Source organism: Eptesicus fuscus, chromosome 1, assembly GCF_027574615.1.
Source record: "Eptesicus fuscus isolate TK198812 chromosome 1, DD_ASM_mEF_20220401, whole genome shotgun sequence".
Taxonomy (NCBI): Eukaryota; Metazoa; Chordata; class Mammalia; order Chiroptera; family Vespertilionidae; genus Eptesicus; species Eptesicus fuscus.
In genome coordinates this window covers 56084693-56228871 of record NC_072473.1, presented here as the reverse complement: position 1 = coordinate 56228871, position 144179 = coordinate 56084693, and the positions used below count along the sequence as shown (strand labels likewise).

The 144179-nt window shown below is 43.1% G+C and overlaps 1 protein-coding gene and 2 pseudogenes across 1 annotated transcript; 1 reads left to right on the top strand and 2 right to left on the bottom strand.

Annotated features, from left to right (window-relative positions):
- Window positions 1-63970: 63970 nt before the first annotated feature.
- Window positions 63971-118899, bottom strand: CDX4 (caudal type homeobox 4; the record flags this gene model as incomplete). The annotated part of the gene is given in 4 exon segments (XM_054718954.1): window positions 63971-64073; window positions 64075-64163; window positions 92579-92724; window positions 118410-118899. Coding segments are annotated over 4 exon segments (828 nt in total), but the record flags the coding sequence as incomplete, so codon positions are not given.
- LOC103304082 (actin, cytoplasmic 1-like) lies at window positions 96185-97317 on the top strand (annotated as a pseudogene).
- Window positions 112129-112431, bottom strand: LOC103305056 (small ubiquitin-related modifier 2-like; annotated as a pseudogene).
- Window positions 118900-144179: the final 25280 nt, after the last annotated feature.

Here is a 144179-nt window from a genome sequence, read left to right as displayed (position 1 = left end):
ATCAGATGGATTTAACTGATATCTTCAGAGCATTTCACTCCAAAGCAGCAGAATATATATCCTTTTCCAGTGCACATTGAACCTTTTTCAGGATATACCACATAATCTCAATAAACTTAGGAAGATTGAAATCATACAAAGCATTTTCTCTGACCATGAAACTAGAACTCAATCATAAGAAGAAAACTGAAAAACACACAAAGACATGGAGGCTACATAACATGATACTAAACAATGAATCAGCTAATAATGAGATCAAGGAAATATATGAAAAGAAACCTTGAAAGAAATGAAAATGACACAACAACCCAAAATCTATAGTCACAGTGAAAGGAGTCCTAAAAGGGAAGTTCATCAATGAAACCAAGTGTTGGGTTCTTTGAAATGATAAAAACGACTGATGAACCTTTAGCCAGACTCACCAGGAAACAAGGAGAGAGGACCAATATAAATAAAAATCAGAAATGAAAGAGGTGAAGTAACAACGGACAAGACAGAAATACAAAGAATTGTAAGAAAATATTACAAACAACAATATGCCAACAAATAGGACAACCTGGGCAAAATGGACAAATTCCTAGAAACATACTCTCTTCTAAAACTCAACCAGGATTAATCAGAATACTTGAATAGACTGATAACAACTAATATTGAAGCAGTAATTTAAAAACTTCCAACAAACAAAAGTCCTGGACCAGACAGCTTCACAGGGGAGTTTTACCAACACTCAAATAAGATCTAACACCTATCCTCCTCAAATTATCCTAAAGAATCCCAGGCGAAGGAAGACTTCTAAACTCTTTTTACAAGGCCAGCAGTATCCTTATTCCTAAACCAGATAAAAGCACTACACAGAAAGAAAATTATAGGCCATCACCACAATTACCTGATGAGCACAGATGCTAAAATCTTCAATAAAATATTAGGAAATACGATCCAACAATACATTAAAAGATCATACACCATGACCAAATAGAATTTATTCCAGGGATGCAAGGTGGGTACAATATTCACAAATCAATAAATGTGATACATCACATAAACAAAATGTAAAAATCACATAATAATGTCAATCTATACAGAAAAAGCATCTGACAACTGACAAAACCCAGCACCAATTTTGATAAAAACTCTCAGTAAGATGGGAATAGAGGGATCAGACTTCAACGCAATAAAAGCCATATATGAAAAACCTACAGCCAACATCATACTTAATGGGCAAAAACTAAATGCTTTCCCCTTAAGATCAGGAACAAGACAGGGATGTTTGCTTTCACCACTCTTATTCAACACTGTGCCAGAAGTCCTAGCCACAGTGATCAGACAAGAAGAAATAACAGGCATCCAGGTTGGAAAGGAGGAAGTAAAACTGTCATTATTCACAGATGAAATAATAATGTACACAGAAATCCCTAAAGAATCCATAAAAAAACTACTACATTAAAAAATGAATTTGGCAACATAGTGGGATACAAAATTATTATCCATAAATTGTTGGCATTTTTTATACACTAATAATGAACTCTCAGAAAGAGAAACCAAGAAAACAATCCCATTTACCATTGCAACTCAAAAATAAGGTACCTAGGAATAAACTTAACCAAGGAGGTAAAGAGCTATACTTAGAAAACTATAGGCCACTGAGAAAAGAAATAGAAGATGATATGAACAAGTGGAAGAATATTCCGTGTTCATGGATTAGAAGAATTAACTTACTAAAATAAGTCCATACTACCCAAAGCAATCTATAAATTCAATGCAATCTCTATTAAAATACAAATGGCATATTTTACAGATTTAGAATAAATATTCCAAAAACTTATACGGAACCAAAAAAGACCCCAAATAGCCTCAGCAATCTTGAGAAAAAAGAACAAAGTTGGTGGGATCACAATACCGGATATCAAACTATACTACAAAGCCATTGTAATTAAAAGAGCCTGGTATTGGCACAAGAACAGGCATATCAATCAATGGAATAGAACAGAAAACGCAGAAATCAGCCCATGCCTTTATAGTCAATTAATATTTGACAAAGGGGCAAGAGCATATAATAAAGATAGTCTCTTCAATAAATAGTGTTGGAAAAATTGGACAGAAACATGCAAAAGAAATGGAAGTACACCACCAACTTACACCACACTCAAGAATAAACTCAAAATGGATAAAAGACTTAAATGTAAGTTGGAAACTATAAAAATCATAGAGGAAAACATAGGCAGTAAAATCTCAGACATCTCTTGTACCAATATTTTTGCCGACATGTCTCTGAGGGAAAAAGTAAATGGGGCCATGTCAAACAAAAAAAGCTTCTGCACAGCAAAATAAACGATCAACAAAATGAAAATGGAACCCACCATATGGGAGAATATATTTGCAAATGATTAATCAGATAAAGGGTTAATTTCCAAAAAATATAAAGAACTTACACAATTCAACACCAGGAAGACAAAGAATCCTATAAAAAGAATGGACAAAAATAGAGTGGTGAAGGCCTGGGGCGGGGGTTGGGGACAGACTAGAAAAGCTCAATGGGGGAGGGGGGGAACGAGACATGTAATACTTTCAACAATAAAGATTTTTTTTAAAAAATGGGCAAAGGACCTGAATAGACTCTTCTCCAAAGAGTATATAAAGATGGCCAATAGACATGAAAAAATGCTCAATGTCACTAATAATCAGAGAGATGCAGATAAAAACTACAATGAGGTATCTCCACACATCTGTCAGAATGGCAATTATCAGTAAATCAATAAACAACAAGTTCTGGTGAGGATGTGGAGAAATGGGAACCCTAGTGCACTATTGGTGGTAATGCAGACTGGTACAGCTACTGTGGAAAACAGTATGGAGTTACCTCAAAAATTAAAAATGGAACTGCCTTTTCACTCAGCGATCCCACTTCTATTTCCTAAGAATCCCAAAACACCAATCAGAAAGAGTATATGCACCTCAATGTTCATAGCAGTATTGTTTATAATAGCCACAATCTGGAAACAGCCCAAGTGCCCATCAATAGATGACTGGATAAAAATGCAGTAGTATATTTATACAACGGAAAACTATGTGACTGTAAAAAAGAAGGAATTTTTACCCTTTGCGACAGCATGGATAGATCTGGAGATTATTATGCTAAGTGAAATAAACCCGTCAGAGAAAGACAAATATCATGTGATCTCACTTATATGTGGAATCTAAAGAACAAAATAGATCCAGAGGCATGGATACATGGAACAGACGGACAGATCTCAGAGGGCACAGTGTGGAGAGGATGGGAAGGGATCAACAAAAGAATATATATATGCACATATGCATTACCCATAGACACAGACAATAAAGTGGTGAAGGCCTAGTGGGGGCGGGGGTAAGGTGAAGGGAGGCAAAGTTGGGGGGATATGGGGGACATCTGTAATAGATTTAACAATTAAAACCACTGTACATAGGGTATACAATACCCACTTGATGCAGTTCTTGGATAGTTTCTCCTATTTCCTTATGTCTCCAGGCTATTTATATTGTTTTTCAGTTACCACTTTTCAGGGGTGGTGGAATAGACTTCCTGGTTCCCAGTTGGAATTTTCCAGATAGTGGTTTGCAGAGTTTGATCTTGTAGGATATCAATATGCTCTCTAGTTTTGAAGACATAAAAAACCTCATATTGTTATGGGGAAAACTACTAATTTGCAGTGTCAAAGGGACCTTCCTGACCTCCATAAGCATTGATGGTGCTGAGATGGTCAAAAAACTTCTGAGAGTTATGATGTATTAGAGTACACTTGGCTCAATGTCAACCTTTTGTTCGTTTCTGGGGGCCAATGAATGGTGAGCTTAACATGAGGCCTCTGATTACCTCCAATGGCCTCACCTGGAGGCAATATTGGTCTGCATCCTGTACCTTGGGTGTGGGAAACTTCCACCCCAAATAGGACTCTAGCATTGAGGCTTCTGCTGGAGCAGTTGGGGGCATCAAGGTTGGTAGGGACAGGTGTGGTTGGTCTGAACTATTGTTAAGGTTTTAAGGCCTTTCACACACTGACCCACGTAGCATTGGATTGCTGGTCTATATTGTCAGTTGGGGTTCTCACAGCAAGGAGGTGAAATTACATTTGTGCCAAGAACCAATTCCAGCATGTAATAATTACAAGAGTTTTACCAAAAGGTTGGTATAGGTTGGGGAGCTCAACAGGGTTGAGTCACATGTAGTTTACCTGTTGGAAATGGCTACAAAGCATTTTCCCCAAACCTGAATGTTATTGTTAACTGCCAGACAGCTCAGGGCATTATATTGCCTCCTGTTACCCAAACACCTGAACAAGAAACTGACAATCTCTGTAAACCCTTTGATACCATACCCTTTGAAGTGTATATTTCCAACTTGCCTTGGGACAAATTGTGTTAATAAAAGCATGGGTCCTTGGTCAAGGAGTAGAGTCTTCTAGCTCCTTCAGATGGAAGCTCTTCGGACCCCCAATGCCTTTCAAAAATATCTTTCATCCACGGACTCCTTCTTAATCATCTACGTGCAGCCCTTTTTCCAGAATGCTGAACCCTTTGTAAGGCTGGGGAAAAAGAACCCCGGCAATTGCTGCCCAAACGAGGAGCTCCAACAATTGGTGCCTGAATGTGGGACCTAACCCTAGAAGTACCAACATCAATGGCAAGCTTCTGGAGAAAGAAGTAAAATATCACCGGAACTGGTGGTCAAAGTTCACTGTGCATAGAGCTCATGTCAGCTTCGGAACCCCGTGGATCTGCAAGTGCGTGAGTGATACTTTGTGCTTCAGTCAGATTATTATGGGGAAGAATTTGGTCAATAGGCAAAATTATAAAGAAATTGGAAAATCAAAAGGTACTTTTTAAAATCAGGCTGAGAAGATGGTGGCAAATGTAAACAACTGAAGTGCCGCCTCCCACAACAATTTCAAAGCTACAACTAAAAGACAAAACGTCTACCACCCAGAACCAAGGGAAAGCTGGCTGAGTGGTAGATTTACAACTAAGAAGGAAAAATAAAGGAGCACAAACGTGGAAAAGCTGAGGTATGGAGGTGTGCGAATCGGGCTGATGTCGGGCGACTGGGTGTGTGGCTTTGTTTCAAGCCGAAGGGAGATAAGCTCCTGATCACTCTGAAATCCAGTTTCTGGGGACACGCGGGGGACCCAGACGCCTACAGGGAGAAGCCTGACTCTCGGCCAATGGGTTGGAAGTTGAGAGTGACATTTTTGCAGAGGTGCACCCAGCAATCATTGTTTACTGTGCTGGAGCTCGGGACGCAGGGACTTGGAAACTCGGAAAGGCAGAGACGGCTGATGGCAGCCATCACCGTTTGCCACGCCCTAGCCTAGTGACGCCCTGAGACCCTGCCCCGCCCTGAGACCCCACCCTGCACATTCTACAAACCTGCCCAGGCTCCACACAGCGGCTTTTGCATATAAATGGTCTGTTCTGTGGAAGCTTAATCAAATAAACTGCAACCCCAGTCAGACTGCTCCAAAATTGCCAAAGCCCAAGCAAAGAGGAGAAAACTGTAGTTCTTGCTGTAACTCCTACTGGGTGGCCTCAGACAGTAGCTGACCTGCACCCCATTGGAAATCTAGAATCTAGTGTATCTAGTGGTCGGTGTGAGACAACACCAGATTTCAACCACTCTCATAAGGGACACATTCAAGAGGCAGACTCAGTGAGCACCAAAACTCTACTGGAACAAGTCCTGCCCCATAAACGGCAACAGTGTGTGAAACAAGTCCTGTCTCCAGCACAGCAACTCTTCCGTTATAGACACAGCAGGTCCTCACAGCCAATTGGCCTGGAGGTCAATTCCTCCCAGTGACACCAACAACAATCAAGACTTAACTACAACAAGGCTGTACACACAGTCCACAAAGGGGGGCACCAAGAGTGTCCACCTCAGGTAACTGGAAGGCTGACCCATTGAACCAATAGGACAACTAGTACACAAAGCTACCCTACCAACTCAGGGAAGCAGCGAAAATGAGGAGGCAAGGAAACAGATCCGAAAACAAAATAAATGGAGGAGAACAAATGAATGGACATAGAGTTCAAAACCACGGTTATAAGGTTTTTCAAGAATTTCATGGAAAATGCCAATAAATTTAATGAGACCCTCGAGGATATGAAAAAGGACCAACTAGAAATTAAACATACACTGAATGAAATAAAAAATATTATACAGAGACCCAACAGCAGACTAGAGGAACGCAAAAATCAAGTCAAATATTTGAAATACAAAGAGGCAAAGGACACTCCTCCAGAATAGCAAGAAGAGAAGAGAATGCAGAAAGTAGAAGATAGTGTAAGAAGCCTCTGGGACAACTTCAAGTGTACCAACATTAGAATGATGGGGGTGCCAGAAGAAGAGAGAGAGCAAGAAGCTGAAAACCTATTTGAAGAAATAATGACCGAAAACTTCCCCCACCTGGTGAAAGAAATAGACTTACAAGTCCAGGAAACACACAGAACCCCAAGCAAAAGGAATTCAAAGAGGAGCACACCAAGACACATCATAATTAAAATACCAAGGGCAAAAGACAAAGAGAGAATCTTACAAGCAGCAAGAGAAAAACAGTTACCTACAAGGGAGCACCCATACGATTATCAGCTGATTTCTCCACAGAAACTGTGAAGGCCAGATGGGAGTGGCAAGAAATATTCAAAGTGATGACTAGCAAGAACCTACAACCAAGACTACTCTACCCAGCAAAGTTATCATTCAGAATTGAAGGGCAGATAAAGAGCTTCACAGATAAAAGAAAGCTAAAGGAGCTCCTCACCACCAAACCAGTATTATATGAAATGCTGAAAGGTATTCTTTATAGAGGAAAAAAGAAGAAAAAAGTAAATATAAAAATTATGAACAACAAATACATATCTATCAACAAGTGAATCTAAAAGTCAAGTGAATTAAATATCTGAGGAACAGAATAAACTGGTAAATCAGGGGCATAGAATCAGAGTGGATTGATAATTCTCAGGGGGAAATGGGTATCTGTGTGGGGGGTACGGGAAGAGACTGGACAAAATCATACACCTATGGATAAGGATATTGGGGGGGGGAGGTAAGGGCAGAAGGGAGGGTTGGAACTGGGTAGAGGGGAGTTATGGGGGAAAAAAGGAGAAACAATTGTAATAATCTGAACAATAAAGATTTATTGAATTAAAAAAAATAATAATGGAAAAATAAAATCAGGCTGAAAAAAGAGTACAGTGGTCATCTTTAATATGGTTTCTTGTTCAAATCATGAAAAACCTGGTTTGTTTTGAGAATCAAAAATCTGTAATTTCTAAAAAACCACGAGATCCTCTGCCCCTGGATAGGAGAGACTGGGCCACTAGAGAGATTAAGGCTGTCAGCTCTCTCCCCAGGAGATTACTCAAAGTTTTGTTTAAAAATTATAGAAGAACTCACTGGGAAATGCAAATTTTAGCCAAGATAACCTTGGATGCTAGTAATTACTTCAGAAAGCGAAAAAGGAAAAAAATTAAGATTTGTCTATCTTTTGAGCATGAAAAGAAATTCGGCCAGATCTGTTACTGACTCTTTCCCCCAGAGCAAGCAGAATGTGGGGTAAGGGAGACACGTGGCAATGCAATATGGAAGCCCACTCTCCCAGTATGCTAGTTGAAGGTCTCTTTTCTTGCCTTGAAAAAGTTTTAAAGCTACACCCTTTGTTAATGGAAGAAGGGGTAGATGCCCTTACCCCAGAAGAACAGGTAATCCAGTTTCCTGCCAGCAGCTTTCTTTGAGAAATGTAATAATTTGCATTTGAAAGGCTACAAACTTCCTCCAAACTCATTTGGCAGCAAAAAAAAAATTGTTTTTGGAAGTTTGCTTAATTATATAAATAATAAAATTTAATAAATATCTAGATATCTTGAAATGACAAAATGCTAAAATATCAATCTAAAATTGTCTCATGAAAAATCTAGAGGACAGAATTGAATCTATTTGATTATGTCTTGTGTTTTAGAATTTTATTCTTAAAAATATAAAAGTGTTAGTAATCAAGAAATGCTAAATATTTGACTTGCCAACTCTAAAAATTCAAGGTTCAAATTGAATTGGGAGAAATTATATAGTTGTGGTAATTAAATGCCTAAAATATAAAAGTTGTTGAAAAAATGTTGTGTTTTCTTCTGAAAATAATTAAGAACTCAAAATAAGTTGTTTATTGGTCTAATTAAATAAGAAGGATTATGTGATTTCCAACTGAAAATTTTTTATATAAAGACCAGTTTAAATTTGATATCTTAAGATAATTATAAAAAGTATTATAATCTTTAAATCATATATAGATATATATTTTATGTTTTTTTCCAAGTTAAATTTCAAGGGTATAACCCAGGGAAATATTTTAAATTTAACCAATCTAATATACTTGAAATCGCATGGAAAGCTTTATCAAATAAAAATTAATAACTATAGTTTACTTATAAATGTTACAAAGGTTTTGGCCTCTAAGGAGGGCAAAATATTTCTTAAAATCCAATGGCAGAATTTTAAAATAACAAAAGTCCCAAGCCGCCTGTATTTTCACCATGATGGCCACATGGCTTGCTGTTCCCCCTGGGGGCTGCCATCTTGAAACAGCATCTTTGTAAGCAATTTGATTAAGTCTTCTAAGAAAGTTACTGAAGGCCTCCCATGATCCCTCTATATATGCAAATTAGCCTAAGGGGATACTCTTAAAATATAAAATTCTAGCTTAATAAAAAGGAGAAATTTGAAAATTTTGAAAACTCTTTCACTAATATTTACAGGGTAAACTAAGATTGTTATTAAAATATTAAATCTGATCTGCACTAGTAGTCACCATGACCTTAAGGGAAATTGTTTCATGTGACATGGCCTGGCAATACTTGCTGGGATTAAGCAGCAGCCCTGTAGGTTGCTTGGTAAGGAAAGACAAAGATTCTTAAGTAAAACTCTCTGTAGCCTGAAAATTAATTTGGAAGGAGATATAAAGAGGTTTCCTTCAAATATCTTAAGACTGTAATTAAAAGTATGTATATTTGGCCTCTTGAACTAAAGTAAATAATTTGTGTTTTTGCCTCCCTGACAAAGTTAGTGTAAAGTTATTAAAGACTAATTACAGGGACCTAGTTAATGTCATTTATTGTCCTAGGTAAAGTTAAAAAATAAACCTTATATCAGGTTAATTTAAATTGGCTAATTGAAATAAGTGAATATTCATGAAAACTTAATTGTACTGGACAAAAACCTGTTCCTGACGTATTAACTAAAATTCTTATAGATAGTTCATCTCATAGTAAAATTGCTTAACATATTATGAATCCAAAGTAGTAATATTTCTGTGCAAAAATTAAAATTAACAGTTATCAAGACTGCATTGTAAAATTTTAAAAAGCCTCCTAATATTTAAATAAAAAAGGGGGGATAGTGGAGAAATATGTTGGAAGTAAATTAAATCAAGAAATTTTTTACTTTGAAAATTAATTTTCACTTGTTATGCTAACAGAGAGACACCCATGAAAAATCACATGGTGTCAAAATAAGTCAGAGGAAAATTGTTTGGGCAAAAATAAAAAGGATCCCAAGTCAAATTTATAGAAAAGATTCCTTTATTAACCTTTGGTCAAGAATATGTTTGTATATTTCCAGAAAAGCCCATGTGGATTCTTGTAACAACAGATCCCAGAGAGGAATTGACAGGACTGCTCCAGCCACAGAATAAGCAGTGGCCCCAAGAACAGAGGAGAAACAGTCCAGAAATGAAGATGGTGAAGACGCCTTACCATGGACCAAACCAGAGAAAGTTGGACCTGCATTGACACCATTTGTCTACCATCCAGAACTGAAATATCATTACTGATATGTACACATAGGAAACTGTTGGACATTGAAATTGGGACTCAAAGAAATGTTGGCCCAGAAAGAAACTGATTGCAGGCTAATTCCTTTAATGCCTGACAGCAATTTAAAGGGACTTGATAGAACTCTGTCCTTTGCATTGAATTTAAAAACCTTTTTTTCCCACTTTTTTAAATTTAGGTATTATATGTGTACATATCTTACCATTTTACCCCCCACCCCATACCCATACATGCCCTCAACCCCCAGAGTTTTGTGTCCATTGGTTATGTTATATGCATGCATACAAGTCCTTCAGTTGATCTCTTATCTCCCCCTCCTCTCCCTAACCTTCCCCCTGTAATTTGACAGTCTGTTTGATGCTTTACTATCTCTGTATCCATCTTTTTGTCCATCAGTTTATAATGTTCTTTATTATCCATAAATGAGTGAGATCATGTGGTATTTTTCTTTCATTGAGTGGCTTATTTCACTTAGCATAATGTTCTCCAATTCCATCCGGGTTGCTGCAAATGATGAGAATTCCTTCTTTTTTATGGCAGCATAGTATTCCATTGTGTAGATGTACCACAGTTTTCTGATCCAGTCATCTGCTGATGGGCACCTAGGTTGTTTCCAAATCTTAGCTATTGTAAATTGTGCTGCTATGAACATAGGGTTGCATATATCCTTTCTGATTGGTATTTCTAGTTTCTTCGGATATATTCCCAGGAGTGGGATTACTGGGTCAAATGGGAGTTCCATTTTCAGTTTTTTAAGGAAACTCCATACTGTTCTCCACAGTGGCTGCACCAGTTTACATTCCCACCAACAGTACACAAGGGTTCCTTTTACTCCGCATCCTCGCCAACATTTGTCGTTTGTTGATAATAGCCATTCTGACAGGTGTGAGATGGTACCGCATTGTTGTTTTGATTTGCATCTCTCGGATAGTTAGTGACGTTGAGCATGTTTTCATGTGTCTCTTGGCCTTGCTTCTGTCTTCTTTTGAAAAGATTCTATTTAGGTCTGTTGCCCATTTTTTTTAATTGGATCATTTGTCTTCCTTTTATTAAGTTGTATAAGCTGCCTGCAGATGTTGGAGATTAAACCTTTATCAGTGATACCATTTGCAAATATGTTCTCCCATGCAGTGGGCTTTCTTGTTGTTTTGTTGATAGTTTCTTCTGTTGTAAAAAAGCTTTTTATTTTGATGTAGTCCCATTTGTTTATTTTCTCTTTAGTTTCCATTGCCCTAGGGGCAGTATCGGTGAAGAAGTTCTTTTGGCATATGTCTGAGATTTTGCTGCCTGTGGATTCCTCTAGTATTTTTATGGTTTCCCGTCTTATGTTTAAGTCCTGTATCCATTTTGAGTTTATTTTTGTGTATGGTGTAAGTTGGTGATCTAGTTTCATTTTTTTGCATGTATCTGTCCAATTTTCCCAACACCATTTATTGAAGAGACTGTCTTGGCTCCATTGTATGCTCATGCCTCCTTTATCAAATATTAATTGAGCATAGTGGTTTGGGTCAATATCTGGATTCTCTATTCTCTTCCATTGATCAATATGTCTGTTCTTGTGCCAGTACCAGGCTGTTCTGAGAACAGTGGCTTTGTAATACAGCTTGAAATCTGGTATTGAGATTCCCACCTACTTTATTCTTCTTTCTCAGGATTGCTGTGGCTATTCGTGGTCTTTTTTTATTCCAGATGAATTTTTGGAGAGTTCTTTCAAGGTCTGTGAAATATGCTGTTGGTATTTTAATAGGGAGTGCATTGAATCTATAGATTGCTTTGGGTAGTATGGACATTTTAATGATGTTGATTCTACCAATCCATGAACATGGTATGTTCTTCCATCTGTTTACGTCTTCCTCTATCTCTTTTTTCAGTGTCCTGCAGTTTTCCGCGTATAGGTCTTTTACCTCCTTAGTTAGGTTTATTCCTAGGTATCTTAATTTTTTTGGCGTGATGGTAAATGGGATTGCCTTTTTAGTCTCTCTTTCTGTAAGTTCACTATTGGTGTATAGAAAGGCCATAGATTTTTTGGCGTTAATTTTGTATCCTGTTACATTGCCGAATTCATTTATTAAGTCTATGAGTTTTTTGACGGAGTCTTTTGGATTTTTTATGTACAATATTATGTCGTCTGCAAATAAAGACAGCTTTACTTGTTCTTTTCCAATTTGGATGCCTTTTATTTCTTCTTCTTGTCTAATTGCAATGGCTAATACTTCCAGTACTATGTTGAACAGGAGTGGTGAGAGTGGGAATCCCTGTCTTGTTCTTGTTCTTAGGGGAAATGTTTTTAGTTTTTGCCCATTGAGTATGATGTTTGCTGTGGGTTTATCATATATAGATTTTATTATGTTGAGGTATGAGCCTTTTATTCCCACCTTGTTGAGAGTTTTTATCAAAAATGGGTGTTGGATTTTGTCAAATGCTTTTTCTGCATCAATTGATATGACTGTGATTTTTATCTCTCAATTTGTTTATGTGATGTATCACGTTTATTGATTTGCAGATATTGTACCATCCTTGCATTCCTGGGATAAATCCATTTGGTCATGGTATATGATCTTTCTGATGTACTGCTGTTGCCGATTTGCTAGAATTTTGTTGAGGATTTTGGCTTCTATGTTCATGAGGGATATTGGTCTGTAATTCTCTTTCATTGTGTTGTCTATCTGGATTTGGTATTAGGGTGATGATGGTTTCATAGAAGGAGCTTGGAAGTGTTCCTTCCTCTTGAATTTTTTGGAATAGTCTGAGGAGGATAGGTTTTAGTTCTTCCTTGAATGTTTTGTAAAACTCTCCTGTGAAGTCGTCAGGCCCCGGGCTTTTGTTTGCTGGAAGCTTTTTTGATGAGTGCTTCAATTTCGTCCATAGTTACTGGCCTATTGAGGTGTTTAGATTCTTCCTGATTGATTTTTGGAAGGTTATATTTTTCTAGGAATATGTCCATTTCCTCCAGGTTGTCCAATTTGTTGGAATAGAGTTGTTTGTAGTATTTTGTAACAATCTTTTGTATCTCAGCGGGGTCTGTTGTTATTTCACCTCTTTCATTTCTGATTTTGTTTATTTGGGTCCTCTGTCTTTGCTTCTTGTTGAGCCTGGCTAGAGGTCCATCAATCTTGTTTATCCTTTCAAAGAACCAGCTCTTGGTTTTGTTGATCTTTTGTATTGTTTCTTTGGTCTCTATGTCATTTATCTCTGCTCTGATCTTTGTTATTTCCTTCCTTCTGGTTACACTGGGCTTTTCTTGCTGCTCTTTTTCTAACTCTTTGAGTTGTAGGGTTAGGTAATTTATTACCACTGTTTCTTGTTTTTTGCAATAGGCTTGTAGAGGTATGAACTTCCCTCTCAAGACTGCTTTCGCTGTGTCCCATAGATTTTGGATTGTTGTGTTTTCATTGTCATTTGTTACCATGATGTTTTTTATTTTTTCCTTGATCTCTCTGGTGACCCAGTCCTTGTTTAATAGCATGCTGTTTAGTCTCCATGTGTTTGATTTCTTTGGATTGTATTTATTGTAGTTGATTTTCAGTTTTCTGCCACTGTGATCTGAGAAGATGCTTGATATGATTTCTATCTTCTTGAATTTGAAGAGACTTTGCCTGTGACCCAGCATATGGTCAATGTTTGAAAATGACCCATGTGCACTTGAGAAGAATGCATATTCTGTGGCTTTGGGGTGAAATGTTCTGAAGATGTCAATTAATTCCATCTGGTCTAGTGAGTCATTTAGTATTGATGTTTCTTGGCTGATTTTTTTGTTTAGAGGATTTGTCCAATGGTGACAGTGAGGTATTAAAGTCTCCTACTATGATTGTATTGCTATTAATCTCTCCCTTGATATCCTCCAGGAGTTTTTTTATGTATTTGGATGCTCCTATATTGGGTCTGTATATGTTTACCAGAATTATTTCTTCTTGCTGGATTTCTCCCTTAGTATTATGAAGTGGCCTTCCTTATCTCTTGTTATGGCATTTACTTTGAGGTCTATTTTGTCAGATATAATTATTGCTACCCCAGCTTTTTTTTCATTTCCATTTGCCTGAAAGATATTTTTCCATCCCTTCACTTTCAATCTGTGTGAGTCTCTTGTTCTGAGGTGGGTCTCTTGTAGACAGCATATATATGGGTCATGTTTTTTTACCCATTCAGCCCCTTGATCTCTTTTGATTGGAGCATTTAGTCCGTTTACATTTAAAGTTATTACTGAAAGGTATTTGTTTGTAGTCATATCTATTTTTGTCTGTATTCCTTCTTACCTGTTTATTTCTTCTTTTTACAGTATTCCCTTTAGCATTTCTTGCATTGCTGGTTTGGTGATGATAAACTCCCTGAACCTTTTTTTTTGTCTTCGAAGGACCTGATTTCCCCTTCAATTTTGATTGATAGTCTTGCTGGATATAGTATTGTTGGATTCAGAACTTTGCTTTGCAACACTTTGTATACCTCCTTCCATTCTCTTATAGCTTGTTGTGTTTCTGTAGAGTAATCATTTGACAATCTGATGGGTGTTCCTTTGTAGGTAACTCTGTCTCTCTCTTGCTGCCTTTAAAATTCTCTCTTTATCATTTATATTTGCCATTGAAATTATGACATGTCTTGGTGTGGGTCTTTTGGGGCGTTGATCCTGCTTGGAACTCTCTGTATTTATGTAACTTTTATCTTTCCCATATCCGGGAAGTTTTCTGTCATTATTTCTTCAAATAGATTTTCTAATCCCTGCTGCTCTTCTTGTCCTTCTGGCAGCCCTATTATATGCATGTTACTTCGTTTCTTGTTGTCCCAAAGCTCCCTTAGGCTTTCCTCCTGCTTTTTAATTTTTTTCTCCAATTGCTGTTCAGATTGAGCTTGTTTCTGTACCTGATCTTCTAACTCACTAATTTGGTCCTCTGCTTCTTCTAGTCTACTGTTGAAACTTTCCATGGTGTTTTTTATTGTAGCTATATCACTTTTCATTTCTTCCTGATTCTTGCATAAGTTGTTGATTTTCTCATCCATCCGATGTATAAATTCTATGACCATTACTCTGAACTCTTTTTCGGTCATGTTGTAAGCTTCAGTTTCACTAATTTCCTTTCTTGGCGACTCCACATTTTCTTTCCTCTGTGAGTTATTTCGTCTCCCCATTCTGACTATCACCAGAAAGCTCAAGCTTCAGTTTGCATGGACCTGGGCCGTGTGCTGTGGGCACTTCGCTCCACCCGAGTTTCACTGAAGTGCTCTGACACTAGGATTTGTGGCTGCCTTTGGTTGGTGGGAACCAGGCTTGCCCAGGGTCACTGTCCCCAGTTTTTCATGTGGTCTCATGTGCACACTTAGAATCAGGAACCCTGTCTGCACCACACTTTTGGTATGTGCGGAAAATGAGATCCTTAGCATGTGCCAGGAGTCAGAATTTCCCTGTGTCTGCACGAAGAATCGAGTGTCAAAGTCTCTGTTGCCTCGTACGGTTTCTCGTTGAGAATCAGGGTCCCTTTGTGTGCATGCACTAACAATTGGGGTCACTGGCTCTTAGTGTGAATGCGCTGTGAGTCAGGGATCCCAGGTAGCTGTGTCTAGTGTGCCAAATTCCCTGGAATGGAGCTGCGACCTGTGTGTGCTCTCTCTACTTAGCCAAACCAGCTAGGGCTTGGCACACTCTCAAATTCCTGAAGGGGAGCTGCCTCTGTGCACTCTCCCAGATTCCCCGAAGGGGGAGAGAATCCATCCTGCGCGCCAAATTCCCCAAAGGGGAGCCCCTCTGTGTGCGCTCTAAGATTCCCGAAAGGGAGCTGTGACTTGTAATCCAAATTCCCCAAAGGGGAGCCCTCTGTGAGAGCTGTCAGATTTCCCCAAAGGGGAGCAGCTTCTGTCCGGCGCGCCAAATTCCCTAAAGGGGAGCAAGTCCCTGCATGGGTGCCCTGCAGTTTGGGCGATGGGCCGGATCTATCAGTTACTATGGCGCTATCCAAGAGCCTGCGGGGAGGGGGATAGGCTCTGTGACTCACGGAACTCTGCTTCCAGGAAGTCTGGATTCTTGTTGTCTGTTGGTCTGAAACTGTGATAGCAGTTCTCTGTCCCCAGTGGCTGCAGGGTCCTGGTCTGTGTCTGAAGACAGGATCCTAGTCTCAGGCAGCTCTGTTTCTCAAGATGGTGTGGTCTCCACGTCCGCACCAGCCGCCAAGAAGTGTCATCTTTGTGCGCGGGGCTCTGCCTTCTAGGACTGCCCAGTTAGGCAGCCCCTTGGAAGAGCTGCAGAATCTAACTGACCCTAGCTCATACACACACACACACACCACACACGTCTACCCTCTCCTCTATGGGTTCTTCACTCACACTCTCTCTCTCCCTACCTTCCTGCCGGTTGCCATCTTTTTTCAGAATATCTGAATTTAAAAATCTTAAAACATACATTCTTGTTAAATTTAAAAAATAAAAAAGGGTGAGATGCCACGAACCAATTCCAGCATGTTATAATTACAAGAGTTTTACCAAAGGTTGGTGAAGCTTGGGGAGCTCAACAGGGTTGAATCACATGTAGTTTACCTGTTGGAAACGGCTACCAAGCATTTCTCCGAAACCTGAATGGTATTTTTTTTTTTTTTTGTATGGATACCACATTTTGTTTATTCATCAACTGACAGACAGTTGAATTGGTTACACTGTTTGGTAGTGATGCCCTCTAGTTTAATTTCTGATTTTAGTAAACTAAGTTTTTCCCCAATTTTCCCCATGCCCATTTGGTCAGTTTAGCTAAAGGTTGATCAATTTTGTTGATTTAAAAAAAAATAACTTTTGGTTTTCTTATTTCTTATTTTCTCTATTGTTTTTCTGTTTCATTTATTTTCTCCTCAGTTGTTTTTGGTATTGTTAACTGCCAGACAGCTCAGGGCATTTTATTGCCTCCTGTTGCCCAAACACCTGAACAGCTGTAGGCTGTTCCCGAAACTAACAATCTCTGTAAACCCTTTGATACCATACCCTTTGAAGTGTATATTTCCACCTTGCCTTGGGACAAATTGTGTTTAATAAAAGCACGGGTCCTTGGTCAAGGAGGAGAGTCTTCTAGCTCCTTCAGCTGGAAGCTCCTCTGACCCCCAATGCCTTTCAAAAAGATCTTTCATCCATGGACACCTTCTAAGACATCTACGTGCAGCCCTATCTCCAGAATGCTGAACGCTTTGTAAGGCTGGGGAAATAGAACCCCAGCAATTGACGCCCAAATGAGGGGCTCTGACACATTTGCTTCTAGGTTACTTTTACCAGACCCTTTATATCTGAATGGGATAGCCTTTTGCCTTTCCAAGCTCTCTATCTCCAATTTTCCCCACATCTCATGCCCATTCCTGAGATTTGTCAGTTGCCCCAGATCAGCAATGGATTGCCCAGCATCATTAATCTCTTGTCCCATGACTGAGACCAGCATGGTTATCAGCATCCCATACTAGATATTGGGGGTGGAGTGCAATATCTTTGGTTTTTTCCTGCAGTGAATGTGGTCAAATGAGGCCTTCAAAGACTGGGACATACTAGTACATTGAATGTCTCATTCTCAATTCCTTAGCATTTGTTGTTACCTCCTCTATAGATTTCCAGCATCTCATAGGCCTAGGGGAATCCCTCTTATTGGGCCACGCCTCCTGGTAAGTTAAAACAATCCATAAGGGAGTGAGTACCTTGAACCACCTGAGTGCCATGTAGATACTGTCAGAGGACAGGTAGTGCTGTGATGTTGCTCATTTTCTCTGCCTCCTGACCAGAGAAATACCATTGCTTCCCTTCCATCCCATAGCCTCCCTAACCATGCCTGGATAATTTCCTTGTCCTTTTGGTGGAACTTGGCAGCTATTCCAATAAGCACAGCAGGAGTATATTCTCTCATTGTGGATGTTTCCTGAATTGGGGGCTGTCCTCTGGCTGGAGTTGTTGTGCTTTTGCTTTCAGACACCATGAGGCATTTAGTCCAATTCATTGTCAATCACCAAAGCATCTTCCTCTTCACTCTTCTCAATTTGCCAAAGATTCTACCACTTAGTGCCCCAATTATGCTTTGTCACATTGTTCAGACCTTTATCTGTGACAGTTTTTGCTCTCATAGGGTTGAAAATGGCACACTAAATTCTTCAACTTATTATTCTACTCTCCCACTTTATTTGCCAGCCCTGAAACTAGCAGAGTAGTGGACAATTACACATCCTACTCTAACCTCAGCTGTTCTAATTTTCTAACTCAAGCTTCAACCTCTTCTTGGGCATTGGTGGCAACCAAACTGTCCACAGTAGAGGCCACTCCTCTATGGCAGCCATTCAGTTTTCTTTTTAGTTATAGTGTACTATGTGCAGTTCCTCAAACAAGTGCATTAAACCAGCCAGTATTTTGAGGGTGTCCTTGTGCAACAACAAGCTAACACATGGGCAAACCCTCCCCACATTGAGGTCAATGACCAACTGGGGATGACCCCCACAGATGCTTCTTTCCAAAGACCCAATTTCTCAGGTGTCTGATGCATCACCAATTGTTGGTTTGCAGAGTGGCACCCATATATGGAGAGAAAGGTAAGACTGAAGAAAGGCAGACCACTCCAGATTGATAGATGACAGTTTTAGTAAGCAGGGAAAATTACATATTAAGCTAGCCTTGGGTGGCTGCAAGTTGAGTAGATCTCCACACATTGCCTACTAGAATCATAAAAGTTTTCATAGAGATCTTAACTGGGTTAGATCATGTACACCATCCAGATGATCTCAACAACACATTGCTCTCCCAAGGCTGCATCCTTCCAAACAGCTCCTAGCATGGTTGCTGTTTGGGAATGGAAGGCAGAATGTACATTCCAAGGAGAGGGGAGGGAGTGAGGAGCATGTGATTGCCTGGGCCCAGCTTGCTGGTCAATTGGCAGTCATATCCTCTCAATTACCTCCTCCAACACCAACTGTAATTATGGATTTATCTGTTTCATTTTTTATTTTTTTTAAATCTTTACCCGAGGACATGCTTAGAGAGAAGAAGGTTGGGAGAGAGAGAGAGAGACATCAATGTAGAGAGAAACATCAATTGGTTGCATTCCATATGTGCCTCAACTGGAAATCGGACCCACAACTTAGGTATGTGCTCTGATTGGGAATTGAACCAGCAACCTTTCTGTACACAGGATGATGCTCAACTGACTGAGCCATTCTAGGCAGGCAGATTTATCTATTTCTCCTTTTAATTCTATCAGTTTTTGCTTTATATTTTTTGTAGTTCTGCTTTGGTGCACATGCATTTAGTATTGCTATATCTTTTTGGTGAATTAACCTGTCTATTATAAAATGTCCCTCTATTTAATAATCTTATTGATGTACTTTATCTGATATTAATATAGACACTCCTGCTTTCTTTATATTAATGGTTATGTGATATGTCTTTTTCCACTTTTTTACTTTCAATTTACCTGTATTTAAAGTCAGTTTTTTGTAAACATACAGTTGGATAATGTATTTTATTTTACTCTAATAATCTCAGTTTTTTAATTGATGTATTTTGATCATTTGGATTTCTTAAAATTTTTGATATTTTAGCACTTAAATTAGCCATTTTATTTTTTCTTTTCTGACTATTCTCTATGATTTTGGTTCTCTGTTGCTAGTTTGGGTTACTTGAACATAGTTGAAGTATATCTCTTTGTACAGCTTTTTACTGATTGCTCTTGATAGTACACTGTGTATGAAAATGGCAAGCCTGACAAGCTCAATAAATGAAAGTAACCACATGAGATATTTGATTTTAAAAGTCTACCTGAGAAGGTTATAATGGAAAGTTGCATCCTGAGGCCTATATGATAAATTAATCTTTACCTTGAGCAATCCCTTTCCATTGTGTTTGTGCATCTAGGATAACATACTTAAAATGTCCAAATGATCTCTTGTCCAGACCTCCAGAGACAAACCTCCAGGATACTGGGGTAAAATGACCCAAACATTTTTCATTAATATCATTTACATGCATATATCTGTAAACTATGTATTTTAAATTTTAACTACCCTGTACCTATCAATGTAAAAGAAATATGTATCTATTCATTTTACTTTTTATTTAATCTCAGAGATTCCCACACTTTACTTTCCCCTGCCTTCTTAATTTACCATGCAATAGATTTCATGTAACCTTCCTTACATATTTTCCTTTGATTCTAATATTCTATCTAATAAAATAGTAATATGCAAATTGACTATACCTCCTCTACACCCACAAGCCATGCCCACCAGCCAATCAGGAGCAAGTATGCAAATTAACCCAACCAAGATGGCTGTGGCCACGGAGTTGCAGCAAGCAGGAGGCTTGGGTTTTCCCAGCAATGGAAGAAGCCAAGCTTCCTTGCCACCCTTGCCGGACCAGGCCTACACTCAAGGCTATAAAGTTTCAATTATAGAAGATAAATAAATCCCAACAAAAATTGCAGCAGCCACGGAGCTGGAGAGAGCAGGAGGCTTGGGTTGTCCCCAGCGATGGAGGAAGCCAAGCTCCCGCAGCCCTGGCCTGCCTTGGCCTCCACTACAAAGTTTCAATTATGGAAGATAAATAAATCCCAACAAAAATGGCTGAAGCCACAGAGTGAGCAAGAGGCTTGGCTCCTCTCAAGGTTACAAAGTTTTAATTATAGAAGATAAATAAACCCCAGATACCAGGGCCTCCACTTGGGTCGCCAGGGGGCGGTGGCCGGCCTGCAAACAATCACAGGTCCCTCGCCCAGGCTGCCCCATACCCCAAGGGAACCCCCACCCTGATCCGGGACACTCTTCAGGGTAAACCAGCTGGCCCCCACCCATGCACCAGGCCTCTATCCTATCTAATGAAAGAGTTATATGCAAATTGACCATCACTCCAACACACAAGATGGCTGCCCCCATGTAGTCAAAGATGGCTGCCCCCATGTGGACACAAGATGGCCGTGACAAGATGGCCAGCAGGGGAGGACAGTTGGAAGGGACCAGGCCTGCAAGGAAGGGTAGTTGTGGGTGATCAAGCCTGCAGGGGAGGGCAGTTAGGGGTGACCAGGCCTGCAGAGGAGGAAAGTTGGGGGCAACTGGGCCTGCAGGGAAGGGCAGGTGGGGACCCAGGCCTGCAGGGGAGAGCAGTTGAGGGGAACCAGGCCTGCAGGGAAGGGCAGTTAGGGGTGACCAGGCCTTCAGGGGAGGGCAGTTAGGGGTGACCAGCCCTTCAGGGGAGGGCAGTTAGATGTGACCAGGCCTGCAGGGGAGGACAGTTAGGGGCAATCAGGCTTTCAGGGGAGCAGTTAGGCATCAATCAGGCTATCAGGGGAGTGATTAGGGAGTGATCAGGCTGGCAGGCAGAAGCAGTTAGGGGCAATCAGGAAGGCACGCAGGCGAGCAGTTGGGAGCCAGCAGTCCTGGATTGTGAGAGGGATGTCCAACTGCCCGTTTAGGCCCGATCCTCCAGGATCGGGCCTAAACGGGCAGTCTAACACCCCTCGAGGGGTCCCAGATTGGAGAAGGTGCAGGCTGGGCTGAGGGACACACCCCCCATGCACGAATTTCGTGCACCGGGCCTCTAGTTTTTACATATTATTAATGTAAATGGAGAGGGTGCAGGCTGGGCTGAGGGACACACCCCCCATGCACAAATTTTGTGCACTGGGCCTCTAGTATAAAATAAACTGCAAAACTGCTATTCCCTAGAGCATTTTCTCAGCCCTTTGACATTTTGCTTCTAAGTCTGTCCCTCCATCCTTTGATTCAAATAAATACTTTAAATCTTTCTTTAGGTTTGGAATTTATTTCAACATTTATGATAGCGACTATGAATGGATTCCAAAGAAGGCCACCCAGGACTACCCTGCAGACCTAGATCTAGTACTAGGTACAAGCAGGGACCCATTGTGCACATTGACTCTCCATTTCGCATTGGGTGAATTCTCTTTTGCAATCTGGATTTGCTGACTTTTTGTTTGCAAGTCCTGACTTTGAACTGTTCTTAGAAAATCCTCAAGGTGGAACTAAAAGATAAGGGAAAGGAGGACAGGGTGGCTTTTTTGTTTGTTTGTTTCAGTATTTCAATTGGTATTGCTTTCTGAGAGTCTAAACAACAAAGCAATATTTTTTAATTAAAAATATTTTTATGATTTCAGAGAGGAATGGAGGAGAGAGAGAGAGAGAGAGAGAGAGAGAGAGAGAGAGAGAGAGAAATATTGATGATGAGAGAGAATCATCAATTGGCTGCTGTCTGCACGCCTCCTACTGGGGACCAAGCCTGCAACCAAAGCATGTGCCCTTGACTGGAATTGAACCCAGGACCCTTAAGTCCTGAAGGCTGACACTCTATCCACTGAGCCAAACCAGCTAGGGCCACAAAAATCTTTGAGAAACCGAACTTGTTCAGCTTACAATGCGACCCACAACGTAACATACTTAGAAATTTGTTTAGACTTTAGAGATTTCAAAAGGAAACTAAATTCACAATGGGAAATTATGTCTCCGAGGACAGTAACTTACATATACTTTTTACTTTTTGTTTTATCCCTCATGTCTTTTATATCTTTCTTATCCAGAAAATGAATTTATTTTTTTCCTCAACAAAAATGCATCTCGATGTTTTATTCATTTTAATAAAACTGAGCATCCTATATTCCCTATGTAATAAATTCATTTAATCCTTATTTTCTAGTAGTTTGATAAAAACCATAGCTTATTTACAAATCAATTTTCACAAGAAAACTTATATAGCAGTCTGTATTTTAAAAAGGCCTCTTTTCCCCCCTTCATTCTCCGTGGGTTATGTTTTGGTTTGTTCTTGGGTGTTTACGTTTCAAGACATAAGAAGATTTACAACTTTCAGAGACAGAGAAACATTAAGATTTTAAACATTTTATCAAGATGTCAAAATTTTTGGAATTTTTAATATTTTTAGAACATTTACATTAATAATATGTAAAAACTAGAGGCCCGGTGCATGAAATTCGTGCATGGGGGGGTGTCCATCAGCCCAGCCTGCACATTCTTCAATATGGGACCCCTCAAGGGGTGTCCGACTGCCCGTTTAGGCCAAATCCCTGTAGGATCGGGCCTAAACGGGCAGTTGGACATCCCTCTCACAATTCAGGACTGCTGGCTCACAACTGCTCGCCTGCCTGCCTTCTTGATTGCCCCTAACCGCTTCTGCCTGCCAGCATGATCACCCCTTAACCACTCCCTGACAGCCTGATTGATGCCTAACTGCTCCCCTGAAAGCCTGATTGCTCCTAACTGTCCTCCCCTGCAGGCCTGGTTACCCCTAACTGCTCTCCCCTGCAGGCCTGGGTATCCCCCAACTGCTCTTCCCTCCAGGGCTGGGTCCCCCCCAACTGCCCTTCCCTGAAGGCGCGGTCACCCCCAACTTCCCTCGTCTGCAGGCCTGGTCCCTTCCAACTGTCCTCCCCTGCTGGCCATCTTGTCACAGACATCTTGTGTCCACATAGGGGCAGCCATCTTTGACCACTTGGGGGCAGCCATTTTGTGTGTTAAAGTGGTGGTCAATTTGCATATTACTCTTTTATTAGATAGGATAGAGGCCTGGTGCATGGGTGGGGGCCAGCTGGTTTGCCCTGAAGGGTGTCCCCGATCAGGATGGGGGTTCCCTTGGGCCATGGGGCGGCCTGGGCAAAGGGCCTGTGGTGGTCTTTAGGCTGGCCACGGCCCCCAGAGACCAAAGCAGAGGCCCTGGGATCTGGAAATTTTTATCTTCTACAATTGAAACTTTGTAGCCTTGAGCGGAGCCAAGCCTCCTGATTGCTCCATGGCTGCAGCCATTTTTGTTGGGATTTATTTATCTTCCATAATTGAAACTTTGTAGCAGAGGCCAAGGCAGGCCAGGGCTGTGGGAGCTTGGTTTCCTCCATTGCCAGTGGCAACCCAAGCCTCCTGCTCTCTACAGCTCCGTGGCTGCTGCCATTTTTGTTGGGATTTGTTTATCTTCTATAATTGAAACTTTGTAGCCTTGATTGGAGGCCTGGGCCCGCCAGGGTGTGCAAAAAGCTTGGCTTCCTCCATTTCCGGGGAAACCCAAGCCTCCTGATTGCTCTGTGGCCACAGCCATTTTGGTTGGGTTAATTTGCATACTCATTCCTGATTGGCTGGTGGGCGTGGTTTGTGGGTGTAGTGGAGTTATGGTTAATTTGCATTTTACTCTTTTATTAGATAGGATAATCAAAGTTTTAGCATTATTTATTTATTTTTTTTTTAAATTACAGATAAACTTTAATGTTACCATACAGCAAATTTGGGGTCTTTTCAGGAGTACGTGTCATTAGGTAATGGTATTAAAAAATGATGGGCCCGAATTAAAACTGATGCAAACATATGATATACGCTAAATTAACAATGATGTATTCAACTAAAAGTCATTTATAATTATGCATAAACATACTTAACAATACAATTATGATCATTAAAAGCTATATAACAGCAACCAAAAATAAGAATCATCACAGGATAATACTGATGCTTAATTGATAGTAAAGTGGTTTACTTGATATGGACAAATTCCGAATCTTTGTCTGTGGAAGTGCAAGTAGATGTTTTTTTTTGTTTGTTTGTTTTTTTATCATTTTTTAAATATTTCTTTATTGATTAAGGTGTCACATATTGGTCCTCATCACCCCATTCCCATCCCACACCCCTCCCCACGAATGCCCCAACCCCCTGTTGAACTCAACCATTGGATAGGCTCATATGCATGCACACAAGTCCTTTGGTTGATCTCTCCCCTCTCCCCCCACCCTCCCCTATCCTCCCTCTGAGGCCCGATAGTCCGATCGATGCCTCCTTGTTTCTGGTTCTGTTCTTGTTCATCCGTCTGTGTTGTTCATCATTTCCCCTAGATGAGCGAGATCGTGTGTCACTAGAGATATACTTACAAGAACTGAATGTAAGACGAGCAATAATAGTTATGCTGACAGGCAAATGAATCAGTCTGTAGTGAGTTTCTTTCTGGACCAACAGTTCTTTTGAGACCCAATTTCAATGTCCACCAGTTCCTTATGTGTACATGTCAGCACTGACCCCTCAGCTCTGGATGGTGGACAAATGGTGGCAATGGAGGGCCGACTCCCTCTGGTTTGGTCTCAGCCGGACCCAGGGGCAGGGCTTCACCCGGACTCAGGGGCACGTGGCCTCACCCAGACCCAGGGGCGCGTGGCCTTACCCAGACCTAGGTGCGTGAGGCCTCACCCAGACTCGGGCTCCAGCTTCACCCAGACCCAGGGGCGCGTGGGCTCACCCGGACCCAGGGCCACATGGCCTCACCCGGGCCCCGAACCCAGCCTCACCCGGATCCAGGGGCACATGGCCTCACCCGGACCCGGGATCTAGCTTCACCTAGACACAGGGGCACGTGGCCTCACCCGGACCAAGGGGTGCGTGACCTCTCCCGGACCCCTGGTCGCATGGCCTCACCCGGATCCAGGGGCGCGTGGCCTCACCCGGACCCGGGACCCAGCCTTACCCGGATCCAGGGGCACACGGCCTCAACTGGACCTAGGATTCAGCTTCACCCAGACCCAGGGGCACATGGCCTCACCCGAACCCGGAATCCGGCTTCACTTGGACCCAGGGGCGCGTGGCCTCACCCAGACCCAGGGGCGTGAGGCCTCACCTAGACCCCAGGGCGTGTGACCACACCCGAGCCCAGAGGCTCGCAGCCTCGCCCGGACCCGGGTCTCAGCGGGGTTTCATCTTCTTGATCCCAATTCCTGTTGGTCAATTCCCTCTCAGCAATTCCTTCGGCCGTTTTCTCAGAGCTCCAGGGCAGCTGCCGCAGAACTCATTGGGCGGCGGGCTCGGCGAAGCTCCGGTTTGCCCGGTGCGCGGCGGTGGGCTGGTCCGGTGTCGCTGCGTCAGCCCTTGGGTCTGCAGTGGTGGCCGGTCGCCGAGCATGCGCACCTGGCCGCTTCCGGGGCATTGAGATTCTTGAAGGACTCGGAGGTCAGCAAGCGCAGAGTCTCCCACCCCATGTCTCCCAGGGGCTCGTCTGTCCGTGCTTGGCAGCGAGTGGAGCCGTCCCCTCAGCCGGAGACCGCCGGGGGAACTGCGCCGAGCACGTTCCAGGCTGCCATTGTGTCGCCTGAGCCGTAGTTCTTAAAGTGTGGACTTTGGGTCACCGGCATCAGCATCATCCCACGTACCCCTCTCTTTTATTCTAGTTGTAGAGCATCTGCTCAGCCAGCCCTCCGGTGGTTCTGGATGGTGTCTGCTCTGCTCTCCCATCGTAGTCTCAAAATTGTTGTGGTAGGCAACGATCAGGCTTCCGCCCTATGCCTCCATCTTGGTCCTCCTTTGTATAGTTAAGTCTTGCTTGTTGTTGGTGTCACTGGGAGGAATTGTCCTCCAGGCCAATTGGCCGTGAGGACTCTCTTTGTCTATATAGGAAGAGTTTCTGTGCAGGAGACATGTTTATGGGCCTGGTCTTGGTGCAGCAATGCTTTGGCACTCACTGAGTCTGTCTCTTGAATGTATCCCTTATGCGAGTGGTTGAAATCTGGTGTCATCTCACACCAACCACTAGATGCCCTCGTTTCTGGGTCTCCAATGTAGTGTAGGTCAGCTACTGCCTGAGGGACTCAGCAGGGAAAATCCTCGGTGCTCAGCTTGGATGCGGCGGAGTTCGCATTATTTATTTAACAATGCTTCCTGTGTAATTCATTATACAAAATAAGCTTAGTTTAATTTTTTATAAAGGGAAAGAGAACAAAGTGTTTTTTACTGTAAATAAATTTTTATTTTTCAATTACAGATGACATACAATATTATATTAGTTTCAGGGATAGAACAACCTAGTGATTAGACATTATATAACTTACTAAGTGATCACCCTGTTAAATCTTGTACCCATCTGACACCATACATAGGTTTTATGGTATTATTGAGTACATCCCCTCTGCTATACTTTACATCCTCATGGCTATTATGTAACTACCAATTTGTACTTCTTAATCCTTTTACCTTTTTCACCCATCCTTCAACTCCGCCCATCAGGTAACCATCAAAATGTTCTCTGTATTCATCAGTTTCTTTCTTTTTATTTTGTTTGTATTTTTATATTTAATTGTTGATAGATATATATTTACTGCCATGCTAGTATTCATAATTTTTCTTTTTTTCTTTTATTCTTCTTAAAGAAGACCTTTTAAAATTTCATGTAATATTGGTTTGGTGATGATGAACCCCTGTAGTTTTTTTTTGTTTGTTTGTTTTTTTTTAAATTTCTTTATTGATTAAGGTGTCACATATTTGTCCTCATCCCCCCATTCCCATCCCACACCCCTCCCCACGCATGCCCCAACACCCTGTTGAACTCAACCGTTGGATAGGCTCATATGCATGCACACAAGTCCTTTGGTTGAACTCTCCCCTCTCCCCCCACCCTCCCCTATCCTCCCTCTGAGGCCCGATAGTCCGATCGATGCCTCCTTGTTTCTGGTTCTGTTCTTGTTCCTCAGTCTATGTTGTTCATCATTTCCCCTAGATGAGCGAGATCATATGTCACTAGATATATACTTATAAGAACTGAATGTGAGACGAGTAATAATAGTTATGCTGACAGGCAAATGAATCAGTCTGTAGTGAGTTTCCTTCTGGACCAACAGTTCTTTTGAGACCCAATTTCAATGTCCACCAGTTCCTTATGTGTACATGTCAGCACTGACCCCTCAGCTCTGGATGGTGGACAAATGGTGGTAACGGAGGTCCGACTCCCTCTGGTTTGGTCTCGGCCGGACCCAGGGGCACGGCTTCACCCTGACTAAGGGGCACGTGGCCTCACCCAGACCCAAGGGGCGGGTGGCCTCACCCGGGCCCGGGACCCAGCCTCACCCGGATGGATCCAGGGGCACAAGGCCTCACCCGGACTCAGGATCCAGCTTCACCCGTACCCAGGGGCGCAAGGCCTCACCCGGACCCAGGGGCACATGGCCTCACCAGGGCCCAGGGACCCAGCCTCATCCGGGTCCAGTGGCGCGTGGTCTCACCCGGACCCAGGGGCGCGTGGCCTCTCCCAGACCCAGGGGCACGTGGCCTCACCCGGGCCTAGGCGCGCGAGGCCTCACCCGGATCCAGGGACACATGGCCTCACCCGGACCCGGGGGTGCGTGGCCTCTCCCAGACCCAGGGGCACGTGGCCTCACCCGGGCCTAGGCCCGCGAGGCCTCACCCAGATCCAGGGACACATGGCCTCATCCGGACCCAGGGGCGCGTGGCCTCTCCCAGACCCAGGGGCACGTGGCCTCACCCGGGCCTAGGTGCACGAGGCCTCACCCGGATCCAGGGACACATGGCCTCACCCGGACCCAGGGGCGCGTGGCCTCTCCCAGACCCAGGGGCACGTGGCCTCACCCGGGCCTAGGCGCGCGAGGCCTCACCCGGATCCAGGGACACATGGCCTCACCCGGACCCAGGGGCGCGTGGCCTCTCCCAGACCCAGGGGCACGTGGCCTCACCTGGGCCTAGGGGCGCGAGGCCTCAACTGGATCTAGGGACACATGGCCTCACACGGACCCAGGGTTGCGTGGCCTCTCCCAGACCCAGGGGCGCGTGGCCTCACCCGGGCACCGGACCCAGCGTCATACGGGTCCAGGGGCACATGGCCTCACCTGGACCTGGCATCCAGCTTCACCCGGACCCAGTGGCACATGGACTCACCCGGACCCAGAATCCAGCTTCACTTGGACCCAGGGGCACGTGGCCTCACTCAGACCCAGGGACGTGAGGCTTCACCTAGACCCAGAGGCGTGTGACCACACCCGAGCCCAGAGGCGCGCAACCTCGCCTGCACCCGGGTCCCAGCGGGGTTTCGTCTTCTTGATCCCAATTCCTGTTGGCCAATTCCCTCTCAGCAATTCCTTCAGCCATTTTCCCAGAGCTCCAGGACGGCCGCCGCAGAACTCGTTGGGCGGCGGCTCGACGAAGCTCCGGTGTGCCTGGTGCACGGCGGCGGGCTGGTCCGGTGTCGCTGCGTCGGCCCTTGGGTCTGCAGCGGTGGCCCGTCGCCGAGCATGCGCACCTGGCCGCTTCCGGGGCATTGAGATTCTTGAAGGACTCGGAGGTCAGCAAGTGCGGAGTCTCCCACCCCATGTCTCCCAGGGGCTCGTCTGTCCGTGCTCGGCAGCCAGTGGAGCCGTCCCCTCAGCCGGAGACCACCGGGGGAACTGCGCCGAGCACATTCCAGGCCGCCATTGTGTCGCCTGAGCCGTAGTTCTTAAAGTGTGGTCTTTGGGTCACCGGCATCAGCATCATCCCGCATACCCCTCTTTTATTCTAGTTGTAGAGCATCCACTCAGCCAGCCCTCTGGTGGTTCTGGATGGTGTCTGCTGTGCTCTCCTGTCGTAGTCTCAAAGTTGTTGTGGTAGGCAACAATCAGGCTTCCGCCCTATGCCTCCATCTTGGTCCTCCTTTGTATCCCTTGTAGCTTTTTGTTGTCTGATAAACTCTTTGTATATTCTTTGATTCTACATGATAGCTTTGCTGGGTACAGTGATGTTGGTGGTGGATCCTTGCTTTTCATCACTTTGAATATTTCTTGCCACTCCCGTCTGGCCTGCAAAGTTTCTGTTGAGAAATCAGCTGACAGTCTTATGGGAGGTCCCTTGAAGGCAACTAAGTGCTCTTCTCTTGCTGCTTTTAAGATTTTTTATCTTTAAACTTTGAATTTTAATTATGGTGTGTCCTGGTGTGGGCCCCTTTAGGTTCATCTTGTCTGGGACTCTGCACTTCCTGGACTTTTATGTCTATTTCCTTTGCCAGGGAAGTTTTCCATCATTATCTTTTCACATAGGTTTTCTCTTTTTTAAAAATATTGAATGTATTGTAGTGACATTGGTTAATAAAATTATATAGGTTTCAGGTGTGAAATTCTATAATACATCATCTGTATATTGTATTGTGTGTTCACCACCCAAGGCCGGTCTCTGTTCATCACCATTTGAAACCCCTATACCCTATTCTAACTCTCTCCAAACCCTTTTAAATCTGTTACCATGCTGTTGTCTGTGTCTGTTTTTTGTTTATTTTGTTTTGTTTAATCCCGTACCTTTTTCTTTAAAAAATATTTTTATTGATTTCATAGAGGAAGTGAGAGGGAGAGAGAGATAGAAACATCAATGATGAGAGAGAATCATAGATTGGCTGCCTTCTGCACACCGCACACTGGGGATCAAGCCTGTAACCCAGGCATATGCCCTGACCAGAAATCGAATCCATGACCTTGTGGCCATAGGTTGATGCTCAACCACTGTGCACCATCAACCAGGCAATCCCTAACCTTTTTCAACCAGCCCCATATTCCCTGCCACTGACAGCTTCCAGTCTGTTCTTTGTATCTGTAAGTGTGTTTCTATTTTGTTTGTTAGTGTCTTTTGTTCATTAGATTCCTCATATGAGTAAAATCATATGGTATTTTTCTTTGCTGAACAGCTTATTTCACTTAGCATAATTGTCTCCAGGATCATCCATGCTGTTGCAAAGCATAATATTTCCTTCTTTTTTAGGGCCAGTGCCATTCCATTGTGTAAATGTACCACAGCTTTTTTATCCACTCATCATCTGGTGGGGACTTAGGCTGTTTCCAGATTTTTGGCTATTGTAAAGAATGCTGCAGTGAACATAGGGTGGCATATATTCTTTTGAATTAGAGTTTCGGTTTTCTTAGGATACATTCACAGAAGTGGATTGCTGGGTCAAAAGGTAGTACAATTTTTAACTTTTTGAGGAAACTCCACACACTTTTCCACAGTGCTGGCCGCACCAGTCTGCATTCCCACCAGCAGTGTACTAGGGTTCTCTTTTCTTCACATCCTTGCCAACACTTGTTGTTTTTTGATTTATTTATTTTTTATTTCTGTTTTTTTTTAATAAATCTTTATTGTTCAGATTATTACAATTGTTTCTCCTTTTTTCCCCCCATATCTCCCCAACACCAGGTTCCCTCCCCCCCCGTTGTCCTTATCCATAGGTGTATGATTTTTGTCCAGTCTCTTCCCATACCCCCCACACAGACACCCCTTTCCCCCTGAGAATTATCAATCCACTCCCATTCTATGCCTCTGATTCTATTATGTTCACCAGTTTATTCTGTTCCTCAGATTTTTAATTCACTTGATTTTTAGAATCACTTGTTGATAGATATTTGTTGTTCATAATTTTTATCTTTACTTTTTTCTTCTTTTTCCTCTTTTTAAAGAATACCTTTCAGCATTTCATATAATACTGGTTTGGTGGTGATGAACTCCTTTAGCTTTTTCTTATCTGTGAAGCTCTTTATCTGCCCTTCAATTCTGAATGATAACTTTGCTGTGTAGAGTAGTCTTGGTTGTAGGTTCTTGCTATTCATCACTTTGAATATTTCTTGCCATTCCCGTATGGCCTGCATAGTTTCTGTTGAGAAATCAGCTGACAGTCGTATGGGTGCTCCCTTGCAGGTAATTAACTGTTTTTCTCTTGCTGCTTGTAAGATTCTCTCTTTGTCTTTTGCCCTTGGCATTTTAATTATGATGTGTCTCTGTGGGGTCCTCTTTGGATTCCTCTTGTTTGGAGTTCTGTGCGCTTCCTGAACTTGTAAGTCCATTTCTTTCACCAGGTGGGGGAAGTTTTCTGTCATTATTTCTTCAAATAGGTTTTCAGTATCTTGCTCTCTCTCTTCTGGCACCCCAAAAATTCGGATATTGGTACGCTTAAAGCCATCCTGGAGGCTCCTTATGCTATCCTCACACTTTTAGATTCTTCTTTCTTTCCGCCTCTCTGGTTGGGTGTTTTTTTCTTCCTCATATTCCAGATCTTTGGTTTGACTCTTCGGGTGCGGTGGTCTACTCTGTATATTCTTTATTTCAGACAGTGTATGCATAATTTCTGACTGGTCCTTTTCCATTTTTTTGGTATTCTCATTAAGGTCCTTGAAGGTCTCTTCAAGTTTCTCAGCGGTTTTTAGAAGATTCTTGAGTAACCTTATAAATATGGTTCTGAACACTGTGTCGTCCATTAGTTTGCTTTCATCTATTTCTCCTACTTGTGACATACTTCGGTGTCTCCGCATTTTGGCTGCCTCCCTGTGTTAATGGAGTGGCTTTGTGTGGTCGGTGACCTATAGGGGCTGGTAGCTCAGCTTCCCCAATCACCCTAGATGGTCGCTCTTGGTACTCCCCTTTGTGGGCTGAGTGGAAAGTCTTGGTGTAGTTAAAAGCCCTGATTGCTGTTGGTACACTGGGAGGAATTGACCTCTGGTCCAATTGGCTGTGAGGGCCTGCTGTGTATATAACAGAAGAATTGCTGTGCTGGAGACACAGTAGGGCTTTGGTGCTCACTGAGTCTGCATCTTGAATGTGTCCCTTATGAGAGTGGTTGAAATCTGGTGTCGTCCACACCGACAGAATAGTCACTCTCACTCTCCGACCGGCCGAGAGTCCCGTAGGCGTCTGGGTCCCCCGCGTGTCCCCAGAAACTGGAGTTCAGAGTGGTTGGGATTGTTGGTATCACTGGCAGGAATTGATCTCCAAGCCAGTTGGCTATGAGGATCAGCAGTGTCTCCGCTGTGAGAGCTTCTGTGCTCAGCTTGGATGGGGCGGAGTCTCAGGGTGGCACAGACAAGCTTTGGTTTCCCGTCTGCTCCGCCCTTAGAGGGGCGGTTTCTCCGTGCCCGAATTAATGGCTGCGCGCCTCTGAGAGAAGGCAGCTTTCTAGCTTCTCCCGCTGCCTAACAGACCAGTTTCTCCCCAGCTGGGGCTTTGTTTTTCTCCCGAATGAGAAATCCAGTCACTGGGAGGGCTGTGCTCAGCTTGGATGGGGCGGAGTCTCAGAATGGCGTAGACAAACTTTGTTTCCGTCTGCGCCGCCCTAAGAGGGCCGGTTCCTCTGTGCCCGAATTAATGGCTGCGCGCCTCTGAGAGAAGGCTGCTCTCAAGCCTCGTACGCTGCCAAACAGCCCAGTTTCTCTCCGACTGCAGCTGGACCTCAGTGCAGTCGGGCGGCCCTGCTTTTCTCCCAAACGAGAAAGCTAGCCATGCAGCGTCTGCTGCCCTCCCTCTCCACGCACGCCGCGAGCAAGCCTGCCGCGTATTCAGCTGCCCGCTCTTTCCGCGCTCACGGATCTCCGCACCTCCGCAGCTCCTGAGGCTCAGAGTCCCCCTCTCTGTTTTACTTCTAGTTGTAGGCTTTCCACTCTGCCAGCTTTCCGGTGGTTCTGGACGGTGTGCGCTCTGTTTTCCAGTTGTAGTTTCAAAATTGTTGTGGTAGGCAACAGTTAGGTGTTTACCTTATGCCGCCATCTTGGTTTCTCCATCTGTTTTTTGATTTATTGATGATAGCCATTCTGGCAGGTGTCAGGTGACACCTCATTATAGTTTTAATTTGCAACTCTGATGATTAGTGACATCGAGCATTATTTCATATAAAGCTCTCCCCTTGTGGCTGTCTGTATGTCCTCTTTGGAGAAGTATATATTTGGGTCCTTTGCCCATTTATTTTTTTCTACTTTGTTTTTATTTTTAATTTTTTTAATTTAATAAATCTTTATTGTTCAGATTATTACAATTGTTCCTCTTTTTTCCCCCATAGCTCCCCTTCACCCAGTTCCCACCCACCCTCTACCCTTAACCCCCTCCCCCACTGTCCTCATCCATAGGTGTACGATTTTTGTCCAGTCTCTTCCCGCACCCCCCACACCCTCTTCCCCCTGAGAATTGTGAGTCCACTCCCTTTCTATGCCCCTGATTCTATTATATTCACCAGTTTATTCTGTTCATCAGAATTTTTATTCACTTGATTTTTAGATTTACTTGTTGATAGATATGTATTTGTTGTTCATAATTTTTATCTTTACCTTTTTCTTCTTCTTCCTCTTCTTAAAGAATAACTTTCAGCATTTCATATAATACTGGTTTGATGGTGATGAACTCCTTTAGCTTTGTCTTATCTGTGAAGCTCTTTATCTGACCTTCAATTCTGAATGATAGCTTTGCTGGGTAAAGTAATCTTGGTTGTAGGTTCTTGCTATTCATCACTTTGAAAATTTCTTGCCACTCCTGTCTGGCCTGCATAGTTTCTGTTGAGAAATCAGCGGACAGTCGTATGGGTGCTCCCTTGTAGATAACTAACTGTTTTTCTCTTGCTGCTTTTAATATTCTCTCTTTGACTTTTGCTCTTGGCATTTTAATTATGATGTGTCTTGGTGTGGTCCTCTTTGAATTCCTTTTGTTTGGGGTTTTGTGCACTTCCTGGACTTGTAAGTCTATTTCTTTCACCAGGTGGGGAAAGTTCTTGGTCATTATTTCATCAAATAGGTTTTCAGTATCTTGCTCTCTCTCTTCTTCTGGCACCCCCATAATTCTGATGATGGTATGCTTGAAGTTGTGCCAGAGGCTCCTTACACTATCTTCATATTTTTGGATTCTTTTTTCTTTTTGCTTTTCTGGTTGAGTGATTTTTGTTTCTTTGTATTTCAAATCTTTGACTTGATTCTTGTGATCCTCTAGTCTGCTGTTATATCTCTGTATAATTTATTTTATTTCAGTCAGTGTATGTTTAATTTCTAGTTGGTCCTTTTTCATATCCTCGAGGGTCTCGCTAAATTTATCAGCCTTTTCTAGAAAATTCTTGAAAAACCTTATAACCGTGGTTTTGAACTCTATATCCAGTCGTTTGCTTTCCTCCATTTCTTTCATTTGTCACCTGTTTCTTTGTCTCCACATTTTGGCTGCTTCCCTGAGTTGATAGAGTGACTTTGTATGCTTGGTGTCCTATAGGGCCCAGTGGCTCAGGCTCCCCAGTTACCTGAGGTGGACACTCTTGGTGCACCCCCTTGTTGGCTCTGTGCACAGTCTTGTTGTAGTTAACCCTTGATTGTTGTTGGTATCACTGGGAGGAATTGAACTCCAGGCCAATTGGCTGTGAGGATCAGCTGTGTCTGCACTGGGAGAACTTCTGTGCTGGAGACACCCTTATGAGACAAGACTTTCAAAAGCCTCTATGCTCAGCTTGGATAGAGCAGAGTCTCAGGACAGAGCAGATAGCATTGGTTTCCCATAGGCCCTGCCCTAATAGGCCCCTGTGTCTCAGTGTCCCATGGAAATCACTGCAAGCACTTCTCAGAGAAAGCTGCCCTCGAGGCCACCCACTGCCAGACAGTCCAGTTTCTCCCTGAATGAGTCTGGGTCCCCAGAGTCTCGCCCAGAACTGGATTTCAGTGCAGTCAGGAGCTTTTGTCTCCCTCCCACTTGAGAAAGCCAGCTGTGTACTCAGTTGCCAGTCCTCTCCACACGCATCTCACTCAGTACCTCTGCTTCCTGCAGCTCCTCTGAGTCTCAGTGTGCTTTTCTCTTTCCTTCTAGTTGTAGAATTTCCACTCAGCCAGCCTTCCTGTGGTTCTTGATGATGTCCATTTTTTCTTTTAGTTGTAGTTTTGAAATTGTTGTGCGAGGCAGCAGTTAGGTGTTTACCTATGCCACCATCTTGGTTTCTTATTCCTTTGCCCATTTAAAAAAATTGTATTATTTGTCTTCGTGGTGTAGAGTTGTATGAGTTCTTTTTTGTTAAAATATTTATTGTTAAAGTGTTACATATATACCCTTTTCCCCCCATCAACCCCCTCCAGCCCACTCCTGCCCCTTGCCCCAGGCCATCACCAACCCACTGTCTGTGACCATAGGGTACTGATATATATATATATATATATATATATATATATACACACACACTAGAGGCCCGGTGCACGAAATTCGTGCACTGGCGAGGGTGTCCCTCAGCCCAGCTTGATCTATGTGCCTGTTCTTGTGCCAGTACCAGGCTGTTTTGATTATGGTGGCTTTGTAGTATAACTTGAAATCTGGTATTGTGATTCCTCCAACTTTGTTTTTCTTTCTCATGATTGCTGCAGCTATTCGGGATATTTTTTGATTCCATATAAATTTTTGGAGTAGTTGTTCTAGCTCTGTGAAATATGTTCTTGGTATTTTAATAAGGATTGCATTAAATCTATATATTGCCTTGGGTAATATGGACATTGTAATGATGTTGATTCTACCAATCCATGAACAGGGTATATTCTTCCACTTGTTTATATCTTCTTCTATTGCTTTTTTTAATGTCCTGTAGTTTTACCTCCTTGGCCCTTTAACCCTTTGCACTCGCTTGCTTTTTTCTCAATTTCTTTATTCTAATGCTAACCATGTCAAGTCACACTCAACATCCGAGTGCAAAAGGTTAATATAGTTCCTCATGTTGTGGTGACCCCCAACCATAAAATTATTTTCGTTGCTACTTCATAACTGTAATTTTGCTACTGCTATGAATCGTAATGTAAATATCTGTGTTTTACGATGGTCTTAGATGACCCTGCTAGCTGTTCTCAACCTGTGGGTCGCAACCCATATGTTGAGAACCGCTGCTGTAGAGCCTAAGACCATCAGAAAACATGGATATTTACATTACGATTCATAACAGTAGCAAAATTACAGTTATGAAGTAGCAACAAAAATAATTTTATGGTTAGGGGTCACCACAACATGAGGAACTGTATTAAAGGGTCGTGGCATTAGGAAGGTTGAGAACCACTGCTCTAGAAGGGTTTTCAAATATATTTAGGTGCTCCTCTATTGGGTGCATATATGTGTACCAGGATTATATTCTCTTATTGGATTGATCCCTTTAGTATTATGTAGTTGCCTTTGTTGTCTCTTGTGTTGGTCTTCATTTTTAAGTCTATTTTGTTGAATATGATATTGCTACTCCAGCTTCTTTTTCTTTTCCATTTGCATGGAAAAGTTTTTTTTATCCTTTCACTCTCATCCTGTGTGTGTCTTTTGTTCTGAAGTTGGTCTCTTGAAGATACTATATAGTTTGGTCATGTTTTTGAATTCATTCAACTACCCTATGTCTTTTGATTGGAACATTTAGTCCATTTACACTTCTTTATTTTTCAATTTTTTTATTAAGGAATTATATGTGTACATATCTTACCATTGCCACCCCCCACCCCACTCCCATATATGCCCTCACCCCCCAGAGTTTTGCATCCATTGGTTATGCTTATATGCATGCATACAAGTCCTTTGATTGATCTCTTATCTCCCCCACCTCTCCCTAACCTTCCCCCTGTAATTTGACAGTCTGTTTGATGCTTTACTGTCTCTGTATCTATCTTTTTGTTCAAGTTTAGAATGTTCTTTATTATCCATAAATGAGTGAGATCATGTGGTATTTTTCTTTCATTGACTGGCTTATTTCACTTAACATAATGTTCTCCAATTCCATCCAGGTTGCTGCAAATGATGAGAATTCCTTCTTTTTTATGGCAGCATAGTATTCCATTGTGTAGATGTACCACAGTTTTCTGATCCAGTCATCTGCTGACGGGCACCTAGGCTGTTTCCAAATCTTAGCTATGGTGAATTGTGCTGCTATGAACATAGGGGTGCATATATCCTTTCTGATTGGTGTTTCTAGTTTCTTCGGATATATTCCCAGGAGTGGGATTACTGGGTCAAATGGGAGTTCCATTTTCAGTTTTTTGAGGAAACTCCATACTGTTCTCCACAGTGGCTGCACCAGTCTGCATTCCCACCAGCAGTGCACGAGGGTTCCTTTTTCTCCGCATCCTCGCCAACACTTGTCGTTTGTTGATTTGTTGATGATAGCCATTCTGACAGGTGTGAGATGGTACCGCATTGTTGTTTTGATTTGCATCTCTCGGATAATTAGTGACGTTGAGCATGTTTTCATGTGTCTCTTGGCCTTCCTTCTGTCTTCTTTTGAAAAGATTCTATTTAGGTCTGTTGCCCATTTTTTTATTGGATCATTTATCTTCCTTTTATTAAGTTGTATAAGCTGCCTGTAGATGTTGGAGATTAAATCTTTATCAGTGATGCCATTTGCAAATATGTTCTCCCATGCAGTAGGCCTTCTTGTTGTTTTGTTGATGGTTTCTTTTGCTGTAAAAAAGATTTTTATTTTGATGTAGTCCCATTTGTTAATTTTCTCTTTAGCTTCCGTTGCCCTAGGGGCAGTGTCAGTGAAGAATTTCTTTTGGCATATGTCTGAGATTTTGCTGCCTGTGGATTGCTCTAGTATTTTTATGGTTTCCTGTCTTATGTTTAAGTCCTGTATCCATTTTGAGTTTATTTTTGTGTATGGCTCCATTTACACTTAAGGTTATTATTGACAGGTACATATTTATTGCCATTTTAATTCTGTATGCCTACGTTTCTCTCTCTTTCTTCTTCTCATTACAGCAGTACCTTTAGCCTTTCTTGTATTGCTGGCTTGGTGGTAATGTACTCCTTTAGCCTTTTTTTTTTTTTTTTTTGGTCTGGGTTGCTCTTTATCTGACCATATATTTTGAATGATAGCCTTGCTGGATATAGTAATCTTGGTTTCAGAGCCTTGCTTTCCATTACCTTGAATACTTCATCCTCATTCCCTTCTGGCCTGTAGAGTTTCTCATGAGAAATCAGGTGTCAGCCTTATTGGAGCTCCTTTGTAGGTAACAGTTTGCTTTTTTCTTGCTGACTTTAAGATTCTCTCTTTGTCTTTAATATTTGGCATTTTAATTATGGTGGGTCTGGGTGTGGGCCTGTTTGGGGTCTTCTGTCTTGGGGTGCTCTGTACCTCCTGGACTTGTGTGACTTTTTCCTTTACCAGGTTAGGGATGTTTTCTGCCATTATTTTTTCAAGCATGTTCTCTATCCCTTTCTCCTTTTCTGCCTCTTTTCTCACACTTTCTATTTGAATATTGTTACATTTCACATTGTCCCACAGCTCCCTTAAGTTGTCTTCCTGTTTTTAAATTATTTTTTTCTTTTTGATTTTCTGATAGAGTGTTTTTTTTTAACCCTGTCTTCTAATTCACTGATTCGACCCTCAGCGTCCCATATTCTGCTGTGTATTCCTTTCTATGGGTTCTTTATTTGTACTTTGTCATGCTTTATTTCTGTTTTCATAGTTATATCTTTTATCATGCTGTTGAGCATCTTTACCATCATTATTCTGAACTCTGTATCAGATAGCTTTATTATCTCCATTTCATTTATCTCTTCTGGAGAATTCTTTTGTTCTTTCATTTGAGGGTTGTTTCTTTGCCTCCTCATTTTGGCTGCCTATTTGGATTTGTGACTATGTGTTAGATAGATCTCCTACACCTCCCAATTTCTAATACAGGATAGTGTCAAATGCTGTTTCTCACCAATTAGATTAGGCAAAGATATAAAGCCTGCAGAGACTGCCTCTTTCTACAGACTGATAGGACTTTGTCTTGAATTGCCCTCAGGCAATTGTCCACAGATGTGGCAAGAGATCTTTCCAACAGGGTGGGGCAATTGCTTCTGCCTGGAGGCTAATTGTTATTCTTAGTCTCTTATTGGACCTGAGTAACTCCACCCTGTGGGGCAAGGTGTTTCCCAATAGAGTGGATCAACTGTCATCCTCCAGGCAAGATCATATGTATAGCAAATGTCTGTGTGAGAGAGATGACCTCCACAGTGTAAGGAAATGAATCAGAAAAGGAAATCAGGTTCTCTGCCTTCTGAGCTCCAACTCCAAAGTCCCCGATCCTGGCTTATGCTCACACAGCTCCAGTCCACTCTGCCATCCCTCTGCCAGAACACAAGGTGGGTGACTTGACAGGAACTTTTGTACATTGGCTCTTTAAGAGGGTGACTGAATTTTCAGCCATCTCTCCATGACAGACAGTAACCCTGCTGCTTTTCACAGCCAAATGTTATGTAGTTACCTTTCTCAGTTTTGGTGCTCTCTGATGCGGCGGGGGGGGGGGGGGCGCGCTGGGGGTTTAGTCCCCACAGTTCTCAGCAGCAGACCCCCCCCCCCACAACTGAGATATCTCTCTAGAACTTCAGTTGCTGTGGGAGTACATCCAGCTCTTTCATACCTCCGCCCTTCCTACTAGTCTCTATACAGTCCCCCCTTTTGGTCCTTGCTTACCAGGGTTCTCTCCAGTGAGTTTTCTATTGATTTTTCAGGAAGTTTTCTGTATTTTAGTTGTAATTCAAGTTTGGTCCTGGGAGCATGGCCATGCAGCATCCACTTATCATGCCACCAGTTTTAACCTCTCACTTTGTTTTATTTTCAAATATAGCATGCAAAACATAAAATGTATATGTATATAAGAAAAAAGACAAAATTAATTTCTATAACACCCTTACCTACCAAACACACAAGAAAAAAGGAAATTCTGGAAGAAGGAACCAAGATGGAGGCAATGTTAAACAACTAAACTGCCGCCGGGCACAACAATTTCAAAGAATACAACTAAAAGACAAAGTGTCTACCACCCAGAACCACAGGGAATCTGGCTGAATGGTAGATTTACAACTAAGAAGGAAAAAGAAAGAACAAACGGGGAAGGGCTTAGGTACGGTGGCGCATGAATCGGGCTGGTGGTGGGCGACGGGACGCGTGGCTTTTTTCCAACCCAAAGGGAGATAAGCTCCCGATGACTCTGAAATCCAGTTTCTGGGGATGCGTGGGGGACTCAGACACCTACAGGGAGAAGCTGAACTCTCGGCCATCGTGTCGGAAAGTGAGAGTGACTTTCTTGCAGAGGTGCGCCCAGCAATCAGTGTTTACTGAGCTGGAGCACGGGACGCAGGGACTTGGAAATGGGAAAGGCAGAAAAGACAGACTAGCAGCCATTGCTGTTTGCCACGCCCTAGCCTAGTGATGCCCTGAGACCCTGCCCTGCCCTGAGACCTGCCCCGCACATTCTACAAACCCACCCAGGCTCCAAACAGCAGCTTTTTCATATAAATGGCCTGCCCTATGGCAGCTTAACCAAATAAACTGCAGCTCCAGTCAGATTGCTCCAAAACCACTCAAACAAAGAGGAGAAAACTGACGTTTTTGCTGTAACTCCTGCTGAGTGGCCTCAGACAATAGCTGACCTGCACCCCATTGGAGATCCAGAAACGAGGGCATCTAGTGGTCGGTGTGAGACAACACCAGATTTCAACCACTCACATAAGGGACACATTCAAGAGGCAGACTCAGTGAGCGCCAAAGCCCTACTGCAACAAGTCCCAGCCCATAAACGTGTCTCCAGCACAGCAATTCTTCCTTTATAGACACAGCGGGTCCTCACAGCCAATTGGCCTGGAGGTCAATTCCTCCCAGTGACACCAACAACATCAAGACTTAACTACAACAAGGCTGTACACACAGTCTAAAAAGGGGTGCACCAAGAGCATCCACCTCAGGTAACTGGGAGGCTGACCCGTTGAACCAATAGGACACAATAGGATGCAAAGCTACCCTACAACTCAGGAATGCAGCAAAAATGAAAATGAGGAGGCAAGGAAACAGATCCCAAACAAAAGAAATGGAGGAGAACAAACGACTGGACATAGAGTTCAAAACCACGGTTATAAGGTTTTTCAAGAATTTCATGGAAAAAGCCGATAAATTTAATGAGACCCTCGAGGATATGAAAAAGGTCTAATTAGAAATTAAACATACACTGACTGAAATAAAAAATATTATACAGAGACCCAGCAGCAGACTAGAGGAACACAAGAATCAAGTCAAAGATTTGGAATACAAAGAGGCAAAGGACACGCTTCCAGAAAAGCAAGAAGAGAAGAGAATTCAGAACGTAGGAGATAGTGTAAGAAGCCTCTGGGACAACTTCAAGCGTACCAGCACCCGAATTTTCGGGGTGCCAGAAGAAGAGAGAGAGCAAGATGCTGAAAACATATTTGAAGAAATAATGACCGAAAACTTCCCCCACCTGGTAAAAGAAATAGACTTACAAGTCCAGGAAGTGCACAGAACCCCAAACAAAAGGAATCCAAAGAGGACCACACCAAGACACATCATAATTAAAATGCCATGGGCAAAAGACAAAGAGAGAATCTTACAAGCAACAAGAGAAAAACAGTTAGTTACTTAAAAGGGAACACCCATACGATTATCAGCTGATTTCTCAACAGAAACTATGCAGGCCAGACAGGAATGGCAAGAAATATTCAAAGTGATGAATAGCAAGAACCTACAACCAAGACTACTCTACACAGCAAAGTTATCATTCAGAATTGAAGGGCAGATAAAGAGCTTCACAGATAAGAAAAAGCTAAAGGAATTCATCACCAACAAACCAGTATTACATGAAATGCTGAAAGGTATTATTTAAAAGGAGGAAAAAGAAAAAAAAAGTAAAGATAAAAATTATGAACAACAAATACATACCTATCAACAAGTAAATCTAAAAGTCAAGTGAATTAAAAATCTGAAGAACAGAATAGACTGATGAACATAATAGAATCAGGGGCATAGAATGGGAGTGGATTGATAATTCTCAGGGGAAGGGGGTGTCTGTGTGGGGTGTATGGGAAGAGACTGGACAATATCATACACCTATGGATAAGGATAGCGAGGGGGGGAGGTAAGGGCAGACGGAAGGGTGGGAACTTGGAGGAGGGGAGGTATGGGGGGGGAAGGAGAAACAATTGTAATAATCTGAACAATAAAGATTTATTAACAATGAAAAAAAAAAGAAAAAAGGAAATTCTATTGGAATGGCTTCCCTTTCTTTTCTTTAAAAAAAGCCTTATTGTTGAGAGTATAATAGCTGTCCCCCATTTCTCCACCATTGACACCTTCCAACCCCTTCCTGCCCTTCCCCAGGCCTTCACCACCCTATTTTCTGTGTCCACAGGTAATGCCTATATTCATATAAGGTCTTTGGTCATTCTCTTCCTGTACCCCAGCTCCCCCCTGCCCTCTAGGATTCATCAGTCTGTTCCATGTTTCCATGCCTCTGTTTCTATTTTATTCACCATTTTATTTTGTTCATTAAATTCCTTGTTTGTTTATTTTGACTTTTAGATTCCATTGTTGATGGATATGTATTTATTTCCATTTTATTGTTCATATTCTTCTCCTCCTCCTCCTCCACCACCTTTTTCTTTTCTTCTTCCTTTTCTTAAAGAGTACCCTCAACATTTCATGTCACACTGGTTTGGTGGTGATAAACTCCTTTAGCTTTTTCTTGTCTGTGAAACTTTTTATATGACCTTCAATTCTAGATGATAGCTTGATGCTGGGATAGTAATCTTGATTGTAGGTCCTTGTTATTCATCACTTTGAATATTTCTTGCCATTCCTTTCTGGCCTGCAAAGTTTCTGCTGAGAAATCAGCTGTCAGTCATGTGGGCACTCCCTTGTAGGTAACTGTTTTTCTTTTGCTGCTTTTAAGAATCTCTCTTTGTATTTAACCTTTGCCATTTTAATTATGATTTGTTTTGGAGGGTGCCTCTTTAGATTCTTCTTGTTTGGCACTCTCTGCACTTCCTAGAGTTGTAAGTCTATTTCTTTGACCAGAGAGAATTTTTCTGTCAATATTTCTTCAAATTGGTTTTCAATATATTGCCCTCTCTCTTCTCATTCTTGCACTCCCATAATGCAAATGTTGGTATACTTGAAGTTATCGCAGAGGCTTCTTGCACTATGTTCATATTTTTGTCTTTTTTAAAATTTTTATTTATTTATTTATTTGTAATTCATTTTTTACAATGTACAAAATAAATCTTTTACCAGATTGTAGATACAAAATAATTAGCCATTTACGTGCAATAAACATTACTATTTTAAGAAAAATGATTTTAAATATAATAATGTTACATGCAATAAACGTTGATATTTCAAGAAAAACAATCTATATATATAAAAGGCTAATACGCCAAATGTTCACCCCACTGGTCACTATGATGTGCACTGACCACCAGGGGGCAGACACTCAATGCAAGAGCTGCCGTGATGGGCACTGGTCATTTATAGAGAAACAGCACAGTGGACTGGCACCCACAAAGCAACACTTGGCTTCCCCCAAGTGTGACACAAGCCCCGTCACCACCCTGGAGTGACAGCCCACCAAATCACAGGTGACGCTGCTGAGACCCCACAGTGCAAAATGTGGCCCACAGCCCTGCCCAGCCCAGAAATGGTGGCTGTGAGCCCCAGGTAATGATGTCACGTAGCAATGGCCAGCTTCCTCTCCCTAGCGACTAGCCTTCTTGCAGTTTCTTCAGCCCAGGAACATGACTTGCTTTATAGACAAGTGCAAACATTTTATACTTTAACCCTATGGTCAGCAAACTGCGGCTCACGAGCCACATGTGGCTCTTTGGCCCCTTGAGTGTGTCTCTTCCACAAAATACCACAGCCTGGGCTAGTCTATTTTGAAGAAGTGGCATTAGAAGAAGTTTAAGTTTAAAAAAATTGGCTCTCAAAAGAAATTTCAATCGTTGTACTGTTGATATTTGGCTCTGTTGACTAATGAGTTTGTCGACCACTGTTTTAACCAAATGTCTCTGAAGCATTTTCCCATGCCTCATCTCATTTGATCCTCTCAGAAGTCCTGGAGTAGGTAGATAGGAGACTTGGGGGAATCCTTTTTTTTTTTTTTTTCCATTAGCTGGGAAACAGAGATTTAGAAAGCTTAGAAACTTGACCCAACTGAAAAGAAGTAAGAAATGGTGGACCTTGAAAATGACTTCAGGCTTTCTCACTGTACAGAATATACTCAAACACTGCTGCAGTTAAATATTTTACCCTTTGTTCTCCCCACGTGATCTACTATAATAATCTGCTTCATGTTGATATTTACTGCTGTGTTGCTGCCAATTACCTGAAAGAGAAGTTGGGGTGCTTCACTGGGCTGGAAAAAATTTAGCTAAATCAGAAAGCAGGTATAATTAATCAAGTTTATCTAGATATATAAAGCTCTTGCTGGCGCCAATCGCATGCATGTGTTTTGACCTGTTATTGTTGATCATGAATTTGGTTGACACTTCTATTCTAGAGAATGGGCAAATAGCCATATTAAAATATTTCTTCTAATTAATTCCATTTCAATGTGCATGAATTCTTGCACTGGGCCATTAGTTTTAAATATAATAATGTTACATGCAATAAACATTAATATTTCAAGAAAGATGATTTTAAATATAATATTACCAAAACTGTACTAACATGGTATAATATCACAAAAGTTGTAGGAAATATTAAAAATCTACAAAAAACAGGATTACTTATATTATATTCTAAAATATTTTTTTCCTCTGGATCTACTTTTGTTCATCAGTTTATGTTGTTCATTATATTCCATGAATGAATGAGATCATGTGATATTTATCTTTCTCTACTGGCTTATTTTGCTTAGCATAATGTTCTCCAGGTTCATCCATGCTGTTGCAAACAGTAAGAGTTCCTTCTTTTTGACAGCAGTGTAGTATTCCATTGTATAGATGTACCACAGTTTTTTAATCCACTCATCTGCTGATGGGCACTTAGGCTATTTCCAAATCTTAGCTATTGTTATCTTCATATTTTAAAATTCTTTTTTCTTTTTGCTCTTTTGATTTGGTGTTTTTTTGCTTTGTCATATTCTAAATTGCTGATTTGATTCTTGGCATCCTCTACTCTAATGTTGAATCTCTGTAAATTATTCTTTATTTCAGTTAGTGTATGCTATTTCTGACTGGTCCTTTTTTATGTCTTTGAAATTCTCACTAAGATTCTTGAAATTCTCATTAAACCCCTTGAAGCTCCCATTAAGGTCCCAGAGCATCTTTATAAGCATTGTTTTGAACTTTGTTGTTTGTTTGCTTCCATTTCATTTAGTTCTTTTTCTGGAGATTTCTTTTATTCTTTCATTTGTGACATGTTTCTTTGTCTCTGCATTTGTATGCATCACTGTGTTTGTTTCTATATATTAGGTAGAGCTGCTATGTCTTCTGGAATTGGTAGAGGGGCCTTGTGTAGTAGGTGTCCTGTAGGGCCCAGTGGCTCAGCCTCCACAGTCACCTGAGCTGGCCACTCTAGGTGCATCACTATGTGGACTATGTGCACAGCCTTATTTTAATTGAACTTTGATTGCTGTTGGCATCACTGGGAGGAATTGACCACCAGACTCTTGAATGTGTCACTCTTGGATGTTTAGAGTTGTAAATTGATGTGGTCTGAACCTATGAACCAGGTGCCCTTGCTCTGGGGCCTCCCAGGAGGTGAAAAGTCAGCCACTGCCTGTGCCCTGCCTGGGACTACCTAGCACAAGCTACAGAGAGATCTTAATATAGCTAATACTAGTGTTGGGCTTAGAAGTGCCCTGGAGAGGCCAAGCTGTGAAGCAAGGCAGGTTGCTACTTGTGCAGGGTCTTGGGTCTCTTATTGAGAATCATGGGGCATACTGATGCTAGCTGCTACTGGTTTGAGAGATTTTTAGGATAGTCTAAAGCCTGACATACAATAGTCCATTCAAATGGAAAAGCCCTTGCAAACGCTGCAAATTGGTTGGGGCAGAGTCGCAGGGAATCACCAGGGTGGAGTGAACAGTGTTAGCCAGGTTGATGGAGACACGTATGGCTCCTGCCAATCAGCTGTGCGATGGGGTAGGTCTCAGCATAGGTCTTTAAGCACCCCTGTATGGGAGAATGTTGTCCCCATGTTCTTGCCTCAATGTCAGACAAGCTGTTTCCTCTCTGTATGTCCCTGGATCTCCTCAAGCCACTGTCCCAGCACTGGAGCTCAGAAGCAGCGAGTCTGAGTAAGTCCATACTCTGGCATTTTAAGAGGAATTTTTGGGATTTCAGCAGCCTCTATGTCACTCAGACATAATCCCCACTGGTTTTTACAGCCCAAAATTATTGGGGATTCTCTTCCCAGCAATGGAAGCCTGGTCTGAGGGGACTGGTATGGGAATGGGACCACCTTGCTCCTCACAGGAGATCTCCAGAGCCAAGATATCCCTCCCAATTAAAAAAATGCCATGCATGGGTGTCAGACCAGCCATTCTGCACCTCTCCCTCCTACCAGTTCAGTGTGCTTTCTTTTTTGCTTCTCTAGTTGTAGGACTTCAATTCAGCCATCTTTCTGGCAGTTCTGAATGATGGTTATTCTGTATTTTACTTGTAATTTTGATGTGGTTGTGGGAGGTGGTGTGTACTGCATTTACCTATGCTGCTATCTTGGTTCTTCCTTCTGGCTTTCCTTTCTGTTGTGACTTTTTCTCCATATTGGTGCACACAAGCTGACTCCCTGGGAAATGGGTTTAGGTTGGGCTGAGTGGAAATATTCTTCCTTTTTGCAGTCTCCCAGTTGTGGGTCCTGCTGAGCCTGAACCTCAGTTAATGAGTTCTTCCCATTGCCTCCCTCTACCTTTTTGGTACACCAGGAATTAATAGGAAGGTTCTGTGCTGAGAGTGAATGGAGGCATGTGACTTTGCTTCAATCTGTCTCTTCCTTCTTCCACTCCACACCTGGCAGCCTCTCTTTTCTCCACCCACAGAATCCATACTGTCTGGTCATCCAATTCAGCCCATGGCACCTTCTTGGACTCTGCCTACCAGCCCAGTTCCTTGAGTCAAAATATCCTTTGAGCACTCTGCTGAGTCCTGCATGCCATCCTCCATCCTGGAATTTTCTCTGCCTCTAGTTCCCGATTCTGCAGCCTGGGAATACACTCCTCCATTTTCTTTCTCCTTCTAAAGTTTGTAGAGCCAAACTCCATAACATCCTACTTTTTAAGAATTTACTGATTAGCGTGGCTGGTGTGGCTCAGTGGTTGGGTGTTGACTTATGAACCAGGAGGTCATGGTTTGATTCCCAGTCAGGGCACATGCCTTAGGTTGCATGCTCGATCTCCAGTAGGGGGTGTGCAAGAAGAAGCCAATCAATTATTCTCTCTCATCATTGATATCTCTTTCTGTCCCTCTCACTTCCTCTCTGAAATCAATAAAAATATATCTTAAAAAATAAAACCTTTTCCTTAAAAAAAATTTACTGATTAAACAAATTATTGGTCTTTAGATTAATCCATGATAAAATTGATTCCTTTGTTAGGATATGGAACTTTCAATAGGTGTGAGGGCATTAGCCAACATTTATTTTACTTTTGCTCTGTTCCAGAAAACAGCTAAGAACCTTATAAAGGAGTCTTCTTTTAATCCTTACGGCAACCCACTGAGTGATCTTCACCGTGTTGTTTTTTTAGGTGAAGAAGGCGAAAATAAATAACAGTAATAATTTTGGAAGGACTGAGAAATAGTACAAAGAGGAATGTAAGAAGAAGCAAAGAATTATAACTAATAATATATGGAAGGAGAGACAATGGAATCATATAAAATACTCATTAGAATTTTAAAAGGCAGTAAAAAAGTAAAATAAAATAATAGGAACAGAGAACAAGTGCAACAAATAGAAAACAGTAACAAATCCTATCTAATAAAAGAGTAATGTGTAAATTAACCATCACTCTGCAACAAAATGGCAGTGCCCATAGCAGACACTGGCAGTGTCTCCCTGACAATGGGAGCCCAGCATCTGCTCCTTGGCTGCAGAGGGAGGAGAGGGGCCTCTGGCCAGAGGACTGGGCACGGGACGCTGAGCTCAGCATCCACACCACAGCTGCATGGAGGGAGGGAAGGGGCCTGTGGGGCGCGAGCCCAGCGTCTGCACCCCAGCTGCGCGGAGGGAGGGGAGGACCCAGAAAAATAGAACTTTCCAGTTCCTGATGCTGATGGATCCCTATGGGTGCCAGGGTCCTCTGCCTGCAGCCCCCAGTCGCAGCCCAGCAACCCTAGTCGCAGACTGGATGCCCCTGCCTGCAGTCCAGATGTGACCAGTGGGGAAGGGGTGTCCAGCAGACACGCTACAGACATCAAATCACTGCCACTGAGGCCTCCCTCACACACACACACTCGCAAGTAGTATGGTCCAAGGGGCTGACTCCTGAGGCGTGGCTCCCTTGGCAGCTGATGTGCACCACCCTGGGCAGGGAAGCTGGACCTGAAAGCCCAAACCCCCGAGTACCCGAGCTGTAGGGTGTCATGGGCTGGAGCCCTGAGGAGACCCCAGGACAAGCATCTTCCAGAGACTGTGAAGAAGGAAGGGAGGAACCTCTGGCTAGAGGCCGGGGTGAGGGATGCTGGCGTCTTTGCAGGCTGGGCTGAGGGACACCCCCCTCTCTGAACCCCCATGCACGAATTTCGTGCACCGGGGCTCTAGTATGTTAAATATTAATCCAACTATGTCAGTGATTACTTTGAATGACAGTGATCTAAATGCATTAATTAAAGCAGATTCCAAGATGGTGGCAGATTAAGTGGAAGCTACACTGACATTCTCACAGGACAACTCTGGATTTTATAACTATAATATAGAAAAATCATCCTGAATAACCAACTGAAGACTAGCTGGAGAGAACCCTTATAACCAAGGATGTAAGGAAGAGACCACATCAAGACTGGTAGGAAGTACGGAGGCATGAGAGGCCTGGCCAGGCTCCCATAGATAGCAGCTGAAGTTCTGGAGGGATATCTCAGCTGTGGGGGATTCCCACTGAGAACTCTTGGGTCTAAACCCCAAGCTGGGCTCCCCAACCCAGAGCACCAGAACTGGGAAAGGTACCCACATAACATCTGGTTGTGAAAAACAGCAGGGATTATGTCTGCCAGGGAGAAACATCTGGATATGCAGACACCCTGTTATAGTGCCAACACACAAAGTTTCATGCAGCTACTCACCTTGAGCACCAGCAGAGGAAGGGCAGAGTGGACTAGAGCTGTGTGAGAAGAATATGGGGTTGGTGGTTCTGAGGAAAGAACTGAGAGGATGCTGCCTGGTTTCCTATGCTGAGTCATTCCCCCATACTGCAGAGGCTATCTTTCTCAGGCAGACCTTTACCATCCAGGCAGGTTTAGCCTGGAGAGAAGCAATTGTGCAACCCTGCTGGAAAACCTCTTACCCCTCCTTGTGGATTTCACTCCCTGCTGTGGTCTACAACCTGAGGCTCATTAAGTGACTGAGACTAGCAATAAGCCTGCAGGCAGAGGCAGGGCTCTAGCTGCTTTGAGGCTTTGCCTGATCTGCTCCTGGAAAAGCAGACATTGGTTCACAGTTTGGTCCTTTCCAAATGCATCCAGCCCCAGCAGAGGGAGTCACAAGCCTCAAATAAAAGAACAACACAATTCTCCAAAAGAAAAACTTAATGAAATAGAGATAAGCAATTTATCATATATGGAGTACAGTGTAATGATTATAAGGGCGTTCAAGAGCATGAATAGATATAGAAACTATAAAATACAGTCAGAAATGAAGAAGAACATAGAAGAAATATATAATACACTGGAAGGAATAAACAGCCCATAAGAGGTAGCTGAGGATTGGATCACTGAATTAGAAGACAGAGTCGAGAACCGAAGAGAAAAAACAATTAAAAAAACACACACAGGAGATCAGTTTAAGGGACTGTTATAATAATAAAAAGAAAAAGAGGAAGAGAAAGAGGCATAGGTGTAAAGGACAAAAATGGCAATAAATAAGTATCCTATATAATAATGGAGGGATATGCTAATTAGCCCAGACGCCTTAGCAGTCACGACCAGGCAGGTGCTTAATAGTCACGACCAGTCAGGCGCGGCCTGGGACCAGCCCCTGGCAGAAGTGGCCACCAGCAGGGCTGCATGTGGGCCTGCAGCACTGCCCAGACTGGAGGCCGCCTGGCCAGAGGTCGAGAGCAGGCCTTCAGCGTCCCCGCCCTGTGCGGAGGTGGAGTGGCTCCCGGCGGAAGCAGACACTGGTGGAGGTGCGAGCAGGCCTGCTGCACTGCCCGGCCTGGAGGCTGCCCGACCCGGGAGTGGCAGCCGCTGCAGAAGCGGCCTTTTGTGCTGCCCAGCCCGGAGGCCGCCCAGCTGAAAGAGTCACTGGAGACTTTGGTTAAATTCAATAGTTAAAATCACTATGCTCTGTGAGAGCTGACATTCTCAAACACTCAGGACCCTCAATCATACAAATTAATAGGAAACAATTGCATAATGCTTTGACCTAATTGTACACACTTTAGTATCGTTTAAAAGTTATTCTACATCCTTCAAGTAAATTCAGCTGCTGACTGAGGAGATCCAGCGCTGAGAAGCACGCTGCCCCAGCTTTGCTATCTTGAATTTTTGGTTTTCCAAGGAAACAGCCAGAAGGGATGATAAACCCTCCGCAAATGGCTCAGCCAGGGCCTAAGTGGCAGCAAGTGGTGGTTTGGTTTAAATTGAGCCTTTCTGTCAGTGAATGACCCCAACCCTCCCTGGATCAGGCAGGTTCCTGTGGAGTGCAATCTCTACGCAATACAACAGGGGCCCCAGTTTCGTCCCTGGCGATCTCATGTGCATTAGCTGGGGCAGCAGGGAAGGTAGGGAGAAGGCATCACGAGGGGCAGCTCTGATGAGCAAGCAGAAGGAAACCATGTCTGGCAGACACTCCCCTGCCACCCCCTTCAATGTGTAAGAAGAATCAAATAAACCAATACAAACACCCCTCCCCCACCCTGGAGAGATCCAGGACTGAGGGACATCCTGCCCAGACATTGCATGCCTGCTTCCCACACCCTGTATCCAAATGGACAGATTAGGGGGTTAAGGGGGAGGAGGAGGAGCCTTGCAGGAAGGAGATTCCCTGGATCCGCACTCCTGCCCTCCCTCCAGACCTGACCTCTCAGAGTGCAGGACCTGACCCCACCCCCAGCAGATTTGCATATCCCAGACCCTCTGGTACTTCCAGGCACAGGGCATTCCCACGTCTTCCCTGGCTCCCAGCCACTGACCCTCACTGTCTCCTACCCCAGAAGCACTCTGTCCTCCCCAACTTTTGGTCTTTATAGCCTAAATGCATGGTGGGCTTAGTTGCTTCTCCACAGATTTTATTTGTTAAGAACCCAGCGAAGTCACTTAGTAACTGAGCTGCTCAGACTTCATCAAGGACAATGAATGACACACCTTACTTGGCTTTGATAACAAGCAATATTATTCTTTTATTTTTTTAAAATAGATTTTTATTGATTTCAGAGAGGAAGGGAGAGGGAGAGAGATAGAAACATCAATGATGAGAGGGAATCATTGATCGGCTGCCTCCTGCATGCGCCCTGCTGGGGATTGAGCCCACATTGTGCCCTTGACCAGAATCAAACCTGGGACCCTTCAGTACTCAGGCTGAAGCTCTAGCCACTGAGTCAAACCAGCTAGGGCAAGCAATCCTATTCTTAAAGACTCAATTTTTGTCATAAACAAGTGGATTTGAATCATATCAAACCAATATACATTTTTAATGAAATGTCTCTTCATTTCTACTAATGCAATTATACCTTAAAGCTTATGTTGTATAATCTCTACTAATAAAAGGGTAATATGCTAATTAGACCAGATGTCTTCCGGACATCCATCCAGATATCCTTCCACACAAAGCCACGGTGGCAGGGGCCAAGGCAGAAGCAGTTAGGGGCAACCAAGTCGGCAGGGGAGGGCAGTTAGAGGCAATCAGGCTAGCAGGCAGGTGAGCAGTTATGAGCCAGAGGTCCCGGATTGTGAGAGGGATGTCCGACTGCCAGTTTAGGCCAGATCCCTGTGGAATCGGGCCAAAACCAGCAGTCAAACATCTCCCGAGGGGTCCCGGATTGGAGAGGATGCAGGCCAGGCTAGGGGACCCCCCCATGCACGAATTTCGTGCACCAGGACTCTAGTCCTATATAATAAAAGCCTAATATGCTAAGTGTCCAGTTGTCTGGTAGGCTGTTCAACCAACCAAAGCGTAATATGCTAATGTTATGCTAAGACCGCTCAATTGCTTGCTATGATATGCACCGACCACCAGGGGGCAGACAGTCAACCAGTCGCTATGACATACACTGACCACCAGGGAGCAGATGCTCTGACTGGTAAGTGAGCTTGCTGCTGGGGTCTGGCCAATCAGGACTGAGCAAGACAGGCCAGACATGCACTGGAGCCCTCCTGCGGTCCCTCCCCAGCTGGCCAACCTCCTGTTTCCCTCCCTGGCCTGGATCGTGCACCGGTGGGGCCCCTCAGCCTGGTCTGCACCTTATTACAATCCGGGACCCCTCAAGGGATGTTGGAGAGCCCATTTCAGCCTGACGGCAGAACAACCAATTGCTATGATGTGCACTGACCACCAGGGAGCAGATGCTCAACACAGGAGCTGCCCCCTGATGGTCAGTGCGCTCCCATATGGGAAGTGCCACTCAGCCAGAAGCTGGGCTCATGGCTGGTGAGTGCAGTGGTGGTGTCAGGAGCCTCTCACGCCTCCCCAGCAGTGCTAAGGAAGTCTAACTGATGGCTTAGGCCCACTTCCTGCAGGGAGCAGGCCTAAGCCATCAGTTGGATATCCCCTGAGGGATCCTGGACTGCGAGAGGGCACAGGCCGGGCTGAGGGACCACCCCCCTGAGTGCATGAATTCTGTTCACTGGGCCTCTAGTCTATTAATAATAATTTTAGAGAGGAGAACCAAGATACTGGTGTAGGTAAACACAGTACTCGCAGCCTCCCACAACACCATCAAAATTACAACTTAGATATAGAACAACCATCATTCAGAACCACCTGAAATTTGGCTGAATGGAAGTCCTACAACTAGAGAAGTAAAAAAGAAAGCACATTGAGACTGGTAGGAGGGGCAGAGGCATGGAATGGGCTGGTCCAGCATCCACATGTGGCTTTATTTTAATCAGGAGGGATATCTCAGCTGTGAAGGCCTCCCATGAGGAGCAAGGGTTCCTCGACCCACACCAGACCCCTCAGCCCAGGCTTCCAGTGCTGTGAAGAGAAGCATTCATACCTTTAGGCCATAAACACCAGTGAGGATTGTGGCTGAGTGACATGAAGGCTACCGGAGTCCCAGCAGTTCATCCTAAAGGGCCAGCACATGGACTTACTGGAGCTCCCTCTGAGCTCCAGCACTGTGGTAGCAGCTTGGGGTAATCCAGGGACATACAGAGAGGAAAGGGATTGTCTGGCATTGAGCCAAGAACTCGTGGTAGCTTTCTCCCAGACAGGGATGCTGAAAGTGTTCATTGTTCCTATGCTGAGATCTCCCCTGTCACTGAGATGACTGTCAGATTCCATATCGGAGTCTCCATCAACCTGGCTCACACTGCTTGCTCCACCTTGGTGATTCCCTGAGACCATGCCCCACCCAATTGACAGCCTCACCTAAGCTGTTTGCAGCTGTTTTTCCATATGAATGGCCTGTCATGGGTCAGGCTTCAGACTTTCCTAAAATCTCTCAAACCAGTAGCAGCTGGCATCAGCATGACCCTTATTTATCAGTAAGAGGCCCAAGACCCTGCATTAGTAGCAACCTGCCTTGCTTCACAGTTGGGCCTCTCCTGGGCACTTCCCAGCCCAACACTTGCTTCACAGGTTCAGGTCATGCCAGATTACAACTCTACACATCCATGAATAATATACTCAAGGGACAGAGTCAGTGAGCACCAAAGCCCCTCAGAAACAAGTTGTGCTCCATAGGGCTGTCTCCTGCACAGCAGATACTCTGCTGTAGTCATAGCTGGTCCTCACAGCCAATATCCCTGGAGGTCAATACCTCCCAGTGATGCTAACAGCAATCAAGGCTTGACTGCAACAAGACTGTGTACACAGTCTACAGAGGGGTGTACCTGGAGTGCCCAGCTCAGGTGACTGGGGAGGCTGAACCACTGGGCCCTACAGGACACCTACTACACAAGGCCTTTCTACCAATTCCAGGAGACATGGCAGCTCTACCTAATATATAGAAACAAACACAGTGACGCATACAAAATTTGGAGACAAAGAAACATGTCACAAATGAAAGAACAGAAGAAAACTCCAGAAAAAGAACTAAATGAAATGGAAGCAAACAAACCACTAGTTACAGAGTTCAAAACAATGGTTATAAAGATACTCAAGGACATTAATGAGAGCTTCAAGGGTCTTAGTGAGAATTTCAAGAATCTTAGTGAGAATTTCAAAGAATAAAAAGGATCAATCAGAAATTAAGCATACATTAACTGAAATAAAGAATAATTTATAGACAGACAGTGCAGCCACTGTGGAAAACAGTATGGAGTTTCCTAAAAAAAATAAAAATGGAACCCACATTTGACACAGTAATCCCACTTTTAGGAATATACCCCCAAGAAATCAGAAACACCAATCAGAAAGAATATATGCACCCCTATGTTCAGAGCAGCACAATTTACAATAGCTAAGATCTGGAAACAGCCCTAGTGCCCATCAGTAGACGAGTGAATAAAAAATCTGTGGTACATTTAGCCAAATGAAATACTCAGCAGTTATAAAAAATAAGGATCTCTTACCTTTCAAGTTAACATGGAAGGGCATGGATACCATTATGCTAAGTGAAATAAGCCAGTCAGAGAAAGACAAATATGATATGATCTCACTCATATGTGGAATCTAATGAACAAAATAAACTGATGAACAAAATAGGTACAGAGGCATGGATACATAGAACAGACTGACAGATCTCTGAGGGCATGGGGTTTGGAGGTTTGGTAAGAGATTGACCAATGAACTTATATTCATATATGCATAGCCCCAAATCACAGACAATAGTGTGGTGAGCAATGGCTGGGTGGATATAAGTTGTGGGGGGAAAGAGGGGGACCTTTGTAATAATATTAACAATAAAAAATAAACTTAATAATATCAATAAAACATATTTAAAATAGTATTTCTATAAAGTTACAGTAATCAAGACAGTGTGATGTTGGCAAAAAACAAAGAGATCAATGTAATACAAAAGAGACTCCAGAAATAGACCCACACAAATATAGCCAACTGATTTTAGAGAAAGGCACAAAGGCAATCCAATGGAGCAAAGAAAAGTCTTTTCAACAAATTGTGCTAGAACAACTGGCCAGCCAAATGCAAAAGACGAATCTGAACACAGACCTTACACTCTTCACAAAAATTGACTCGAAATGGATCATTGTCCTAAATGTAAAATGCAAAAATATAACACCACTAGAAATCAACATGGGAGAATACTTAAATGATCAGGGGCATGACAATGACTTTTTAGATATAACATAAAAGGCATGATCCATGAAAGAAAAAAATTGATAAACTGGACTTTATTATGATTAAAAACTTGTCCTCTGTGAATGACAATGTCCAGAGATGAGATGACGAGTCACAGATGGAGAGAATATATTTGCAAAAGACCCATTTGATAAAGGACTGTTATCCAAAATAGAAAAAGAGCCCAGCCGGTGTTGCTCAGTGGTTGAACGTTGACCTATGAACCAGGAAGTCACAGTTCGATTTCTGGTCAAGGCAAATACCTGGGTTGAGGGCTCGATCCCTAGTAGGGGGCATAAAGGAGGCAGCCAATCAATGATTCTTTAGTCATTGATCTTTTTTATCTCTCTGTCCCTCTCCCATCCTCTCTGAAATCAATAAAAATATATTCAAACAACAAACAAGTAAACAAAATACAAAACAAAGTAGAAAAAGAATTCTTGAAACTCAACAATAAGAAAATAAACAACTTGATTTAAAAAATGGGCCTAAGAATTAAACAGACACCTCATCAAAGAAGATATACAGGTGGCAAATAAACTTATGAAAAGATGCTCTACATTATATGTCATCAGGGAAGCACAAATTACAACAGTAATGAGATACCATTGCACACCTATTAGAATTGCCAAAATCTAAAACATTGACCACATCAATTGCTGAAGAGTATGTGCAGCAATAGGAACTCTTATTCATTGCTATGAGAGTGCAAAATGGTATAGCCACATTGGAAGACAGTTTAGCATTTTCTTACAAAACTTGTTATACTCTTGCTATATGATCCAACAATTGGAATCTTTGGTATTTACCCAGAAAAGGTAAAGACTTCTGTACAAATTCACATGCATGTTTATAAGAACTTTATTCATAATTTCCAAAACTTGGAAGCAACCAAGATGTCCTTCAGTAGGTGAATGGTATATAAACTGTGTTATATTTAAACAGTGGAATATTAATTAGTACTAAAACAAAATGAGCTATCAAATCATGAAAAGACATAGAGGAACATTAAAAGTGTACTTACTGTGTAAAAGAAGGATATCTAACAAGGCTACCTATTGTGTGATTCCGACAATATGACATTCTGAAAAAGGCAAAACTAAGGAGCCAATAATAGCTACCATTTGGAAACAGCCTAAGTGCCCATCAGCATAGATGAGTGGATTAAAAAACTGGTACATCTATACAATGGAATACTATTCTGCTATAAAAAAGAAGGAACTTTTATCATTTGCAACAGCATGGATGGATCTAGAGAGCATTATGCTAAGTGAAATAAGCCAGTAGGAGCAAGATAAATATCACATGATGTCACTCATTTGTGGAATATAATGAACAACATAAACTGATGAACAAAAATAGATCCAGTGACAAGGCTGGGGAGGAGTGGGGGTAAGAGATCAACCAAAGGACATGTATGCATGCATATTAGCATAACCAATGGACACGGACAATGGGTAGTGAGGGCTTGTCCTGGAGGGTGGGAGTGGCTGGGGAGGAGCTGGTAGGGGAAATAGAAGACATATGTAATACTTTAATCAAATCTTATCTAATAAAATAGTAATATGCAAATTAACCATCACTCTGCTACACCCACAAACCATGCCCACAAGCCATGCCCACAAGCCAATCAGGAGCGAATATGCAAATAAACCCAACCAAGATGGCTACAGCCACAGAGAGCAGGAGGGAGGCTTGGGTTTCCCAGGCAATGGAAGAAGCCAAGCTTTCCACCTGCCCTTGCTGGCCTAGGCCTCCACTCAAGGTTACAAAGTTTCAATTATAGAAGGTAAACAAATCCAAACAGAAACGGCGGCAGCCACGGATCTGGAAAGAGCGGGAGGCTAGGGTTGCCCCCGGCAATGGAGGAAGCCAAGCTTTCCGCACACTCTGGCCAGCCCAGGCCTCTGCTTAAGGCTACAAAGTTTCAATTATAGAAGATACATAAACCCCAACAGAAATGGCTGCTGCCACGAAGCAAGCAGAAGGCTTGGCTCTGCTCCAGGCTACAAAGTTTCAATTGTAGAAGATAAATAAACCCCAGATACCAGGGCCTCAGCTTGGGTCACCAGGGGTCGTGACCGGCCTGCAAACCACCACAGGCCCCTCGCCCAGGCCACCCCATGCCCCAAGGGAACCCCCACCCTGATCTGGGACACCCTTCAGGGCAAACCAGCTGGCCCCCACCCATGCACCATGCCTCTATCCTATCTAATAAAAGAGTAATATGCAGATTGACCATCATTCCAACACACAAGATTGCTGCCCCCATGTGGTCAAGGATCCTGCCCCCATGTAGACACAAGATGGCCAGCAGGGGAGGGCAGTTGGGAAGGACCAGGATGGCAGAGGAGAGAAGTTGGGGGTGACTGGGCATGCAGGGGAGGGCAGTTGGGGGGGACCCAAGCCTGCAGTGGAGAGCAGTTGGGGGTTCCAGGCCTGTAGGGGAGGGCAGTTAGGGGTGACCAGGCCTGCAGGGGATGGCAGTTAGGGGAAAACAGACTGGCAGGGGAGCAGTTAGGGATCAATCAGGCTGGCAGGGGAGTGGTTATGGGGTTATCAGGCTGGCAGGCAGAAGCGGTTAGGGGCAATCAGGAAGGCAGGCAGGCGAGCAGTTGGGAGCCAGCAATCCTGGATTGTGAGAGGGATCCCAGCTTGGAGAGGCTGCAGGCTGGGCTGAGGAACAATCCCCCCTCTCCCCATTCACGAATTTCGTTTACCGGGCCTCTAGTATATATATATATCAGTGATTGCCTGGCTGGTATGACTCAGTGGTTGAGCATCGACCTATGAACCAGCAGGTCATGGTTTGATTCTCAGTCAGGTCACATGCCTGGGTTGCAGGCTCAATCCCCAGTGTGGGGCATGCAGGAGACAGCTGATCAATGATTCTCTCTCATCATTGATATTTCTATCTCTTTTTTCCTCTCCCTTCCTCTCTGAAATCAATAAAAATATATTTAAAAAAAATATCTGATTGTCAGGAGTTGGGGAGAGGGAGGGTTTAAAACATGAATCAAAGAAGATTTTAGGTCACTAAAACATTCTCTATTCTATTGTAATGATGGATACATTCTATTGTATAGATGGATACATGCTATACATTTGCCTAACCCATCCTACCTTATAATAGAGAAACATGCAAATTGACCGCACCTCCGCTATGCCCATGATTGGGCTGGGGAGAGGCTGGGGGGGCGGGACTCCGGGTGGCCTATCCAGCTGTTGAGAAGATCAAGATGGCAGCGCCCAATCCTCTTAGTTCCGGGGGTCCCTGGGGTGATCGCCAACCTGGGGGGGCATGGCCGGACCCAGCCAGCCACTCCCGGGGGTCTCTGGGGAGATCGGCACCCCGGGGAGGTGAGGCAGGACTTGCCCAGCCACTCCCAGGGGTCCCTGGGGAGATCGGCACCCCGGGGAGGTGAGGCAGGACTTGCCCAGCCGCTCCCAGGGTCCCTGGGAACATTGCAGGCATGTGGTTGCTGAGACCCAGACCAGGCCTCTGGCCACAGATTCATAGCTTTGCGGAGACCTAGGGCAGGGATCTGCCTCATCTGCAGAGAGACAGAGGTTCTGCAGCGCCCCCAAGATGTGGGTGGGCCCAGCCAGGGATCAAGGGGCATGGAAGGACTTCTGGCAGAGGGGCAAGGACCCTCACCCCTGAGGCAGGGGTTGAGGGATGGTGCCACCTCAGTGGAGGGGTGCTGCACTGCAGGGTACTGGACTGACTGACATGATTCAGAGAAGCTCCCAGTGCTAATGGGCCTCGCTCAGGCGGCCTTCACACTTCAGAGGCAGTGACTCCTGCTCCTGCCTTCACCCAAAAGCAAGCTCGCTACACCCTGCCCCATGGCAGAGCATGCCTAGGCAGTGAGTGGGAAGCCTTCCACCTGCTTCGGAGGAGGGGGGGCAGTAAAGAATGGGGGGAGAAGAAAGAATGTGGAGCATCCGTAATGAAGAGGTGCTTGAGAAAGAGGCTGGGAAGCCTGACTGGAAGGTTTGTTCTGTTTGCTGGGCCGCTGCCCCTTAGGAAGCGCAAATTGGCCTCAGTTTCCTGGTCTGTAAAATGGATGAAGCGTGTCCCAGTGCCTTCACTGAGCTTTGATGGCCAATTGAGATACTATATAAAGAAAATGAGGGAAGAAGTGAAAAAGAAAAGGAAGGACAAGAAACACAAAAGAAAGACTGAAAGGAACCTGTAAACCCATTGTCACTTAAATAGGGAATATATTCAATAGTGTTGTAATGATGGTATGATGCCAGGTGGGTACTAGAAATATCGGGGAACACTTTGTAAAGTATATGATTGTCTAACCACTATTCTGTAACTAATATAAAACCTGAAACCAATACAAAATAATGTTGAATGTAAAGAAATGAGAATTGGAGTGAAATTTTTATAAATTTCAAAGTTTAAATAAAAGCTGTAAAGGAAGGAAGGGGAGAATAAAAAGTGTTTTTCATTTTGCCACTTCATTAAAAAGACAGTTGTCTTTATATGGTGCTTTTATACTTTTCTAAGTCATTATCTCATTTTAATTTCCGGGCAACTTAAAGACAAGATAAGTATTCCCTCTACTATTCAAAGAAAGGAAATCTTGGTGTCTGGTCCTAATGATTCAATCGTCAAGCCCTTATTGTAAAGCAGGGTTAGTAAAATTTTCTGTGCAGGGTCATATCTATACTAATAAAAGCCTTGGGGGTGATCAGGCCAGCAGGGGAGGGTATTTGGGGGCAATCAGGCCCACAGAGGAGCAGTTAGGGGGCAATCAGGCCAGCAAGGAAGCAGTTAGGGGGCAATCAGGCAGGTAGGTGAGTGGTTAGGAGCCAGCGGTCTCGGATTGTGAGAGGGATGTCCACAGGGATCGGGCCTAAACCTGCAGTTGGACATTCCCCGAGGGGTCCCATATTAGAGAGGGTGTAAGCTGGGCTGAGGGAGACCCTCCCCAGTGCACGAATTTCGTGCACTGGGCCTCTAGTAGAATATAAGTGAACACTAAGGTTAACTCTGGACTTAGGTGATTATGCAGTGTTGATGTAGGTTCATCAATTATAATAAATATATTGATGTAGGTACATCAACTGTAAGAAATGTACCATTTGGGGGGGTGATGTTGATAATGGGGAAGACTATGTATGTGTGGGGTTAGGGTATATGGAAAATCTCTGTATCTTCCCAATTTTACTGTGAACTGAAAAAGCACTCTTAAAATATATCTTAATACAGGAAAACAACAAAACAAACAAACAAAATGAAGGGACACAAGGAAACTTTTGTATATGGTGTCTATGGGTATATTCATATATTCAAACTCATCAAATTACACAGTTTTTGTATATCAATTATACCCCAATAAATCTAAAATATACACACATATGAACATTTTGTAAAATGTTTGGAGGGTGATGACTGAATTAGGCATGGTTTGGAGGACTTTTGGTAAAAGCTCTGTAGTAATTTTTTTGTGGTTGCTGTAATAAATTACCACACACTTAGTATCATAATACAACATAAATTTACATTCTCATATTTGTAGAAGCCAGATGTATAAAACCAAGATATCAACATGATCTACCTCCTTCCAGAAATTCCAGGGGAGAATTTGCTCCTTGCCTCTTTCAGCTTCTGGGTTAACCAGGTGTTCCTTGTTTTTTTGCCACATCACTCTAATATCTGTCTCCATGGGTACATTGTTTCCTCTTCCTCTTACATTTTGCTATAGTCTGAATGTTGTGTCCCCTCAAAATTTATATCTTGACAACTTACTACCCAATGTAATAGTTTTAGGAGTTAGAGCTTTGAGGAGGTGATTAGGTCATGAGGTCAGAGCTGTTATGAAATGAGTTACCTTATGAAGATACAGAGAAAGCTCCCTTACCCCTTCCATCATGTGAAGACATAGGTAGAAGTCAGGAACCTGCAACTCAGAAACCGCATATTTACTGGGATCAGTTAGGGACTGATGCTGGCGACTTGACCTTGGATTTCCAGTTCCCAGAACAGTGAGGAATAAATTTCTGCTGTTTATAAGCCACTCAGTCTGTGGTATTTTTTTATAGCAGCCTGATTGGACTAATACGTTTTGGAAATCTCCATTTGCCTCTATCTTATAAAGAAACATGAATTCATGTAGGGTCTACCAAGACAATCTAAGGTAAGATCCTCCTCTAAAGTTCCTTAATCTAATCACAGTTTTGGTCACATAAGAGAATATTCACTCTTTTACCATATAAGGTATTATTCAGAAGTGTAAAGAAATAAGAAGTGGACATATATTTTTAGGGACCACCATTCAACCTGCACCAGGCTCAATTTTACTTCTGTTTTATTTTCATTAGGCTACAGAATACTAGGAGAGGCTATGCTGGAAGAAGAGAGGGGAAAATTTTTTTCCCTTTTCCTCAGAAGGTATTTGACTTGTTGCTTCTCCCACCCTTAGGGGCAAATCAGAATTGTGTGCACAAGCACAGCTAAAAGCAAACTTATGAAGTTCAAATAATTTCTATTCATTCTTTTTTTTTTGTAGCCTCCTGTCTTAAGGGGTTCACTCCTGTTTTGGAGGAGCATTTCCAAACAATTCATTTTGATCCCATCTTTCTAAGGCTTTTCTGGTTTTAAAGATTAGAGAAATCACTGATATAGCAGCCTAAGTGCCTTCCCCTTCTAGTGACATTTGAATTTTAATTAGAGATTCACAGACCTAGAATTTCAGAGATTGCTGAGATTAAGCTAAAGATCCATATTTTATAGATGAAGACATTGGGACTCTAAAGGGGTAAGTCCTTATGGTAAATTCTAGAAGACAAAAATCTTTGAGACCAAAGGAATGAATCTCACATTAGTAGTACTTTCATCCTTAAAAAATCAAGTGTGTGTGTGTGTGTGTGTGTGTGTGTGTGTGTGTGAGAGAGAGAGAGAGAGAGAGAGAGAGAGAGAGAGAGAGAGAGAGAGATTGTGTGTGTGCTTTAGAAGGGGGAAGTATATAAGGTCTTCCAAGGATGTTATGTAGAAATTAGTGCTGGAATAAACCCCTAAAGCCAAGTAAAATTCCTAGATTGTACAAATAAAATGACAGAGACTTTGGTGAAGTGGCTTAACCAAAATTGCACAGCTATTAGTGGCAGAAGTAGGTAAAACTAGAACTTCATGTCCCATTTTGAAATTCAGTGCTTCTTTTTCCATCTAATGGGAATAGCTATTTTTACTACCAATTCACAATACTAGTCCTGAAAGCACACAGTAGGGTACTTCTTTGCTTTGCATTGGCACTCATACTCAAAGATTCAATATTCTCATACTCGTGTCTTCCTCTACCTCCAAACCTATCCCTATGTTATGAGAGACTCATTGATTATCAGTTATTAGTGTCCCTCTTCAGTAGCACTTTCAGACAAGAACATACAAGGAAGTAACCCCAACCTGGGGGGCTGAACCTATATTTAAAGTGACTTGTCTCCATATACTAACTCCTCTAGTCAGCTTCTCCTATATTGTTATCAGAGTTGCTACTACTATGCTGAATTTATTTATAGCTTTCTTAAGGCACAATTAACAAAGAAGAAACGGTTGACATATGTATACTTATGAAACCATCACCAGCAAGAGGGGAGGGTGGCAGATGCTGGCCTGTATTGTTCTAGTCTGATTTCATTGTTTTAGCAAGATTTGAAATTGACATTGAAGGTTGGAAGTTCTGAGATACTTGATGCCAGACAAGTATGATTGAGAGACAAAAATTGGTCTTTTTTATTTACTGTTTTTATTAACCAGTGACAATAGATTCAAAATCACCTCCTGCTGATTTTTATGCATTTGTCTTACTATGAAAATACTGTTAGATTTTAAATTAAACACTTGAAAAGGTAGCCAAATATAAATAAATTTCTGCTTACCCTTTTCCACCCTCCAAAGATAGCATAAAATAACATACTCAACGTCAAACAATAAGCACAAATACAAATATTCCTCCTTGCAGAACTTTTTTACAGTCTGTTCACTGGAAAGTTTCTGAAATTGTAAATAGGTTTGCAAGGGCTTGTAGACTGTAGCCTTCAATTACTAACAAGCTTCGTGAGTAACTGACACATAGTATAGATAGTACATAAGAGGAGTTTTCTGGGGATGGTTTCTAATAGTAAGAATTATGTCCTGTCCCAACTTCCCTGATTATACCTTAGATACCAAAAAGACAATGCTAAAGAAGGACAACTTGTGGGTTTTTTGTTTGTTTGTTTGTTTGTTTTTGTTTGTTTGTTTTTTGCCTTTCTTTCATTCAGAGACTATGACCTGTTGTATCTTAATAGGCTAAAATCTACAGACAGCAGATGGGGTTGTGGAAAAAGTGTTAGGTAGCTCCCCAGGGCTGATGGAGCACAGAGCCTCCACTGTTCTCAAAATGGGAGATATTCTTTTATATCATCTTTCTCTCCTTGGCTCTGCGACTCTGAAACCAGATTTTCACCTGAAATACAAAACACTTTGGACTTAATGGGGCAGCATACTGAATGCAGTTTTCAGTCATTGCTGATATTGTACAGGTACTTTAGCAATTACAAAGCTCTTTCACATGCATCACTTTATTTTAACCTCACAATAACCTTGTGAAATATGTCCATTTAAGAGTTTAAAAAAGCTGAGAGAGAGCAAAATTATCTTGCATGAGATGAAACTGACATTGAGACTAGAGCTATTGAATCTGAATACAGTGCTCTTTATATTAAATCTCACTCACCACCTCAGTTGTACAGGTAGAATAATGATAGAATGGCAGATACCGAAGCGTAGTTATAAAAATGGAGGAATTTAAATAGCAAAGATAATTATGATCTGTCATTAGAGAAACTTTTTTTTAAAAAATACATTCTATTGACTTTTTACAGAGAGAAAGAGAGAGGGACAGAGAGCCAGAAACATCGATGAGAGAGGAACATGGATCAGCTGCCTCCTGCACACCCCCTACCGGGGATGTGCCCGCAACCAAGGTACATGCCCTTGACCGGAACCGAACCTGGGACCCTCGAGTCCGCAGGCCGACGCTCTATCCACCGAGCCAAACCGGCCTCGGCACATTAGAGAAACTTTTTATTTTTTGTTAATCCTCACATGAGGGTTTTTTTACCCCCATTGCTTTTCAGAGAGAGTGGACAGAAGGGAGGAAGGGGGAGAGCGAGAGTGAGCGAGCGAGAAAGAAACATGGGTGTGAGAGAGACATATTGACTGGTTGCCTCCAACACTTGCCCCAACCCAGGGCAGGGATCTAACCTGCAACCCAGGTATGTGCCCTTGACGGGAAATCTAACCCACCATCCTTTCATGCTTCGGTGTGTGAGCTGATGATCTAACTACTGAGCCATAATGGCCATAGCTAGAGAGAAACTTAATAGTAAGGTTAATGAATCATAGAACTTGGTAAACAAGGATAATGAAATAATTTGTCACTTGCTGTGAAAACAATGTGCCTTCATACATGGTTGAAATAGAAGCTGCCTGGGATAAGACAATACATTAAAAGATTTAAAAATTCTAGAATTCTACAATTCCAGTATTACATCTAGACAATTTGAAAGACAACTAGTCCTTATGCAATGTCAAATCTGGATGAACAGAAACCATTGAACCATGCTTGATTTAATCTTCATTAAGTACACAAAAAAAGTAAATTTGAGAAGGCATTATAAGGTTATACATACTATTGAAAATTAAATTTCATACCCTGAATAAAAGAAAAACTTTGTTCAACTAGCAGTACTGGTGTTCAGTTACTGTTGTAGTTTAACTGATATGAGCAAGATAATTGCTATGATTGCTAAATCTCCACTTGTTTTTTCTCAGTTTTTTTATTGATTAAGCCTTAATCAATGTAATCATTAAGGTATTACATATGTGTCCATATCCACCCATTGCACTCCCGACCCACTCCCATACATGCCCTCACCCTCCAGTGTCCTGAGTCCATTGGTTATGCTTATATGCATGCATACAAGTCCTTCAGTTGATCTCTTACCTCCCCCCAACTCCCCAGCCTTCCCTCTGTAATTTGACAGTCTGTTCAATGCTTCTCTGCCTCTGGTTATAATGTTCTTTATTATCCATGAATGAGTGATATCATGTGGTATTTTTCTTTCACTGACTGGCTTATTTCACTTAACACAATGCTCTCCAGTTCCATACATGCTGCTACAAATGGTAAGAAGTCCTTCTTTTATAAAGCAGCATAGTATTCCATTGTGTAGATGGATCATAGTTTTCTAATCCACTCATATACTGATGGGCACTTAGGCAGTTTCCAAATCTTAGTTATTGTAAATTGGACTGCTATGAACATACGGGTGCATATATCCTTTCTGATTAGTGTTTCTAGTTTCTTGGGATATATTCCTAGAAGTGGAATCACTGGGTAAAATGTGAGTTCCATTTTCAGTTTTTTGAGGAAACTCCATACTATTATCCACAGTGGCTGCACCAGTCTGCATTACCACCAGCAGTGTACGAGGGTTCCTTTTCCTCCGCATCCTCACCAGGACTTGTCATTTTTTTATTAAGGTACGTGTACATATCTTACCATTGCCACCCCCCAATCCCATACATGCCCTCACCCTCAGTGTTTTGCGTCCATTGGTTATGCTTATATGCATGCATACAAGTCCTTCGGTTGATCTCTTATCTCCCCCACCTCTCCGTAAACTTCCTGCTCTAATTTGACAGTCTGTTTGATGCTTTACTATCTCTGTACCTATCTTTTTGTTCATCAGTTTATAATGTTCTGTATTATCCATAAATGAGTGCGATCATGTGGTATTTTTCTTTCATTGACTGGCTTATTTCACTTAGCATGATGTTCTCCAATTCCATCCAGGTTGCTGCAAATGATGAGAATTCCTTCTTTTTTATGGCAGCATAGTATTCCATTGTGTAGATGTACCACAGTTTTCTGATCCAGTCATCTGCTGACGGGCACCTAGGCTGTTTCCAAATATTAGCTATTGTAAATTGTGCTGCTATGAACATAGGGTGCATATATCCTTTTGATTGGTGTTTCCAGTTACTTAGGATATATTCCTAGGAGTGGGATTACTGGGTCAAATGGGAGTTCCATTTTTACTTTTTTGAGGAAACTCCATACTGTTCTCCACAGTGGCTGCACCAGTCTGCATTCCCACCAGCAGTGCATGGGGGTTCCTTTTTCTCCACATCCTCGCCAACACTTGTCGTTTGTTGATTTATTGATAATAGCCATTCTGACAGGTGTGAGATGGTACCGCATTGATGTTTTGCTTTGTATCTCTCGGATAATTAGTGACTTTGAGCATGTTTTCATGTATCTATTGGCCTTCCTTCTGTCTTCTTTCAAAAAGATTCTATTTAGGTCCATTGCCCATTTTTTTATTGGATCATTTATCTTCCTTTTATTAAATTGTATAAGTTGCCTGTAGATGTTGGAGATTAAACCTTTATCAGTGATAATATTTGAAAATAGGTTCTCCCATACAGTGGGCTTTCTTGTTGTTTTGTTGATGGTTTCTTTTGCTGTGAAAAAGCCTTTTATTTTGATGTAGTCCCATTTGTTTATTTTCTCTTTAGCTTCCATTGCCCTAGGAGCAGTATCAGTGAAGAAGTTCTTTCGACATATGTCTGAGATTTTGCTGCCTGTGGTTTCCTCTAGTATTTTTATGGTTTTCCATCTTATGTTTAAGTCTTGTATCCATTTCCATTTTGAGTTTATTTTCGTGTATGGTGTAAGTTGGTGATCTAGTTTCATTTTTTTGCATGTATCTGTCCAATTTTCTCAACACCATTTATTGAAGAGACTGTCTTGGCTCCATTGTATGTTCATGTCTACTTTGTCAAATTTTATTTGATCATAGTGGTTTGGGTTGATATCTGCATTCTCTATTCTATTCCATTGGTCTATATGTCTGTTCTTGTGCCAGTACCAGGCTGTTGTGAGAACAGTGGCTTTGTAATACAGCTTGATATCTGGTATTGAGATCACACCTACTTTGTTCTTCTTTCAGGATTGCTGAAAATCTCTCAGGATTGCTGTGGCTATTTGGGGTCTTTTTTTATTCCAGATTAATTTTTGGAGAGTTCTTTCTAGGTCTGTGAAATATACCATTGGTATTTTAATGGGGAGTGCATTGAATCTATAGATTGCTTTTGGTAGTATGGACATTTTAATGATGTTGATTCTAGCAATCCATGAACATGGTATGTTCTTTCATCTGTTTACGTCTTCCTCTATCTCTTTTTTCAGTGTCTATAGTTTTCCGCATATAGGTCTTTTACCTCTTTGGTTAAGTTTATTCCTAGGTATTCTAATTTTTTTGGTGCGATGGTAAATAGGATTGCTTTTTTAGTCTCTCTTTCTGTAAGTTCACTATTGGTGTATAGAAATGCCATAGATTTCTAGGCATTAATTTTGTATCCTGCTACATTGCCAAATTCATTTATTAAGTCTGTTAGTTTTTCTATGGAGTCCTTCAGGTTTTTTATGTACAATATCATGTCATCTGCAAATAAGGACAGCTTTACTTTTGCTTTTCCAATTTAGATGCCTTTTATTTCTTCTTCTTGTCTGATCGCAATCGCTAACACTTCCAGTACTATGTCAAACAGGAGTGGTGAAAGTGGGCATTACTGTCTTGTTCCTTTTCTTAGGGGAAATGGTTTTAGTTTTTGCCCATTGAGTATGATGTTAGCTGTGAGTTTATCATATATAGCTTTTATTATGTTGATGTAATATCCTTCTATTCCAACCTTGTTGAGAGTTTTTATCAAGAAAGGGTGTTGGATTTTGTCAAAGGCTTTTTCTGCATCAATTGATATGACTATGTGATTTTTATCTCTCAATTTGTTTATGTGATGAATCACATTTATTGATTTGCGGATACTGTACCACCCTTGCATTCCTGGGATAAATCCTACTTGGTCATGGTGTATGATCTTTCTGATGTACTGCTGGATCTGATTTGCTAGAATTTTGTTGAGGATTTTGGCATCTATTTTCATGAGGAATATTGGCCTGTAATTCTCTTTCATTCTGTTGTCTTTATCTGCTTTTGGTATTAGGGTGATGCTGGCTTCATAGAAGGAGCTTGGAAGTATTCCTTCCTCTTGAATTTTTTGGAATAATCTGAGGAGGATAGGTTTTAGTTCTTCCTTGAATGTTTGGTAAAACTCTCCTGTGAAGCCTTCTGGCCCCGGGCATTTGTTTGCTGGAAGCTTTTTAATGACTGCTTCAAATTCTTCCATAGTTATTGGCCTATTGAGCTGTTTAGATTCTTTCTGATTGAGTTTTGGAAGGTTATATTTTTCTAGGAATATGTTCATTTCCTCCAGGTTGTCCAGTTTGTTGGAATAAAGTTGTTTGTAGTATTTTGTAACAATCCTTTGTATTTCTGTGGGGTCTGCTGTTATTTCACCTCTTTCATTTCTGATTTTGTTTATTTGGGTCCTCTCTCTTTGCTTCTTGGTGCCCTGGCTAGAGGTTCATCAATCTTCTTTATCCATTCAAAGAACCAGCTCTTGGTTTTGTTGATCTTTTGTATTGTTTCTTTTGTCTCTATATCGTTTATCTCCACACGGATTTTTATTATTTCCTTCCTTCTGCTTACACTGGGCCTTTCTTGTTGCTCTCTTTCTAACTCTTTGAGTTTTAGGGTTATGTAATTTATTACCATTGTTTCTTGTTTTTGTTTTTTTTTTTTTCGTTTTTTTTTGTTTTTTGTAGTAGGCTTGTAGAGCTATGAACCTCCCTCTCAAGACTGCTTTCGCTGTGTCCCATAGATTTTGGATTGTTGTGTTTTAATTGTCATTTGTTGTCATGATGTTTTTTATTTCTTCCTTAATCTCTCTGGTAATCCAGTTATAGTTTAATAGCATGCTGTTTAGTCTCCATTTGTTAGACTTTTTTGGATTGTTTTTATTGTAGTTGATTTCCAGTTTTATGCCACTGTGATTTGAGAAGATACTCGGTATGATTTATATCTTCTTGAATTTGAAGAGACTTTGCCTATGTCCCAGCATATGGTTTATCTTGAAAATGACCCATGTGCACTTGAGAAGAATGTATATTCTGTGGCTTTGGGGTGGAATGTTCTGAAGATATCAATTAATTCCATCTGGTCTACTGAGTCATTTAGGATTTATGTTTCTTTGCTGATTTTTTGTTTAGACGATTTTTCCAATGGTGGTAATAGGGTATTAAAGTCTCCTATGATGAGTGTATTTCTGTCAATGTCTCCCTTGATATCCTCCAGGAGGTTTTTTTTTTTTATGTATTTGGGTGCTCCTGTATTGGGTGCGTATATGTTTACCTGAGTTATTTCTTCTTGTTGTATTGCTCCCTTTAGTATTATGAAGTGGCCTTCCTTATCTCTTGTTATGTCCTTCACTTTGAGATCTAATTTGCCAGGTATAAGTATTGCTACCTCACCTTTTTTTTTCATTTCCATTAGCCTGGAAAACCTTTTTCCATCCATTCAACCTTAGTCTGTATGTGTCTTTTTCTCTGAGGTGGGTTTCTTGTAGACAGAAGATATATGGGTCTTGTTTTCTTATCCAATCCATTTCCCTGTGTCTTTTGATTGGGGCATTTAATCCATTTACATTTAAAGTTATCATTGATAGGTACTTATTTGTCGCCATTCTTAATCTTTACCCCTGTGTTCCTTCTTCGCTTTCTATATTCTTTTTTACAGCAGACACTTTAACATTTCTTGGATTGCTTGTTTAGTGGTGATAAATTCCCTTAGTCCTTTTTTGTCTGTGAAGCTCCTGATTTCACCTTCAATTTTGATTGATAGCCTTGCTGGTTATGTCCTCCTTAACAGTATTCTTGGATTCAGACCCTTCCTTTGCATGACTTTGTATATTTCATTCCATTCCCTTCTGGCCTGATGAGTTTCTGTTGAGAAATCAGTTGCTAGTCTGATGGGGGTTCCTTTGTATGTAACTTTCTGCCTCTCTCTGGCTGCTTTTAAGATTATTACTTTGTCGTTGGTGTTTGCCAATTTAATTATAATGTGCCTTGGCATAAGTCTTTTGAGGTTCATTTTGCTTGGGACTCTGTGAGCTTCTTGGATATGTGTGGTTTTTTTCTTCCCTATATCGGGGAAGTTTTCTGTCATTTTTTCTTCAAACAGGTTTTCTATTCCTTGCTCAGTTTCCTCTCCTTCTGGAACCCTTATTATGCGGATGTTGTTTTGTTTTGTGTTGTCCAACAGTTCCCTTAGGCTCTCCTCCTGCTTTTTAATGTTTTTTTTCTAGAAGCTGCTCTACTTGGGTATTTTTTCCCACCTTTTCTTCTAGCTCACTGATGCGGTCTTCTGCTTCTTGTAGCCTACTCTTGATGCTTTCTACTGAGTTCTTTACAGCAGCGATGTCATTTTTCATTTCTTCTTGCTTCTTCTTTATTTCCTCTTATTTCTTAATGATATTGTCAAATTTGTCTTCTATTCTTTTCAGCCACCTTATGACCATTTCTCTGAATTCTTTCTCTGACATGTTGTTAGCCTCTATTTTGTTTACTTCCTTTTCTAGTGATGCCTGCTTTTCTTTCATATGTGGGCTGTTTCTTTGTCTCCCCATGGTCTCTCTTCTCTGGATATCTGGTTGTGTAGTTATCTCTCTCCTGCATTGATTTCAAGGCACAAAATACAACACAACCAGGTACAAAACACAAGGCACTGATAAAGAAATGTATTCATGCTATTGATAACCCTCAATAAAGGTGACCACCAGAGTAAGGCAAATTAGGGAATAAGAGAGAAAGAAGAAGAGGATAGAAAAAAAAAAGGAGTGTCAGAATGCAATTGGGAAAAGGAAAAAAAAGTAAGAACGAAAAGAAAGAGACTAAGTAAGAAAAGGTGACCAAACTATATATATGGGGACAAAACTCCAATAGAACAGCCACTAATCCCAGCCAATGACAGCAACAAGTACCTGGAGATTAATACAAACTACCAACAATAACTAATATCAAGCGAGGCGAGGGAAAACAGAAGCAAAATACAAACAAAAACAAAGCAAACAAAAAACAAATAAGCAAAACAATCTCACAAAAATGTATAAAAAATCGATATAGTCAACATTCAAGCAAACAACAGCATAAGGACAGAGAGAAAAACAATTTTTTGGATAGTTAAGACAGAGAAGAGAGAGGTGTGTATGGACTTGGAGCAGGGGATTGGAAATTGGATATATAAGTAGGGTGAAATTTTAACAGGGGGCAAACAGAAAGAATAGGGAAAATCTAAAGCATGAAAAGGGTAAGTGAAACAGGACACCAGAGCACCGCAGCTGGGGCCATGGGCTTGTGGGCGCCGCGGCAGCTGCTGTGGCAGTGGCAGCGGACTCGGCGCAGCGGCTCTCGGTGAAGGAAGAGACCATCTTTCTGCAGGAGGGGCTCATCCACGTCACCGACCTGGCCGAGCTGCCCAGAGAGATCCTCGGGGCCCCGGAGGCCGCCAACACCGATTTGGAGGATTCTTAGGATTTCCCATCTTACATTCAAGTCCTTTAGCCATTTTGATAGAGAACCAAGAAGGCGGCAAAGTTAAACAAAGAAACTGCGAACTGCGCCGCGCACAGCAATTTCAGGGGCACGACTGGAGGACAGAGCGTCTGCCACCCAGAACTACAGGAGAGATGGCTGAATGATAGATTTACAGCTAAGAGGGAAGAGGAAACCAGCGAAATCGGAGGGGATGAGGTGCGGAGGCGCGTGGGTCGGGCTGGCGGCGGGGGAAGGGGGCTTTTGTTCCAAACCTAGGGGAGATTAGCTCCCCATCACCCTGAAATCCAGCTTCTGGGGACGCGCGGGAGACCCAGATGCCTGCGGAAAGAGGCGGGACTCTTGTGGAGGTGCGCCCGGCAATCAGTGTTTGCTGCGCTGGAGTGCGGAACGAAGGGGCTTAGAAACGTGGAAGGCAGAAGGAGCAGACTCGCAGCCATTGGGGTTCGCCGCGCCATGGCCTGTTGGCGCCCTGAGACCCCGCCCCGCCCTAAGACCCCGCCCCGCCCTGAGAGCCGCCCCGCCCTGGGACCCGCCCTGCACGTTTTGAAGACCCGCCCCGCAAGTCTTGCAGGCGTATCTGCGCTCCAAGCAACGGCTTGTGCATGTGGGTGGCCTGCCCTGTGGCAGCTTGACCAGATGAACTGCTGTTCTAGTCGGACTGCTCCAGGGCCACTCAGACAGGAGGAGGAAACTACAGTTTTTGCTGTAATCCCTGCTGAGTGCCTAAGGCAGTAGCTGATCTACACCCCATTGGAGACCCAGAAACGAGGGCATCTAGTGGTCTGTGGGAGATGACACCAGATTTCAACCACGCGCATAGGGGACACATTCAGGAGGCAGATTCAGTGAGCGCCAAAGCCTTGCTGCACCAAGACCCGGCCCATAAACGTGTCTCCTGCACAGCAACTCTTCCTTTATACACAAAGAGGGCCCTACCAGTGACACCAACAACAATCAAGACTTAACTATACAAAGGAGGACCAAGATGGAGGCATAGGGAGGAAGCCTGATTGTTGCCTACCACAACAACTTTGAGACTACGACAGGAGAGCACAGCAGACACCATCCAGAACCACCAGAGGGCTGGCTGAGTGGATGCTCTACAACTAGAATAAAAGAGGGGTATGCGGGATGATGCTGATGCCGGTGACCCAAAGACCACACTTTAAGAACTACGGCTCAGGTGACACAATGGCGGCCTGGAACATGCTCGGCGCAGTTCCCCCGGCGGTCTCCGGCTGAGGGGATGGCTCCACTGGCTGCCGAGCACGGACAGACGAGCCCCTAGGAGACATGGGGTGGGAGACTCCGCGCTTGCTGACCTCCGAGTCCTTCAAGAATCTCAATGCCCCGGAAGCGGCCAGGTGCGCATGCTCGGCGACCGGCCACCGCTGCAGACCCAAGGGCCGACGCAGCGACACCGGACCAGCCCGCCACCGTGCACCAGGCACACCGGAGCTTCGCCGAGCCGCCGCCCAAGGAGTTCTGCAGCGGCCGTCCTGGAGCTCTGGGAAAATGGCCGAAGGAATTGCTGAGAGGGAATTGACCAATAGGAATTGGGATCAAGAAGACGAAAACCCGCTGGGACCCAGGTGCTGTCGAGGTTGCGCGCCTCTGGGCTCGGGTGTGGTCACTCGCCTCTGGGTCTAGGTGAGGCCTCACGTCCCTGGGTCTGGGTGAGGCCACGTGCCCCTGGGTCCAAGTGAAGCCGGATTCCGGGTCCGGGTGAGGCCATGTACCCCTGGACCCGGATGACGCTGGGTCCCGTGCCCGGGTGAGGCCACGCGCCCCTGGGTCTGGGAGAGGCCACACGCCCCTGGGTCTGGGTGAGGCCATGTGTCCCTGGATCCGGGTGAGGCCTCGCACGCCTAGGCCCGGGTGAGGCCACGTGCCCCTGGGTCTGAGAGAGGCCACGCGCCCCTGGGTCCGGGTGAGGCCATGTGTCCCTGGATCCGGGTGAGGCCTCGCGCGCATAGGCCCGGGTGAGGCCACGTGCCCCTGGGTCTGGGAGAGGCCATGCGCCCCTGGGTCCGGGTGAGGCCATGTGTCCCTGGATCCGGGTGAGGCCTTGCGCGCCTAGGCCCGGGTGCGGCCACGCGCCCCTGGGTCTGGGAGAGGCCACGCACCCCTGGGTCCGAGTGAGGCCATGTGTCCCTGGATCCGGGTGAGGCCTCGCGCACCTAGGTCCGGGTGAGGCCACGTGCCCCTGGGTCTGGGAGAGGCCACGCGCCCCTGGGTCCGGGTGAGACCATGTGTCCCTGGATCTGGGTGAGGCCTCACACACCTAGGCCCAGGTGACGCCACGTGCCCCTGGGTCTGGGAGAGGCTACGCGCCCCTGGGTCCGGGTGAGGCCATGTGTCCCTGGATCCGGGTGAGGCCTTGCGCGCCTAGGCCCGGGTGCGGCCACGCGCCCCTGGGTCTGGGAGAGGCCACGCGCCCCTGGGTCCGAGTGAGGCCATGTGTCCCTGGATCCGGGTGAGGCCTCGCGCACCTAGGTCCGGGTGAGGCCACGTGCCCCTGGGTCTGGGAGAGGCCACGCGCCCCTGGGTCCGGGTGAGACCATGTGTCCCTGGATCCGGGTGAGGCCTCGCGCGCCTAGGCCCAGGTTAGGCCACGTGCCCCTGGGTCTGGGAGAGGCTACGCGCCCCTGGGTCCGGGTGAGGCCATGTGTCCCTGGATCCGGGTGAGGCCTTGAGCGCCTAGGTCCGGGTGAGGCCACATGCCCCTGGGTCTGGGAGAGGCCACGCGCCCCTGGGTCCAGGTGAGGCCATGTGTCCCTGGATCCGGGTGAGGCCTCGCGCGCCTAGGCCCAGGTGAGGCCACGTGCCCCTGGGTCTGGGAGAGGCCACGCGCCCCTGGGTCCGGGTGAGGCCATGTGTCCCTGGATCCGGGTGAGGCCTCGCGCACCTAGGTCCGGGTGAGGCCACGCGCCCCTGGGTCTGGGAGAGGCCACGCGCCCTTGGGTCCGGGTGAGGCCATGTGTCCCTGGATCCGGGTCAGGCCTCGCGCACCTAAGTCCGGGTGAGGCCACGCACCCCTGGGTCTGGGAGAGGCCACGCGCCCCTGGGTCCGGGTGAGGCCACGCGTCCCTGGATCCGGGTGAGGCTGGGTCCCGGGTCCGGGTGAGGCCACGCGCCCCTTGGTCTGGGAGAGGCCACGCGCCCCTGGACCCGGGTGTGGCTGGGTCCCTGGGCCCAGGTGAGGCCACGCGCCCCCGGGTCCAGGTGAGACCACGCGCCACTGGACCCGGATGAGGCTGGCTCCCTGGGCCCGGGTGAGGCCATGTGCCCCTGGGTCCGGGTGAAGCCGGATCCTGGGTCCGGGTGAGGTCGTGTGCCCCTGGATCCATCCGGGTGAGGCGGGGTCCCGGGCCCGGGTGAGGCCACGCGCCCCTTGGGTCTGGGTGAGGCCACGTGCCCCTTAGTCCGGGTGAAGCCGTGCCCCTGGGTCCGGCCGAGACCAAACCAGAGGGAGTCGGACCTCCGTTACCACCATTTGTCCACCATCCAGAGCTGAGGGGTCAGTGCTGACATGTACACATAAGGAACTGGTGGACATTGAAATTGGGTCTCAAAAGAACTGTTGGTCCAGAAAGAAACTCACTACAGACTGATTCATTTGCCTGTCAGCATAACTATTATTGCTCGTCTCACATTCAGTTCTTATAAGTGTATATCTAGTGACATATGATCTCACTCATCTAGGGGAAATGATGAACAACATAGACTGAGGAACAAGAACAGAACCAGAAACAAGGAGGCATCGATCGGACTATCGGGCCTCAGAGGGAGGATAGGGGAGGGTGGGGGAAGGGGCAGAGTTCAACCAAGGGACTTGTGTGCATGCATATGAGCCTATCCAACGGTTAAGTTCAACAGGGGGTTGGGGCATCTGTGGGGAGGGGTGTGGTATGGGAATGGGGGGATGAGGACAAATATGTGACACCTTAATCAATAAAGAAATTAAAAAAAATAAGAATTGAAAAAAAGTTAAAAAAAAACACAAAAAAAAAACAGGACACCAAATGGGGAAAAGTTAGGAAGAGAGTGATGGCATGAAGGTAGAGTTGAGATAGAGTAAAATGATGCAAAAGGAAAGATGATAATAGAATGTAGAACACTAATCCCAAAGTAAAATAAAGTGAAAATAAAATGACACTTTAAAAAAAGGTAAAATAGTAGTAGTAATAATACTGATTGAAAATAAAAATATAATAATTAAAAATGTAAAATCAAGTGAGGAAAAAAGAAAAAATAGTTTCTTAAGTAAAAGATGAAGAAAATAAAAAGCAATAAAAAATAAAAAGTAAAAAAATAAAATGTGCAGTAGTGAAGATCATTCACTTCCTCTATTGTTCTGTTTGGCATGCCTGTTTCCCAGTCAGGACAGTGTTGCAGATCCCTGCGTTCCACTGCTCCTCAGTGTTGTAAGCCAGTCCTGATTTTTAAGCAGGTGATGTCTTAATTTCTCATTTTCCTTTATGTTTGATTACATAAGAGTCAATTTGTGATTCATCCCCTGGGTGGCAGTGTTTCTGGATTGACTTCCAGGTCTATATGGCCTCTCTAGCCTTCTTTCCCTGTGGCACTCAATACCGGTTTGTGGGAGTGGGCTCCCTCAGAGCTGGCTCTCCGACGGTCACTCCCCACTCCGATCCCCAGGTTCCAGAAAAACAACTTTCCCCTGCAGTCTCCCAGGGTGTCCCCAACTGGGTGATCCTATGTATTGGGCTTAGTAATCAGAAGCAAGGATTTGAAGAGGAAAAAGCCCAAGTGTTCGAACAACGGGGCTGCAGGCAAGTCTGTGCAGTCCTCCTTTCCCCCTTGGATCTAATCAGCTGGCACACTTTTAAGATTTTTAGGCTGTACTTTTGTGTCAGAACAAAATGGGTTGCTTTTTAAAGATCCCCTTTGTTAGCAGCTCTGAGGACCCCCTTTCACATTCACGGATCACGCCAGCACCAACAGCCACAGAGTTTTCTAGGCACAGACTTTCCCTGGTCCTCCAGCTCCCACAGTGCGTGTAGTTCTCTCTCCCGCCAGGACCAGAGACTTCACATTATCCCAGGCGAAATCTCACCACCTCTTCTGAAACCTCATGTTTGCGCCAATTGGCAACCAGTATTCTGGGGCTCGCAGCTGTTTGGTAGTCTCCGCAGTTGGAACTTTGCAAGCTTTAGATAAGATCCTCTTTCCCCTTCAAGATGGCGTGGCCTGTCATTTGTTCATTTGTTGATGATAGCCATTCTGACAGGTGTGAGATGGTACCTCATTGTAGTTTGATTTGCATCTCTCAGATAATTAGTGACTTTGATCATACTTTCATATGTCTCTTGGCCTTTCTTCTTTCCTCCTTAAAAAAAGTATCTATTTAGGTCTGTTGCCCATTTCTTTCTTTTGTTAAGTTGTATGAGTTCCTTCTGAATGTTGGAGATTAAACCCTTATCTGAGATAACATTGGCAAATATGTTCTCCCATGCAGTGGGTTTTCTTGTTATTTTGTTGATGGTTTCTTTTGCTGTGCAGAAGCTTTCTATTTTGATGTAGTACAATTTGTATATTTTCACTTTGGTTTCTATTGCCCTAGGAGATGTTTTGGTGGAGATATTGCTTCAGCATATGTCTGTGATTTTGCTGCATGTAGATTCCTCTAATATATTTATGGTTTTCCATCTTACATTGAAGTCCTTTATCCATTTTGAGTTTATTTTTGTGTATGGTGTAAGTTGGTGGTCTAGTTTCATTTTTTTGCATGTATCTGTCCAATTTTCCCAACATCATTTATTGAAGAGACTATCTTGACTCCATTGTATACTCTTGCCTTCTTTGTCAAATATTAATTAAGCATAGTAGTTTGGGTTGATTTCCTGGTTCTCTATTCTATTTCATTGGTCTATATGTCTGTTCTTGTGCCATTACCAGAGAGTTTTGAGAACAATGGCTCTGTAATACAGCTTGGTATATGGTATTGAGATCCCTCCTACATTGCTCTTCTTTCTCAGGATCGCTGCAGCTATTCGAGGTCTTTTTTTTTTTTATTCCAGATGAATTTTTGGAGAGTTCGTTCTAGGTCTGTGAAATATGATGTTGGTATTTTAATGGGGAGTACATTGAATCTATTGATTGCTTTGGGTAGTATGGACATTTTAATGATGTTGATTCTACCAATCCATGAACATGGTGTGTTCTTCCATTTGTTTATGTCTTTCTCTATCTTTTTTTTTTTTCAATATCCTGTACTTTTCTGAGTAGAGGTCTTTTACCTCCTTAGTTAAGTTTATTCCTAGGTATCTTAATGTTTTTTGTGTGATGGTAAATGGGATTGTTTTCTTAGTTTCATTTCTGTAAGTTCACTGTTGGTGTACAAGAAATGCCATAGATTTCTGGCATTAATTTTGTATCCTGCTACATTGCCAAATTCATTTATTAAGTCTAATAATTTTTGATGGAGTCTTTAGGGTTTTCTATGTACAGTATCATGTCATCTGCGAATAATGACAATTTTACTTCTTATTTTCCAATTTGGATGCCCTTTATTTCTTTTTCTTGTCTGATTGCTGTGGCTAGCACTTCCAGTACTATATTGAACAGGAGTGGTGAAAGGGCACATCCTTGTCTTGTTCCTGTTCTTAGGGGAAATGGTTTTAGTTTTTGCCCATTGATTATGATGTTGGCTGTAGGTTTGTTATATAAGGCTTTTATTATATTGAGGTATGATCCCTCTATTCCCACTTTTCTGAGCGTTTTTATCAGAAAAGGGTGTTGGATTTTGTCAAATGCCTTTTATGCATCAATTGTTATGATTATGTGATTTTTTTCTCTCACTTTGATTATGTGATGTATCATATTTATAGATTTGCAGATATTGTACCAGCCTTGCATTCCTGGGATAAATCCTACTAGGTCAGGGTGTATGATCTTTCTAATGTAATGCTGGATCCGGTTTGCTAGAATTTTGCCGAGGATTTTGGCATCTATGTTCATGAGGGATATTGGCCTGTAATTCTCTTTCATTGTGTTGTCTTTATCTGGTTTTGGGATTCAGGAATGCTGGCTTCATAGAAAGAGTTTGGAAGTGTGCCTTCCTCTTGAATGTTTTGAATAGTCTGAGGAGGATTGGTTTTAGTTCTTCTTTGAATGTTTGATAAAACCCCCCTGTGAAGCCATCTGGTCCAGGGCTTTTGTTTGCTGGAAGCTTTTGATTACTGTTTCAATTTCATCAGTAGTTATTGGCCTATTCAGGTTTTTAGAATCTTCCTGATTGAGTTTTGGAAGCTTGTATTTTTCTAGGAATATGTCCATTTCGTCGAGGTTGTCCAGTTTGTTGGAGTAGAGTTGTTCATAGTATTTTTTTTACAATGCTTTGTATATCTGTGGGGACAGTTGTTACATCACCTCGTCCATTTCTGATTTTGTTTATTTGGGCCCTCTCTCTTTGTTTCTTGGTGAGCCTGGCTAGAGGTTCATCAATCTTGTTTATCCTTTCAAAGAACTAGCTCTTGGTTTCATTGATCTTATGTATTCTTTTTTTTGGTCTCTATGTTATTTATTTCTGCTCTGATCTTTATTATCTCCTTCCTTCTGGTATTTGTGGCCTTTTCTTGTTGCTCTCTTTCTAGTTCTTGAAGTTGCAAGGTTAGATAATTTATTACCATTTTTTTCTTGTTTTGTTGAGGTAGGCCTGTAGAGCTATGAACTTCCATCTCAGGACTGCTTTCATTGTGTCCCATAGATTTTGGATTGTTGTCTTTTCATTGTCATTGTTTTCTAGGATGCTTTTAATTTCTTCTTTGATCTCTTTGGTAACCCAATCATTGTTTAATAGCATGCTATTTAGCCTCAAAGTGTTTGATTTTTTTTCATTGTTTTTATTGTAGTTGATTTCTAGTTTTATGCCATTATGGTTTGAGAAGATGATTCTAATGATTTCTATCTTCTTGAATTTGAAGAGACTTTGCCTGTATCCTAATATGTAGTCTATCTTTGAAAATGTTTCATGTGCACTGGAAAATAATGTATATTCTGTAGCTTTAGGGTGAAATGTTCTGAAGATGTCAATTAATTCCATCTGATTTAGTGAGTCATATAGGATTGATGTTTCTTTGCTGATTTTTTGTTTAGAGGATTTGTCCTGTGGTGTCAGTGGGGTATTAAAGTCTCCTAGTAGATTCGGGAAGATGGCAACCTGCAGGAAGGTAGGGATGGTGAGAGTGTGAGAGAGTGAGGGGGTGATAGAGGAGTGCATGGATGTGTGTGGTGTGTGCGTGCATGAGCTAGGGATATATAGATTCTGCAGGTCTTCCAAGAGGCTGCCAAACCAAGCAGTTTTAGATGACGGAGTCCTGTGCACGATGTGGACACTTATGGGTGGCCAGTGCGGGCACAGAGACCACGCCATCATGAGAAACAGAGCTGCCTGAGACTAGGAGCCTGGCTTCAGCACCACCTATCTGATCTGATATGCAAACCAGGACCCTGCAGCCACTGGGGACAGAGACCTGAGACCACAGCTACAGAACCACAGACAACAAGAATCCAGACATCCCAGCCACAGATTTCTGTGAGTCAGGGAACCTATCCTCCTCCCCGCAGGTTTGCAGACATCGCCATAGTAACTGATAGACCCTCCCCTCGCACAGGCCGCAGTGCCACTACAGGAATTTGAGCCTAGTAGCACTTGGACATTGGGAATCTGTTCACTGAAGAACTGCTACAGGAATTTGAGCCTGGGAGTGTGCGGGCACTGGGAATGTGTTCCCTGCAATGCAATTGGACAACCAAACCCGAAGCCCAGGCAGGGCAGCACTGCCACCTGACTTTGATTCTGGGCAAGCACACATGGAAGTCTGCTTTCTGCAGCGCAGGATCGGACCTCCTGCCCACACAGTGCTACTGTGCAACCAGGATCCTGATTCTCTGGGCGGGAGGCAGCACTGAGCACCACTGACTTGACTCTGTTTCTTATCTCATGCGCCTGGGATATGTGACTCCCAGTGCATTCATACTAAGAGCCAGTGACTTCAATTCTTAGTGCATGCGCACACAGGGACCCTGATTCTCAGCGAGAGGCTGCACGAAGCAACAGTGACTCTGATACTTGATTCTTGGTGCAGACACAGGGGAACTCTGACTCCTGGCATGTGCTAGGGGACTCTGATTTTTGGCTCATGCCAGCAGGGTCTCTGTTTCAGCTCAGTGCAGGCAGGGTTCCTAATTCTAGGTGTGCACACGAGACCATACTGAGCGCTGGTAATGCTGACCCTGAGCGAGCCTGGTTCCCACCAACCCACGGCAGCCACACGTCTTAGTGTCAGAGCACTTCAGTGACACTAGGGTGGTGCGAAGCTCCCATCGCACACGGCCCAGGCACACACAACTTGATGTTTGAACCTTTTGGTGATAGTCAGAATGGGGAGATTACACAATACCCAGAGGAAAGGAAATGAGGAGTTGCCAAGAAAGAAAATTAGTGAAATTGAAGCATGCAACATGACAGAAAAAGAATTCAGAGTAATGGTCATGCAATTCATACACCAGATGGATGAGAAAATCAACAACATATGCAAGAATTAGGAGGAAATGAAAAGTGATATAGCTACAATCAAAAACACCATGGAAAGTTTCAACAGTAGACTAGAAGAAGCAGAGGACTGAATTAGTGAGTTAGAAGATAAAGTAGAGAAACAAGATCAATCTGAACAACTGAAGAAAAAAATTAAAAAGCAGGAGGAGAGCCTAAGGGAGCTTTGGAACAACATGAACCAAAGTAACATACGTATAATAGGTTTGCCAGAGGGACAAGAAGAGTAACAAGGATTAGAAAATCTATTTGAAGAAATAATGACAGAGAACTTCCTGGATATGGGGAAGAAAAAAGTTACATAACTACAGAGAGTCCCAAGCAAGATGAATTCCCAAAGACCCACACCAAGACACATCATAATTTCAATGGCAAATGTTAAGGACAAAGAGAGAATCTTAAAGGCTGCAAAAGAGAGACCAAGAGTTACCTACAAAGGATCCCCCATCAGATTATCAAATGATTTCTCAACAGAAACACATCAAGCTAGAAGGGAATGGAAGGAAGTATACAAAGTGTTGCAAAGCAAAGGACTGAATCCAAGAATACTCTATCCAGCAAGACTATCAATCAAAATTGAAGGGGAAATCAGGAGCTTCGCAGACAAAAAGAGGCTAAGGGAGTTTATCACTTCTAAAATAGCAATGCGAGAAATGCTAAAGGGAATGCTGTAAAAAGAAGAAATAAACAAGTAAGAGAGAACACAGGCACAAAAATAGAAATGACTACAAACATGTACCTTTCACTAATAACTTTAAATGTAAATGGACTAAATGCTCCAATCAAAAGACATCGAGTGGCTGAATGGATAAAAAAAAACACGACTCATATATATGCTGTCTATAAGAGACCACATCAGAACAAGGGACTCGCACAGCCTGAAAGAAAAGGGATGGAAATATATATTTCAGGCAAATGGAAATAAAAAAAAAAAAGCTGGGGTAGCAATACTTATATCTGACAAAATAGACTTCAAAGTGAACACCATAACAAGAGATAAGGAAGGCCACTTCATAATACTAAAGGGATCGATACAACAAGAGGATATAATCCGATAAACATATATGCACCCAATGCAGGGGCAGCCAAATACATTTTAAAAAACCTCCTGTAAGATATCAAGGGAGAGACCGACAACAATATAATCATAGTAGTGGCCTTTAATAAACCACTGACATCACTGGATAAATCCTCTAGACAAAAAATCAGCAAAGAAACAAAAATCCTAAATGATTCACTAGATCAGATGGGTTTAACTGACATCTTCAGAACATTTCACCCCAAAGCCACAGAATATATGTTCTTCTCAAGTGCACATGAGATATTTTCAAAAATAGACCACATATTGGGTCACAAGCAAAGTCTCCCCAAATTCAAGAATATTGAAATCATACCAAGCATCTTTTCATACCACAATGGCATAAAACTAGAAATAAACTACAATAAAAACAATCCAAAAAACTCAAACACTTAGAAGCTGAATAGCATGCTATTAAATAATGATTGGGTAACCAATGTGATCAAAGAAGAAATTAAAAACATTCTAAAAACTAATGAGAATAAAAACACAACAATCCAAAATCTATGGGACACAATGAAAGCAGTCCTGAGAAGGAAGTTTATAGCTCTACAGGCCTACTTCAGAAAACAAGAAAAAATGATAATAAATCATATAATTCTACAACTCAAAGAATTAGAAAGAGAACATCAAGAAAAGCGCAGAATGAGCAGAAGGAAGGAGATAATAAAGATCAGAGCAGAAATAAATGATATAGAGATAAAAAAAAATACAAAAGATCAAGGAAATGGTTCTTTGAAAGGATAAACAATCTGGAAACAGCCTAGGTGCCCATCGGCAGATGACTGGATCAGAAAACTATGGTACATCTACACAATGGAATACTATGCTGCCATAAAAAAGAAGGAGTTCTTACCATTTGCAGCAACCTGGATGGAATTGGAGAACATTATGTTAAGTGAAATAAGGCAGTCAATGAAAGAAAAATACCACATGATCTCACTCATTTATGGATAATAAAGAACATTATAAACTTGAACAAAAAGATAGATACAGAGGCAGTAAAGCATCAAACAGTCTGTCAAATTACAACAGGAAAGTTAGGGAGAGGTAGGGAAGATAAGAGATCAATCAAAGGACTTGTATGCATGCATATAAGCATAACCAATGGATGCAAAACTCTGGGGGGTGAGGGCATATATGGGAGTGGGGTGAGGAGGGAGCAATGGTAAGATATGTACACATATAATACCTTAATAAAAAAATAATTTACTGGGAAAAAAAAGAATGGATAAAAAAGATTGATGAACCTCTAGCCAGGCTCACCAAAAAGCAAAGAGAGAGGACTCAAATAAACAAAATCAGAAATGAGAGAGGTGAAATAACAACAAACCCCACAGAAATACAAAGGATTGTTAAAAAATACTATGAACACCTCTACTCTAACAAACTAGAAAACCTGGAGGAAATGTACATATTCCTAGAAAAATACAAGCTTCCAAAACTCAATCAGGAAGATTCTAAAAATCTCAAAAGGCCAATAACTATGGAAGAAATTGAAGCAGTGATCCAAAAGCTCACAGCAAACAAAAGCCTGCGGCCAGACAGCTTCACAGGGGAGTTATACCAAACACTCACAGAAGAACTGAAACTTATCCTCCTCAGACTATTCCAAAAAACTCAAGAGGAATGAACACTTCCAAGCTCATTCTATGAAGCCAGCATCACCCTAATATCTAAACCAGATAAAGATAACACAATGAAAGAGAATTATAGGCCAATATCCCTAATGAACATAGATGCCAAAATCCTCAACAAAATTCTAGCAAATCGAATCCAGCAGTACATCAGAAAGATCATACAGCACGACCAAGTAAGATTTATTCCAAGGATGCAAGGATGGTACAATATCCGTAAATCAATAAACGTGATACATCACATAAACAAATTGAGAGATAAAAATCACATAATCCTAACAATCAATGCAGAAAAAGCATTTGACAAAATTCAACACCCTTTCTTGATAAAAACTCTCAGCAAGGTGGTAATAGAAGGATCATACCTCAACATAATGAAAGCCATATATGATAAACCCACAGCCAACATCATACTAAATGGGCAAAAACTGAAACCATTTCCCCTAAGAACAGGAACAAGAAGGGATGCCCACTCTCACCACCCCTGTTCGACATAGTACTGGAACTATTAGCCATTGCAATTAGACAAGAAGAAGAAATAAAAGGCATCCAAATTGGAAAAGAAGAAGTAACGCTGTCCTTATTTGCAGATGACATGATATTGTTCATAAAAACCCGAAAGACTACATTAAAAAACTAGTAGACTTAATAAATGAATTCGGCAATGTGGCAGGATACAAAATAAATGCCAAGAAATCTATGGCATTTCTATACACCAATAATGAACTTACAGAAAGATAGACTTAAAAAAAGCAATCTCATTTACCATCGTACCAAAAAATTAAGATACCTAGGAATAAACTTAACTAAGGAGTTAAAAGTCCTATATGCGAAAAACTACAGGACACAGAAAAAATAGATATAGGAAGACATAAACAGATGGAAGAACATACTGTCTTCATGGATTGGTTGAATCAACATCATAAAAATTTCCATAGTACCCAAAACAATCTATAGATTCAATGCACTCCCCATTAAAATACCAACGGCATATTTCACAGATCTAGAACGAATTTTCCAAAAATTCTTCTGGAATAAAAAAAGACCCCAAATAGCTGCAGCATTCCTGAGAAAGAAGAACAAAGTAGGTGGGGTCTCATTACCAGATATCAAGCTGTGTTTCAAAGCCACTGTTCTCAAAACAGCCTGGTAGTGGCACAAGAACAGACATATAGATCCATGGAATAGAATAGAGAACCCTGAAATCGACCCAAACAACTATGCTCAATTAATATTTGACAAAGGAGGCAAGAGCATACAATGGAGTCAAGACAGTCTCTTCAATAAATGGTGTTGGGAAAATTGGACAGATACATGAAAAAATTAACCAACTTAAGCCATACACAAAAAGAAACTCAAAATGGACAAAGGACTTAAACATTAGATGGAAACCCATAAAAATACTAGAGGAATCCACAGGCAGCAAAATATCAGACTATGCCAAAGCATTTTCTTCACTGATACTGCTCATAGGTCAATGGAAATTAAAAGAAAATAAACAAATGGGACTACATCAAAATAAAAAGTTTTTGCACAGCAAAGAAAACCATCAAAAAAATAAGAAAGCCCACTGCATGGGAGAACATATTTGCCAATGTTATCACCAATAAGAGTTTAATCTCCAACATTTACAGGGAACTCATACAACTTAACAAAAGGAAGATAAACAATCCAATCAAAAAATGAACCTAAATACTTTTCAAAAACAACAGAAGAAAGGTCAAGAGTCATATGAAAACATGCTCCAGGTCACTAATTATCCAAGAGATACAGATCAAAATGACAATGCGGTATCATCTCACACCTGTCAGCATGGCTATCATCAACAAATCAACAAATGGCAAGTGTTGGCAAGGATGCAGAGAAAATTGAACTCTTTTGCACTGCTGGTGGGAATGCAGACTGGTTCAGTCACTGTGGAGAACAGTATGGAGTTTCCTCAAAAAACTAAAAATGGAGCTCACAATTGACCCTATGATCCCACTTCTAGGAATATACCCTAATAAGCTAGAAACACCAATCAGAAAGTCTATATGCACCCCTATGTTCATAGCAGCACAATTTGTAATAGGTAAGATTTGGAAACAGCCTAAGTGTCCATTAGCAGATGAGTGGATTTAAAAACTGTGGTACATCTACACAATGGCATACTATGCTGCAGTAAAAAAGAAGGAATTCTTGCCATTTGCAACAGCATGGATGGAACTGGAGAGCATTATGCTAAGTGAAATAAGACAGTCTGAGAAAGTTAAATACCACATGGTCTCACTCATTTATGGAATATAATGAACAACATAAACTGATGAACAGGGAGAGATCCAGAGACAGAGAAGCATTAATCAGACTGTCAACCCTCAGAGGGAAGGTAGGGGAGGGTGGGGGTAAGGGGAAGGGATCAACCAAAGGACTTGTATGCATGCATATAAGCCTAACCAATGGACACAGACAACAGGGGTGTGAGTACATGAGTGTTTGTGTGTGTGGGGTTTGGGGGGTTAATGGAGGGATGAGGACACATATGTACTTAATCAATAAAGAAATAAAAAATAAAAAACAAAAATACTAAAAAAAAGTCTCCTACTATGATTGTATTGCTATCGATCTATCCCTTGATATCTTCCAGAAGTTGTTTTATGTATTTGGGTGCTCCTATATTGGGTACAAATATGTTTACCAGAGTGATAACCTTTTGTTGAATTATTCCTTTTAGTATTATGAAGTGGCCTTCCTTATCTCTTCTCATGGCCTTTACTTTGAGGTCTATTTTTTCAGATATAAGTATTGCAACCCCAGATTTTATCTCATTTCCATTTGCCTGAAAAATTCTTTTTCCACCCCTTCACTCTCACTCTGTGTGAATCCTTTGTTCTGAGGTGTGTCTCTTGCAGACAGCAAATATATGGGTCATGTTTTCTTATCCATTCAGCTACCCTATGTCTTTTGATTGGAGCATTTAGTCCATTTACGTTTAATGTTATTATTGATATGTACTTGTTTGTCATCGTTTTTATTCTTAATGTTTGTGTTCCATATTGCCTTTCTGTTTCTTCTTTTTACAGCAGTCCCTTTAGCATTTCTTGCATTGTTGGCTTGGTGTTAATAAACTCTCTTAGCCCTTTTTTTCTGTGAAGCTCCTGATTTCATCTTCAATTTTAATTAATAGCCTTGCTGGGTATAGTATTCTTGGATTCAGTCCCTTGCTTTGCATCACTTTGTATATTTCATTCCATTCACTTCTGGCCTGGTGTGTTTCTGTTGAGAAATGCGTTGGTATTATAATGGGAGATCCCTTGTAGGTAACTTTCTGTCTCTCTCTGGCTGCCTTTATGATTCTTACTTTGTCGTTGATCTTTACTAATTTAATTTGATGTGTCTTTGTGTTGGTCTTTTTTGGTTCATCTTGTTTGGGATTCTATGTGCTTCTTGGACTTGCATGGTTTTTTTCTTGTCAATATAGGGAATGTTTTCTGTCATTATTTCTTCAAACAGGTTTTCTATTCCTTGCTCAGTTTCCTCTCCTTGTGGTATCCCTATTATGTGGATGTTGTTTTGTTTTGCATTGTTCCAAAGCTCCCTTAGGCTTTCCTCTTGCTTTTTAAGTTTTCTTTCTAGTTGTTTCTGTGTTTGTGTGTTTTTTCCTACCTTGTCTTCTAATTCACTGATGCAGTCCTCAGCCTCTTTTGGTCTACTGTTTAAACCTTTCATTGTGTTCTTCATCAGCTATGTCATTCTTCATTTCCTCTGGGTTCCTTTTCATGTTGGTGAAATTCTCATCCAGCTCCTTATTATTCTCATTGAGTTTTGTGTATTTGTCATCCAGCCATTTGAGCATCCTTATAACCATTACTCTGAATTCTTTCTCTGACATATTGCTTGCCTCCATTTCATTTAATTCCCTTTCTGGTGATTCCTCCTTTTCTTTCCTTTGGGGATTGTTTTTTGTCTCCCCATTTTTTGCTGTAACATTTTAATTATTTCTCCTTCTTAGATCCAACTGCTTCGCTACCCAGGTTCTTTTGGGGGTGGTACTAGAGGTGTGATCTCTCAGGTATCCTGCGCTTGGTGATCTAGCAGAGCTCCCTACTTGAGCTATTTGGATTCTCTTGATGTAGTTGGATCTTGAATGTTAGTGTCTTATTCATAGATGAATTCTTTTCTTGGGTTTGCAATGTGACTCACCCCCAGCTTCATTGTGCATGCTGCTTTGAATGTGATTGTGGTTCCAGCTCTTTTGGCAAAGGTTGTCTGAGGTCTTGCTGGTATGTTATCACTCTGGGTTCCCAGAATCCACAGTCTGGGAGGAAAGAGTCTTGGGGCTTGAGGCTCAGGTACTGTGACTTTGGCCAGTGTGGTGTGACTCCTGCTGGATTAGCGTCACTCTGCAACTCACTGCTAGGGGCACTGAGCCCATGACAGTGGGGGGTGGGTGTCTCGTAGTCTCTGGTTGAGGCAGTAGGATTCTGGCCAAAGTGCTTTCCCTCTCTGAATCACGAGGGAGTTCAGGATCCTGTGGCTGGGGATGTGGTAATCTCAGTGTCTGTGGCTGAAATAATGTGACCTTGTTCAAGGAGGCAAGTCTGCTTTGGGGGATGTGCTTCCTTGGTTGGATATGCATGCCCAATGGCTGCTTACAGACGCACCCAGAAGCCGTCTGCTGGGGCAGTGGACTCAGGAGTCTCTTGTGCTGGAGCAGCACTACCGCAGGGACTGGATGCCAGCAGCCGGGGTTGTGCCTTGTGGCAGTTCTGAGAAGCACCTGGGGGTTGCCTGCCAGGGCAGTGGGCTCAGGGGGCTTGCACACTGGATTGGTACAACTGCAGTGACTGGAGGTCAGCAGCTGAGGAGTGGGAAGTCTGAGTTTCTGCTGCAAGGCCTTGAGCCTTTGGTTGGATAAAAGTGCACCTAGTGGCAGCTCACAGAGGCACCCAGGAGTTGCCTGCTGGGGCAGTGTCCTCAGGGGGCCTGTGTGCTGAAACCACATGACGTGATGTCTGATGTCTGTTGGTAGGCAGCAGGGAAGGAAGGTGGAAGTCCAAACTTCTACTGCCAGGGCTGTGTGCCCTTGTTTGGATACGATCATGCTGAGCTGGGGCTCAATGAGACACCCAGCAGCTGCCTATAGGGGCAGCAGGCTCAGTGGGCCTGTGTTCTAGAAAGGTGCAACTGCGGTGTCCAGAGGTCAGCTGCCAGGGAGGGGGATGTCCCAATTTTTGCTGCCTTGTGCCCTTGGTTGAAATTGTGCATGCCCAACAGTGGCTCACAGAAACACCCAGGAACCATCTGTCAGGGTGGTGGGGCTCAGGAGGCCTGTGCTCTGGAAATGCATGACTATGGTGTCCTGAGGTTAGCAGCTGTTGGGTGGGAAGACTCAGTTTTTGCTGCCGAGGCCTTGTGCCCTTCGTTGGATTTGTGCAAGCCCAGCGGTGGCTCGCTGAGGCACCTGGAAGCCATTTGCCTGGGTGGCACACTCAGTGTGGCCCTTGTGTTGAAGCCACGTGACCGAGGTGTCTATGGGCAGGCAGCCAGAATGGGAAATCTGAATTTCTATTGCTGGGGCTGTGCATCATTGTTTGGATACAAGTGCACCCTGCAAAGGCTCACAGAGGCACCCAAGAGCCACCTTTGGGGTGGTGGGCTCAGGAGTCCTGTGCGCTGAAAAAAACGCGACTGTGGTGTCTGGAGGCCAGCAGCTGTGAATCAGGTGGACTCAGTTTTTGCTGCTGAGCCCGTGGTCGAATTTGCATGTGCCCAGTGGTGGTTCATAGAGGTACCCCGGGGCTGTTTGCCAGGGTAGTGCACTCAGAGAGGCCCTTGCGCTGAAGCTGGGTGACTGAGGTGTCTCTGGGTAGGCAGCCTGAAGTGAAATAATTCCTAATTTCTACTACCGGGGGCCTTGTGCCCTTGGTTGGGTTTGTGTGCACCTAGTGGCAGCTCACAGAGGCACCCAGGAGCTGTTTGCCGGGGCGGTATACTCAGTGTGGCCCTTGTGTTGAATCCGTGTGATCAAGGAGTCTGTGGACAGGTATCCAGAAAGGGGGGTACTCAGAATTTCTATTGCTGAGGCAGTGAGCCTTTGTTTGGATGAGAGCGTGCCCAATGGGGACTCACAGAGGCACCTAAGAGCTGCCTTTGCGGCCTTTGGCTCAGGAGGCCTGTGTGCTAGCAAAGCGTGGCTGTGGTGTCCAGAGGTTGGCAGCCAGGGCGGTGCACTCAGATAGGCCCTTGCACTGAAGCCACTTGACTGAGGTGTCTGTGGGTAGGCAGCCAGCAGTGGGTGAAGTCCGAATTTCTACTGCCAGGGGCCTTATGCCTTGGTTGGATTCCCTCAGGACCAGTGGCGGTGCACTCAGGCACTCAGAGGGGCCCTGGTGCTAAGTTGACTGTGGGCAGGTATCCAGTAAGGGGGAATACAGATTTTCTACTGCCAGGCAGTGGGCACTTGTTTGGATAAGAGCGTGCCCAGCTGGGGCTCACAGAGGCACCCAAGAGCCACCTTTGTGGCTTTGAGCTGAGGGGGCCTGCATGCTGGCAGAGCGTGACTGTGGCATCCAGATATCAGCAGCTGTGAAGTAAGAAAACTCAGTTTTTGCTGCTGTGCCCTTGATTGAATTCACAAGAGCCCAGTGTTGACTCCCGGGGGTACCCTGGGGCCAATTGCCAGGGCAGTGCACTCAGATAGGCCCTTGCTCTGAAGCCATGTGACTGAGGTGTCTCTGGGAAGGCAGCTGGGAGTGGGGGAAGTGCATATTTCTACTGCCGGGGGCCTTATGCCCTTGGTTGGGTTTGCACCAGCCGAGTGGCAGTGCGCTCAGGCACCCAGAGGAGCCCTGGTGCTGAATCAGAGTGACCGATGTGGCTGCGGGGAGGTATCCAGGAAGGGGGAATCCAGAATTTATACTGCTGGGGCAGTGGGCCCTTGTTTGGGTAAGAGTGTGCCCCACAGCGGCACCCACTAGCGGCCTGTGGAGTGGTGGGCTCAGGCAGCCTGTGCGCTTGAAAAGCATGACTATGGTGCTGGAGATGCGCGACTGTGGCGTCAGAAGTTAAGCCACTGGGGAGGAGGAAGTTGCACTTACCGCTGCAGGAGCGTGCACCCTTGGAGGTGGAGGTCCCAGGGTTCGTGGGTCTGCAGGTGGGGCAGCAGGATTTTGGCTGGAGTGGCTGCCGGGTCACAGGCAGGGTCCAAGGCCTGTCTGGGTGGTGGTATTGATCAGTTCCTAGAAGAGGCCATTCTCCCCTTCAAGATGGCATGGGCTCCGTGCCTGTGCCAGAGTCCTGCAGTCCCGGGAGTGCCTGCAGCGGTGGTAGTCTCTCCCTGTTCAAGAGAGCCTGGTCTGCCAGTCCCTGCTTCTCCTACTGGGTTTAACTGTCCCTTACTCACACACACACCACCCACACCCACATACTCTCCTTTCACTCCCTCAGTCACTCACACCCTCTCCCTCACCTTCGTCCTGAGCGCCGCCATCTTCTAAGACCCAAATCTCCACTTCTCACATTGTTTGTGACTACTTGGGGAACCAGATCAAGGTTTTGACTTGACCAATTCTATAGGAGTTTTTTGTTGTTATTAATCCTCATCTTAGGATATTTTTTCATTGATTTAGAGAGAGTGGAAGGGAGGGGAGAGACATAGAGAGAGAAACATAGATTTATGAGAGACACATTGATTGGTTGCCTCCCGCAGACACCCTGACAAGGGCTCAGGATCGAGCCTGCTATCAAAGAACCAGGATGGAACCCGAGACCCTACAGTCCATGGGCATATGCTCTAACCACTGAGCCAACTGGCTAGGACTCTATGGGAGTTTTATTTCTTCTCCACCTCCTATGTCCTCATTCTTTGTTTCCACAACTGCAAAGTATCCACCACATTCAATTATAAATAAACCCACTAACCAATGAGACTAAACTAAGAGGTCCAATAGAACAAATGTGGGCTTTAGTAGAGCTTAGAGAAGGCCTTTGTCTTCTGTGCTGCTTCCACTCCTGTTTACAGACTTTCCTAAATTCTCAACATATTGAAATAACTATATGAGACATGTTGGATGTACTTCTGGTGTACCTGTTTTTCAGAAAGGCCCAGATTGACTGCCAACTCTGATTTTCTCTGCATAGTAATGTATCTATTGCAGTGGAATTGCTTCTCCATCTCCAACCTTTGATGATCTGTGTAAACCACATGATACTTTTCTTTTGTCCTGGTTTTCCCTAATGTGGGAGAAAGCAGTGCATTTGATCATATTTTACTTCTTTGGAGATTGTTTTGTTTGAAGCAGTGGTCGGCAAACTGTGGCTTGCGAGCCACATGTGGCTCTTTGGCCCCTTGAGTGTGGCTCTTCCACAAAATACCACGTGCGGGTGCACACGTACAGTGCGATTGAAACTTCGTGGCCCATGCGCCGAAGTCGGTTTTCGGCTCTCAAAAGAAATTTCAATCATTGTACTGTTGATATTTGGCTCTGTTGACTAATGAGTTTGCTGACCACTGGTTTGAAGGAATCATAGCCTCTGTTCCCATAATCATCTATTACTTTTACTTATAAACCAAGTACATTTTTGAACCAAATAGGTCATAAGTCCATTTCTCCATTAAATACTTTGTAATCTGTATCTCTTACACACACACACACACACACACACACACACACACACACACACACACACACTTGACACACATATCACACCACCATTGACCTACTGCTATACTAAAGTATTTTAAAGCAAAAACATACCTGTCATTTTTATTCTCTTCCTACTCACATATGGGAACAGCATTGGCATTAGTAGCAGCATCCATTATACATGCACTTCCCTTTATATTTTATGCAGTTCATCATACTGTTTTCTATTTAACCTCTTACCTATTGCTTTCAAATTATGCAGAATGTGTCTTATACCCGTTTCACAGATAAGGAACCCAAGGCATAGTGTAGGTAAGTGGCTTTGTGCTAGTGAGCTGAGGAGTGGGGACCCAAACACTTATTTTTGATTGCCAGTTTAGTGTGCTAAATGTTATTCCAAGTTTAAACATGCTGAGAAACATAAGAATGTTCCAAGTATGGCAAATTTTTGTGATCCTGACATTATTAATTAAATACATTGTACTTACATATACATTCTAGAGAGAATTTTGTTTATATAGTAATTAAAGCAGCATTTATTGTCACTTAGATTTTGTTCTAGAATAGCCCTTATTACCTATTATAAAAATAGTTTAGTTTTTTTTTAATGTGGAAATCTTAAACCAATTTTTATTTCCAAGTGGATAATGAATGAGTTTAAGAAAGGGTATTGACTTAAACAGAGTAAAATGAGTATTCTAGTAGTCTTTGGAAGGATATACAAACATTTGCTTTGTGTTACAACATTCAACATACTTTCTCATGCCCTTCTTCAAATAGAGTTTTATTCATACTTTCAAATTTTCCAAAGGTAATTGGGAAGTTTCACTTTCTTTTCAATTTTTCTAACCCCTTCCTGAATCTTCCTCCTTTTCTCTATGGCTTTTAGCAAGCCCCTTCTGATTTTCTCTGGTTGATCTGAATTTTTGGGGATCAATCTGTAAGACAAAGGTTTCTTTAAAGTGGTTCCCTAACTCCATTGAGGTGTTAAGATGCAGCACCAGCCTAATAAAGGAGCTATATGGCATCAGACCCCTTCTTGAACCATATTTACATTTAGGAACACCTGCCAATTGGTTTGGAATTTATAAGTCCTAAACAAATGTCAGACACCCTTTCTTCCCAGAAGAGAAAAAAAAAGAGGGGGGGGGGGACATTAATGTAGAAACAAATTCTAGATGAGAGATATGTTTTCGGATTAAAGCAAATGGCTGAATAACTCATAGAATAATGAACTAAACAAAATGTTTCCCCTTGAAAATGGAGAATGATGAACCCCGGTCAGTTAACCCATCTTAAAGGCTCAAACTTCGAGCTGGTTTTTAAAATCCAAACAGAAACCCAGGAAACCAGAGGTCTGGCATTCGGTTGTTACAAAGGCACAGTGTATAGTTGTGGTCACAATGAAAACTTTGACGTTTATTTCCCAAACCTCAAATTGTAGGATCTGAATACATCCTGGAAGAGATGTTTCCTAAAACCCTTCCTAATCCCCAAATGGCTGAATACACGCTGGAAACCCTGATTCTCAGGATGCGCACCAAGTGCCAGTGACTCCGATTCTCAGCATGTGTGCTCAGGGACCCTGATACTTGGCGCGTGCGAGAGGCCGCACTGAGTGCCAGAGACTCCAATTCTCAATTTTCAGTGTGAGCACACGGAGACTCTGATTCCTGGTGCACGCTTGGGGACTCTGATTTTCAGTGCATGCATGCAGGGACTCTGTTTCTCAAAGCATGCATGAGGCCACACTGAGTGCCCATTACTCTAATTCTCAACGCAGGCATGCAGGGACTCATTCTCGGTGCGTGTGGCTCTCGCTGACCCACAGCAGCCACATGTCTCTGTGTCTGAGCTCTTCAGTGTTGATCTGGTGGCGCAACACTCCCACTGCACATGGCTCAGGCCTCTGCAACTCGCTGCTTGGACATTTTGGTGATAGCTAGAATGGGGAAACAACAAAACAATCCCCAAAGGGGGACGGGGGGAGAAAGAGGAATCACCAAGAAAGGAACTAAATGAAACAGAGGCATGCAATATGTCAGAAAAGAAATTCAGAGTAATGGTCATACATTTCATAAATTGGAAGGACAAGAAAATCAACAACCTATGCAAAAATCAGGAAGAAATCAAAAGTGATATAGCAACAATAAAAAATGCAATGGAAGGTTTCCACATTAGACTAGGAGAAGCGGAGGTCCAAATTAGTGAGTTAGAAGATAAGGTAGAGAAACAAGCCCAATATGAACAGCAACTGGAGAAAAAAATTAAAAAGCAGGAGGAGAGCCTAAGGGAGCCTTGATATAGCATTAAACAAAGGAGCATATGTATAATAGGGGTGCCAGAAGGACAAGAAGAGCAGCAAGGATTAGAGAGTCTATTTGAAGAAATAATGACAGAACACTTCCCTGATATGGGGAAGAAAAAAGTCACACAACTACAAAGAGTCCCAAGCAAGATGAACCCAAAAAGACACACCAATACACGTCATAATTACAATGGCAAATGTTAACAACAAAGAGATAATCTTAAAGGCTGCAAGAGAGAGACAGAGAGTTACCTACAAAGAATCCCCTATCAGATTATCAAATGGTTTCTCAACAGAAACACATCAGACCAGAAGGGAATGGAATGAAGTATACAAAGTGATGCAAATCAAAGGACTGAATCCAAGAATACTCTATCAAGCAAGGCTATCAATCAAAATTGAAGGGGAAATCAGGAGCTTCACAGACAAAAAACAGGCTAAGGGAGTTTATCACGACCAAGCCAGCAATGGAAGAAATGCTAAAGCGAATGCTGTAAAAAGAATAAAAAGAAAGGGAGGAAGGAACACAGGCATAAAGAATAAAAACGGCTACAAACAAGTACCTATCAATAATAACATTAAACGTAAATGGATTAAATGCTCCAATCAAAAGACATCGAGTTACTAAATGTATAAGAAAACATGACCCAGACTGCTGAGACCACATCCACCTCCAGTGCAGGCCACTTGACTTTGCCTCTCTTCCACCTTCGCTGACCCCCACCGCCTCCTGCTCACCATGGATGATGATATTGCTACGCTCATGGTTGGCAATGGCTCCGGCATGTGCAAAGCCAGCTTCGTGGTGAACGATGCCCCCAGGGCTATCTTTCTCCTCCATCATGGGGTGCCCCTGGTACCAGGGCATGATAGTGGGCATGGGCCAGAAGGACTCCTATGTGGGTGATGAGGCCCAGGACAAGAGAGGCATGCTGACCCTGAAGTACCCCATCAAGCACAGCATTGTCACCAACTGGGAGGACATGGAGAAGATCTGGCATCACACTTTCTACAATGAGCTGCATATGGCCCTCGAGGAGCACCCTGTCCTGCTCACTGAAGCTCCTCTGAACCCTAATGCTAACTGTGAGAAGATGACCCAGATCATGTTCGAGACCTTCAATACCCTGGCCATGTACGTGGCCATCCAGGCGGTGCTGTCCTTATACACCTCTGGCCGTACCACTGGCATTGTGATGGACTTTGGTGATGGAGTCACCCACACTGTGCCCATCTACAAGGGGTATGCCCTCCCACTCACCATCCTGTGTCTTGACCTGGCTGGCGGGGACCTGACAGACTACCTCATGAAAGCATGGTTATAGCTTCACCACCACAGCCGAGCGGGAAATTGTGCATGGCATCAAGGAGAAACTATACTATGTCACCCTGGACTTTGAGCAGGAGATGGCCACCGCCGCCTCCAGCTCCTCCCTGGATAAAAGGTAAGAGCTTCCTAACAGTCAGGTAATCACCATCAGCAATGAGTGGTTCTGCTACCCTGAGGCCCTCTTCCAGCCCTCCTTCCTGGGCATGGAATCCTGTGGCATCCATGAAACTACCTTTAACTCCATCATGAAGTGTGATGTTGACATCCATAAGGACCTGTATGCCAACATGGTGCTGTCTGGTGGAACCAGCATGTACCCAGGCATCACCGACAGGATGCAGAAGGAGATCACCACCCTGGCTCCCAGCACGATGAAGATCAAGATCATTGCACCCCCTGAGTGCAAGTACTCTGTGTGGATGGGCAGCTCCATCCTGGCCTCACTATCCACCTTCCAGCAGATGTGGATTAGCAAGCAGGAGTATGATGAGTCTGGACCCTCCATCGTCCACACAAATGCTTCTAGGCAGACTGTTACTTAGCTGGTTACACCCTTTCTTGACAAAACCTGACTTGCGCAGAAAACGAGATGAGATTGGCATGGCTTTATTTGTGGGTTTTTTTTTTTTAATCTTTTTTTTTTTTTTTGGCACTTGACTCAGGATTTAAAAACTGGAACAGTGAAGGTGACAGCAGTCTGTTGGAGCAAGCATCCCCAAAGTTCTACAATGTGGCCGAGGAATTTGACTGTACATTGTTCTTTTTAAAAAAATAGTCATTCCAAATATGAGAGATACTTTGTTACAGGAAGTCCCTTGCCTGCCCCAAAGCTGCCCACTTCTCCCTAAGAAGGGCCAATCCTCACCCAAGTCCACATGGGGAGGGTGATAGCATTGCTTTTGTGTAAATTATGTAATCCAATTTCTTTTTTATAAAAACCTTTACTTTAAAGCAGTCTGAGACAACAATCTTCCAATACAACAATTTGTATATAGCACCTGGCTTATTGCAGGTGGTGTATTAAACTTTGAAAACAATTTATAAATCCCAATAAATGAAACACAAAACACCCAGATTGTCACTGGCAGATGCAGAGAATTATCACGCTTGCCCTATGTCCCTGACTGGATATATGCTATTTCTAAAAGTTTCCTGTTTGAACTTGGCTCTGAATCTGTGTACGTTCTTTTCTGAAGCAGACTAAAACTTCTAGTAATCCAAATTTTTAATCATCACCTTAATACTTATTCTTTTTGTTTTATTTTGAATGGCCAACCATCATGGCCCCCGTTTTTGTCCTCAACTTGAGATGTATGAAGGCTTTTGGTACCCCTGGGAGTGGGTTGAGGTATGAAGGCAGCCAAGCCAGGGCTTACCTGTACACTGATGTGAGACCAGTTCAATAAAATGCACACCTTAAAGAGAAAAAGTAAAGAAAATATGACCCATATATATGCTGTCTACAAGAGACCCACCTCAGAACAAGGGACTCACACAGACTAAAAGTGAAGGGATGGAAAAATATCTTTCAGGCTAATGTAAATGAAAAAAGAAAAGCTGGGGTAGCAATACTTATATCTGACAAAATAGACCTCAAAGTGAAGTCCATAACAAGAGACAGGAAAGGCCACGTCATAATTCTAAAAGATTGATACAACAAGAGGATATAACTCTGGTAAACATATATGCACCCAATGCAGAAGCACCCAAATACATTTAAAAAAAAAAAGAAAAACTTCTGGAAGATATAAGGGGAGAGATTGGCAGCAATGCAATGCAATCATAGTAGGAGACTTTAATACCCCATTAACACCACTGAATAAATCCTCTAGACAAAAAATCAGCAAAGAAACAGCAATCCTAAGCAACTCACCAGATCATATGGACTTAATCAACATCTTCTGAACATTCCACCCCAAAGCTACAGAATATATATTCTTTTCCAGCGCACATGGGATATTTTCAAAGATAGACCACATATTGGGTCACAAGCAAAGTCTCTCCAAATTCAAGAATATTGAAATCATATCAAGCATCTTCTCAGACCACAATGACATAATGTTAGAAATAAATGACAGTAAAAACAATCAAAAAAATTCAAATACTTGGAAGCTGAATAGCATGCTATTCAACAATGATTGGGTTACCAAAGAGATCAAATAAAAAATAAAAAAAATCCTGGAAACAAATGAAAATGAAAACAAAACAATCCAAAATCTATGGGACACAGTGAAAGCAGTCCTGAGAGGGAAGTTCACAGCATTACAGGCCAACCTCAAAAAAAAAAAACACAAAAAAAAACAAGAAAACTCTGCAACTTGTAGAATTAGAAAGAGAGCAACAAGAAAAATTCCAGAGTGAGCAGAAGGAAGGAAATAATAAAGATCAGAGTGGAGATACACGACATAGAGACAAAAAAAAAAAAAAAACCAAACAAAACAATACAAAAGATCAATGAAACCAAGAGCTGGTTCTTTGAAAGGATAAAAAACATTGGTGAACCTCTAGCCAGGCTCACAAAGAAGCAAAGAGAGAGGACCCATATAAACAAAATCAGAAATGAAAGAGGCGAAATAACAACAGACCCACAGAAATATGAAGAATTGTAAAAAAAAAAAAATTTCTGGAAAGTTGCAGTCCTTCTCCAGCCCCATTGGTCATAAATTCCCCTCTTGCAGTTTCTCCTGAGTACAATAAAGTCAAGACTAGGCCTCTTTATTTGTCATGAAAATCTTCACCCTTTCTAGCAATATAACCCCTAAAGAAAGGAGAGATGAGGAAGAGCCTGGCTGCATATCAAAGCCATGCAAAGTGTTAAAAAAGGTCTGCTGCCCTAGTTTGACAGATAAGACCTCAAACCTCACAAAGATATAGCTCAGGGGGAAATACTGACTGCATAGTTTACAAAGAGAAATGAATTTTCATTTCCCTATGCTCCTCTTGTGTCCTTCCCTGTTAGCTTCCCTGATTGCCTCTTCCCCTTAAATGTTGAAATAAAATTAAATGGCATTTGGACATATTCTAGTAGACCATAATGTTCATATTCACATATACTTACCAAAGCACAAACAAAGCACTAAGAATACTAGCTTTTATTGTTAAGCTATTCTCTTCTCCCAGGTACAACCTATTTCTGAGGTGAGGGATCCCCTTCTCTGGCACTATTGTTAGTTAATTTAGGAAAGTAAGAAAGTTTAAGATTTAGTAAAGGGCTGCTTCTCACTCTCTGTAGTGGGGATTTCATTGGCCCTCCCCTCCAAGGACTTAAAAAACCTCCATTACCCAGGATACAGTATCCCCACAGAGTTTGCAAGTATTCATCCTACATGATGACTTATTATCATCCTAAATGTATTCATTTGAGAGACTGGCTGTGAACTCTTAGAAAAGTCCTCTCCAAACCTGGGGGTTATGATGATGCTGAACATAAGGACAAAGATGATCAAACTATCTTCCTTTTGTATGGAGTATAGAGAGATTGATCCCATTATGGTGACTTTAAATCTTAATAGAAATCTTTTGCTGCTTTTAGTTAAAAAGTGTATCCAAATTCATTTATAAAAAATGTACAATGCAATGATCAAAACCAATGAAGACAATCGTAGACTTCAAGAATTACTAAGCAAGTCATTTTCTGAAGTGTCTTAATTGAATAAAACCTTTTAAGTATTACTTCTTCAGTATTTTGCCTAGTGGCTTAATCAGAATTATTTAGCATTTTCTTCTCTTCCCTTCCTTCTAACCCCTATCAAGAAAGCATCTTTCCAGCTCTGTTTAGATTTCCACCTTGCTAATATTCATTCTGGATAAATAAAAAGATAAAAAATAATTTCTAACTGTAATGCACTGACAATGTTTAAAATATGAAAACACTTAACCTTACACAGAAACTTTCTGTCAGGTTCCTTTTCATATAATTCTTTTTTTTTTTTCATTTTAAACAAGAAGTTCATTTAAATAACAAGACATTTGACTTGAAGGGAAAACTATCTAGGATACATTTTTTTAGAGTAATGTATCCCTACTTAAAGACAGATTGCCCTACATGTAACAGCTATGTACAAAAAGTTATAATATTGTCCTTGGTGTTACAATGATACATGAAAAACAATAAAATTCTCTAATCAAACAAGGTATGCAAGAATTTTTATGTTGTCCTTTTTTTGTTAAACAGTAAGAGCAAAATAACTTACTGGAATCCTATATATCCTATATAATAAAGATGTAATATGCAAATTGACCATCACACCCTCACACAAGATGGCCGCCCCCATGTGGTCACAAGATGGCCACCACAAGAAGGCCAGCAGAGGAGGCCAGTTAGGGGTGACCGGGCTGGCATGGGAGGGTAGTTGGGGGCAATCAGGCCCGCAGGGGAGCAGTTAGGTGTCGATCAGGCTGGCAGGGAAGTGGTTAGGGGGTGATCAGGCTGGCAGGCAGAAGCAGTTAGGGGCAATCAGGCAGGCAGGCAGGCCGGTGAGCTGTTGGGAGCCAGCAGTCCCGGATTGTGAGAGGGATCCCAGATTGGAGAGGGTGCAGGATGGGCTGAGGGACACGGCCCTCCAGTGCACAAATTTCATGCACCGGGCCTCTAGTCATAACAATAAAAGGCCAAGAGGTGTCACGACCAAATGACCAGTCACCAGGAGGTGCATGATGCACATCTCGGCCATAACAACCTAACAACCAGTCGCTATGATGCCCACTGTGGCGGATGAACTGGCCCAATCAGGCAGTGGGGCCAGCGGCCAACCTTGCAGCCCCTCCCCGCTGCTGGCCCGCCCCTGATTGGACTCTTCCACCCCAATCAAGAGCCAGGCCTGCAAAAAACAAACAAACAAACAAACAAACAAACAGCCAGGCCTTCTGGCCAAATGCCCCCTCCCTCCAACCCCCCGCCAGCTGTGCCCCCAGCCTGCCGCACCATGATAGGTCCACAGCCCCTCCCCCTGGCCAGCCTGTCTGTGATCACACACCCCCACCCTAATAGGAAGTGGGTGGCCAACCTCCTGCATCCCCTCCCCCACCCATCCCCACCTCTGATTACCCCCCAACCCCAATAGGGGCAGGGCTGGCCAGCACACCACCCACAACCTCTCCCCATGGCCTGCCCCACCCCCAAACAGCCCCCCAACCCCAATAGGGGGTGGGGCCCACTGGCCAATCATCCATGGCCCCTTCCCCCAGCCTACCTGGCCCTGATAGGGGGCCCTGATAAGGCCCTAATACAGGCAGGCTGGCCAGCCAACCTCCTGCCATCTCCTCCTCCTGACAGGCCCAGATCTGATCTGCCCTGATTGGGGCCAGGCCGGCCGGACCCACCTGTGCACGAATTTGTGCACTGGGCCTCTAGTATGTAGATAGGAGATAAATGAGCATGCCACTAATGGAGAAAGGGGGTATTTTCACAGAACCAGTATTTTTCCCCATCCCATCTCCATTTGATGCCAAGCAAAACATACCATTGGCCATTTAGTTTTAAAAAATGCAAATGCTTGTGCACATATACCAGTTACTTTATGTACAATAAAAGAATGGGGGGGGGAAATGAAAGAATAAAGAAAACTATACTGTAGCAGTCAGATGTGTTGAAACCAAATTGCAATTTACTAATTGAGAATGACTTCTTGGTCTGGAGGAACAGAGTTCTGGAGTAAAGTAGCAGGTTCCCTTTTTATTTATTTTTATTTATTTTATTATTATTTTTTTAAATTTCTTTATTGATTAAGGTATCACATATTTGTCCTCATGCCCCCATTCCCATCCCACACCCCTCCCCACACATGCCCCCACCCCCCTGTTGTCCCCAACCGCTGGTTAGGGGCATATGCTTGCACCCAAGTCCTTTGGTTGATCTCTCCCCTTTACCCCCACCCTCCCCTACCCTCCCTCTGAGGCCCGACAGTCTGATCCGTGCCTCCTTGTTTCTGGGTCTGTTCTTGTTCATCAGTCTATGTTGTTCATTATTTCCACTAGATGAGTGAGATCATGTGCTATTAGAAATACACTTATAAGAACCGAAAATGAAACAAGCAATAATGGTTATGGTGACAGGAAATGAATCAGTCTGTAGTGAGTTTCTTACTGGGCCAACAGTTCTTTTGAGACCCAATTACAATGTCCTACAGTTCCTTATGTGTACATGTCAGCACTGACATTACAGTTCTGGATGGTGGAGAAATGGTGGTAATGCAGGTCCGACTCTCTGGTTTGGTCCTGGGCAACCTGCAGTGATGCACAGCTGCTAACTGCTAGTATGGGAAGGCCATGTCAGCGTCTTCCATCTCTGGACTGCTTCTCTTCTGTCTTCATGGCTGGAGTAGTCCTGTCGATTCCTCTATGTTGCTGGAATCCACATGGTCTCCTGAGTTGTTTTCTGAAAATATACAAACATATTCTCGACCAAAAGTTAATAAAGGAATATTTTCTATAAATTTGACTTGGGATCCTATTTCATTTTTTGCCCAAATGATTTTCCTCTGGCTTGTTTTGACACCTTGTGTGTTTTTCATGGGTGTCTTGCTTTTAGCCTTACAATTAATTTTCTAAAGTATTAATTTTCTAGATGTAATTTACTTACAGGTTATTTTTCCTTACATGATATTCTTCTACTATACCATCCTTTTTTGATTTAAATGTTAGGAGGCTTTTGAAAATTTTATAATGTAGTCTTGATGGCTTTTACATTTTAATATTTTGCTCTATAGTATTACTGTTTTAGGTTCATTACATGGTGCACAATTTTATCATGAGATGAAGTACCAATAAAAATTTTAGTTAACACTTTAGGAACACCATTTTGTCCAGTACAATTAATTTTTCTAGAATATTCGCTTGTTTCAACTAGCCAATTTAAATTTGCCTGAAAACTTGACTACTATTTTACTGTCAAATTTGTTCCTCTAACAACAATCTTATTTTACCCTGTAAATATTAGTGGGAGGGATTATTTGCCTTCTTGAGTAGGCCCTGAGCATTCCTGGTGGTAGGCTGGATTTAGATATCGTAAACCCACTTCCCCACACAATGGGTATAAGACAACTCAAACAATTCTTGTTGCAGTAAGAGGGCAGCTGTTGTCGGCCAAGTCTCTGTCGGTCACCAGGGTCCTGATCTGAGCTGGGCATGGGAAGCACGAAGCAGCCATGGGGGCAGGAGACCTCCCTCAGAAGGGGATAGGGTTCAGGCCCCTGAAATGTTGGAGGGGGGTGAGGGTCTGTGCCCCACCTCTGTTGATCCCCAAATTCTCTCCTGATGGCCCCTCTGTGACTGTGCCTGTCTTAGGTTGTTCCTTCCTTGAGGAATCTTACCCGTCTCTGGCTAACCAGCCATCCTCCTGGGCCAAGCAGGGTGATGTGAGGTTCAGTTTTGTCTCCTTGGTAGCCTATGCTCCCGTGGCCTCCATGCCCAGCACTACCTTTGGATCCCCTCGCCTGCTGGCGGGGCCCCAGCACTGATCACATATCTTTTGGAACCTGGGTTTCTTCTCCAGGGAGAGCTAAATTCACCCCACTGGGTGAGAGACAGATCCATGGCACCAGTCATCACGAGACTTCAACCTCGACATGAACAGAGAGCTCATGCAACAGTTGTGAGCAATTGAATTGTGAGAAGAGGGTCTCTCTTGGCCTAAAGGGTAAGAGGGACCAATATAGAATGCTCAGGTGCCTTCCCAGGAGGCCCTCTACAAAATGAAAAGGATTAAATCCTTACATGTCCTTTTTAACTTGCTGCCAGACATTCAAAGAATTAGTAAGTTTGCTTGGGATAATTGTATATTATGCTGTTGTAATTCTAAAGTATCAAGAGATGTGTTAAGTTTGTCTCCAAGCACCAAACAGATGGTTTTTGTGTTTGTTTGTTTGTTTGTTTGTTTTTATACTCAAGGGTGCGAGGAACTATTATAAGTACTGAGGGTGATCCAAATCTGTGAAAAATTTTAATGACAGTGTAGAATAATATCATGTAAGGATATTCTTTGTTCTAGTCCATGGCAATTCCCTTTCAAACTGGCTGTTCATTTCTTTTTATATAGACAAGGTCTTAGTTACATTTTCTGCACCTCTACTGGGGGCAAGTAGTGATAGTAGTGACAGCCTTTCTTTGGTGTCCACATAAGCCAGAAACCTCTCTTTAATTGTACACACAAAAGGGCATTATTTTGATTTTGTGTCATACAAAAGGGAAGCTGGGAGGAGACCCCTGTGTATTTATACTTTCTTGCCCCACCCATGGGCCTCCTGGATGACCAAGGTGTTTGGTATTATTGGTAACTACATTAGTCAGGGTATCAGCCCCCATAAGGAGTCTTACCCATGAAGGGTCAGTAGCATAAGACCAAAATACTTACCCTCTTGTCCCAGGTAAAATTACCGTACATCTGATGATTGCTAGCGTGGCTAGAAAGGCGTTCTCAGGCATTCTTGGGTTTCTGGTTACCTCACAATTTCTTCCCTGAGGTTTGATGTTCTGATTGATGTTTCTCTGTTTCTGGATCTATTTTTTCTCCATCAGTTTATGTTGTTTATTATATTCCACAAATGAGTGATATCATGTGATATTTATCTTTCTCTGCCTGGCTTATTTCACTAAGCATAATGTTCTCCATCTCCATCCATATTGTTGCAAATGGTAAGAGCTCCTTCTTTTTTACCGCAGCGTAGTATTCCATTGTGTAGGTGTACCACAGTTTTTTAATCCACTCATCTGCTGATGGGCACTTAGGCTGTTTCCAAATCTTAGCTATGGTGAATTGTACTGCTATGAACATAGGGGTGCATATTTCCTTTCTGATTGATGTTTCCAGTTTCTTGGGATATATTCCTAGAAGTGGGATCACTGGGTCAAATGGGAGTTTCATTTTTAGTTTTTTAAGGAAACTCCATACTGTTCTCCACAGTGGCTGCACCAGTCTGCATTCCCACCAGCAGTGCACGAAGGTTCCTTTTTCTCTACATCCTCGCCAGCACTTGTCATTTGTTGACTTGTTGATAATGGCCATTCTGACAGGTGTGAGATGGTACCGCATTGTTGTTTTGATTTGCATCTCTCTGAGGATTAGTGATTTAGAGCAGGTTTTTATGTTTCTTGGCCTTCCTTCTGTCTTCTTTCGAAAAGTGACTATTTAGATCAGTTGCCCATTTTTTGATTGGGTTGTTTATCTTCTTTTTGTTAAGCTGCATGAGTTCCCTGTAAATGTTGGAGATTAAACCCTTATCGTTGACCTCATTGGCAAATATGTTCTCCCATGAACTGGGCTTTCTTGTTGTTTTATTGATGGTTTCCATTGCTGTGCAAAAGCTTTTTATTTTGATGTATTCCCACTTGTTTATTTTCTCTTTAGCTTCCATTGCCCTAGGAGCAGTATCAGTATCATTTTGGCATATGTCAGAGATTTTTCTACCTGTAGCTTCCTTTAGTATTTTTATGGTTTCCTGTCTTATGTTTAAGTCCTTGATCCATTTTGACTTTATTTTTGTGTATGGTTTAAGTTGGTGGTCTAGTTTCATTTTTTTGCATGTATCTGTCCAATTTTCCTAACACCATTTATTAAAGAGACTGTCTTGACTTCATTGTATGTTCATGCCTCCTTTGTCAAATATTAATTGAGCATAGTGATTTGGATCGATTTCTGGGTTCTCTATTCTATTCCATTGATCTATTTGTCTGTTCTTGTGCCAATACCAGGCAGTTTTGAGAACAGTGGCTTTGTAATATAGCTTGAAATCTGGTATTGAGATCCCTCCTGCTTTGTTCTTCTTTCTCAGGATTGCTGTAGCTATTCGGGGTCTTTTTTTTATTCCAGATGAATTTTTGGAAAGTTCGTTCTAGGTCTGTGAAGTATGCCATTGGTATTTTAATGGGAAGTGCATTGAAATTATAGACTGCTTTGGGTAGTATGGACATTTTGATGATGTTGATTCTCCCAATCCATGAACATGGTATGTTCTTCCATCTGTTTATGTCTTCCTCTATCTCTTTTTTTCAGTCTTGTATAGTTTTCCGCATATAGGTCTTTTACCTCCTTAGTTAAGTTTACTCCTAGGTATCTTAGTTTTTTTGGTGTGATGGTAAATCGGATTGCTTTTTTAGTCTCTCTTTCTGTAAGTTCATTATTGGTGTATAGAAATGCCATAGATTTCTTAGCATTTATTTTGTATCCTGCTACTCTGCCGAATTCATTTATTAAATCTAATAATTTTTTGATTTAGTCTTTAGGGTTTTCTATGTACAGTATCATGTCATCTGCAAATAAGGACAGTTTTACTTCTTTTCCAATTCGGATGCCTTTTATTTCTTCTTCTTGTCTGATTGCAATGGCTAGTATTTCCAACACTATGTTGAACAGGAGTGGTGAGAGTGGGCATCCCTGTCTTGTTCCTGTTCTTAAGGGAAATGGTTTTAGTTTTTGCCCATTGAGTGTGATGTTGGCTGTGGGTTTGTCATATATGGCTTTCATTATGTTGAGGTATGATCCTTCTATTCCCAGCTTGCAGAGTTTTTATCATGAAAGGGATTGGATTTTGTCAAATGCTTTTTCTGCATCAATTGATATGACTATATGGTTTTTATCTCTTAATTTGTTTATGTGATGTATCGCGTTTATTGATTTGCGAATATTGTACCATCCTTGCATCCCAGGGATAAATCCTACTTGGTCGTCGTGTATGATCTTTCTGATGTACTGCTGGATTCGATTTGCTAGAATTTTGTTGAGGATTTTGGCATCTATGTTCATGAGGGATATTGGCCTGTAATTCCCTTTCATTGTGTTATCTTTATCTGGTTTTGGTATTAGGGTGATGCTGGCTTCATAGAAGGAGCTTGGAAGTGTTCCTTTTTCTTGAATTTTCTGGAATAGTCTGAGGAGGATAGGTTTTAGCTCTTCCTTGAATGTTTTGTAAAACTCCCCTGTGAAGCCATCTGGCCCCGGGCTTTTGTTTGCTGGAAGCTTTTTGATGAGTGCTTCAATTTCTTCCATAGTTATCAGCCTATTGAGATTTTTAATCTCTTCCTGAGTAAGATTTGGAAGATTGTGTTTTTCTAGGAATGTGTCCATTTCCTCCAGGTTGTATACTTTGTTGGAATAGAGTTGTTCATAGTATTTTTTGACAATCCTTTGTATTTCTGTAGGGTCTGTTGTTATTTCACCTCTTTCATTTCTGATTTTGTTTAATTGGGTCCTCTCTCTTTGCTTCTTTGTGAGCCTGGCTAGAGGTTCATCAATCTTGTTTATCCTTTCAAAGAACCAGCTCTTGGTTTTGTTGATCTTGTATATTGTTTTTTTGGTCTCTATGTCATTCATTTCTGCTCTGATCTTTATTATTTCCTTTCTTCTGCTCACTGTTGGCTTTTCTTGTTGCTCCCTTTCTAATTCTTTGAGTTGTTGAGTTAGATCATCTATCACCATTTTTTCTTGTTTTTTGAGGTAGGCCTGTAGAGCTATACACTTCCCTCTCAGGACTGCTTTCATTGTGTCCCATAGGATTTGCAATGTTGTGTTTTTATTGTCATTAGTCTCCAGGATGTTTTTAATTTCTTCTTTGATCTCATTGATAACCTAATAATTGTTTAGCATCATGCTATTCAATTTCCAAGTGTTTGAATTTTTTGGAGTGTTTTTATTGTAGTTTATTTCTAAGATTATGCCATTGTGGTCTGAGAAAATGCTTGATATGATTTCAATCTTTTTGAATTTAGGGAGACTTTGCTTGTTACCCAAAATGTGGTCTATTTGTGAGAATGTCCCATGTGCACTTGAGAAGAATGTATATTCTCTGGCTTTGGGGTGAAATACTCTGAAGATGTCAATTAGGTCCATCTGATCTAGTGTGTCATTTAGAATTGCTGTTTCTTTGCTGATTTTTTGTCCAGAGGATTTATCCATTGATGTCAGTGGTGTATTAAATTCCCCTACTATGATTGTATTGATGTCGATCTCTCCCTTGATATCTTCCAGGAGATTTTTTATGTATTTGGGCACTCCTGCATTGGGTGCATAAACGTTTACCAGAGTTATATCTTCTTGTTGAATTGCTCCCTTTAGTATTATGTAGTGGCCTTCCTTATCTCTTATTATGGCCTTTACTTTGAGGTCTATTTTATCTAATATAAGTATCACAACCCCAGCTTTTTTCTCATTTCCATTTGCCTGAAAAATATTTTTCCATCCCTTCACTCTCAGTCTGTGTGAATCCTTTGCTCTAAGGTGGGTCTCTTGTAGACAGCAAATATATGGGTCATGTTTTCTTATCCATTCAGCTACCCTATGTCTTTTGATTGGTACATTTAATCCATTTACGTTTAATGTTATTATTGATAGGTACCTGTTTGTTGTCATATTTTTTTCTTAGTGTTTGTGTTTCTTCTTGCCTTTCTCTTTCTTCTTTTTACAGCATCCCATTTAGCATTTCTTGCATTGCTGGCTTGGTAGTGATGAACTCTCTTAGCCCTTTTTTATCTGTGAAGCTTCTGATTCCACCTTTAATTTTGAATGATAGCCTTGCTGGGTATAGTATTCTTGGATTCAGTCCCTTGTTTTGCATCACTTTGTATATTTCATTCCATTCCCTTCTGGCCTGGTGTGTTTCTGTTGAGAAATCAGTTGATATTCTAATAGGAGATCCCTTATATGTTACTTTCTTTCTCTCTCTTGCAGCCTTTAAGATTCTTGCTTTGTCGTTGGTGTTTGTCAATTTAATTATGATGTCGGTCTTTTGGGGTTAAATTTGTTTGGGACTCTGTGTACTTCTTGGACTTGGATAGTTTTTTTCTTGCCAATATAAGGAAAGTTTTCTTTCATTATTTCTTCAAACAGGTTTTCTATTCCTTGTTTCTCTTCCTCTCCTTCTTTTATCCCTATTATTCGAATGTTGTTTCGTTTTGTAAAGTCACATAGCTCCCTTAGGATCTCCTCTTGCTTTTTAAGTCTTCTTTCCAATTGCTGCTGTGTTTGTGTGTTTTTTCCTACCTGGTCTTCTAATTCGCTGATGCGGTCCTCAGCCTCTTCTACTCTACTCTTTAGGCCTTCCATTGTGTTCTTTATTGCAGCTATGTCATTCTTCATCTCCTCTTGGTTTCTTTTTATGTTGGTGACATTTTCATTCAGCTCCTTATAGTTCTCATTGAGTTGTGTGTATTTGTCATCCATCCGCTTAAACATCCTTATAACGAATACTCTGAATTCTTTCTCTGTTAGGCTGCTAGCCTCAAGTTCATTTAACTCCCTTTCTGGTGATTCTTCTTTTTCTTTCCATTGGGGATTTCCTTTTTGTCTCCCCATGTTTTCCTGTAATGTTTTAATTGTAGATCCAGTTGCTTTGCTGCCCAGGTTCTTTTGGGGATGGTGCTACTGGATTAATCTCAGTTTTCCTGCGTTTGTTAATCTAGTGTAGCTATTTGGGTTCTCTTGATGTAGGCCTGTGAGCTTGAGAGGCACAACTGCAGCGTCTAGATGTCAGCAGCTGTGGGTGGGAGTGTCTCAATTTCTGCTGTCTTGCAACCTTAATTGTAATCACACCTGCCCAGCAGGGGCTCAGAGTGGCCCCCAGGTACCTTCTGTTGGGGTGTTGGGGCTCAGGGGATCTGGTCTTTGAAAGGCGTTGCTGTGGTGCCTTGAGATCTGCAGTCGTGGGGTGAGCAGACCCAGCTTTTTCTGTTGTACCTGTGGTGGATAGGCTCTTACTCCCAGTGGTGTTTTACAGGAGCACCCTCGGTACTTTTGCCAGTGAAGCACACTGAAGGGCTCTGAAGGGCCCTGGCAGTGTAGCCGGGTAATTGTGGTGCCTATGGGCCGGTATCCACAGTAAGTGAGTTCAAAGCTTCTAGTGCTGGAGGGTCATGCGCCCCCTGCTTGTTCAAGATCACACCCAAGGAGAGCTCACAGTGGCTCCCACTAGCACACTGAGCCCCTGTGGTTGGTTGGGCTCAGTGTGTTAGTATCTGTGGAGGCGCGCTCTCTGGTCGCAGATCTCTGATGCACTCTGAGGGGTCCTGGCACTTCGGTTGAGTAGCTGGGGTTAATGTGGGCAACCCTCCAGGAAGAGGGAATTCAGAATTTCCACTGCGGGGCCGCGCGCCTTCGTCTGCGCAGAATCACACCCTTGGGTGCAAGCCCTGAGCAAAGTGACCTGGGGCTGAGAACACGCAAGTGCGTGCACAGCTGGGGTTAATGTGGGCAACCCTCCAGGAAGAAGGAAGAAGGAATTTCCACTGCGGGGCCGCGGGCCCCGTCTGCACAGAATCTCACCCTCAGATGCAAACCTGGAGTGAAGTGTCCTGGGGATGAGAGCACGCGAGTGCATATGCAGCTGGGGTTAATGTGGGCAACCCTCCGGGTTGGGGGAGTTTGGAATTTCCGCTGAGTGTGCCCCTGTCTGCACAGAATCACAGCCTCGGGTGCAAACCCGAAGTAAAGTGACCTGGGGCTAAGGACGTGCAAGCTGGGGTTAATGTCAGCAACCCTCCAGGAAGAAGGGAGAAGGAATTTCCACTGCAGGGCCGCGGGCCCCCTTCTGCACAGAATCTCACCCTTGGGTGCAAACCCGGAGTAAAGTGTCCTGGGAATGAGAGCACGCGAGTGCATACGCAGCTGGGGGCAGCTGAGGTTAATGTGGGCAGCCCTCCGGGATGGGGGAGTTTGGAATTTCCACTGAGCGTGCCCCCGTCTGCGCAGACTCACACCCTGGGGTTCAAACCCGAAGTAAAGTGACCTGGGGCTGAGGAAGCGCAAGTGCGTGCGCAGCTGGGGTTAATGTCAGCAACCCTCCAGGAAGAAAGAAGAAGGAATTTCCACTGCAGGGCTGCGGGCCCCCGTCTGCAAGGAATCTCACCCTCGGGTGTAAACCCGGAGTGAAGTGTCCGGGGATGAGACCACACTAGTGTGTGTTCGTGAGCGCGCGGGCGGGAACCAGGGGTTCTGCTGTTGGGGAGGGGGAGTTGCACTTACAGCTGCGGAAAGCTGTGTCTTTGGTGGTGGAGGTCTCAGGTTCCCTGAGTCTGCAGCTGGGGTAGCAGGATATTGGTTGGAGTGGGAGCTGGGTCGCGGGGCAGTTCCAAGGCCTGTCTTGTTGGTGGTGTTGATGAGTTTCTACCTAAGGCTGTTCTCAGCTCAAGATGGCGTGGGCTCCCTCTGTGCTAGGGTCTGGTCGTCCATGGAGTGCCTGCAGGGGTGGTAGTCTCTCTTTGTCAAGGAGAGGCTTTCTGCCAGCCCCTGCTGCTCCTGCGAGATTTAACTTTCCCTCACTAGCTCTCACACACCCCACGCACAACCACACACTTTCCTTTTATACCCTCACTCACTTCCTCTCTCTCCACTCCATCCTGCCAGCCGCCATCTTCCGCAGGTTCCCTTTTTAGTAGACACCTCCTGTCTGCTGCTGGAACACATCAAATGTATCTTCATTCTCATTTCCAACTGTGCAGGTATGTCTGTTTCATTGATTGGCTGCCCATCAAATTGGAATCTTATCTGCCTCATTGACAAACCCTGTTGCTCACAATAGGCTCTCATTAGTTTACTAAGTGATGTATGTCTCTTAATCTTAAACTGCACCACAGAACCACCCTGGCCTGCCACCTTCAAATTAATATGATCATTAATTAATCTGATCATTGTTTTCAGTCTTGCCTCCTTCCTTGGGCTTTTCATCAGCCATGGCGAGCGCTGGAGTCTCCTCAGCTGCTGCTTCACAAAAGAGGTACCAACTCTGCACCTAAAGATCACATACCTTCATATAATCTTTAAAATGAGATGTGTGGGACATAGCTCTTAAGGACTGAAGAGGAAATAAAAATAACTCACTGCTTTATGAATTCACCTAGGCCCTAGGGGACCGTCTTTTACTCTGTATGTCAATCCCCTTTCATGAGAAAATCAAATGTAATACTAATCCATATGAAATATTTTTTGCTTGTCTCCTAATGTGTGTATTTTTAAAAACTCAATGCTATTTAAAACATTCTTTAATAATAGAAATAGCTTTCATTTGATTACTTTAATCAGGGAGAAATTACTTCCATTTGTAGTTCATCTGTTTTTCTTCTCAACTATAAGCCAAATATTGTACCACAATACTACGGAGTGAAGTAAAAAGTTTGAGAAGATCTGACTCATTCATTCAGCAAATATTGGTATAAAAATAATTACATAATAATCATAAAAATGGATGTGTTTTAGTTCAGAGTGGTCCAGTGATCACCTTAATTTTTTTTGTGAGGTTCATAACCTGAGATCCATGGAAGGACTTTAGTGGGTCCATGAATCTCCCAAAACTATTAAAAAAAATGACGTGTGTGCATACAGGTGTGCTTTTATTCATTTTTCTGGGGTGAGGGTCAATAGTTTCAACATATTCTTAAACTGCTGTTAAATATGCACCTTGCACTAAGACTATAGCAAAGCGGTAATTTTAATTTAGAAGACATTAAAATGAAATGAACATGGAATTTTTAAAAATATTTTTATTGATTTCAGAGAGGAAGGGAGAGGAAGAGAGAGACAGAAACATCAATGATGAGAGGGAATCACCAATTGGCTGCGTCCTGCAGGTTGGACCGAGCCCGCAACCCAGGCATGTGCCCTTGATTGGAATCGAACCTGGGACCCTTCTGTCCGCAGGCTGACACTCTATCCACTGAGCCAAACCAGCTAGGGCAGTGATGGCGAACCTATGACACGCGTGTCAGCACTGACACGCGTAGCCATTTATGATGACACACGGCCGTTGAGGCGACCGCATGCCGAGGATGGAACATTTGCTGCTCCTGAGATGAAACATTTGCGACTAGAGTCTTGGAGTTACTAACTCCAAGACTCTAGTCGCAAATGTTTCATCCTCCCCTAATAGACACTCTGTGCTGGAGGTCTTTAGGCCAAAACAACAGAAGTCCGGCACAGAGCGTCTAGTTATGGGACTTCCGGTTAAGCCAGGATCTTTGCCCTCACTTCTGCCAGCAGAGCAGGGAGCAGTGGAACGCAGCGGGGGACGCATCTCTGGGGGCCCTGTCATTACCAGTAACCAAATAACAGTTAACCACAGCAACCATTATCTACTCTTCTGGGGTGTCATGGATTTCTAATCCATTGTTACTGAGATAAGTGAAGGGGAGGCTGGGAGAGGCGAGGGTTTGTGGCGTGCTATGGGTGCCATTTCCCGCCATTAGAAATAGCGGCAGCCATTTTAATTCACATAAGGAACACCATCTTGCTCCATAGTGCAGACTCCATTTCACCATTATTACTGTTGTGCATCCTTATTAACCCCTATTTCTACTTATTAACCCTGCCCTTTCCTAAAAGACAGTTATATGCACCATTTTGTGGTTAGTTAGGCTAGTTAACCCCTAATTGCCTGCAGGCCTAACAAGCTATCTATAATTTTATCTTCTGTCACTGCCCCCCTGATGGAGAACCCAAAAAATAAAAAAACTAAGGTTAAGTAAAGGAAGTGGTAGTAGCAGTGGCCGACCCTTTCAAGAGACATGGACTGAGATGTATGGCTTTATAGAAAAAAATGGCAGATCATTTTGCGTTCTATGCACTGAAACGGTAGTAAGCAGAATGTGGAATATAAATAGACATTTTGAAACTAATCATTCCCAGCTCTTGGAAAAAAGTGAGGATGAAAGGAAGGAATACATTTCCAGGCAGCTACACCTTTATAAGAGCCAATCTAATTCCATCCTTAAATTTATGAAAGGCTCTACAAATTTAACATCTGCAAGTTTGAGCATTGCTCACTCTATAGCTCAGCATGGAAAAGCACTCAGTGAGAGAGAATTTATTAAAGAAACTCTCCTAAGATGTGCACCAGTTCTATTTCATGATATGCAGAATAAAGATGCAATTTTTAAGAGAATATCTGAGTTACCACTCAGTAGAAATATCATAAAAGACCGAATAATGAGACTGAACATAAACGTACAACATCAATTAAAGAGAGACATAAGGAAGTGTAAATATTTTTCGATGTCTCTTGATGAAACTACTGATGTCACATCACATGCTCAGTTGGCCATTATTGGTCAATATTCTGATGGTCTCACAATGAGAGAAGAGTTGATAAAGTTAGTATCAGTGTCAACAAGTAAATCAGGAAGCGAAATATGTAAGGTTGTTATACAAACATTTCGTGACCTAAGCATTGATATCTCTAAAGTTGTGTCAGTGACGACAGATGGGGCACCAAATATGGTGGGGGAAAAAGTCGGATTTGTCAAATTGTTTACAGAAGCTATTGGACATTCGATTGTGCCTTTTCATTGTATTATCCATCAGGAGGCTTTATGTGCCAAGGCAGAATTCACCGACTTAAACGACTTAATGTCAGTTGTTACAAAAATAGTTAATTTAATAGCTGCTCGCCCCCTTCACAAGCGAGAATTTTCGGCACTTTTACTGGAGGTTGATTCCACCTACAGTGGACTGCTGATGTACAATAATGTAAGATGGCTGAGCCAAGGCCAAGTTCTTGAGCGCTTTGTAGAGTGCTTTGAAGAAATTAAGGTATTTCTTGATGATAAGGATCTGGGAAACTTTCCTCAGCTTAATGATGATGAGTGGGTCAACACCCTGATGTTTTTTACAGATCTCTCTGTTCATATTAATGAACTGAACTTAAAGTTACAAGGTTTTGGCAAAAGTATTGACGTTATGTTTGGATACATAAAAGCTTTTGAAAGTAAAGTTAAAATTTTCAAGCGAGATATAGAAACTAAAACTTATAAGTATTTTCCTCGAGTAACAAAGTATTTTGAGAAGGCCAGTGCAGCTGTACAAAATGAAATGGAACTCTTGCATATGAAGTACCAGCATGTTTTAGACTCGTTATTTGACCAGTTTAGTGATAGATTTAGTCAATTTAGAAGTCTAGAACAGACCATGAAAATAATTAAGTATCCTGATGTAGTAGTCTACAGTAGTTTGGAATTAAATGGTTTCCAATGGATGCAAATTGATGATTTGGAGATGCAACTTGCAGAATTTCAAGACAGTATCTGGGCTCAGGTGTTTGTCGACTTGAGGTCAAAGCTTGAGAATCTGGAAAGGTGCTGCTTGGAGAATCAAGAGGAGTGCCACTACGAACAGGAAATTTGGAGTGCCTGGAACCGACTACCAGACACATTTAGCACCCTGAAAAATATAGCAATGGCTTTACTCACAATTGTTCCCTCTACATACTTTTGTGAGGCCTTATTCTCAGCGTTAAATAATATCAAAACCAAAAAAAGAAACAGATTGACAGATGAAGTTAGTAGCACTTGCTTGGGCCTGAAGTGTACAAATACCAACCTTCAATTGAAGATTTAGCCAATGAAATCAGCAACAAAAAAGTCACTAATAGGCAAGTTAGTTAAAGAATTCCCCCTCCCCCTCACTTATCTTAGTTCACGGCACCCCACACAAGCTAAATAATATCAAGACCAACAAAAGAAACCGACTGCCGGATGAACAAAGAAGTCACTAAACAGGTAAGTTAAATATTTAGTTTTTGGTTTATTAAATACAATTATATATAACAATTATACATTTATGTTATTTAAACTATAAATATCACGAAATAATGTTTTTTTCCTCAAAGTGACACACTACCCGAGTTATGCTCAGTTTTTTGGCGAAGTTTGACACACCAAGCTCAAAAGGTTGCCCATCACTGAGCTAGGGCAATGGTCGGCAAACTCATTAGTCAACAGAGCCAAATATCAATAGTACAACGATTGAAATTTCTTTTCAGAGCCAAATTTTTTAAACTTAAACTTCTTTTAATGCCACTTCTTCAAAATAGACTCGCCCAGGCCTTGGTATTTTGTGGAAGAGCCACACTCAAGGGGCCAAAGAGCCTCATATGGCTCAGGAGCCGCAGTTTGCCAACCACGGAGCTAGGGCATGAACATGGAATTTAATAAAACAGCATGCATATGCTGTTCCAAAATCATTCCATTTTAATTTTTTCATAGAAGTTGGAAAGAAAAATCTTGTGAAGGTGGCTTTGTACAGCCAGGTTTGAAGGCTTAGCTAATAATGAAGATATCAGCGTCTAAGGAGTCCCTTTCTAATCTTCTCAGACCAGACTTACCCAAGAAAGAGACTCTGGCTCATAAAAACAAATGAAAGACTTTTAGTGGACAGAAAATTTATGACTCAAGATAATTTATTTTATCTTGTCCTTTCCTTCAGTGTTCTATCTTCCAAACAACATACTAGTGACTTTGCTCTTCTAAAGTGTTTCAAAACATAATTCTGGACTGGAAGAATCTACTTTTCTATCTTTTTGTGTCTTTTGCTGATGGTTGGGGCTTAGTGAATGGTTGTTAATTATAACCGTAAGGTTAGATATAATAATAGCCCTGGGAGTGTCCCTAACCTCATTTTCTACTTAGTCAGCCACCTCACCCGTAATGGAAAAAATATGCAGATTTACTTCCAAACACTTTAAAGCCCACTGTTTAAATCTTACTCTCAATTTGGAATTGCTACCCTAGTAATGTATTAACCAGAACTGCCTCCTCATGTAGAGTCCTCCTAATGGAAAAAGTTGGTTCCTTTCCAACTTCCCAACTTTGCTTTTTAGAAGGGAGAAAAAGTGCAGAACTGTGAACAGAAGCATTATTATTGTGCACTAATGCTATTGAAATGTCATTTCCTCCCCAGAGGGATAAAAGTGATAAAGTTGAATATTACTAATTTTCTCTGATGACAGGTAGCAACAGGTTGGAGTAATAAGAATGTGATAAAAGAACTACTACAACTGAAAACAAACATCTCCCCACTTTCCCTGTCCAAGATTAACACAGAGTGTCCACTTCCCCTGCCCAGGTATGCTGCTCTCTGGCTTGCTGGTAGGAGCAGATAGGCATCAGGTTGGGACCTCTGGACTTTCCTGCCCGCAGACACAAACCAGCATCCAGTCCCCACACCTTGAACCTCAGACGCTTGCCTGGACAGTTATGAGGGTTTTAACCATTTATTAGTGATATTTGTGCCTACCGAATGTTAGGGTTGATAGCTTATTATGTCCCAGAAGCATGTGTAGCCTTCTTGCCAATTTCAGCACAGGAAGCAGGAGCATCTTTGAGAGTCTAGGGTGATGAGGCCGCTTTGCCATCGAGGAGGCCTTCATGGCTAAACTGAAAGGTCTGTTGCCAGCCAAGCACCTTGAACCTAGGTTAACCATCATCAGCTTTGGCAGGAAGACAACCCACCCAGAAGGGGAAGGGTTTGAAATGGAATGTGCAAACAACAGTGACGAGCATAAGGACACCGTGGCTAGCCTCTCGCCTCATTCACCCATTGATCTTTCCTATGCATCTGTTTTCCTATTCGGTCAACTAGAAGGTTGGATCTTAATGCTTGTGGCTTAATACAACCATTGTCCACCCACTTACACCTTTTACTAATCAGGAAATGAAGAAAAACACAACTTGGGTTTAGTTCTAAGTGGCATATTCTACGTGCTTTGAGCAGAAGCACAAGCGAGGGAGGTCACATGGTTGCTGCCCTTCACCCCGCTGTCAGCCACGCAGTGGACTCCCTTGGTTAAGCTATCCCTGGAGAGTAGGAGGTAGGACAGGCCAAGAGAAGTACAGGATAAGTGAAGAAAGGAAAGGTGTGAGGGCACTGGAATCGATTATTCACCAGTCATCTGTACAGCCTTGCGAATCCAAGCATAAAGGCTGTGGTGTCTTCTGCTGGGAGAAAAGGCAAAGGCGGTGCGGGCGTCTTTGGGGAACAGTGACCTGCCAGCTGCAGCTGGAAGGCTGCCACCGCTGCTTCTACAGCCCTTGGGACCAAGGTTGCTGTTTTCCTATGAGCTGAAAGCAGCTGGGGTCAAGATCATGTGGTTCATGGACACGGTGCCCATTGCACTGGACTGCCCAGGATACAGAGCGCTGCATTCTTCCAGAGGAGGGTTATAAGGTGAGTCCCAGGCCGCCAGCATCAACTGGTGAAGATCTATGCTGGCCACATGAGGGTACTTCATGTAGTGAGTGTAAGGTGGGCCCCCCATGAAGTTGGATACTGGCAGCGCACTCCCATAGCCCCCAATGCTGCCAGCCCCAGAGGTGGTGTTGCCTCCTGCGGGGCTCCTGAGAGTGCCCGGGTACATGCCCACTTCTTTTTCCAAAAATCAGCTGCTGTACGTGGTGGCTTGGGCCAATGAAGCAGAGACAGGGTTGAATCATATATGAGCATTTATTCCAGTACTGCTGGCAGTGTGGGAGAGCAGCAGATACAGCCACAGAAATCTGCTCTGCAGCTCACCATAAGCCAGTTGCTTATGTAGCAAAAGCACAAAGGAAAAGTAGGTAAAAAGGCAGTTTACAGATATGCAAAAGGACTAGGGCTGTGGTTGGCAAACTGTGGCTCGTGAGCCACATGCGGCACTTTGGCCCCTTGAGTGTGGCTCTTCCACAAAATACCATGGCCTGAGCGAGTCTATTTTGAAGAAGTGGCATTAAAAGTTTAAGTTTAAAAAATTTGGCTCTCAAAAGAAATTTCAATCGTTGTACTGTTGATGTTTGGCTCTGTTGACTAGTGAGTTTGCCGACCACTGGACTAGGGAGTCTTCAAAGGGCTTAGTGATATGCAAGGGCTGGGGTTATATGGGCAAATAGCCAAAGGGAGTTCCAGATGGTCAGTTAACAGGTAAGCAGGCTGGAGGTCTGCAAAGGCCTGCAGGTATGCAGAAAGGGCTGGGGATATTCAGAGGGCTGGCATTATGGTTTCTGCAGCATAGTTGGTGGGCGTGGCTTGTGGGTGTAATGAAGGTACGGTCAATTTGCATATTACTCTATTATTAGGTAGGATAATTCCCATTTTAGAGATGAAGAAATTGAGGCTCAGAGAAGTATCATGACTGTTTTTTTAAATGAACCACTAGAATGTATTAAAGCTAGGTTCCCATCCTAGACCACCCTGACTGCAAAGTTCATGTTCTTGAATTGGAACCATGTTAAATGTACAACCTCAGGGATTAGGCCTGGGGCTTGGTTTCTGTTTTCTTTGTTCAGGCTTCCAGACATGGCATTCAATACTCTTTGTAATATGGACCCAATTACCATTGCATTTTTTTTTACCTATTCTATCCTAAAAAACTATTATTTTTAAAGAGTTTAAAACAATAGTTCCCAGGATGGAAGTATATGGAGGACCTTTAAGAGTTACCTAACCAATATTATAATTTTACCTATGAGGAAACTAAGGATCTGAGAGAAGTTATTCTTTAAGGAAGTGAAGCACAGAATTCAGGTTTTTTGACTCCCACATAAACACTCTTTCCATTGAAAAATATATCTTTGCTTATGTAATTTCCTTCATCTATTCTTTTCCTCCATAGTAATTGTTTAAAGTCGCCTTATTGTTCAAGGTTCAACTAAAGTGCCCCCTCCATAAAGTCCTATGTGATGATGCTCTTCTCAGAAATTGCTCTTTCTTTTGTCTGAATCCTGTTATCAACTCCCCTCACCAACTAACTATACTATTCTTATTCACTTTAGAGTTATTTGGGGTTGTATCAGAATCTTCTGAAATTTGAACACCCTTTTTTTTTTTTTTTTTTGGAATAGGAAGTGCCTCCAGATATTCTTTTTTTTAAAAAAAAAATTTATTGTTTAAAGTATTACATATGTCTCCATTTTCCCCCCCATTGACCTCTCCCCGGCCATTCCAACCCGCCAGCACATGCCCTCACCGCCCCCTACTGTCTGTGTCTATGGGTTATGCTTATATGCATGCATATATGTCCTTTGGTTGATCTCTTACCCCCTCCCTCCCCTGCCTTCTCTCTGAGGTTGGATGGTCTGTTCAATGTTTCTATGTCTCTGGATCTATTTTTGTTCATCAGTTTGTGTTGTTCATTATATTCCAAAAATGAGTGAGATCATGTGATATTTATCTTTCTCCAATTGGCTTATTTTGCTTATCATAATGCTCTCCAGGTCCATTCATGCTGTTGCAAATGGTAAGAGATCCTTCTTTTTTACAGCAGGAGTGAAACCCCATAGGAAGATCAAGGCTCAAGCCAAGCAAGGTTTTTTAGTACCACTAAGGAATTATCTTTTAGTTTTTTGAGACTTAGGCATTAGTCAAATGAAGTCTCTGTGAGACCCCCTCCCTTTTCTTCACTGCCTAGTTCTGGGCTGATTCCCACAGATGAGGTTAATTGTAAGGCTTGATAATGAATGTGAAAATGCTTTATAAACAGCACAATCCCCATGTGATAGTCTATGGGGATCTGGGTGAGCCTTTACTTTAGCAGGCTCAATGCTTGGGAGACTCTCACAGCCTGGTAAATATTTTTCTAAGCCTAGTCTGGCCCCTCAGAGTTGTCAGAGTAGGCCAAGACTATTCTCCATCTCCCTATTCTCCCACAGCTTCCTGGTCCAGATTTCATCCTAGTTCAGCCTCTGCAGGGCAGGAATCTCTTGGTACTATGGATCTTGGCTTCAATTGTTAGTCATTGGGCCCTCTCTACTACTGAGAGAGATATAAGGAATGCAGATTAAGTCACTCTGACTGATATTGTAACTGAGGCTAAGAGTAGGACAGAGACTTACCCAGGACACTCCATAGTAAATGATCAGTGGATGTTGGATTTAAACCCAAGCATAACTGACTGAGGAACTCCACTAGGTGTCTTACCATTGTACTTATTTCAGCCTCAGTTTCCAACTGAAAAATGGGACTGACAGTAGAAATCACTCTATATATATGTTGGAAATATTCAGTGTATCAGTGGTGTGCTAAAAAAAAAATGGCCATTATTACTGTCATCCACAGAGTTATATTAAAAATAAATAATGTTGATATGAACATTATTTTACATGCTTTTTAATGTATATGCCTAAATGTGAAATTGTTGGGTCCTAGAAGAGGTATGTGTTTAGATTTAGTAGATAGTACCAAATAATTTTCCAAAGTTTTTATACCTATATGCCATATTTTTCCATGTATAAGATGCTTTTTTTCCCCCTAAAATCATTAGACTGAAAATCGTGGGGTGTCTTATACATGGAAGTCAGTCAAGGAGGGAGCTGCACTGGTGCCTAGTTGCCCATACCTTGTCAAACAGGCTTCCTCCAATCACAAGCCTTATTGTTACCAAAGTCAGCTGATGCTGTAATTGGAGGTGGAGAGTGCGCAGATGCAATAGGGACCAGAATGTTCTGAGCCCATGAAGATGTCAAAAAATAAAAAGATAAATACTGATAAGTGATTGTCTTACTCTGCATAATTCAAACTGAATATAATCAGCTATGCAAAAGAGCATGGAAATAGAGCTGCAGAGAGACAATTTGGACCTCCTCCCACTGTGTGTATGATCAGACAGTGGAGAAAACAGGAAGAACAACTTAAGATGCCAAAAAAGAAGTCATTAAGAGGAAAACCAGCAAAATGGGCAAACTTGGAGCAGAGGCTTAAGACATGGATTATGGAGCAGTGCCAGAGTGGCTTATGTGTGTCAACCAAGCTTATTCAATGTCAGGCAAGAATGTTTGCAAGTGAAATGAACACTGTTGATTTTACAGGAAAGGCAAAATGGTGCTTCACTTTCATGAGGAGAGAAGGGTTGGCCAGGAGAACACAAACAAAATTAACTCAGAAAATGCCACCAGTTTATGAGGATGATCTCACATATAGACAGTGACTCAGAAGACAAAAGTGATATAATAGAAGTTGAAGAACTTGATATGTCTAGAACTAATAGTGATGAAGAAGAGAGCAGTGATACAACAGAGGCTGAATAAAGTGATATGCTGCATAATAGCATAGTACCGGTATATAAACATTACCTGTGGTAATTACTAAATAAAAATGTGTTCTGTTTTATATTTAAAATATTGATTTCTAATTTTGGGTTGGAAAAGTGAGGGGTATCTTATACATGGGGGCACCTTATACACTGAAAAATATGGTACATTCCTGGTAGCAATATCTAAGAGTTCTAATTTCTCTACATCTTTGCCAAAGTTTGAAATTCTTATTCTTTTTCCTTTAGCCACTGTCAATTTTCTTTATATAGTAATCATTTCTTTGTTTTACACACACACACACACACACACACACACACACACACACACACACACATATTTAATCTATTAGTTGAAACAACCCAGCACTCTAACCACTGAGCAACTGGCCAAGACAGTATGCATATTCTAGATATGTCCTTTATCACATATGTGTTTTGCAATATTTTCCACCAGTATGTTACATATCTTTTTATACCTACTAAGATAGTGTCTTTAAAATATAAGAGTTTTTGCAACTAAAAGCTGAAATACATATAAGAGTTTTAGTTTCCATTGCTTCAATGTATACATATTTCATCTATTTTTGCTTAGTGCTCATCCTACTTTATAATAGAGAAACATGCAAATTGACTGCACCTCCACTACGCCCATGATTGGGCCGGAGGGAGGCTGGGGGGCAGGTCTCCGGGTGGCCTATCCGGCCGTTGAGAAGACCAAGATGGTGGCACCCAATCCTCTTAGTTCTGGGGGTCCCTGAGGAGATCAGCAACCCAGGGGGGCATGGCCGGGCCCATCCAGCCGCTCCTTGGGGTCTCTGGGGAGATCAGCAACCCAGGGGGACGTGGCTGGGCCCATCCAGACTCTGGGGGGGGGTCCCTGGGGAGATCAGCAACCTAGGGGGGCGTGGCCGGGAGATTGGCAACCCGGGGGGCCTAGCCGGCCCATCCAGCAGCTCCCGGGTGTCCCTGGGGATATAGGCAACCTGCAGGGGCATGGCCAGGCCCATCCAGCCTCACCCAGGGGTCCCTGGGGAGATCGGCACCCCGGGGAGGTTAGGCGGGACTCCCCCAGCTGCTCCCAGGGTCCCTGGGAACATTGCAGGCATGTGGTTGCTGAGTCCCAGACCAGGCCTCTGGCCACAGATTCATAGCTTTGCGGAGACCTAGGGCAGGGATCTGCCTCATCTGCAGAGAGACAGAGGCTCTGCAGTGCCCCCAAGACGTGGGTGGGCCCAGCCAGGGATCAAGAGTCATGGAAGGACTCCTGGCAGAGGGGCAAGGACCCTCACCCCTGAGGCGGGGGTTGAGGGGTGGTGCCACCTCAGTGGAGAGGTGCTGCACTGCAGGGTACTGGACTGACTGATGTGATTCAGAGAAGCTCCCAGTGCTAATGGGCCTCGCTCAGGCGGCCTTCACACTTCAGAGGCAGTGACTCCTGCTCCTGCCTTGACCCAAAAGCAAGCTCGCTACACCCTGACCCATAGCAGAGCATGCCTAGGCAGTGAGTGGGAAGCCTTCCACCTGCTTCGGAGAAGGGGGGGTGCAGTAAAGAATGGGGGGAGAGGAAAGAATGTGGAGCATCTGCAATGAAGAGGTGCTTGAGAAAGAGGCTGGGAAGCCTGACTGGAAGGTTTGTTCTGTTTGCTGGGCCGCTGCCCCTTAGGAAGCGCAAAGAGCATGGCTCTGAGGCTTCCTGTGTGCTGAGTCAAGTTCCACAGCCAACTGGAATTGGCCTCAGTTTCCTGGTCTGTAAAATGGATTAAGCCTGTCCCAGGGCCTTCACTGAGCTTTGATGGCCAATTGAGATACTATATAAAGAAAATGAGGGAAGAAGTGAGAAAGAAAAGGAAGGACAAGCAACACAAAAGAAAAGACTGAAAGGAACCTGTAAACCCATTGTCACTTAAATAGGGAATATATTCAATAGTGTTGTAATGATGGTATGATGCCAGGTGGGTACTAGAAATATCGGGGAACACTTTGTAAAGTATATGATTGTCTAACCACTATTCTGTAACTAATATAAAACCTGAAACCAATACAAAATAATGTTGAATGTAAAGAAATGAAAATTGGAGTGAAATTTTTATAAATTTCAAAGTTTAAATAAAAGCTGTAAAGGAAGGAAGGGGAGAATAAAAAGTGTTTTTCATTTTGCCACTTCATTAAAAAGACAGTTGCCTTTATATGGTGATTTTATACTTTTCTAAGTCATTATCTCATTTTAATTTCCGGGCAACTTAAAGACAAGATAAGTATTCCCTCCACTATTCAAAGAAAGGAAATCTTGGTGTCTGGTCCTAATGATTCAATCGTCAAGCCCTTATTGTAAAGTAGGGTTAGTAAAATTTTCTGTGCAGGGTCATATCTATACTAATAAAAGCCTTGGGGGTGATCAGGCCAGCAGGGGAGGGTATTTGGGGGCAATCAGGCCCACAGAGGAGCAGTTAGGGGGCAATCAGGCCAGCAAGGGAGCAGTTAGGGGGCAATCAGGCAGGTAGGTGAGCGATTAGGAGCCAGTGGTCCAGGATTGTGAGAGGGATGTCCAACTGCAGGTTTAGGCCCGATTCCACAGGGATCGGGCCTAAACCTGCAGTTGGACATCCCCCGAGGGGTCCCATATTAGAGAGGGTGCAAGCTGGGCTGAGGGACACCCTTCCCAGTGCATGAATTTCATGCACCGGGCCTCTAGTTTTACTTATAATATTGTTTATATTTTTGTTTGTTGGTTTGTTTTTTTCAACATTGTTATTGTGGTAAAATATACATAACATAAAATTTATCATTTTTACCAGTTTTATTATTTTATTACTTTCCATTTAATTTCTTTTTAGCAAGAAAGGCAGATTTGTTATTTGTACATTTGTTGTAGAATGTTAGTTTTTTATGAGAGGTGATTGACAGGTGAACATGGTGGATTAGCATGGTGGTGCATGGGCAGGCTAAATAGCCATCTCAGATGGTGGTTTAAGAAAAACCAAATTTATTTAGGGAAAGGGGTTGGGGAATGGGATATCCAAAGGAAAGGGCTGCACAGCACAGAGCCAAGGGAACATTGGGTCGATGATGGCAACCAAAATATATTGCAACAATGAAACAAGGAGGGGCATAGAAGAAGCAACAAGAAAGCCTAGGCTGGGCTGCTCTGGCTCAGTGAGGAGTCAGAGAAAAGGGAGCCTTGGAGACAGGATCAGGGTGTAATCCCCAGACAAGCTGCTGCTGTCCATTGCTCCCCTGGTTGCAAGTCTCATGGGGTCCCATAGAGGTTGGGGGGTATGTGCCAGTGGACATGCTCCTGGGAGGGAGAGAGCAAGCTGGGGCCTTTGTCCTAAGCATATTTATCTCTCTCTTGCAGGTGGAAATCTTAGGGGAGGTCTCAGGGAAGGGTCTTAATATAATATTAATCAGCATTCCAGATGTGCTCTTTCAGGGTCATGGTCTCCATTGGTTGGTCAGTGCCAGGGCAAGGAGTCATTAGTCAATGTAGCTGGTCCTGAGGCAGCCCCAGTGCCACTTGTCTGGTTTTGCTGCTTTTCTGGGCCTAGAGCTGAAATACAATTGAAGCCTAGATGTTATCTTTATGGAGGAAAAGGTCAGGGGGTCTAAACCACATGACCAGTGATATGCTAGGGGAGGATAGGTTACTCTGGGGGCAAGGTTCTTGTTTTCCCAGTTTTGCCCCTTGCTAGGCATCCAGGGCTTTTTGCCCTGCTGAGTTTCTGTACCTGGCCCATAGCCCTTGCTCTGGGGGTTTAAGTGATGCTGTTTACTTTCAGAAGTGAGAATGGGGATGGAAGTAGCTGTTAGCAGGAAATAGATTAGGGAATTTGAAGGACTTTTCATCTTTTTCCATTGGTCTTTATGTTATGGTTTAATTTAATTATTGAAACTTTATATAGTGTAGTTCCAAAACATCTTTATATTCAAGCATAAGTATCCAAATTCTAAAGCCAAATACAAATAACTTTTGAAAAATTAGCTATATCACTGTTTCACTCCAGGTTTGTCATAATCAAGAATATGTTGTGTTCTATATTGGATTTTCCTCTCTAGTATCAACCATTTCTTTATATCCCAACATTAAATTCTATACATTTTATAGAAGAGATGTTAAATCTCAATGAGGCCAACTTTGCATCATTGAGATGACTATAAAATGAGGCAAATTGTTTGACAAACTCAACCAGAACCAGTTAATCTAACTGGATGCTGTTCCTTATAAGAGTAGACTCATGGAGGCAGATACCATAGCCATGATGAACTTGTAATCTGCATTGGGTTGCTGCAAATAAGTAAGCACATATATAGTATTTCTAATGCCCTGTTCTGTCTTTAGACCAGTAATGTTTCTATATATTCATTTCCATTGCTTCAATGTATATGAGAAAATATTTCTTGAGTATCTATTATGAGCCAGGCAAGGAGATACAGCAATAAATAAGGAAGACTAATCTCTGCCAAAAAATCATGAAATTTATATTCTACTGGGGGAAGACAATGTATTTTTGTCATATCCTTAACAACTCTGTTAACATATTCCATGAGAATTATTGAAAAAGGAATCCTTGAGGAGAACATGCTCAGAAGGAATACTTGCTGTCCCTATTTCACTCACAGTTACAATTCTGGGGGCAAGACTGAATATGATTCCACAGATGCATTATAGCTATATAGAAGTAAAGATAGATATTCACAATACTATTGAGTGAACATTTTAACCAGTTTTAGATGTACAGTTCAGTGGCATTAAGTACAATTACATTATTGTATGATCATCATGAACATCCAGGATGTTTGCAATTTTTAAAACCAAAACTCTGTACCAATTAAACAAAAACTCCTATTCTCACCTGCTTCCAGATCCTGGAAACCACCATTCTACATTCTATCTCTTCATAGAGACTACTCTAGGCACATCATATAAGTGGAATCATACAGAATTTACCTTTCTGTGTCTGGATTATTTGATTTAGCATAAGGACTTCAAGGTTCACCTATGTTGTAATATGTATCAGAATTTCCAGGAAGGAACTGGAAATATTGGGGGGAAGATTTTGTAAGATATACAATTGTCCAATCACTATGTTATACAACTGAAACTAACACAAAATAATATTGCATATAAACTGTAATTGAAATAAATGAATACATAAATAAATAAATGCAAAAAAATCATTCTTTTCTAAGGCTGACATTTTGTTTATTTATTTCCTTGTCAATGAACATTTGGATTGTACACTATTTCGCTATTAGAAAATGCTGCTATAAAGATGGGTAGAAAAATATCTGAGACCCTGCCTTCAATTCTTTTGGTTGTACATCCAGAAGTGGAATTGCTGGATTATATGGTAATTCTATGTTTATTTCCCCCCCCACCCCCCCACCCCCCACCATACTGTTTTCTGTAGTAACTGCACCATTTTACATTCCTCAGGAATGGATAGAGTTTCAAATTTCTCCACATCCTCACAGATACTTGCTATTTTCTGTTTTTATTTTTTTATAGTAGCTATTTTAATGGGTGTGAAGTGGTCTATAACTGTGGTTTTGATTTGCCTTTCCCTAATTATTTATGGCCCACATTTTTTCACAAAGGATGACCTGAAACTAAAACTTGGTACAAATGTCTATTTGAGTCCTTTGCCCATTTTGAAATTATTTGTTTTTTTTTCCTTATTTTTGTTGTTTTAAGAGTCATTAATATATTCTGGATATTAATCCTCTCTTGGATATATAATTTTCAAATATTTTCATCCATTTAACTCTATTGATACTATCCTTTGATGCAAAAAATGCTTCTAATTTGAAGAAATTCTATTTATCTGTGTTTTGTTGACTATGCTTTTGCTGTTATATGCATTTGTTTGATATAATGAAACAATTTCCTTTGTGACTTCTGTGACTGCATGTATGACGATGAAAAACACTTCAGTTTTAATATTAGATGAATATACTTTCTCTTTGTTCTTTCATAATTTAGTTTAAGTACATAATATATTTAAAAACAATGGATTTTATTTTAAAATTATATTCTTGTAAACTATTTAAGGACATTGGAAGATGTTTGTTTTCTTTCATTTTTAAAAATCTTTATTGTTGAAAGTATTACATACCCCCAGCATTGAACCCTTCTAGCCTGCCCCGCCCTCCACCCTAGGCCTTCACCACCTTATTGGAATCCTACCTAATAAAATAGTAATATGCAAATTGACCGCACCTTCGCTACGCCAAAGCCACGCCCACCAGCCAAAGCCACGCCCACCAGCTAATCAGGGCGAGTATGCAAATTATCCAACAAAGATAGCGGCTAATTTGCATACGCTGAGGGAGGGAGGAGTGAAGACTGAAGACAACTTAGAAGGAAGAAGGAGGAAAAGCAGAAAGCAAGGTGGCTGCCAAAGGGTAAGCCCAGGCGGGGCAGAGCGGGGCAGAACGGGGTGGAGTGGGGCGGAGCGGGGTGGAGCTGGGCGGGCGGCAGTGGCGAGCGGGTGCAGGCGTGGCGGCCTGCAAAGGCGGCGGCAGCGGCAGCACATGCGGCCCCAACAGCCGCTTGCAGGATTCTTCCTGCAAATGGGCTACTAGTATGTTAATAAGAGAAAAAAGTTTATAAAAGAGTCTATCCAGTTTTATTTTTTATTTTATTTATTTATTTTTTAATTACTTCATTGATTAAGGTATCACATATTTGTCATCAAGCCCCCACCCCATTCCCATCCCAAACCCCCAAACACGCATGCCCCCATCCCCCTGTTGTCCGTGATCACTGGTTAGGCTCATATGCAAGCACACAAGTCCTTTGGTTGATCTATCTCCCTTGTCCACACCCTCCCCTACCTTCCCTCTGAGGTCTGACAGTATGATCAATGCTGTTCTTGTTCTTCAGTCTATGTTGTTCATCATTTCCCCTAGATGAGTAAGCTCATGTGATACTAGGAATATACTTATAGGAACCGAAAATGAGACAAGCAATAATGGTTATGCTGAGAGGCAAATAAATCAGTCTATAGTGAGTTTCTTTCTGAGCAAACAGTTCTTTTGAGTGTCGATTTCTATGTCCAACAGTTGTTTATGTGTACATAACAGCAATGATATTTCAGTTCTGGATGGTGGACAAATGGTGGTAATGCAGGTCCGACCCTCTCTGGTTTGGTCCTGGGCAATCTGCAGTGACGCGCATCTGCTGACTGCTAGTATGGCAAGGCATGGTCAGCGTCTTCCATCTCTGGACTGTTTCTCTTCTGACTTCATGGCTGGAGCACTCCTGTCAATTCCTCTCTGTTGCAGGAATCCACATGGTCTCAGAGTTGTTTTCTGAAAATATACAAATATATTCTTGACCAAAAGTTAATAAAGGAATATTTTCTATAAATTTGACTTGTGATCCTTTTTCATTTTTTTGCACAAACAATTTTTCTTTGGCTTGTTTTGACCCCATGTATGTTTTACCTGGGTGTCTTGCTGTTAGCATTACAAATGAAAGTTAATTTTCTAAACTAAAAATTTTCTAGATGTAATTTATTTACAGGATATTTTTCCTTACATGATATTCTTCTACTATCCCCCCTTTTTTGGTTTAAATATTGGGAGGCTTTTGAAAATTTTATGCTGTAATCTTGATAGCTTTTAAATTTTACTTTTTTGCACTAAAATGTGACTGCTTTAGGTTCATTATATGTTACACAATTTTACCATGAGATGAACTACCAATAAAAATTTTAGTTAACACTTTAGGAATAGCTTTTTTGTCCAGTACAATTGATTTTTCTAGAGTATTTGCTTATTTTGATTGGCCAATTTAAATTAGTCTGAAAACTTGACTACTATTTTACTGTCAAATTTAATACTCTAACAACCATCTTGTTTTACCCTGTAAATATTAGTGGAGAGGATTATTTGCCTTCTTGAGTAGGCCCTGAGCATTCCTGGTACTAGGCTGGATTTATATATCCTAGACCCCAGTTCCCCGGATCATGGGTGCAAGACATCTCCATCAAGTCTTGTTGCAGTGAGAGGGCATCTGCTGTCGGCCAAGTCTCTGTTACCTGGGTCTCGATTTGAGCTGGGCATGTGAAGCTGAGCAGCCATGGGGGCAGGAGATCTCCCTCAGCAGGGGTGAGGGTTCAGGCCCCTGCATACTTGGGGGGGGGTTTAAGGTCTGTGCCCCACCTCTGTTGATGCTCAAGTTCTCTCCTGATGGCCCCTATGCGACTGTGCCTCTCTTAGGTTGTTCCTTCCCTGAGGAATCTTACCTGTCTCTGGCTAACCAGCCATCCTCTGGGGCCAAGCAGGGTGATATGAGGATTAGTTCTTTCTCCTTGGTCGCCTGTGCCCCCATGGCTTCCACGCCCAGCACCTGCCTTGGGATCCCCTCGCCTGCTGGCAGGGTCCCAGCACTGATCACATATCTTGTGGAACCCAGGTTTCTTCTCCAAGGAGGCCCAGCTCACCCCACTGGGCGAGAGACAGGTCCATGGTACCAGCCATCACGAGGTTTCAACCTTGGCATGAACAGAAGCTCAGGCAACAGCTGTGGACAATTGGATTGTGAGAAGTGGGTCCCTCTTGGCCAAAAGGGCAAGAGGGACCAATTTAGAATGCTCAGGTGCCTTCCCAGGGGGCCCTCTACACAGTGGAAGGCATTAAGCCCTTTCATGTCCTTTTTAAATTGCTGCCAGACATTCAAAGAATTAGTTTGTAAGTTTGTTTGGGATAATTATATAATATGCTGTTGTAATTCTAAAATATCTAGAGATGTGTATCGTTTGTCTCCAAGCACCAAACAGATGATGTTTATTTTTTTTCATCCCCATGGGTGCGAGGAACTATTATAAGTAATGGGGGTGATCCAAATCTGGGGAAAATTTTAATGACAGTGTAGAATAATATCATGTAAGGATATTCTTTGTTCTAGTCCATGGCAATTCCCTTTCAAACTGGCTGTCTATTTCTTTTTGTAAAGACAAGGTCTTAGTTACATTTTCTGCACCTCTACCACGTGCAAGTAGTGATAGTAGTGACACCCTTTCTTTGGTGTCCACACAAGCCAGAAACCTCTCTTTAATTTTACACACAAAGGGGCATTGTTTTGATTTTGTGTCATACAAAAGGGAAGCTGGGTGGAGACCCCTGTGTATTTATACTTTCTTGCGCCACTCATGGACCTCCTGGATGACCAAGGTGTTTGGTATTATTGGTAACTACATTAGTCAGGGGATCAGCCCACGTAAGGGTCTTACCCATGAAGGGTCAAGAGCATAAGTCCAAAATACTTACCCTCTTGTCCCAGGTAAAATTACCGTTCATCTGATGATTGTAAGCATGGGTGGAAAGACGTTCTCGTGCATTCTTGGATTTCTGGTTACCTCACAATTTCTTCCCTGAGGTTTGACAATCTGATTGATGTTTCTCTGTTTCTGGATCTATTTTTCCCCACCATCAGTTTATGTTGTTCATTATATTCCAGAAATGAGTGAGATCATGTGATATTTATCTTTCTCTGCCTGGCTTATTTCACTTAGCATAATGTTCTCCATCTCCATCCATATTGTTGCAAATGGTAAGAGCTCCTTCTTTTTTACCACAGCATAGTATTCCATTGTGTAGATGTGCCACAGTTTTTTAATCCACTCATCTGCTGATGGGCACTTAGGCTGTTTCCAAATCTTAGCTATGGTGAATTGTGCTGCTATGAACAAAGGGGTCCATATATCCTTTCTAATTGATGTTTTCAGTTTCTTGGGATATATTCTAGAAGTGGGATTACTGGGTCAAATGGGAGTTTCATTTTTAGTTTTTTAAGAAAACTCCATGCTTTTCTCCACAGTTGCTGCACTAGTCTGCATTCCCAACAGCAGTGCACGAGGGTTTCTTTTTCTCCACATCCTCACCAGCACTTGTCATTTGTTGACTTGTTGATAATGGCCATTCTGACAGGTGTGAGATGGTACCGCATTTTTGTTTTGATTTGCATCTCTCTGAGGATTAGTGATTTAGAGCAGGTTTTCATATGTCTCTTGGCCTTCCTTCTGTCTCCTTTCGAAAAGTGTCTATTTAGATCAGTTGCCCATTTTTTGATTGGGTTGTTTATCTTCTTTCTGTTAAGCTGCATGAGTTCCCTGTAAATGTTTGAGATTAAACCCTTATCGTTGACCTCATTGGCAAATATGTTCTCCCATGAACTGGGCTTTCTTGTTGTTTTATTGATGGTTTCCATTGCTGTGCAAAAGCTTTTTATTTTGATGTATTCCCACTTGTTTATTTTCTCTTTAGCTTCCATTGCCCTAGGAGCAGTATCAGTGAAGAAGTTCTTTTGGCATATGTCAGAGATTTTTATGTCTGTAGATTCCTCTAGTATTTTTATAGTTTCCTGTCTTATGTTTAAGTCCTTGATCCATTTTGAGTTTATTTTTATGTATGGTGTAAGTTGGTGGTCTCCTTTCATTTTTTTACATGTATCTGTTCAATTTTCCCAACACCATTTATTGAAGAGACTGTCTTGACTCCATTGTATGTTCATGGCTCCTTTGTCAAATATTAATTGAGCATAGCAATTTGGATTGGTTTCTGGGTTCTCTATTCTATTCCATTGATCTATAGGTCTGTTCTTGTGCCAATACCAGGCAGTTTTGAGAACAGTGGCTTTGTAATATAGCTTGAAATCTGGTATTGAGATCCCTCCTACTTTGTTCTTCTTTCTCAGGATTGCTGTAGCTATTCGGGGTCTTTTTTTATTCCACATGAATTTTTGGAAAGTTCGTTCTAGGTCTGTGAAGTATGCCACTGGTATTTTAATGGGAAGTGCATTGAAATTATAGATTGCTTTGGGTAGTATGGACATTTTGATGATGTTGATTCTCCCAATCCATGAACATGGTATGTTCTTCCATCTGTTTATGTCTTCCTCTATCTCTTTTTTCAGTGTTGTGTAGTTTTCCGTGTATAGGTCTTTTACCTCATTAGTTAAGTTTATTCCTAGGTATATTAATTTTTTTGGTGTGATGGTAAATGGGATTGCTTTTTTAGTCTCTCTTTCTGTAAGTTCATTATTGGTGTATAGAAATGCCATAGATTTCTTAGCATTTATTTTGTATCCTGCTACTCTGCTGAATTCATTAATTAAGTCTAATAATTTTTTGATGGAGTCTTTAGGGTTTTCTATGTACAGTATCATGTCATCTGCAAATAAGGACAGTTTTACTTCTTCTTTTCCAATTCGGATGCCTTTTATTTCTTCTTCTTGTCTGATTGCAATGGCTAGTATTTCCAACACTATGTTGAACAGGAGTGGTGAGAGTGGGCATCCCTGTCTTGTTCCTGTTCTTAAGGGAAATGGTTTTAGTTTTTGCCCATTGAGTATGATGTTGGCTGTGGGTTTGTCATATATGGCTTTCATTATGTTGAGGTATGATCCTTCTATTCCCAGCTTGTAGAGAGTTTTTATCATGAAAGGGTGTTGGATTTTGTCAAATGCTTTTTCTGCATCAATTGATTTGACTATATGGTTTTTACCTCTCAATTTGTTTATGTGATGTATGACGTTTTTGATTTGCGAATATTGTACCATCCTTGCATCCCAGGGATAAATCCTACTTGGTTGCAGTGTATGAGCTTTCTGATGTACTGCTGGATTCGATTTGCTAGAATTTTGTTGAGGATTTTGGCAACTATGTTCATGAGGGATATTGGCCTGTAATTCTCTTTCATTGTGTTGTCTTTATTTCGTTTTTGTATTAGGGTGATGCTGGCTTCATAGAAGGAGCTTGGGAGTTTTCCTTCTTCTTGAATTTCCTGGAATAGTCTGAGGAGGATAGGTTTTTGCTCTTCCTTGAATGTTTTTTAAACTTCCCTGTGAAGCTGTCTTGCCCCGGGCTTTTGTTTGCTGGAAGCTTTTTGATGAGTGCTTCAATTTCTTCCATAGTTATCAGCCGATTGAGATTTTTAGTCTCTTCCTGAGTAAGTTTTGGAAGGTTGTGTTTTTCTAGGAATGTGTCCATTTCCTCCAGGTTGTCTAGTTTGTTGGAATAGAGTTGTTCATAGTATTTTTTGACAGTCCTTTGTATTTTTGTGGGGTCTGTTGTTATTTCACCTCTTTCATTTCTGATTTTGTTTATTTGGGTCCTCTCTCTTTGCTTCTTGGTGAGCCTGGCTAGAGGTTCATCAATCTTGTTTATCCTTTCAAAGAACCAGCTCTTGGTTTTGTTGATCTTGTGTATTGTTTTTTTGATCTCTATGTTATTCATTTCTGCTCTGATCTTTATTATTTCCTTTCTTCTGCTCACTGTGGGCTTTTCTTGTTGCTCCCTTTCTAATTCTTTGAGTTGTTGTGTTAGATGATCAATTACCATTTTTTCTTGCTTTTTGAGATAGTCCTATAGAGCTATACACTTCCCTCTCAGGACTGCTTTCATTGTGTCCCATAGGATTTGCAATGGGGGGATCCGTTGTGTTTTTATTGTCTTTAGGCTCCAGGATGTTTTTAATTTCTTCTTTGATCTCATTGATATTCCAATCATTGTTTAGTAGCATGCTATTCAGTTTCCAAGTGTTTGAATTTTTTGGAATGTTTCTATTGTAGTTTATTTCTAATATTATGCCATTGTGGTCTGAGATAATGCTTGATATGATTTCAATCTTTTTTAATTTGGGGAGACTTTGCTTGTTACCCAATATGTGGTCTATTTTTGAGAATGTCCCATGTGCACTTGAGAAGAACATATATTCCATGGCTTTGGGGTGAAATACTCTGAAGATGTCAATTAGGTCCATCTGATCTAGTGTGTCATTTAGAATTGCTGTTTCTTTGCTGATTTTTTGTCCAGAATATTTATCCATTGATGTCAGTGGTGTTTTAAAGTCCCCTACTATGATTGTATTGATGTCGATCTCTCCCTTGATATCTTCCAGGAGATTTTTTATGTATTTGGGCACTCCTGCATTTGGCGCATAAACATTTACCAGAGTTATATCTTCTTGCTGGATTGCTCCCTTTAGTATTATGTAGTGGCCTTCCTTATCTCTTACTTTGGCCTTTACTTTGAGGTCTATTTTATCTGATACTAGAAGCCCATTTTCACAAAGATTCATGCAAGACATTCATTCACTTGGCTGCCTGCACCAGTTTTCTGCCGACACCAGGGGGACCCAGGCCTTGGCTCTGGCCACCGTCTTCTGCCTTCTTTCAGGGTCAAGGCTTGGTCCCGGCGGTGGCAGCGATCTGGGCGCCTCCCACTGGCCTGGTTCCGTCAGCTGCTCAGCATTCAGAGCGGCAGGAGGCCCCGCCCCTCCGCCGGCCCAGGTCCATCAGCCGCTCAGCGATGGGGGGGGGCAGGGTGTGGGGGCCGCCATCTTGGTTAATTTGCATAGTGCCCTGATTGGCTGTGGGCATAGCGAAGGTACGGTCAATTAGCATGTTGCCCTTTTATTAGGTAGGATAAGTATCTCAACCCCAGCTTTTTTCTCATTTCCATTTGCCTGAAAAATGTTTTTCCATCCCTTCACTCTCAGTCTGTGTGAATCCTTTGCTCTAAGGTGGGTCTCTTGTAGACAGCAAATATATAGGTCATGTTTTCTTATCCATTCAGCTACCCTATGTCTTTTGATTGGTGCATTTAATTCATTTAAGTTTAATGTTATTATTGATAAGTACCTGTTTGTTGACATATATTTCCTTAGTGTTTGTATTTCTTCTTGCCTTTCTCTTTCTTCTTTTTACAGCATCCCCTTTAGCATTTCTTGCATTGCTGGCTTGGTATTGATGAATTCTCTTAGCCCTTTTTTGTCTGTGAAGCTTCTGATTCCACCTACAATTTTGAATGTTAGTCTTGCTGGGTATAGTATTCTTGGATTCAGTCCCTTGTTTTTCATCACTCTGTATATTTCATTCCATTCCCTTCTGGCCTGGTGTGTTTCTGTTGAGAAATCAGTTGATATTCTGATAGGAGATCCCTTGTAGGTAACTTTCTGTCTCTCTCTCTGGCAGCCTTTAAGATTCTTGCTTTGTCGTTGGTGTTTGTCAATTTAATTATGATGTGTCTTGGTGTCGGTCTTTTGGGGTTCAACTTGTTTGGGACTCTGTATGCTTCTTGGACTTGGATAGTTTTTTTCTTGCCAATATCCGGGAAATTTTCTGTCATTATTTCTTCAACAGGTTTTCTAGTCCTTGCTTCTCTTCTTCTCCTTCTTTTATCCCTATTATTCGAATGTTCTTTTGTTTTTTGTCGTCCCGAAGCTCCCTTAGGCTCTCCTCTTGCTTTTTAAGTCTTCTTTCCAGTTGCTGCTGTGTTTGTGTGTTTTTTCCTACCTTGTCTTCTAATTCGCTGATGCGGTCCTCAGCCTCTTCTACTCTACTCTTTAAGCCTTCCATTGTGTTCTTTATTGCAGCTATGTCGTTCTTCACCTCCTCTTGGTTTCTTTTCATGTTGGTGATGTTTTCATTCAGCTCCTTATAGTTCTCATTGAGTTGTGTGTATTTGTCATCCATCAGTTTAAACATCCTTATAACGAATACTCTGAATTCTTTCTCTGTTAAGCTGCTAGCCTCAAGTTCATTTAACTCCCTTTCTGGTGATTCCACTTGTTCCTTCCTTTGAGAATTTCCTTTCTGCCTCCCCATGTTTTCTTGTAATGTTTTAATTGTAGTTCCAATTGCTTTGCTACCCAGGATCTTTTTGGTGATGGTGGTACTGGTATAATCTCTCAGTTCTCCTGGGCTTGGTAATCTAGTGTAGTTCCCTACTTGAACTATTTGGGTTCTCTGGATGTAGGCCTGTGAGTTTGAGAGGCACAACTGCAGTATCTAGAGGTCAGCAGTCTTGGAGGGTAGTGTCCCAATTTTTCTGTCTTGCACCCTAAATTGAAATTACGCTTGCCCAGTGGGACTCACAGTGGCTCCAAGGAACCATCTGTCGGGGTGATGTAGCTTGGGGGGCCTGCACTCTGGAAAGGCGTGACTGTGTTGCCCAGAGTTCTGTAGTTGTGGGGTGGGCAGACTCAGCTTTTGCTGCTGTACCTGTGGTGGATAGGCGCTTACTCCCAGTGGCAGCTCAAGGAGCACCTGTGGTAAGTTTGCCAGGGAGGCACACTGAGGCACTGTGAAGAGCTCTGGTAGTGTAATTGCATAATTGAGGTGCTTAGATGCTAAAGGTTTTTCTTTTGGGCAGTACCTATGGCCTCAGGGAGTATTCAAATCCTATAGTGTTAATCAGAGTGGAATCCGGGTGTGGCTATATTGGTTGCCTGGAGACTGGAGGGAGGGGTTATCTCTTAGGAGAAAATGGCGACCGGGGATCCGATGTGACTCAACACCAGACACACTTCCACCTCTGCCCACTCTCCCCATGTTCCACAACTCCTCCCCTTCTCCTGCACCTCAGCCACGGGTAAGTGTCTGTATCTGAAAGGTCCTACAAACTAGGTTCAGTGGAGAAAGACGCAGGCCCCATTGTGAAGAGGGACCGAGTCTTTACAATCTCCTCTCTTGCCGGCACTGCAAGGTCGGGCACTTAGCTCTTCAGGGCTGCCTTTGAGCTCAGATCCCAAGTCAGACTCCAAGGTCTAAAATCTACTACCTCATACAGTCCCGTGGACCCTTTTTCTCACAGTCAGACACTTTGCCTGTCCTCAGGGATGCGTCTTGGCACCGTGTAGTTTTCCCCTGACCTTCTGGGTTTAGAGATCCAGCAGATTCTATTGCCCAGATCCTTGTTTTACCTTTTTCCAGGAGATCTCTGCCCTTTCCAGCTGCAAACTGTTTCACCAGCCGCTTCTCCTTCGCCAATTCGGGCTGGATTCCTCTCGTTTCAGCTGCTCCCTCTATTTCCTGCTGGACAAGGATCAGGACACATCTGCCTATTCCTCTGCCATTTTGTCCCCCCAGTTTTATTTTTTAAATCCCCAGCCTAAACATAACACATTTATAAACAACTTAGACTAAAAAGACCAAAATGTATATGTTGGTTCTCTCAGGGTTGTGAGATTGCTAGTGATTTCTGTTATACTCTAAAATTTTTCTCATTTTCTAAATTAAAAAAATTAGCATATATTGTATTAATTATCAGAAAATTACAAAGAATGTTGCAACACAAAGGGGCCACATGCTAACCTGACTAGCTCAAGGAAGGCCTGCATGGCAGTCTTGCAGACTCAGTAACCTAAAGTAACCACAAAGGATGATCTGAAACTATAACTTTTTTTTTAACTAAAAAAAATGGGTAGTCATTGAGAGGTTTGCGACGCAGGAAACAAGACACAGAGTCCAGGTGATTAAAAAGGAGGGGGTAGGCCCTAACCGGTTTGGCTCAGTGGATAGAGCATTGGCCTGTGGACTGAAGGGTCCCAGGTTCGATTCCGGTCAAGGGCATGTACCTTGGTTGTGGGCACATTCCCAGTAGGGAGTGTGCAGGAGGCAGCTGAATTGATGTTTCTCTCTCATCGATGTTTCTAACTCTCTATCCTTCTCCCTTCCTCTCTGTAACAAATCAATAAAATATATTAAAAAATAAAATAAAAATAAAAAGGGGGGGGGGGAGATTTTAATCTTGAGCTCCCGGGTGAAATTCGCTGGTCCGAGGGTGGGCCAGGGAAGTTCATGCCAAAAGGGGGCATAGGTGCTTCTTTTATATAGCTGTTCAGTGAGGGGGCGTGGAGGGCATGAGAGGTGTGGAATTCCTGCCTCAGGCCAGGGGTCTAGGAAGGCGCCAGTTATCTCTGTCACCATCTACCTTGCAGATGCATGCATCAGCTCTGGACTTCCCCCCTGCCTCGACCTATCATCCCAGCCTTTTGGTGATAGGGGGCACCGAAATCTTCCTAGCTACTTCCAGCTGACCAGGGGCAAAGAGGGTGGGGGATGTTAAAGGCCAGGGTCAGGCAGAGACGGCTTGAAGGGCAGCCAAGTATAGGGATAGAGCAGGAGCTGGTTTACAATCACCCGTGACATTTCCGCTATCTGGGAGCAGATGAATTTGAGGAGGCAGGGAGCTAGGGAAAAAAAGACACAGATGAAAATTAGGGGCCCTATCAGGGGTAGGATCCATGTAGCTAAAGGACTTTGGAGCCAGCCAAAAAGGGATTTGTCCCGGGAGTATCTTGCACGTAATTCTTCACTCAGCTTAGTCAGGGTCTGCACGTTCTATTCCACCACTCTGGACTCGTTGATGTAGTAGCAACATTCTTCTTGAAGGAACATGCAGGTTCCTCCTCTTTCCGCAGTAAGTAGGTCTAGGGCCCGTCGGTTCTGTAGGGCTATTTGGGCTACCGATGTTACTTGCCGCTGCAGGGAGGCTAAGGAGGTAGTAGTAGACACCAGGGCTATCTGGAGTTTTTCATTGAAATCCTGAGCAGAGATTATGCTGTTACCAAGCCCCCCACCCCCGCCCCCACCAGCTAGGCCTACCGAGGCAGTGATACTTACCCCCAACATGACAGGGAGGAAGGCAGCCCGGCGGGCCCCTGGGGTGGAATGAAGGGAACAACCAGGCAAGCTCCGACTCTCCATACAAGGTTAGTTGGGGAACTACTGTGACCACGAAGCAAGGCCGGGGGTCAGAGGAGTTTATGCAGTTGCTTAAGGTGCCCTTGCACCAAAAGAAGGTACCCAGGCTGGCCTTGGTGGGAATGGCTGCAGTGGGGGAGGCTGACATTCACCATGTCCTTGGGTTCCTGGAGGAGTCATGAGTGGGACGGCAGCCAGCAAAGGTCTTTGGAGAGAGACACATAAAAAGCAGTGGGAGACATTGGGCAGGGTGCGGGTCTCGTTAAGGAATAGTAGAGTGTGTTGGATAAGTTGGAGCCAAGAAGACAGGACTTCTACCTGGGGGAAATCAGGCAGCTTCCCTTTAAGGGAATGTTTGGACTGTAGCATGCTGTTGGAGACTTGGATTTGGGCCTCCTGGGCCATGACATATTTCTGGGAGATGTAGATGGTCCCTGAAGGGTTCGAGCTCCAACCACCCCCATATAGTTTTCCCATAACATCCGCAACCTATCGCTGGTCCCAGGGATCCCAGACCCTGATGTTGAAGGTCCTGACCTTCCAGAAAAAGGGACCAGACCTGACCTCATTGTAGGCATCATGGATGACACAGCCTGACCAGCAGCAACCCCCATAGGTGTTGACGTCTCGATTACACCTGTCTGGGTTCCACTGGTCGTAAGCAAAGCAGGCATATGGTCAGCCACTGTTGGACACTGACCGGAGGTTGACAGCAATCAGGATCTCCGCCTGGCACCCGACCAGAGGGCAGTCATGAGATCCTACCTGCTGGGTGACTTGTGTGTTGTCCTGGTCGTAGGTTTCACGGACCTTGAACCTCCACACATAAGCAGGTGGGGGTGGGTGTAGGTTGCCCAGGGCTGGGAGGAGAAAGAGGAGGGGGAGGGCCGCTAAGGCGGACCTTAGTGGGGCCCAACACCTCACATTTATAGAAGTCATGCTGCTCCGGGGTCCTCTTGAGTCTGGAGAGGTGGTGCCACGATGGATCACCAAGTAGTTTGGCCGCAGTGGGGGTTGTGAGGATTACTGTGTGAGGTCCCGTCCACCTGGGTTCCAAGGCCTTGGGATGTAGATTCTTAAGGAGAACTGAGTCCCCGGGCTGAAGGGGTGGTCCTCGAGAGCCTTGGTCGGCTGGTTCTGGCCTGGGCAGAAACCTGTCAGCGTGTTCCCCGAGCAGCTGCCTGAGTAGAGACAGGTATGGAATATGAGTAGCCAGGAGAGGAGGGTCAGTAGGGAGACGATGGTTGAGCAAGAAGGGTCTCCCATATAGGAGTTCAAAAGGCTTAAGAAGGTGGGGCTCCTTGGTGTAGCCCGGATTCTGGTCAGGGCCATGGGCAGCAGATCTGGGCAGGAGCTGCAAATTTCTAGAGAGTTTTGTTAGATGGTCTTTAAAGAGGCCATTGGCCCTCTCGACCTTACCCGATGATTGTGGGCGGTAGGGTATGTGCAGTTTCCAGGAGATGCCAAGAGAGGTGCTAACCTGCTGAACGACCCTTGATATAAAAGCTGGGCCGTTGTCTGATTGTATGGAGGTGGGGAGGCCGAACCTTGGGTTTATGTGTGTTATTAGGGTCTCAGCCACAACCTCAGCAGTTTTCTTGTGGGTAGGGAAGGCCTCTACCCACCCTGTCAGGGTGTCTACCATGGTAAGCAGATATTTGGTCTTCTTGTGGGGAGGCATATAGGTGAAGTCTACCTGCCAGTCCTACCCTGGGAGGTGTCCCCTCACTTGATGGGTAGGAAAGTTGGGGCGCATTCCTCCCTGGGGTGAGACAGCTGCACACGTGGAGCAGGAGAAGCAGGCACTCGTGACTGCCTCTCGCAGTGTGGGCTAGGTGAAAAGGGATCCAGGTAGAGATTGAAATCCTGAGCAGAGATTATGCTGTTACCCAACCCCCAACCCCCCCCCCCCCCCCCGCCTACTCATGACTGCCTCCTCCAAAGTGCATGGGTCCAATGTGCAATGACTGGTGGACCTGTTGGGCAATGGCCCCTACCTGAGCCTTGGGAAGGGCAATCTTGCTATTTATGAAGATCCATCCCTCAGGACCAGAAGAGCCTCCCTGTTGTAGGAGTTTATTTTTGTCTTCTTCTGTATACTGAGGAGTAATGGAGGGAAGGGAAAGGAACAGGACCGGGGCTGGGGACCCTTCACCCTGAGTTAAGCCTCTGGCCACCGCGTCTGCTCGGGCGTTTCCCCATGTAACCATCAAGGAGTCAGTCTGATGGCCTCAGCAGTGCACGATGGCTACCTGGGAGGGAAGCTGTAAGGCATCAAATAAGTGGGTTATGAGTCTAGCGTTGATAATAGGTGAGCCTTTAGTGGAGAGAAAGCCCCTCTCCCTCCAAATAACCATGTGGCAATGGGCTATCAGAAAGGAGTATTTGGAGTCTGTATATATGTTTATCCTCCTCCCTTTGGCCAGATGCAGGGCCCTGGTCAGTGCAATGAGCTCAGCCTTTTGAGAGGTGGTACCCTCTGGGAGCTGGGCCGCCTCCAGGATCTGCTCAAGTGTTACTACCACATAGGAGGCTTTCTGACGTCCCTGGGGGTCTAGGCATGAGCTTCCATCCACAAACAGAGTTAAATCAGGATTAGAGCGAGGAAGATCTGAGAGTCCCGTCCGAGGTTGAGTGAGGGCCTCGACGACCTCTGGGCAGGAGTGCGTTGCCACAGGTTGGGTGGAGGCAGCAGGAAGTAGAGTGGCTGGGTTAAGGGTTGGGGACTGAGTTAGGGAGATGTCAGGACTCTCAAGGAACAGGAGATGGAGTTCCTGCATGCAAGAGGGGGCAAGGAGAGATAAGGATCAGTGTGACAGAAGATCCTGCAGCCTATAGGTGGAGAAGACCTGTAAGGGTTGCTGGAGGCAGATCTTCTGGGCCTCCTTGGTGAGAGCAGTGGCTGCAGCCAGAGCCCGGAGGTAGGGCTGCCATTCCCGAACGGTGGGATCAAGCTGTCTGCACAGGTAGGCTACGGGGGTGAAGGCTGGCCCTAGGGGCTGGGTGAGGACCCCCATGGCTATTCCCTGTTTCTCATCAGTAAGTAGTTGGAAAGGCTTAGAGATGTCCGGGAGAGAGAGGGGGGGAGATGCCAGAAGGGCATCCCAGAGCTTAGAAAAAGCCTGGCGAATGAGAGAGGGTAAGGAAAGGGAGCCTATTGGTGTTTCTTTAGCAGCCTGGTATAGAGGCTTAGCTAGGAGAGCAAAATTTGGGACCCAATAGCAGAAGAATCCTACCAGCCCTAGAAAGGACAAGATCTGTTCCGCAGAAGTGGGATGCTGTAGGTCTTGTATTGCCTGTACTCAGTCAACTGTCAGTCCTCGGGAATTGGGAGTCAGATAGATCCCCAAGTAAGTGATTGTGGGGGCCGACAGTTGCACCTTGGCAGGAGACAAACGGTATCCTTTGTCCCCTAGAAAGTTGAGGAGGCCAGCTGTCTTCCTCCGAGAAATGTCTAAAGAGGGGCTTCAGAGAAGGAGATCATCTACAATTGGAGAAGAGTTCTGGGTTCTAATGAGCATTGTTGGAGGTCTCTGGCTAAGGCCTGGCCAAACAGATGAGGGCTGTCTCTGAATCCCTGGGGCAGAACTGTCCAGGTGAGTTGGCGGGATACCTGCTTGTCTGGGTCCTCCCAAGTAAATGCAAACAGATGGTAAGAGTCTGGATCCAGAGGGATGGTAAAGAAGGCATCCTTGAGGTCAAGGACGGAAACGTGGGTGGTACCAGATGGGATGTGGGAAAGGAGAGTGTAAGGATTGGGGACCACCGGGTGGATGGGGACCACCGCATCATTGATTAGTCGGAGGTCCTGCACCAGCCTGTAGGTCCCATCTGCCTTTCTAACGGGGAAGATGGGGGTGTTGTAGGGAGAGTCGATAGGTATGAGGAGACCCTGCCCCAGAAGCCGAGTAATGAGGGGCTTGAGCCCTCAGGGATGAGTTAGGAAACTGGGGAAGGGAGGGAAATGAGTTGGGGTCCTTAAGTCTGATCCTGACTGGGGTATGATGTCTAGTAACCACCAGGGTAGAGGTGTCCCATACTTTTGGGTTGACAAGGGATGCGGGCAGTGGATGATCAGTGTTCCCGTGAAGGGAGGGATCCAGGAGTGGAAGAAGCAGGGAGGCTGAAGGACTCCGAGTGAACTGCAGAGTGGCCCCTAGTT